General features: G+C 38.2%; 1 protein-coding gene and 3 pseudogenes across 2 annotated transcripts; 1 reads left to right on the top strand and 3 right to left on the bottom strand.

The window, feature by feature from the left end:
* Window positions 1–9,799: 9,799 nt before the first annotated feature.
* Window positions 9,800–10,588, bottom strand: LOC121819193 (small ribosomal subunit protein eS1-like; annotated as a pseudogene). The gene has a single exon (XR_009599983.1). The product of XR_009599983.1 is annotated as a small ribosomal subunit protein eS1-like (transcript).
* A 15,320-nt stretch (window positions 10,589–25,908) lies between these two features.
* On the top strand, window positions 25,909–80,628 carry ETNK1 (ethanolamine kinase 1). The gene is made up of 8 exons (XM_012175197.3): window positions 25,909–26,326; window positions 40,190–40,449; window positions 52,370–52,510; window positions 57,211–57,353; window positions 66,123–66,206; window positions 68,003–68,163; window positions 74,531–74,604; window positions 74,926–80,628. The coding sequence occupies exons 1-8, from the start codon at window positions 26,171–26,173 to the stop codon at window positions 74,996–74,998; spliced, it is 1,092 nt and encodes a 363-aa protein (XP_012030587.1). The 5' UTR covers window positions 25,909–26,170; the 3' UTR covers window positions 74,999–80,628.
* Window positions 80,629–104,441: 23,813 nt separating this feature from the next.
* On the bottom strand, window positions 104,442–104,993 carry LOC121819187 (large ribosomal subunit protein eL42-like; annotated as a pseudogene).
* An 18,927-nt stretch (window positions 104,994–123,920) lies between these two features.
* On the bottom strand, window positions 123,921–142,279 carry LOC101114347 (poly(A) polymerase alpha-like; annotated as a pseudogene).
* Window positions 142,280–144,179: the final 1,900 nt, after the last annotated feature.

Raw genomic sequence — 144,179 nt, 5'->3', positions numbered from 1 at the left:
ATTGGCAGGCAAATTCTTCACCACTGAGCTACCTGGGAAACCCCTTGTAGTTAAGAGGCTCCAGAGTAATATGAGTTTACAGAAAATTGGAAAGGAGAGAAAAAAGAGATGTAGGAAGTGTTACTGGAGTGTTAACAGCTTTAGAGGAGAGCCAAGTTCAGTTAAGCCCAGTCACTCAGTCATGCTTGATTCTTTGGGACCCCATGGACTGCAGCATGCCAGGCTTCCCTGTCCAACACCAACTCTCAGAGCTTGTTCAAACTCATGTCCCTTGAGTCGGTGATGCCATCCAACCATCTCATTCTCTGTTGTCCCTTTCTCCTCCTGCCTTCAATCTCTCCCAGCATCAAAGTCTTTTCTAATAAGTCAGTTCTTCACATCAGGTAGCCAAAATATTGGAGCTTCAGCTTCAGCATCAATCCTTCCAATGAATATTCAGGATTGATTTCCTTTAGGATTGACTGGTTTTGATCTCCTTGACGTCTACAGGACTCTCAAGAGTCTTTTCCAACACCACAGTTCAAAAGAATCAGTTCTTCAGTGCTCAGCTTTCATTATGGTCCATTTCTCACATCCATACATGACTACTGGAAAAACCATAGCTTTGACTAGATGGGCCTTTGTTGGCAAAGTAATGTCTGCTTTTGAATATGCTGTCTAGCTTTTCTTCCAGAGCAAGTGTCTTTTAATTTCATGGCTGCAATCACCATCTGCAATGATTCTGGAGCCCAAGAAAATAAAGTCTGTCACTGGTTCCATTGTTTCCCCATCTATTTGCCATGAAGTGATGGGATCAGATGCCATAATCTTAGTTTTCTGAATGTTGAGTTTGAAACCAACTTTTTCACTGTCCTCTTTCACTTTCATCAAGAGGCTGTTTAATTCTTTGCTTTCTGCCATAACGGTGGTGTCATCTGCATATCTGAGGTTTTTGATATTTCTCCTGGCAATCTTGATTCCAGCTTGTGCTTCTTCCAGCCCAGCGTTTCTCATGATGTATTCTGCATAGAAGTTAAATAAGCAGGGTGACAATATACAGCCTTGACGTACTCCTTCCCCTACTTGGAACTAGTCTGTTGTTCCACGTCCAGTTCTAACTGTTGCTTCTTGACCTGCATACAGATTTCTCAGGAGGAAGTCAGGTGGTCTGGTAGTCCCATCTCTTGAAGAATTTTCCACAGTTTATTGTGATCTACACAGTTAAAGGCTTTAGTGTAGTGGAAAGAAGAAGTAGATGTTTTTCTCAAACTCTTGCTTTTTCGATGATCCAACAGATGTTGGCAATTTGATCTCTGATTTCTCTACCTTTTCTAAATCCAGCTTAAACATCTGAAAGTTTTTGGTTCAAGTACTGTTGAAGCCTTGCTTGGAGAATTTTGAGCATTACTTTACTAGCATGTGAGATGAGTGCAATTGTTCAGTAGTTTGAACATTTTTTGGCATTGCCTTTCTTTGGGGTTGAAATAAAAGCCTACCTTTTCCAGTCCTGTGGCCACTGCTGAGTTTTCCAAATTTGCTGGCATATTGAGTGCAGCACTTTCACAGCATCATCTTTCAGGATTTGAAAGAGCTCAACTGGAATTCCATAACCTCCACTAGCTTTGTTCATAGTGATGCTTTCTAAGGCCCATTTGACTATGCACTCTAGGATGTCTAGCTCTAGGTGAGTGATCACACCATTGTGATTATCTGGGTCATTAAAATCTTTTTTGTATAGTTCTTCCATGTATTCTTGCCACCTCTTCTTAATATCTTCTGCTTCTGTTAAGTCTGTACTGTTTCTGTCCTTTCTTGTGCCCATCTTTGCATGAAATGTTCCCTTGGTATCTCATTTTCTTGAAGAGATTTCTAGTCTTTCCCTTTCTATTGCTTTTCTCTATTTATTTGCATTGATCGCTGAGGAAGACTTTCTTATCTCTCCTTGCTATTCTTTGGAGCTCTGCATTCAGATGGGTATATCTTTCCTTTTCTCCTTTACCTTTAGCTTCTCTTCTTTTCTCAGCTATTTTAAGGTCTCCTCAGACAACCGTTTTGCCTTTTTGCATTTCTTTTTCTTGGGGATGGTCTTAATCACCACCTCCTGTACAATTCACAAAACCCCATCCATGGCTTTTCAGGCACTTTGTCTATCAGATATAATCCCTTGAATCTATTTGTCACTTCCACTGTATAATCATAAGGGATTTGATTCAGGTCATACCTGAATGGTCTAGTAGTTTTCCCTACTTTCTTCAATTTAAGTTTGAATTTTGCCATAAAGAGTTCATGATATGAGCCACAGTCAGCTCCCAGTTGTTTTTACTGACTGTATAAGAGAGTCATGGAAATTATTAGAATTCCTTAATGGGACTTGCTTGGTGGTCCAGTAGCTAAGACTGCACGCTTCCAGTGCAAGGCCCCTGGATTCAATCCCTGGTCAGGGCTTTAGATTCCACATGCCACAAAAAAATCCTGCCTGCTGTAATGAAGATTGATGATCCTGCTTGCCAAAACTAAGACCCAGTGCAGCCAAATAAATTTTTTAAGAAAGAATTCCTTTTTTTTTTTAAGAAAGAATTCTTTTAAAAATATCTGAACAATATTTCTTTGAGAGTGTTTCCATTTATCAAAAGTGTTCTCGTTTGTTGATAAATGGAATGTCTATACTAGTACACATTATTTGAAACAAATTTTTGATGATAGCATAAGGCTCTGTCCAGTGAAAATACTGTGGTTAATGTGTCATTCTTTTATAATTGGATTTATATTATTTCTATTTTTCTACTATTTAAGAACCACTGGGGTGAATATATTTGTACTCATTGCTTCGAGTCCCCCTAAAACAGCTCTCTTGCTAAGTTTATGACTAACCTCGCTGTTCAAAACTTTATTCCCTTTCTTGTCTTGCATCTGTTCCCCTAAGAGCTCATGTCTCATCATGGTTCTCTTTCATAGTGTTTGTGAAGGTTAATGATATTCACAAAGTGTGCAGACCCCTGGCTGGCATAGAGTAATGGTCAATGAATGTTAGTTCAATATTAGTGACCACTGTATTACATTAGCTCCCAGGAAGCACAGATATAATCAACCTAGATTTTCTGTTCATGTTTATCCATACTCATTAAAAAGGTGTTATTTGACTGGCAGAAACCAACACAATTCTGTAAAGCAGTTACCTTTTGATTAAAAATTAAAGAAATTTTAAATAAAAAAACAAATGAGCTAATATACAAGAAAGACTATTATTCTTTTTTCTTTATTTTGATGGCATTATGAATTAGCAACAATCCTATAAAAGTTTCATTTGCACTCAGTTCAGTGGAACTAACACTTTCCTTGTTCAAGACACCCATCATTGTGTGAAAAACAGTCATATACCAAAGAGAAAGAAAATTTTTTAACTGCATCTAAGTTGGGCTTTCCTGGTGGCTCAGATGGTAAACAGTTTGGCTGTAGTTCTGGAGACCCAGGTTCAGTCCTTGGGTTGGGAAGATCCCGAAAAGAAGGAAATGGCAACCCACTCCAGTATTCTTTCCTAGAAGATCCCATGGACAGAGGAGCCTGGAAGGCTACAGTCCATGGGGTTTGCAGAGTTGGACGTGACCTAGCAACTAACACCCAGACTTTAAGTACTCTTAAAATATAAAATAATAATTAGGTTTCTGTAGGGGATTTTTTTTGCCAGGAAAACAAATGATGAACAAGACAGGCATAAATGCCTTAATTGTTGCTTAGCTCAGTTTTCACTTAGTACTGCTTCTGAAAATATTTCTCTTTTATTTTAGGAAATTTTATATTTCCATTAGACATGTTACCAAAGTCAACAGATATGAAGATACCTGTAACCAAACTTGTAAAACTGAGATAATAGCCACATTAATACCAATGTCACTTTTAGTTAGAATCTAAAAGATATACAACCATGTATAAGAATCTGCACAAAACAGTATTAAATTAGCTTTTTAAAAAATAGAATTTTTTTTCAAATCATCACTGTGTCACCATGTATATTTCTTTAAAGAATTATCTCTCTGCACATATTTGAGTATGTGCCAAGTTGGAATTTCCTTGTTATGAGAAATGAGTCACAAAACAAAGTTCAAAGGAAGTGTTCACAACCCTAACTGCACCACGTTTGAAGCTGGGATAGTTACACATACAATAAAAAATTTGAGGGAATGTCTCAGTGAATGAAAGACAACTCACAAGCTGTGTAGCCCTAGAACACTGCAAAAATGTAAAAGATTTCCCATTGCCAGAAATGTTTATCAGTCTGCTGAGTTCTTTCAGCATCATCATGCCCCTTCTATTTGCAATTCAAATAGTTAATGAGTTACTTGAAGAAGTTAAACACTAGTGTAGAATTGCAAACCTTAGGTCATATTCCACCATCCAGCTCACTCTCACGTTACTGGAAAATTAAGATCTCTTAGAGCTGTTCATTGACTTAAAAGTTCATCAGAGCCTGAAGTAAACAAAGTGATCTTTAAAACACCAACAAAACTTAGATGCTTTTCATAATTTTAAGAGCTGTGTTAGTGTCGGCAGTTGGGTGATGATAAAGTCAATTATCAGCTCTGTTAGGTAAATCTCCTGTAATCTTAAGAAAAAGGTCTTAGCACATTCAGCACTTCATGATCATGAATATCTGTGATTTTTCCAAAATGTGCTAGTTATCCAAAACTTACTCCAGTTGTTCAGTTCTGAGAAATACGTGTGAGTTAATTCAGTAATTACCTCAGTCATTTCTTAAATGCCTACTGTTTGAAGCGCAAAGCTAGGTAAGGGATAAAAAGCAAATAAAATGTAGTTCCTGTGTGCTGCAGTCCATGGGGTCACAAGGAGTCAGACATGACTGAGCGACTGAACTGAACTGATCCTTTAGAATAGGCTTACCTGGTAGCTCAGCTGGTAAAGAATCTGCCCGCAATGCAGGAGACCCCTGTTCAGTTCCTAGGTTGGGAAGATCCCCCTGGAGAATGAATAAGCTACCCACTTCAGTATTCTTGGGCTTCCCTAGTAGCTCAGATCTATCACCTCACATAGTTACCATTTTTCCTTGTGTGATGCAGGTTTCACGTTCAGCAATTGTATACAATACAGTATTTTTCACTATACTCACCAAGCTGTACGTTAGATCCTCAGAATTTATTTATCTTATCAATATAACTGGAAGTTTGTACTCTTTATCTTCACTCATTCCTTTCTCTCATCAATCCCCCATGACCAATCTGCTGTTTCTGTGAGGTGGTTTTTTTTTTAGATTCCACATTTAAGTGAGATTATACAATATGTCTTTGTCTTATCTCACATTTCATAATGTCCTCTAGGTCCATCTATGTTGTAGCAAATGGGATGATCTCTTTCTTTTTTATGATATATGAGATATGTATAAAAATTTTTCTTCATCCATGCATCCTATAGTAAGCAATACTACAGTAAACATGAAGTGAAGTGAAGTGAAAGTCACTCAGTTGTGTCTGACTCTCAGGGTCCATGGAATTCTCTGGGCCAGAATACTGAATTGGGTAGCCTTTCCCTTCTCCAGGGCATCTTCCTAATCCAGGGATTGAACCTAGGTCTCCCACATTGCAGGCAGCTTATTTATCAGCTGAGCCACAAGGGAAGACCAAGAATATTGGAGTGGGTAGCCTATCCCTTCTCTAGGGGCATCTTCCCTACCCAGGGATCGAACCGGAGTCTCCTGCATTGCAGATGGATTCTTTACCACCCAAGCTATCAGGGAAGCCACAATAAACATGGGGATGCATATATCTTTTCAACTTAGTGTTTTCATTTTTTTTTTCAGATAAATACACAGATGTGGTATTACTGGATCATATGGTAGTTTTATTTTTAAGTTTTTGAGGACCCTCCGTACTGTTTTCTATAGTAGCTGCACCAATTCACATTTCTGCCACCAATGCACAAATGTGCCCCTTTCTCCACACCTTCATTTGCATTTATTGTCACTTCTCTTTTTGATAATAGCCATTCTAAGAGGTGTGAGGTGATAGCTCAATGTGGCTTTGATTTGCATTTTTCTGATGATTAATGATGTTAAGTATCTCTACTTATACCATTGACCATGTGTATGTCTTCTTTGGAAAAATATATATTTATGTCCTTCGCTTGTTTTAAAATCAGATATTTTCTTGCTTTTTTTGTGTCGTATGAGTTCCTTACATATTTTGGATATTAATCATTTATAAGATATTGGTCTGCAAATATTTTCGCCCATTCTATAAGTTACCTTTTCATTTTGTTGATCTATACTCGTCTTGAAATATAAGTAGAAGCTTTTTCAGGCATGGACTGGAAGGACATACTTCGGGTGTTCTACTATTGCTCCCCCCCCACCCCGCCCCAAATGGGCTATTTATTTGCTGTCAATAAATCTATTGATAATGATAAAGAAATTGATGTGGCCTGAGGTGGGCAAATAGCTCTCAGGGAGGGAAAGCTATACTAATTTTATTATAAATCTTTAATCACAATCCACAAGTGATATTTCTAGCACAATAAAATTAAGTGAAACAAATAATGTTACAGTTTTGGTATACTACTTGTTACTAATGCTAGTATCAGATGATTCATATATATTATCAAATATTTCTTAAGTAGCTTATGGTTTCTTAAATTCTAAAGGTTCAAAGTTTTTCAAGGTCCTTTTATCCAAAAAACATGCATAACTACTTTTCAGCAGTCTCCCTTCAACATAGCATAAACATAAAGCTTAGAGTTTTCTAGATGACTTCAACTCTTCTATCAAATTCCCCTGACTCATCTCTTAAGGACAACCTAGTCAGACCCCAGAGCTTTCCAATCAGCTTTAAATCAGCTTTAAAATCCAGCCTCATTTGACCAATTTCTGCTCACCTAAGTGCCCCTCTTCCCCTACATTGGCTAGTCTGTCAGCTAGGGATTGAAATAGAAGTAAAACTCAGTTCTTTTATTCGTTATCAGACATCTTGCCAGACAAGCATGGGAGGATCTTCAGCACAACACTAATAACATATAGACTGCGGACTTAACTGTTTGTTTACAGGAAGGCAATAAACCCATTAACATTTTTATTGTCTACCATCATATAATATATCAACATTTCAGAGTGTGAAGCATGTGGTTGCCTCTTTACAGCTTTACAACCTTGTTCTTTCAGGAAATATTTATTGATTACCCGCTTTGGGTCAAATACTGTTCTACAGGTCAGACCATAGCCCAGACAGAGGAGCCTGGCAGGCTACAGTCCACGGGGTCACAACAGTCGGACGTGATTGAGTGACTAAACCTATAGGTGCTTTCAATGTTGTGTTAGTTTCTACTGTAGGGATATACTATATGTTTTTAAGATGTCTTCCTAGGTAGTCCAAATAGATATTTTCTTTTTTATTGATGCAAATTCTAAGTTGTTTCTAAGTATTTCAAGGTCCCCATCGTGATTGATAGTTCAGGTTGGTTTACAGTGACCAACACATACCACAATAGCACACATATATTGAGTATATTGAGTAGGTATTATGTGCCACTGTCTTAAGTGATTCACATGTTTTATTTAATCTAGGTACTAATCAGGTATATGACTAGTCAGTCATATTATTCTTATTCTACAATGACAAAACTGAGAGTGAGTGGTTATTAAACTAGCCTGATTTTAGTACTAAGTAAGCCTTGCACTCTGATTGAAAAACCAGCTGAGCTTGTCCAGCCGTCTGACTGGAGCCGTGACATGGATTTAGGCTCTACCCTTTGTAAGTTGTTTCACCTTTCTGTGTCTGTTTTCTCATCTGTAAAATGGAAATAACCACTATATCTTTATCATAAGTTTTATAAGATAAGATAAAGCACAGTATAATCTGCACAAAGTGGTGGTGTTTATCGTTTAGTCACTAAGTTGTGTCTGACTCTTGCCACCCCGTGGACTTTTGCCTGCCAAGCTCCCCTGGCCCTTCTCCAGGGGATCTTTCCCACCCAGGGATTGAAATTTCCTTTCCTGCATTGGCAGGCGGATTATTTACCACCGAGCCACGAGGCATACAATATATAGATTAAAAAAAAAAAATCCTAACTATCACAAGTCTGTAATACTTCACCAGAAATTCATGAGGTTTGATACACTTTATAATTCAGAATCACTCAGATTTTAGAAAAGTAAATGAGACCCTTCACCAAAATTTGTACAACATTTTCAGCAGAGTCTGGATACCTCCCCATAAGCAAAGAAATAAATATATATGATTTAAATTTATTACTTCACATGGAGTGGAACAAATGAGGACTTTAGGTAGTTTGATTTCACTTCAAGTCTGAATTTGTTACCCAATTAGTTTAGGGCAAATGTAAAATAGTATTTTTGGTTTTTAGAAACTTTGGGATTTGAGAATTTTGGTAAAGGGCCTATTATCAACAATTAAGTTATACTGCCTACCCCATAATAATCAGAATCATCTTTACTTCAGGCTCTAGAATTTCAAATGGGATTCAAAATAATATTTTTCATGTAAATCCTCCCTTCCAGTTACTTGGCAGAATTTAACACTCAGTGATATTGTTTGACATAACCAATTTCATTTCATCTGCTGCACAAAAAGTCTCCTGAGTTTCCATTTCAGAATTCCCAAAAGACATTTGAAATCTTTATAAAATTTCTGCTAGCTCTCCAATACAAAGCTTCTGATTCACATTTGGATTTTATCTTATGCCATAAAGTTTCAAAATCATGTAAAAGCTTCCCAAATTTTAATCATTTTGGTGCTGTAATCAGAAAACTTTGTAAATCATAGCAAAATTTAGGATATACTAGGTTTTATTGCAGTTAACATACAGTCCAGGTTTTCCTGGTGACAAATGGTGAATAATCTGCCTGTCAAAGCAGGAGACACAGGTTCTATCCCTAGGTCGGGAAGATCCCCTGGAGCAGGAAATGGCAATGTACTCCAGTATTTCTGCCTGGGAAATCCCAAGGAGTGAGGAGCCTGGCAGGTTATACTCCATGGGGTTGCAAAAGAATTGGACGTGACTTGGTGACTAAACAACAACATACAGTTCCTCAAAACTCCATGGCTTAAACAATACAGGCAGATGAACATGTACTTAACTTCTAGAAATGTAGTTTGAAAAAGACTTTTGGGAAAGCAATATGGCATTATTAATCAAATCTTAAATATAGTTATAGCCTTTGACACAATCATCTTTATTTTTTAATCTATCATAAAAAGTAATCAGAAATTAAAGAAAAAATACATGCAGAAAGATGTTACTCAAAATTTTCATTACAACAAGGCATCTGGAAAAAAAACACTACTGAAATAGAATAAATAAATAAATTATGACACAATGCTGAAACAAGTTAGACAAAAATAAACCAAAATATATCCTGGCTTCATGAATTGGAAGAATGAATAGGGTTAAAATGTCCATACTACCCAAAGCAAGCTACAGATTCAGTGCAGTCCGTACCAAAATGTCAATGGCTATGTCAAATCATCATGTTGTACTCTTATAAATAGCTTATAATTTTATTTTTCATTTTATTTCAATAGAAATCAGTTAAAAAATTGCCACAGGTTTAGTGGTGTGAGAAAATGACACAAAATAGCATATGCTGCAATTATACTTTATTTCTGTCATTTAAGGCGACCTAAAAAGTCCTTCCTTTCAGACTCAACAAATTCAATTTATTTAGTAAAATTGAAAAAAATCTTGAAATTGACATGGAACCATAAAGGACTCTAAATTGCCAGAAACAATCTTGATAAAGAAGAACAAAGCTGGAGACCCCACATTTCATTTCAAAACATATTATAAAGCTATTAATATATTTTTTTTTTTTTACCACAAATAAGATCTTTTATTTGTCACCATTAAGAGTCTGCATTTTAAACCGATTCTTGGACTGGTGGCTCGTATCCATCAGCTCGTTCAACTTTAGCACCTGTCTCATCCCCAGTAGCTTTTCCAGAACTACTACCTTCACCATGTAGCTCCATGAGTTTTCCCAATTCAAATTTGGGCTTCTTCAGCATTTTTACTTTTCTAACGAAGACATCATGGAGTGGATAAATAGATTGGCAAGCCTTTTCTATGTCTTTTCCAATGCTATCTGGAATCAGTTTATTGACCACCTCTTTCAGGTCGTTGGTCTGCACCTCTCGGGTCATGATCTCCATCATCTTCTTGCGGATCTGGCGCACCTGCTGGTGCTGGGCGTAAGAGGTCTTCCGAATCTGATTGTTGCGCTTTTTAGTAAAACCCACACAGAACAGACGAAGCAAGTAACCATCGGTAGTCTTGACGTCTACGTGAGCTTCAATCATGGTCTGCCATTTTTGACCATGGAGCACATTTTGTCACGGGTAAGATCCATACCATGAAAGTTAGTCAGGCAGTTTTGCCTGAACATCCTCAGTAATTAGCTTGAATTTTCTAAATGCTACTTCATCATTCTGCAGATCAGCAAGACTCACTTCAAAAACACGACCTTTGAGGCCATCAGATGCGATTTTGGTTCCTTGAGTTCTCGTGACCAACGTTTTCCCAATATTCCTTATATTGAACATAGCTGGTGCTTTCACATCATACCAATCTTTTTAGAAAATGGGTCAACCATTAAAGCTATTAATATTAATACAATAATCAAAATAGCATGGTATTGGCATAAAGAAAGGCATATAGACCAGCTGAATAGAATAGAGAACCCAGAAATAAACTCATGTATTTACACTGAAATCAACTCTGGCAGAGGTGCCAAGACATATGGTACATAATGGGGAAAAGATAGTCTATTCAAAAAATGATGAGAAAACTGGATACGGACATGTAAAAAATTGAAACTGGACCCCTAACTTACACCCACAAAGATCAATACAAAATGAGTTAAAGACTTAAACATAAGACTTGAAATGAAATAAAATTGCTGGGAGAAAACTTCGGGGGGAAACTTTCTAACACTGGTCTTGACAATAATTTCTTGGATATGTCACTAAAAGCATAGAAAACAAAAGCAAAAACAGACGAATGGGGGCACATCAAAATAGAAAGCTTTTGTGCCGCAAACAATCAGCAGAGTGATAAGTAACCTATGGACTGAGAGAAAATATTTGCAAACCACATATCTGAAAAGGAAATGATATCCAAAATAAAAGAAAAACCCCTACATGTCAATAGCAAAACCCCAAATAATCCAACTTAAAAATGGGTGAAGGAGTTAATAAATAGATATTTCTCCAGGGAATACATAAAAATCATCTATGAGTGGATAAAAGTATGTTCAGCGTCAAGGAAATGCCATCAAAACTACAATGAGATGTCACCTTACACTTGTTAGTATGGCCATTATAAAAAAAAATGTTGGTAAAGATGTGAAGAAATTGGAATATTTGTACACTGTTGGTGGGAATGTAAAATGGTAGAATCACTATGGAAAATGGCATGGATGTCCCTCAGAAATCTTATCTGGGGATTTATTCAAAAGAATTGAAAACAGGATCTCATAGAGATATTTGTGCCACTATGTTCATTGCAGTATTATTCACAAATAGTGAAGAAATAGGAAAAAACCTAAAAGTCCACAGATGAATGAATGGATAAAGAAAATGATGTATAGCCAAACAATGGAATATTATTGGCTTAAAAAAAAGGAAATTCTGGAGACTTCTCTGGTGTTCTGGTTGTTAAGACTTACCTTCCAAAGCAGGGGATGTAGTTTCAATCCCTGGTTGGGTTGCTAAAATCCCACATGCCAAAACATGAAAGCAATATTGTAACAAATTCAATAAAGACTTTAAAAAAAAAAGGAAATTCTGTCATATGCTACAACATGTGAATTTAGAGGACATTATGTTGAGTGAAATAAGCCAATCACTAAAGGACAAATACTTGGATTCACTTAAATAAAGTATCTAAAGCAGTCAGATTCATAGAAGCAAAAAGTAGGGTGACAGGAGTTGATGAGGGTAAGGGGACAATGAGAGGTTTCTATTCAACAGAATTCCAGTCCTGAAAGATGAAAAAACTCTAGAGATATGCTGTACAGCAATGTGCACACAGCTAACAGGACAGCACCATATAGTTACACATTTATCCAGGGGCTCTGTGTGTGTGCTCCGTCTCTCAGTCACGTTAGACTCTTTGTGACCCCATGGACTATGGCCGGCCAGGCTCCTCTGTCCATGGAATTGTTCAGGCAAGAATATTGGAGTGGGTTGCCATTTCCTTCTCCAGTGGATCTTTCAGACCCAGGGATCAAACCTGCACCTCCTGCATTGGCAGGCGGATTCTTGACCACTGCACCACCTGGGAAACCTGTTAAGGCAACGGCATCTATCTTCCTAATTCCTTTTCTGCTCCTGCAAAGACACACACACACACACACCCAATTCTTTACCTTGAAAACACATTCCATAAATTACATTTTGTCTTTCATTTCAAAATGTAAACTTAAAAAATTATTTTAATTAATTTATTTACTTGGCTGTGCTGAATCTTAGTTGTGGCATGTGGAATCTAGATCCTAACAAGGGATTGACCCTGGGTCTCCTGCATTGGAAGTGTGGAGTCTTAGCCACTAGACCACCAAGGAAGTCCCTCAAAATGTAAAATTTTTAAACTACATTTTAATTTATGATTGCATAAATTTATGCTACACAGGCATATTCAAACCTAGTTTTGAATATTTAGGTTACTTTCAAACTTCATTATTTTAAATAGCTCAGAGTAGTATAATTCGCTGTAAATACTTAGGAAGAAAAGCAAAAATAATCTGAAAAAATCCTGAAACAGGCAAAAATTTTAAAAGATGTATGAAAGTATGAAGACATTGTGAAACAGGGCATCATGTGTGTGAAATTTAAAGTTACTGGAAATATGTTTTGACCACTTTGTCATTCTGCTCAGTTGCTGTTTTGTTTTCTTTGGTTTGGTTTTATGACTTGTGGGATCTTAGTTCCCCAACCAGAGATTGAGCCTGGGTCTTTGATAGTGAAAGTGTTTAGTCCTAAGTACTGGATCCCTGGAAAATCCCTCAATTGCCATGTTGATTAAATTACTTTTAACAAAAAATCTGGAGCTATTGGCATTAGAGTTAACGCTATCTGATTATGTTATTGATAATTACTGAAGATGTTTTACTCTTATTGAGAAAAAAATACTGGATTTTCCTTTATACATGTTAATATTTTATAGTTTAAAAAAGTAAGTATGCACTATAGGAAAAGCTTTCTTACACATCTTTATTCCTGGATAATTTATTCTTTTGTCTGACTTGCCAATACAATTTAAACATTTTTTTTCCTCCCAAACTAGTTATTGGATGTACCTAAGAATCCCATTTATATTTACATATTCTATTACACCTAAGATAGCTTTGGCTGAGCTGAAAGAGAGGTTGATTTTATGGGGTGTGTGCCCACCCCTTACCTTCCCCTTCTTGCGGTATTTTTTAAATGAAAACTACAGTGCTTATTCTCTCTTTTTTAATTTTGATGATAAAACACAAAAGCATAAATTAACTTACAAGTCCGAGTTCTGATTTAGCAGAGGTCTATCTTGCAACACTGTTTTCATATCAATTATTTCCCAAATATTGTTACTGTATTTTTAAGTTCCTTTTTGACTTAGTTTTCGTTTGGAAGAATATTCATTTGCCTCTTAATGTTGGGCCCTTCTTTTTAATCTCAGGCTAAAGATTTTGATTTTGTATGATTTGGCATGCATCCTGCTTTAATGTTTATTATTTTGTAAACAACTCAAGATATAATTAATATTGAAAAATAATTTGGGACTTCCCTGGTGGTATAGTGGATAGGAATCTGCCTGCCAGTGCTGGGGACTGGGGTTCAATTCCTGGTCCTGGAAGATACACATGCCTCAGAGCAACTAAGCCTGTGCACTGCAACTACTGAGACCACACTCTGCAACAAGAGAAGCCACTACCGCTAGAGTGTAGCCCCCACTCGCTGCAAATAAAGAAAGCCTGAACACAACAGTGAGGACCCCGTGCAGCCAAACAATAAGTTAATAAATATTTTTAAAAACTTTTTTCCTTTTTTAATTTGTACCTAAATAAATACATATTTCATGTTCTCGTTATGCCCAATTAGAACACTTTACATTATTTGGACTTTTTAAAAATACATTTTGCTCCTTCCTCTTTTCTCCCTAACCCAGATTTTTATTTCTTCTGTATGAATGTCTGTGTATTAGCCACCTCTGATATATTTGTACCTTATTGTACTTGTTGTTTCATTTTCTAATTTGCTACCTCATGGACAGTAGCCCTGACAGGCTCCTTTGCCCATGGGATTTCTCATACTGGAGTGGGTTGCCATTTCCTTCTCTAGGTGATCTTCCAGGGATTGACCCCGAATCTCCTGCATTGGCAGGCACGGTCTTTACCACTGAGCCATCAGGGAAGCCCCATTTGTACCTTGGTTTGGCTATTATCATCTCTGAGCACTAACTCAAGGGTATGGGAGGGTAGAAATTCCTACTGGTTTTCTACAAGACTTGTCATATGTAAGTGCATTAAAAAAAACAAACAGAACTCTAGAAATGATCCTCAAGTAGCCCACCTGGCACATTTCACCATCCGTGGTACTTTTAACCACGTGGATAAGATTTGCAGTCAAAATGTTTTCTCATTTATAATACTGAATTTAAAGGACTGGATCTATATAATCCTAACGTGTTGATAAGAAGAAAGAACCACATCTTCCCAAATTCCAAATAGGTGAAATTCAGTGTTTCCTCATTATGTCCTGACCCCATCATTAAAGTTAATTAATTAGGACAGTAGGCTATGTTCTCTTTGAGCCATCAGAATTTTGCCTTTCCTATTAAGGCTCTTCCAGATGTCTATTTTTGGATGGTTTAATAATCTGTTATTTAGTAGTTACCTAGGAATGCTGGTTTATCTCACCAGTTTACCATTAATAGGGTGACATTCTGCCCACCTTCCTTAAAAAGGCTCGTATTTCACTTAACTCTTCAGCAGTCTTCAGAATTTTCGTTACCCATTAGTTCAGTTCAGTTCAGTCGCTCAGTCGTGTCTGACTCTTTGCAACCCCATGAACCGCAGCACTCCAGGCCTCCCTGTCCATCACCAACTTCCGGAATTTACCCAAACTCATGTCCATTGAATCGGTGATGCCATCTAAGCCTCTCATCCTCTGTCGTTACCTTTCAGTCCTGCAAAATAATGGCCCCATCGCTCCGCTCAGGTCTTAGGAGCGTGGGAGACGTTATCAGTGAGCCGCCAGTTACTGCATCACGCCTCATTCCCGGCTATTGTGCTCCCTTTCCGGGTCCTGTTACTCAGAGCAGCTTTAAAATATACAAAGGGAAGAAAAGGCGAGTAACCTGAGCAGACCTAGTGGATTACAAAGGGCCAGAGAAAGTAGGTCCTTGATACTCTCCTTACCCTTCCCCCAGAATATTCTCCTCTAGCGCATGATACATCTCTCCCAAGGAAAGAAAAGAGATTTCATTAATTTAGGCAGACCTCCAAACCATAACTTAGTTTCAGATTTTGAAATCCCTTTACTGAACTAAGGTTTAAGCATTGTGACAATGTTCCTGGACTAAGTTAAGAAGGTCGTTTACCTTTTATAGTCAAATAATAATAGCACCATTTCATTTAATAATAGCTAATTATTATGTTGTTGTATAGTCTCTGAGTCATGTGTGACTCTTCACAATCCCATGGACAGCAAGCATACCAGGTTTCCCTCCCTCCCAGAGTGTGCTCAACCTGATGTCCATTGAGTCTTCATTCAGTCCAGATAAAAAACTTAAAATAAGGGCTCAACACATATTTGAGCCCTTAATGGGACCAGGCATTATCCTGAAGATTGTATAATCATCTATTTACATCTTTTTGGCATCTCTGTTATTATCACTGTTTTGCAGATGGGAAAAATGAGATTAAAGGAGATTAAATACATTGCTCAAATTCGGCAGTAGGATCATCTAGCTGCAAAGTTCAAATCCTTTCAGCCCCTTCGATATGTCTCCAGTATCTGTATAATATACTTTAAGAGCTAGAAAGCAAAGTTTCATCCTTTGGAACAAGAGTAGAATTTGAACTTGGAGAGACTGGTTCTTACTTGCTGTATTTTTCAAATGCTGTAGCCCCACAAGTAGTAGACATTAGACCTTTGTAGGGTATTCATTGGAAAGACTGATGTTGAAGCTGAAACTCCAATACTTTGGCCACCTGATGCAAAGAGCTGACTCATTTGAAAAGACCCTGATGCTGGGAAAGATTGAGGGCAGGAGAAGGGGACGACAGAGGATGAGGTGGTTGGATGGCATCACCGACTCAATGGACATGGGTTTGGGTGGACTCCGGGAGTTGGTGATGGACAGGGAGGCCTGGTGTGCTGTGGTTCATGGGGTTGCAAAGAGTCAGACATGACTGAACGACTGAACTGAACTGAACTGTGTTTGTGTGCATACATGATTGCTCTGAAATCCTGATTTCCAACTATTAAAACACAGTTTCAAACACTTCTTATAAGGACTGAATAAGCATGAAAATAGAGATATTAAATGTTTAATTTGGGAATTGATATTTAAACTCTTGGGTGCATTTGGGAGAAAGTTGGAATGGTACTGACAACAATATAGAGTGATTCGGTGTACCTTAGGGGTCTGAAAAAATTGTTTTAAATTATAATGCAGAACATATTTAGCCTGTCACCCATTTTATTATTCAGGAAATAATTAAGTGACTGTTAAATGGCAATCATCAGCAAAGTCCTGGAAAAATGGATTTAAAAAAACCACAGGATTTAATTAAGCTAAATATGTTTCTCCTTTTTTTTTGGGTCTCATCACATGGCATGTGGGATCTTGTAGTTCCCTGTCTGGTCCAACAGCAATGAAACTCTGGTGTCCCAGGGAATTCCCTGTTTTTTCATTTTTAAAATGATGTTCTTGGCTGTGATTTATATAGAATTAAAGATGAAAGGGAAGCCTGGTGCACTGCAGTCCATGCGAGTCACAAAGAGTCTGACACTACTTGGTGACTGAACAATAACAACAAAAATGAAATATTGATCAGTACTTATGAACTTTTAATTAATATCACTTAAATAACAATAATAGGGAACTCCCTGAGTGTCCAGTGGTTAGGGCTCCATGCTTTCACTGTCAAGGGCCCAGGTTCAAGGCCTGGTGGGGCAGCTAAAATCCTGCAAGCCACACTGCATGGCCAAAAAAATCCAAAAGGAAATAAATAAATAAAAATAATAGACACAGACTTTTAACAAATTCTGTGAAAAATATGATCTCAACATTATTTTTTAATTACTCTGCCTTCTCCCACTGATTTAAACTATTAAAGTTTATTATATCTAAATATCCATTTACACATGGATTTTTCTTTTTTGGATCTGTTTATTCCAGTGCCAGCCTCACAACTTACAGCTTTATAATATGATTCAATATTTGGTAAGGTGCATTCCCTCTCATTACCCATATATCCTTAACAATATTTTCCCCACTTACACATTTTAGATTCTTATAATTCAGAATCATTTGAAATATTTCTCTGTTCTACTAAATCCTCAATAGTAATGTACAGTATGCAGGACACCCTTGACACCATCGAGGCTATTAAGAGGAAAACGATATAATTCTTGCTATTAAGGAATTAACCTATTATATGGAATAGTTATAATCCGATTCTAGAAACAGGAGAAAGAAGCAAGCTAGAACAAGCACCAATAGACATGTTTTATAGAGTTAAATATTTATTAGCTTTTAAAACTGAGCACACATGTGATTGTTGCAGTGGTTTTATAGATGGCCAGCTCCCTTAGGCTATCTTAAAGTTGTAAAGTGAAGAACAGGGGCAGCTTCATTTTTATGCAGCATCTGAAAATCTAAACACCTAGAGGGTCTTGTTTTTCTTTCTTTCCTTTTTTTTTTTTTTTAAAGAGAGGGAGCAGGTGTGTGGAGCATGCATGTCCTTGAACATGAAGGAGGGGTCACAGATGTTTTGGATTTCTGAATTTTCAGTTCAGTCTATGATAGCATTAATGAATACTGATTCTCTGGTAGGTGTACAAGAGCGATTTCTTCTTAAACACGTGTTGAATCTGATGAATGATTTAGCTATTAGATATGCCCACATAATCTTGTTTCACAGAATATTTTCTTCTGTGAATTCTTTGTGTTATTACTCTGATGAACTGAAGTTGCTCAGTCGTGTCTCACTCTCTGCAATCCCATGGACTGTAGCCTACCAGGCTCCTCCATTCATGGGATTTTCCAGGCATGAGTACTGGAATGGGTTGCCATTTCCTCCTCCGGGAGATCTTTGCAACCCTGGGATTGAACCCATTACTCTGGTAACTAAGGTTAACTCCATTGTAATTAAAATATTTATGACTAGATCCTCTGGATGTATATTCAGTGGTCCTTTTATTCCCTCATACAAAATGTTTATTATGTAGCAAGTTATAAATATTTTAATAGTCTTTTATGTGTTGCATAATCTTTATGGCTTAAGTCTACAATACAGGTGGCACAAGGCAGAATTTTTAAAGTGTTCTAATAGATGCTGGCGTGCTGCGATTCATGGGGTCGCAAAGAGTCAGACACAACTGAGCGACTGAACTGAACTGAACTAAATAGACGCATAAAAGGGATAAAAGTAAAATTAGATTGGGAAAATCTAGCTAAACTCTGTGAAGATGGTTGCTGGAGATTAAGCTCTGAAGAATGAATCCGATTTCAAGAAGCAGAGATAGAAGACAGATCTTCCCAAGTACTGGAGGGCCACAACATAATGCTAAATACTGGGAGGGGACTAAAGTCTGTTGGAATGTTATATTGCTGTTATACCTTCACTTCTCTTTTACAAGCAAGATGCTGAACAATTTTAATGATGCCCTGAAGCTAAGGAATTTTTCCAAAGCCAAAGATAATTTATGGGCTGGCCTATGACCTAGGAAGAGGTCAGAGACAGGAAAGTTCAGTGTGATCAGTTCAGTTCAGTTCAGTTGCTCAGTTGTGTCTGACTCTTTGAGACCCCATGGATTGCAGCACACTAGGCCTCCCTGTCCATCACCAACTCCTGGAGTTTACTCAAATTCATATCCATTGAGTCGGTGATGCCATCCAACCATCTCATCCTCTGTTGTCCCCTTCTCCTCTCTCCTTTAATCTTTCCCAGCATCAGGGTCTTTTCCAAGGTGTCAGTTCTTCGCATCAGGTGGCTAAAGTGTTGGAGTTTCAGCTTCAACATCAGTCCTTCCAATGAATATTCAGGACTGCTTTCCTTTCGGATGGACTGGTTGGAACTCCTTGCAGTCCAAGGGACTCTCAAGAGTCTTCTCCAACACCACAGTTCAAAACCATCAATTCTTCGGCATTCAGCTATCTTTATAGTCCAACTCTCACATCCATACATGACCACTGGAAAAACCATAGATCCATAGCTCAGCATGATCAGAGTACTCTATGAGTTCAGTTCAGTTGCTCAGTCGTGTCTGATTCTTTGGAACCCCATGAACTGCAGCACAGCCAGGCTTCCGTGTCCATTACCAACTCCAACTAATTCAGCCCCTGGCTAATGCTATTCTTATCTGTGACTGGCTGTTTCAGGAGCTAATGAGGTGAACTAAAGCATATGTTCATTAAGTACCTTTTATTTTCTAGGCACTATTCTAGGTAGTGGAAGGGGCAGTAGACAAGACAGACTGTGGCTTTGCTCTTTTAGGGCTAACACTGTGTCTACAAAGGTAGCTACTAAAAAAGTTAATACATTGATTTTGAGATAATTTACATAGTGACAAGTTATATATAAAAAAATCAAACAGGTTATTGTGATAAAGGAACCAATGGAAAGACGTTTTGGGGAACAACTTTTGAGTAAGCTCTCAGTGATAGGGACCATGGAAAGAAACCAGTAGGGAGAAATCACAAGAAAGCCAAAACAGACAATTAGAAGCAGACTAGAGATAAAAACCAGAGAAGGCAATGGCACCCCACTCCACTACTCTTGCCTGGAAAATCCCATGGACGGAGGAGCCTGGTGGGCTGCAGTCCATGGGGTTGCTAAGAGTCGGACATGACTGAGCGACTTCACTTTCACTCTTCACTTTCATGCACTGGAGAAGGAAATGGCAACCTACTCCAGTGTTCTTGCCTTGAGAATCCCAGGGACGGGGGAGCCTGGTGGGCTGCTGTCTATGGGGTTGCACAGAGTTGGACACAACTGAAGCGACTTGCAGCAGCAGCAGCAGAGATAAAAACAGGGGAAGAGAGGAGACAGAGAAGTCAGCTATTTGAAAACTATCCAGAGGCACTGTTGCTGTTGGGTCCTCCAAGCTGCAGCGTGACCTCTGACTTCTATGGACATTGTTGTCTCCTAATGTATGTATGAGTAGATGGATGTGTTCCACCTGCTGTCATTATTCTGCTGTAGGATATTTCTTCTTGTCTATTTATCCATCTATGTATCATTTATCCAATTGTTTGTTGACTGAGGGACAGCTTGGTTGTTATCAGTTATAAGCTATTATGATTAATACTGCAGTGCACATTCTTTGGGCTTCAAAGGTCGCACTAGTGGTAAAGAACTGCCAGTGCAGGAGATGTGGGTTTGATCCCTAGGTCAGAAAACTCCCCTGGAGGAGGGGATGGCAACCCACTCCAGTATTCCTGCCTGGAGAATCTCATGAACAGAGGAACCTGGCAGGCTACAGCCCATAGAGTCACAGAGTCACACAACTAAAGTGACTTGGCATACTTGCATGTATATTCTTTACACACTTTCTCATACACACATGTGAGATTTTTGTATGTATCTGGAATTGAAGTTGGTGGATGGCAAAAAATGTTTATATTCATCTTAATAAATACTGAAAAATTGCTCTCCATAGTTTTTATTTTTCTAATATTTCACCTTCTTATCAGTAATGTACACTTGGCACTGTAAGAATTCAAAATTTTTCCCAGTCTAATGGATGGAAGTAAAATGTCTTGTTGTTTTAACTTGCATTGCTTATTAGTTATAGAAGTATATTTTGATGTTTATTTCCTGTTTGTATTTTCTTTTCTGAAAATTAATATTCTTTATTCATTTCCTCTTGAGTGACTTGACTTTCTTATTGATTAGTGGTATTCAGAATATTAGTCCTTTTTGAGAATATATGTCACAATTATCTTTTATCTTTTTTATGTGTTGTCAATTAATATGTCTTTTTTTATGGCTAGCCAATTAATTTCATAAAGTTTTAAATTTTAATATTTTCAAAATTTTCAATCCTTTTCCTTTGTGGTGTGTACTTTATGAAACTTCTTTAGGAAATCTTTCCTTAACTTGCAAAATTGATCCTATGTTTTCTTCTACAATTTTTCCATTCATTCATTTACATTGTTAAAATAACTACCGCCTTGCCAAAGACATAAGTCTGAACTAAAGTCCCTAGTTTACATTAGGGTTCAGTCTTTGTGTTGTACAGTTCTACGGGTTTTGAAAAGTTCAAGTCTTGTAGCCACATTACAGTATCACACATACAGAATAGTTGCACTGCTCTAAAACTTCCTGTGAGCCATCTATTCATCCTCCCTTTCCTCTGGCTGAACACTTGGTCACCATTGATCTTTACACTGTCTCTATTATTGTTTTGCTTCTTCTAGAATGGCATACAGTTGGAATCATTTTATAGCCTTTTCAAATCGGCAGACTTGACTTAGCAATATGCATTAAAGTTTCTTTCATTTTTTTTGGTGGATTTATCCCTTGTTTCTTATTATTGCTGAATAATATTCCATTGGATACATGTCCTGGTGGTTTCTGTTGTTGTTGCTGTTGTTGTTATTTTTACATCTATTCCGTTCAGTCGCTCAGTTGTGTCCGACTCTTTGCGACCCCATGGGCTGCAGCACGCCAGGCCTCCCTGTACATTGCCAACCACCAGAGTTTACTCAAACTCATGTCCATTGAGTTGGTGATGCCATCCAACCATTTTATCCTCTGTCGTCCTCTTCTCCTTCTGCCTTCAACTTTTCCCAGCATCAGGGTTTTTCAAATGAGCCAGTTTTTCACATCAGGTGGCCAAAGTATTGGAGTTTCAGCTTCAGCATCAGTCCTTCCAATGAGTATTCAGGGCTTATCTCCTTTAGGATGGACTGGTTGGATCTCCTTGCAGTCCAAGAGACTCTCAAGAGTTTTCTCTAACACCACAGGTCAAAAGCATCAATTCTTTGGTGCTCAGCTTTCTTTATAGTCCAAATCTCACATCCATACATGACTACTGGAAAAACCATAGCCTTGACAAGATGGACCTTTGTTGGCAAAGTAATGTCTCTGCTTTTTAATATGTGTTGTCTAGGTTGGTCATAACTTTCCTTCCAAGGAGCAAGTGTCTTTTAATTTCATAGCTGCAGTCACCATCTGCAGTGATTTTGGAGCCCCCAAAAATAAAGTCTGCCACTGTTTCCATTATTTCCCCATCTATTTGCCATGAAGTGATGGGACTGGATGCCATCTATTCATCTATTAAATCTATTCACCTTTTCACTGATATCTTGGTTGTTTCCAAGTTTTGTCAATTATGAATAAAAATGCTATAAATGAATAAAAATTCTATAAATATTCTTATGCAGGTTTTTTTTTGTGTGGATGTAAGTTTTCAACTCATTTGGGTAAAGATCAAGGACCATGATTACTGATTTTATGGTAAGACAACGTTTACCTTTGTAAGAATCTCCCCAACTCTCTTCCAAAGTGATTATCACTCTGTCAGTAGTAAGAGTTCCTGTTTCTCTACATCTTCAACAGCATTTTTTGTATTTTGGATTTCAGCTATTCTAATAAGTGTGTAGTCATATCACATTGTTGTATAAAGTTGCAATTTCCTAATGATATGATGTTGAATGTTTTCATATGCTTGTTTGCTGTCTGTGTATGGAATTGGGGTTAAGTCACTGTTCTGATCCTTTGCCCATTTTTAAATTGGATTGTTTGTTTTCCATTAGTAAGTTTTAAAAGTTATTTGCACATTTTGGATACAAATCTTTTATCAGATATATGTTGTGCAAATATTTTCTCCCAGTCTGTGTCTTGGACTTGCAGTCTCTTAAATACAGAGATGTTTTTCACAGAGCAGAAATTTTTAATTTTAATTAAGCCTGTAAGCAGATAGTATAGAGGGTCTCCAGAGAAAGAAAAGCAGGCATGGCTTTCTTGACATAAGAGAAGCCATTTTTGGCCTAAGCCATTTTGTGATCTGAGCTTGGCTGCAATGCTTACCCTGTACAGATCTCAGTAATTAATGATCTTAAGGGAACAAAGGAGTTTAGAAACAGAAGAAAAGCAGTCAAGAAACAACAGTTAAGCTATAAAGTAGTCCTAGTTCTTTCTCAAGGTATAGCTATATATCTATCTATATAATTTGACACAAATTCTTGAACTGTTCTACACGTGGTAAGTCCCCTCACCCAGGTGGAAGACCCAGACTGGTCACAACCTAAGGAATGAAGATGCTGACCTTTTCTGACCCTCATGACTTCCATCAACTAAAGCCTGGACTCTGCTGACCTTTGCCCCAGTAATATGCTGAATTATCCTCTATTCAAGTTCCTTCATAAATATGCATATTCCTCCCAATTCACTTCATGAATATGCATGCTCCTTTAGCTTAAAACTTCTCCAATTTTGCTGTTCTAGGAGATGTTGCTTAGATGTTCCCTGGTGTCTCTTCACTTGCTGCAAGTAATAAATATTACCTTGTCCAGATCTTTGCCTTGGTTGTATCTTTTGGCTCAACATTCATGAAGTGGCAAACACAGTTTTGGGGTAACAATGGGATCAAAAAGTTTCCCATACAAATAGCAATTACTCCAGTACTATTTATCCATGCTTTCCTAATTTTTAATGCCACTTTCATTATATTCAAAGATCTTATAAATGTGTAGATCTTTTTCTGGAATCTTTATTTGTTCTACTGGTTTGTTTGCCCACTCCTAAACTGTTATATCGGAGAAGGCAATGGCACCCCACTCCAGTACTCTTGCCTGGAAAATCCCATGGATGGAGGAGCCTGGTAGGCTGCAGTCCATGAGTTCGTGAAGAGACAGACACAACTGAGCGACTTCCCTTTCACTTTCCACTTTCATGCATTGGAGAAGGAAATGGCAACCCGCTCCAGTGTTCTTGCCTGGAGAATCCCAGGGATGGGGGAGCCTGGTGGGCTGCCATCTATGGAGTCGCATAGAGTTGGACACAACTGAAGTGACTTGGCAGCAGCAGCAGCAAACTGTTATATAATAAATCTTGGTAGCATGTGTTCTCCCAACTTATTCTCCAATCTCCCTCTTCCACAAAGAAACATAGCAGCTTTTGTTCGACCTTAACTTTTGGTGTGAATTTTAATGTCACTTTAACAAGTTTTGTGAAAAACTCAGTTGAGATTTTAATTGTAATTGCACTATACTTATTGATTAGTTCAGTGAAAACTGAGTTCTTTATAATAATTATGTTTTCTTATCCATGGATGTGGTTCATTTCTCCATTAGTATAATTTCACCCATAAAGTTTTACACATATTTTGTTAGTTTTATTCTTGGGCATCTAATAGTTTTTTTTTTTTGGGGGGGGTCTACTTATTAACAGATGTTTCTTTAAAATTACAAACTTGTGTGATTCCAGAAATAATTTTTAAAATCATTTCATAATTCAGAACAGTTTCAAAATTCTTAAAATTCCAACTGTTTAATAAAAGTACAAATTATACAAAAATAAAATAGATTCTACTTGAAATGTGAAATTATTAGTATATTATTTCCACCCAAACAAGAACATGTAATTTAGCATTTCTTGCAATATATGATTTAAAAAAGACTAAGTTTGGAATATGCTGAATCAACTTTCTTGTTGTCTATAAAACTCTTTTTCTTGTTTTTAGTTTATGAAGTTTGGCACGCGCACACGCCCTCCCCCCCCCCTTACTGAAAGTAAGCTATTTTGTGATTTACAAAGGTTAAGTGGGTTCTGAAATATCAGAATGTAAACTGATGTTAATCAGATAATTAAACATTTTGACTGTTAAGCTGAGTTGTTAGTGATGTAATTCACCACTAACAAGTATATTCACCATTTACCAAGTGTTGCAGAGAATACAGATTAAGAGGTCAAATCTAAACCCAATTTCCTCACATTATAAGGAAAATTAGGAAGTCCCAGTAAATTACTTGTGGATTACCCAGTTTCCAGTATTCTCTTAGCAATGGTATTAGCTGATATAAGACCAGGAGACTAATAGGCCCACCCAGCACTTCCATCGCTGAGCCTCAGAATTACTTCCCTTCCATCTTCATCTTAGACTATAACCTGTTCCTCCTGACTCTAAATAATTCTCAGTACGGTCAAATAACCGACCTTTAAAAATACATCTTGACGTGCAGTCTCCGTTTTACCCAATTATCTTAACTGTCCCAGTATACCATGAGCTCAGTATACTGCTGATGGTAAGTTAGTTGTCAACCCAACTATGTGGACCTCAGTACACAGCAGCTCCGAGATCAAGGCGACCCAGTTAATTCAGCTTGCCCAAACTCAGGCCAAACTCAGAGGCTGACCCTGGGGTTATTTCAGGACGCGTCCCTGGCATTCCAGAAAAAGTCAGCTCTACCTCAAACCCAGATACCAAGACCCACCCCTTCCCCAAAAAAGGTGAGCTAAAGCTTCAGTGCCTTTCGTCCGGGGCTTGGCAGGGCTCAGCCTCATTCCAGAAGGCGAGCCCCGCGTGTTTCCGAGTAACAGCACGCCAGGAAGAGTCTGATAAAGGCCGAGAAACCGAGCCCTGGGAACCAGGCCCATTGTGCCTCAGAGCTAGACACGCGGCCTTGAGCCTGACGCAGCCGAGGCCCCGCCCCGCGCGTGACGCCAGCGTCAGGCCAGTCCCGGCATGCTCCGCGCCCGCCGGCGGCCGAGCGCAGACGAGAGGAATTTTTTTCCCGTGAGCATTCCCCGCTCAGTTCAGCCGCTGTCCAGACCCGGGTCGGCGAGAGTGCCGCCTCCACCGGTTCTCCTACCGCTCGGCTGTCAGTCTGAACGCCCCCAGCCCTCCCGCGAGGGCGCCCCGGGACGGAAGGATCCAGCAGCCTGTCGGCGCCCGCCGTTCTCGTGGTCGCCGTCGCCGTCGTCGTTGTGGTAGTCTCTGCCGTCGCCTGGGCCATGGCCAATTACATCCACGTCCCGCCCGGCTCCCCGGAGGTCCCCAAGCTGGACGTCACGGTGCAAGATCAGGAGGAGCAGCGCTGCCGGGAGGGGGCCCTGAGCCTCCTGCAACACCTCCGGCCGCACTGGGACCCTCAGGAGGTGACTCTGCAGGTAACGCCCACACCTTAGCCCCGGGTCTCTCCCGACCTTGACGCGGCCCAGGGGGGAAGGGAGTGGGGGGTTTCCTCCTCACCATCCTTTACGGTCCCCGGGGCCCCAGGAGGATCTCCGGGAACGTCTTCTCGTTCCGTTCTTTGGGAAGTGACCGTGTGTTTCCTCCGTCACACCTAGGAAGGTCACTCCCCCTTTCATCATTGCCTACTGAGGCTGTCCTGAGGGCAGATTTCCTTTTTCCCGAAGCGGCTACGTTAGTGACGCACCCCTTGCACCTCAGGAAGGTCCTTGTTGTTTCTCGCCCCTCCTCCCCTTCGCCTATCCTAGAAGACTGCGGAATGAACCCTTTCCACTCCCCTTGCAAGGGGTCCTCGCCCGTCGGCCTAAGCCGCTGTCGCCTCTCCTTTCACAAATAATGCAGTAATTAATTTTCTCTGATCTTTTCCTTTCCCTTCCCAACCCTCCCCCCGTCGTTGTAACCCATTGATGCTCACCCTGCGTTTTATCTTCTCAAATCCTGGGATTGGCGACAGCCCTGTTTCCCAAAGTAATGACCATGGTCATCATGCATTATCAGATTGGGTTCTTAGGTGGCCCTGCACACGTTATTTTGTTTGTATCAGTATTTCTGTAAAGGTTTTAATCATGTGAGTGAACCTAACAATATCTGATGTTGGAATGATAGGTGGCTTGTGAATATTTCTTTTTTCGGAGCCACTGTATTCATAGAAATTGGGAGAAAAAGTCCTGGAGAACCTATGCGTTTTTGAATAACTTATTTTTAATAAGTTATGATGCAGCATACAGGAAATGTATTTTGAGCACATTTCTTTTTAACTTTTGCAGTTTTAGGTACTATATACGAAAATGAACCTCCTTTTCCCTTGCAAACACAAAGTAATTTTAAAGGCTGGCATATTTAAGGTTTGTTTCAAATCTGAGCAATAATATAAGAGTATTCAGTTGAAGTAGCCAGATCATCTGCCTTATTTTGTTGACTATTTCAGCAAAGTTAACTTAATAGTATCTCAGGTGCTTTGCTAAAGTAGTCACCTATACAAAAATGAATAAAACATGAATAGTGCCCTAGGGCCCAGAACAGTCCTTGACACTTCAGTTTCATAAATGTTGGCTTCAGTTCTTACTGTCTGGAAGAGTTTTGAGCAGATTAAAGGGACCCATATGTTTTGAAAACAAGTTATCAGACAAAAATTTTGAAAATTTAAGGGGGTGTTTGTTAGCCAGATATGTAGGACATAGTGAATCAAAAGTGATTTTCATGTGTAATAAAAAAAAAATAGTAGAGTTGGACCATAAAGAAGGATGAGCACCGGAGAATTGATGCTTTTGAATTGCGGTGTTGGAGAAGACTCCTGAGAGTCCCTTGGACTGAAAGGAGATCAAACCAGTCAATCCTGAAGGAAATCAGTCCTGAATATTCATTGGAAGGACTTATGCTGAAGTTCCAATACTTAGGCTGCCTGATTTGAAAAACTGACTCATTGGAAAGACCCTGATGCTGAGAAAGATTGATGGCAAAAGGAGGATGGAGTGGGGTGCGGAGGATGAGATGGTTAGATCCCATTACCGATTCAAGGGACATGAATTTAAGCAAACTGGGAGATAGTGAAGAACAGGGAAGCCTGGCGTGCTGCAGTCCATGGGGTTGCAGAGTCCGACACAACTTAGTGACTGAACAATAACAGCATATTTTCTTTAAGGAAAATTAGTTTAATTGAAACTTCCAAGTTGAAACTCTACACTTCTTTAATTATTTATTAACTTATTCTAGTTTTTTACATTTATTAAAATAAGTTATGTTCTGGCCGTCAATTATTAATTAAACATATTAAAGACATTGCCGTTTTCTGGTAAACTCTGGTTCTGACAAGCTGTATTACTTTTTAAGCAGAGACTTAAGAGTTTGAAGCTTTGATGACTGGAATTTCAGAGGTACATGAGGTGTTTTTTTAAAATCATTTAATCCCTCAGACAACCATTTAAGATGGGTACTATCATTTTTTTAGATATAGCTCAGTGGAGAAGGCAATGGCACCCCACTCCCGTATTCTTGCCTGGAAAATCCCATGGACGGAGGAGCCTGGTTGGCTGCAGTCCATGGGGTTGCAAAGAGTCGGACATGACTGAGCGACTTCACTTTGACTTTTCACTTTCATGCATTGGAGAAGGAAATGGCAACCCACTCCAGTATTCTTGCCTAGAGAATCCCAGGGATGGGGGAGCCTGGTGGGCTGCCGTCTATGGGGTTGCACAGAGTCGGACACGACTGAAGCGAATTAGCAGCTTTGAAGTAAAGCCAGGATATAGGTTGAAAAAAAGGATAAAATGTATTAACATGTAGACTGTTTCTGATTGTTGAAAGTACTTGAGATTGAGCCTTACCTGAAACCCGTGTATCAACTTTTCACTTTGAGACCTTTGTACTCATTATCCAAACTTCCAATGTGCTTATTTGTAAATGAAGGTAAATACTACCATTTGTTTTGCTCTTATGATGATTGTTATTTAGAAATCTAATCCCTCCATGTGCAAGCAAAGCTTTTGATCCAGAAGCTGGGACAGCTGCTAAGCTGAGTTGATGGTTATTCATCTCTCAATTTAGTAGATCTGACTCCCAAATTCTAGGTCATTATAGTAAATATGGACAGAAATATTTTCTTTTGAGATTTGCTTTTATTTCCTTTGAAGTATAAAGATAAAAGTCATACCTCACATATAGTTAAAAGAGTAAAACAAGTATCAATAATAATAGCACATATTTTTTAAAAGATTTTTTTCTCAAATTCTTATGTGATATAAAATATTATGTAAACATACCTTAGAAGCTTACTCTAATAATACTTATTTACCTGGCACTTAGTCTTGCCAGCTGAACTTTGAGAGCACGTTACAAAATCCAGAAGCAAACAAAAAAAGATGTTAGTACATTCAAAATGATAGAGGGTCCCATCTTTGCTCACAACTTATGGACATATGGGATAATATATCTCATTTTAGCTAGAGCTTTAAAAAGTTGAGTTATTTTTCCCTGTCTCTGCCAGATTAAAAGAATGCGGTATAAAAGGAGTGGTGAGCTTTGCGGAGTGTAGTATGTTAGAGTAGGCAGAGTGGGTCTAAAACAAAACACCAGAGTGTTTTATTTAATAATATTTTACTGTTTATAAAGAAAGCACTTTGGCATACACTCTCCCAGCAATCCTGTGAGATAGATGTAGACTAATATGTATTTTACATTACATGATACTGAATTTGAAGTTAGTACTGGCAGATCTGGGATGCTGCTGCTGCTGCTAAGTCGCTTCAGTCGTGTCCGACTCTGCGACCCCATAGACGGCAGCCCACCAGGCTCCCCCGTCCCTGGGATTCTCCAGGCAAGAACACTGGAGTGGGTTGCCATTTCCTTCTCCAGTGCATGAAAGTGAAGAGTGAAAGTGAAACTGCTCAGTGGTGTCCGACTCTCAGCGACCCCATGGACTGCAGCCTACCAGGCTCCTCTATCCATGGCATTTTCCAGGCAAGAGTACTGGAGTGGAGTGCCACTGCCTTTTCCAGATCTGGGATGAGAACTCAGAAATTATTGCTCTTTGATGAAAGTTTATGTTTGTTCAGTTCAGTCGCGTCTGACTCCTTGTGACCCCATGGACTGCAGTTTGTATATTATGATTTAGACAGGGAAGCCATTTCTCTGCAATATTAGTAATTTGTTTAAAAATTAAATCTTTGGTTCATAGAAAGATTTTGTCTTAAGTTCCTTACAAATATAATTTCATTACTTTTTTCACATGTGACATTATTCTGGAAAAGGGATTCACTTCTGCTTTCTTTTAAAATCATTACTATCTAATAGGAAAGTATTTGAGTAGGTGATAACGCCTAAGAGTATTTTAACTATGACTAAGAGAGATGGGATGTTTAATAGGCTCCTGTGAAGGATGTGTAATGTTTGATAGGCTCCCATGTATTTTGATAATGTGTGACCACAAAGTCAGGGGTCTAATGTGCTAGTTCACTTTCAGGTATTAATAGCTATATGTCTTGGACTGAGCAACCATTTCACCACTCTTTGAGGCCTCAGTGTAGTGTAGTGGAAAGAGGATGGTTTCAAATCCTGATGTCAGCCATTTGCCACCTTTGGCAAGTTTAAAAATCTCTATAAAAAGAAATTATTATCTACCTTGGAAAATAGTAGCATAGTACAAAACAGAATTTAACTACTATCAGTTCAGTTCAGTCGCTCATTCGTGTTGCAACCCATGGACTGAAGCTCGCCAGGCCTTCCTGTCCATCACCAACTCCCAGAGTTTACTCAAACTCATGTCCGTTGAGTCGGTGATACCTCCAACCATCTCATCCTCTGACATCCCCTTCTCCTCCTGCCTTCAATCTTTCCCAGCATCAGGGTCTTTTCAAATGAGTCAGTCCTTCTCATCAGGTGGCCAAAGTATTGGAATTTCAGCTTCAGCATCAGTCCTTCCAATGAATATTCAGGACTGGTTTCCTTTAGAATGGACTTGTTGGATCTCCTTGCAGTCCAAGAGACTCTCAAGAGTCTTCTCCAACACCACAGTTCAAAAACATCAGTCTTCGGCGCTCAGCTTTCTTTATAGTTCAACTCTCACATCCATAGATGACCGCTGGAAAAACCATAGCTTTGACTAGATGGATGCTTGTTGGCAAAGTAATGTCTTTGCTTTTTAATATGCTGTCTAGGTTGGTCATAACTTTTCTTTCAAGGAGCAAGTGTCTTTTAATTTCATGGTTGCAATCACCATCTGCTGTGATTTTGGAGCCCCCCAAAATAAAGTCTGACACTCTTTCCATTGTTTCCCCATCTATTTGCCATGAAGTGATGGAACCAGATGCCTTGATCTTAGTTTTCTGAATGTTGAGTTTTAAGCCAACTTTTTCACTCTCCTCTTTCACTTTTAACTACTACACTACAACAAATAGTAATTTTAATTACTATTCGTTTACTACTTTTACTACTTTACTACTAAGAGTAGAGTATCAGGAGAATTAAATGAAATAGGTAAAAAATTATAAACAGTATGTTTTATTACTTCACCCTGCCCCCCCATCCCCGGCTCACCACCCCCCCAGCCTTTGTAAGTAGAAAGTTGTTCTTAAAGAATTGTAAGCTCCTAAAATTCAGTAATTTTGACATGTATTTTTTTGTGCTGGCATAATGCTAATTTTTAGCAGCATTTCTTGTAGCAGAAGGTAGGCATGGGAGAATGGAGAAGGAAAGGCTTCACAGAAAGGCTTCAAGGGGTACCTTGAATTGAGCTTGGAAGGAAAGATAGGAGATGGAATGGGGAAGTATTTCTGGGCAAAGAAAAACCACTTTCGTAAACTATGAGTGTTTCGTGGACTATGAGTGTCTTGGGTAGAATGGTGTACAAAGTGATTTCCAAATAAGGCAGAGGTTAAATATGAAGTATTTATGCCTCATTAGGAGGTGGTATTTTATTATCTAGGACGTAATGGGAAGTTAGTGAATGTTTTTAAGCAGTATGTTACATATTAAGTGGCAGATTACTATTTAGGCAGCATCCATTGAAGAAAATGTTTTGAATTGGAAAGTGAGTGATCACTTAGAACGGAGAAGGCAATGGCACCCTACTCCAGTACTCTTGCCTGGAAAATCACGTGGACGGAGGAGCCTGGTAGTCGGACACGACTGAGCGACTTCACTTTCACTTTTCACTTTCACTTTTCACTTTCATGCATTAGAGAAGGAAATGGCAACCTACTCCGGTGTTCTTGCCTGGAGAATCCCAGGGACGGGGGAGCCTGGTGGGCTGCCCTCTATGGGGTCGCACAGAGTTGGACATGGTTGAAGCAACTTAGCAGCAGCAGCAGATCACTTAGAAAGAACGTTATTTTTGAAACTCTTGGTGTTGCTTACTAAGAGGATGCTAAATTAGTATAGTGGATTGAAACCACTACAGTTTAAAAAGATGAGTTAAGATGTGATAGGATAGATCAGAGAGCATTGCAAGTAATATGGTTAAATATTTCTTGTGAAGCTTGTTTTAGTTTTACATAAAATATATGCGTTGAATTAAGCCATAAATACGTTTTTTTCCCGTGTGTTGCGTTAAAAAATGTTGTGAAAGACAACTGAGGAGAGACTGTTATGTTAGTATAGATAAGTGGTGCTGGGATCCAAATTAGGACAGTGGCCTTGAAGCTGGAAGTAAGGAGTAGATTTGACATTTCAGAAAATAAATGTGCAGGGCTTGTTAATTGCTTGCAGGTCCGGGAGGAAGTGGGAAGCTTAAGGGCTTTGTTTTGTTTCGTGTTTCTTTTTGTGGCTGACAAAGATAGGGCAGTAATGAAAGGCCTTTATGTAAGGAATCAGATTGTATTTTTCAGGATTCTGTCACTGTTTTTTATCTTTTGGCCTTGCCATGTGACAGGTGGGATTTTAGTTCCTTGGCCAGGGATTGAACCTGAACCCTCTGCCGTAGAAGCACAGAATCTTACACTGGACCACCAGGGGAAGTCCCCCGAGTTTTTTCTTAGAAGTTCTTTTACTCTGATACATCTTATGGGCTATAGATAAATTTTTGTCACCCTTTTAAAAATTGTGAGATACAACAAGCCTACAGGAAAAAATGAAATGTAAATTATTGTAGAACAAATACCTTTGTAGCCCTAGCTCAGGGAAAGAGAAAATATTAACCAGTAACCCAGAATATCTCCCACTTCCCTTTCTGCTCCGAACTTTTCCCTCCCTCTAGTGGTAATCACAATAACAGTTTAAAAAAAGTTAACAGAACAATATTTTTGAATTGAATTAGTCATTTTTTCTAGTACTCTGAGAAAATATACTGTATGTGTAAATTTTTTAAATAAAGAACTATATAATCATGAAATAATTTAGTTTTACTGAAAAGATGTAACAATATTAAAACTTTGAGTAGCAAAAAACCCCCACTTCCTATTCATATTTTATTAAACAATCAACTGTTCTATTTTGTTTATTACCATCTACTTCTCCCTTAAATATTTTATATAGTTGTTTTATTGAATCTTATGTACACTTTTATATTCCTGTTCTTCATATCAGTTCAGTTCAGTTGCTCTGTCATGTCCAACTCTTTGTGACCCCATGGACTGCGGGCTTCCCTGTCCATCACCAACTCCTGGAGCTTGCTCAGACTCATGTCCGTTGTAAATATTTTCATGTTTTTATGGTATTGACCACAATTTTTGATAGCTAGAAACATAATATTTGATCATGTGACTTAATTACTATTAAAGTGAGGTTTTAAAAAGAATTCTAAAGAGTATAAAGAGGAAAATTAGAAAGGCTCAGCAGATAAAGAATCTGCCTGCTTTGCAGGAGACACAGGATATAGCTTGATCTCTTGGTTGGGAAGATCCCCTGGAGGAGGAATTGACAACCCACTGCAGTATTCTTGCCTGGAGAACTCCATGGACAGACAAGCCTGGCGAACCATAGTCCATAGGGTTGCAAAGAGTTGGACATGACTGAGCGGACTACACACACACACAGGCATTCATCACATTCATAAAAGAATACTATCTAACCCTGTTGATTTTGTTTAATAAATACAAATGGGTCATGCTGTTAATAAAATATTTAAAACATAAATAAGGCTATAAAATGGAAAGTAAAAAACTTAAATCCCTCAACACTAAGTCCTTCTCCTCAAAGATAATTTTGTGAACAGTTTTTTTTGACTTATGTAAAATTGTCAGACTATTTACCAGCATAAATAATTTATGTATGGATTTACCAGCATACATTATCTACCTTCATTTATAAAATATAATTAAATTATTCCATATGGTGCTTTTAAAATAATATATCTTCAATATCTCTATGTCAGTGTATGTAATCTTTTTTTAAATTTTGTTTTTATTTTTTAGATATTAAAATCAGTATTGCAGTGAACTACTTTTATGCATATATTTTGGGTAACTTCTTTAAGTATATCCATAAATTCTTAGTGAAATTTAAAGAAAAAAAACATACACACACATATATGTGTGTGTGTGTGTGTGTGTGTGTGTATATATAAAATCTACTTCAAGGAACTGGCTCACACAGTTGTAGAGGTTGGTAAATCTGAAATTTGTATGGCATTGTCTGGTAAGCTGTAAACTCTTAAGACAGGAATTGATGCTGTAGCCTTAAGGCAGAGTATCTTCAGGAAAACCTAAGTTTTGCTTTAACAGCCCGTCACCTGATCGAATGAGGCTGACTTATGGGGATTAATCTTTTACTTGAAGTTATCTGGTTAATAAGTCTGCGAAATACCTACAGAGCTGCATCTAAATTAATGTTTGATTGAATGACTGGGCATTATAGCCAATCCAAGTTGACATAAAACTGTCATGGTATTTCTCACTTTATGTAATTTTTTATTCCTCAAAAAGTATTGTAAAGTATCTTTTTCTGTATATCTTCTCCAATCTCTGATATTAAATTAAAAAATTTTTTGCCAGTTAGATCCATGAAAATGGTATTTTGTTTTCTTTTTACATTGCTTTTAATTCTGTCATTTTGGAAGATGGTGGAATCACAATAGTTTCTTCTACAAAACAGTGAACTGACACAAATTAATTCCATCTTTCTAAATTTCTGGTCTTGTGTAGTAGTCATTATCTTAAAGAATAATTGAAACTTGTCTTTTTCATTATCTTGGCCTGTGGAAGCTTATTCATTTGAATTTAGTATTAATTGGTCATTTTAAACCATAAATAAATATCAGAACTCTGCTTGATTTCTTAATCGTCTTAGGGACTAAAGAAATTTCGTGGTAGCTAAGATAAAGAGTTTGTCATTGCAAGATAGTGTCACGCACTGAAAGGAGGCATTGGATTATGTTTTGGGGGTCTCAAGAAGGTCTTCAGGTTCATTGATAGTCACTTTAACTTCTAAGGTGTCATTAAACTGTAATTTCTTTTCACCAACAGGTTTTCTGTGTTACTTCAAATGGCAACCTGTACAGGTTTGGGCAGTACAGCAGCATAGAGTCTAGGGGCTAATCTGTAACATAGATGTTGTCATAATTATTAACTTTTATGATCTCATTATGAATCATTTTGCTGTCTTGTGTTGAAATTTAAATATGTGGTTATCTGCATACTTGATAAGAGCTTAGTTTGTGTCAGAAACTGTTGTGTGTGCTTTTGTATATGTTAAGTCATTAATTCTCATGAGTGAAAGTTGTTCAGTCGTGTCCAACTCTTTGCGATCCCATGGACTATACAGTCCATGGAATTTTCCAGGCTAGAATACTGGAGTGGGAAGCCTTTTCCTTCTCCAGGGGATCGTCCCAACCCAGGGATTGAACCCGTATTGCAGGCGGATTCTTTATCAGCTGAGCCACAAGAGAAGCTATTAATTCTCATAAAAACATATTAATTAAAAAACAAAAACTAAAACTATAAAGTAGATTCTAATTGCTTATATTAAACATGAGATGAATAAAGCAGATACAAGTTAAGTGACTTGCTCAAGATTACTCAACTTATAGACTGACACATCTAGAATTTACAGTCAAGTAGAGCAGTCTTGCTCCAATCTCATTCTCTGAACTAGTACTATCTTAAATACTTGACAAACAGTGTAGGATAAACCCTGTGAAAAGGAGCTCCATGAGATTTCTATTGTTTTTGTACCCCCTCCAATGAGGTGGAATTTTACATTTCTAGTATATATCTGATATAGTGCTCATACCTAGCATATACCTAGTATATTTTTGTCTGTTTTGGAAAGCTGAAGTACCTTGAATTAATTGTTGATTTATGCATGAGGTAGGAACCATCCAAGAGTGAAAAAGCATCATCCATACATCTTTAAAGCCAGAAATCTCCATCAAGAGGTCATTTGAATAGCTGAACAAATTAGATTTATTACTCCTTGCACTCGAGGAAGACTTATTCCATGAGTAATGGTGGGGCTCTTGCTATGTGGGTGTTAGAAAGGACTTAGCATAAAAATTTAGGAGAGGGGTCAAGGAAGCTTCCCTGATAGCTCAGTTGGTAAAGAATCCACCTGCAATGCAGGAGACCCTTGTTTGATTCCTGGGTTGGGAAGATCCCCTGGAGAAGGGATAGGCTACCCACTCCAGTATTCTTGGACTTTCCTTGTGGCTTAGCTGGTAAAGAATCCACCTGCAACCTAGGATACCTGGGTTCAATCCCTGGGTTGGGAAGATCCCCTGGAGAAGGGAAAGGCTACTCACTCCAGTATTCTGGCCTGGAGAATTCCATGGACTATATGGTCCATGGGGTCGCAAAGAGTTGGACATGACTGAGTGACTTTCACTTTCAGGGAAGCAAGGCTTTCCTGTGGATTGGGTGCTGTCAGAAAGAAAGTGGGGCAAGTCTGTAACTGTGGGTAACTTACCTTACCTAGAGGACTGGAGGAATGAAGCAGGGTCAGAACTGTGACTAGAAAAGGAACAGCATTTCCTCATATTAGCCAGAGCAGGGGGATGTTTGGTGATTTCTGTGGTTTGGAAAAAATTCATAGTTTTATATGTGTTCACACATGATTACAGAGTGGCTTTGTTTTTGTCTTGATGCATTATGGTCACAGAGTGGTCTCATCTGATACCGATGTTCTGTGAAATTACTTATGTTCAACTGAATCTCAAGGCCTTGCTGTATGTACTGGGTCTGTTCCTAGCTATTGGGCTCCTTTTGTTTTTCTCACTAATTTAACTTTTTCACATTTAAACTGGATTGATTGTGGAAGAAAAAAAAAAAAGAAAACACGCATAATCCAAAAGAAAAAAGTTTAAAACAGGGAAACAAGAGACAGGATTTAAACTACCTAATATTTGTGTTGGATATTTTTGTAGACATTTCTATCCTTATTTATACATAAATATAAATTAAGTGATACTTTACATAAAATACTCTTAAGAAGTGAAGTAAAAGTCGCTTAGTTGTGTCTGTACAGTTCATGGAATTCTCCAGGCCAGAATATTGGAGTGGGTAGCCGTTCCTTTCTCCAGGGAATCTTCCCAACCCAAGGATTGAACCCAGGGCTCCCACATTGCAGGTGGATTCTTTACCAGCTGAGCCATCAGGGAAGCAAAATACTCTTATAAATGAAGTAATATTTTTTTGCCCCAGGAATTTATTGTGACTATCATTTTATTGTAAATTTGTAGCTATTTTGTATAGTAGAGTATGTTAGGGTTAGTGTCATTGGAGTTGTGACTCAATGTCATCCTTCTAAATGTGTGTATATTGTTCAATAATCTTATCCGTAATGTTATCCACTTCTAGCCCTTTTAAGTGCGTACATCTTAAATGTGTATTTCTGTGTGTACACATAAATATACAATATAGCATGCACAATTAAAGAAATTTATTATAGGCAAGAGTGAAAGAATAAATATGGCACCCCACTCCAGTACTCTTGCCTGGAAAATCCCATGGACGGAGGAGCCTGGTAGGCTGCAGTCCATGGGGTCGCTAAGGGTTGGACACCACTGAGTGACTTCACTTTCACTTTTCACTTTCATGCATTGGAGAAGGAAATGGCAACCCACTCCAGTGTTCTTGCCTGGAGAATCCTAGGGACGGGGCAATCTGGTGGGCTGCCATCTATGGGGTCACACAGAGTCGGACACGACTGAAGCAACTTAGCAGTAGCAGATCGATAAGACAAGCTAGTATTTAAAGTGAAAGTGAAGTTGCTCAGTCATGTCCGACTCTTTGCGACCCCGTGGACTGTAGCCTGCCAGGCTCCTCCATCCATGGGATTTTCCAGGAGAGAATACTGGAGTGGGTTGCCGTTTCCTTCTCCAGGGGATCTTCCCGACCCAGGGATCGAACCCAGGTCTCCCGCATTGCAGGCAGAAGCTTGAGCCACCAGGGAAGCCAGTATTTAAGTCCTTACTAAGTATTTGTTGGGAGGATGTGGAAAACATAGAGTTTACTCCTGGCTTTTGAGAAGTGTGGAGTGTCATTCATCATAAGCATTTCAGAACATTAATTATTTCAATAATTGAAATATTTTATTTCTATATGATATTTGGAGGAGTTACAGAGTAATATGTGTGCTGCTGCTAAGTTGCTTCAGTTGTGTCCAACTCTGTGCGACCCCATAGAAGGCAGCCCACCGGGCTCCCCCATCCCTGGGATTCTCCAGGCAAGAACACTGGAGTGGGTTGCCATTTCCTTCTCCAATGCATGAAAGTGAAAAGTGAAAGTGAAGTCGCTCAGTGGTGTCCGACTCTTAGCGACCCCATGGACTGCAGCCCACCAGGCTCCTCCATCCATGGGATTTTCCAGGCAAGAGTACTGGGGTAGGGTGCCAGTTGATAGTTTTAACAAACTTGCAACATAGTTTTTAAGAAAATGATGATTGGAATTTAGTATAAGGGCATATGCTTCTTGTCATTATTTCCCTACCTACCAGCTTTTTGAAATCTAGGTGGAAAGCAGTTTGTATGTCTCTGCATACCCTCAAAACATAGATATTCAAAATAAATCTTTTCACATTAGCTCATTAAATTTACCTACATTAGGTGAATAAGGATAAGTAAATACTTCTTTCAGATTTCACCTGAAGATCTTTAAGCCTTTTCAGGTATCATTTATCATTACAACAGTCTTATCAAAATAAAAATGATTACCTTCTTTCTCAGGCATTAGTTGAATGTGTATACATTTAAAACTTATCCTTTGTTCATTATTCTTGTTCTTTCCCAGTTGTCTTGGGAAAAATGTCCTTAACACTTGCTTTCACTTTTATTCCTTTATTCCACCCGAGAGCCTCCAAAAGCTCTGAGTTATAATTGGGTAAATAGAAAGTTTTAGTGTCAATTTTAGGAGAAGGGGATGACAGAGGGTAAGATGGTTGGATGGCATCACTGACTCGATCGACATGAGTTTGAGCAAGCTGCAGGAGTTGGTGATGGACAGGGAAGCCTGGTGTGCTATAGTCCATGGGGTTGCAGAGAGTCAGACACGACTGAGCAACTGAACTGAACTGAGTGTCAAATTAATGTAGAGGAAGACAAAAGTTGCAGTTTTTGAATAGACTTAGAGAACTAATATTGCTAATCATCTGTTTGCTTTTTAATATAATATTATACTCAAATCTGAAAAAGGACTTTAAAACTCCTGAGGGGACTTCCCTAGTGGTCTGTTGGTTAAGACTTTGCCCTTCCATGGCAGGGCGCATGGGTTCAGTCCCTGGTTGGGGAACTAAGATCCCTCATGCCTCACGGTGCAGCAAAAAAAAAAAATCTTGGAAAGTCCCCGACCTCCCTTTTAGAAAATATCTGTGAAATCTCTAGTTACTTCTCTATCTTCATCTAATTAAGATTGTGCTGCTGCTGCTTGTTTAGCTGTAGCATTCAAGTTTAAATTATTATAACCTGAATACTTAGAAGAATTTATAGTGTATATTATGTTAAGTAATCTTTGAAAATAGCATTTAAAATTAAGTTTTTTATAAATTGGAGATTTACCATAATAAAAATTATGGTACATTATGTTTGTAATTTTAAACTTGTGAACATTATTGAAGACTTTTTTATATCATATATTACGCTAGCAAGAAAGCCACTTTCCCTATCTTCAGAGATTTTCCAATCTGTTAGACATAGGAGAGAGAAAGAATGTGTGTGTTGTACCACACAACATATTAAACAGCAGCATTCCAGTTTGTCTACATCTAGAATTAAAGTTATAGACATGTTAGGCAAAATTATATTCAAAAATTAAGTAGACATTTTCTTTCAATTAGTATTTAATGTTTTTCAAATTATCTCCTAATCCTTCCTTAAAAGTGAATAATTGTTTTTCCTTTTTTTTTTCTTTTTTTGGGGGCAGCTTTTCACTGATGGAATCACAAATAAACTTATTGGCTGTTATGTGGGTAATACAATGGAGGATGTCGTCCTGGTGCGAATTTATGGCAATAAGACTGAGCTGTTAGTCGACCGTGATGAGGAAGTGAAGAGTTTCCGAGTGTTGCAGGCTCATGGCTGTGCACCACAGCTCTACTGTACCTTCAATAATGGACTGTGCTATGAATTTATACAGGGAGAAGCGTTGGATCCAAAGCATGTCTGCAACCCTGCCATTTTCAGGTACATTTCTTTTCCTAAGTAATTTATCCTTTTGAAAACTTAAGTGCACTAAGGAAATGTTTTTTGAAACTGCCTTTTCTTTCTTTAAGCAACTATTTGGTTAATTTAGCAACTTTCTCTTGTTCGGATTTTGTTTTGTTTTTGCTAAAGAAAAAGCATTCCTTTTTATCTGAATTCTGATAGTTAACTCTGCAAAAGAAATAAGAGTGTGAGGTTTTAGATTAGCTTGCTATAGAAGGTCAAAGTTTTGCCTTGATTTTTTTAAAATAGTGCTTGAATCAAATCATAACACATTTCTTATTAAGCTTTGTCACTCAGTTGCTCATAGTTTCAGAGTTATTGCTCACTAAGATCCTTTTAATACTGTTAACACTTCTTTGTTACTCTTTAAACTTCTAGTATTTAATTCAGTGTATTGTATTTTTATAAGGAAATGCTCTAAAAATATAAAATTGATAAAATTTTCTTTTCTGCTCTTGAAAACTGTAATAAATGGGCTTGATTTGAAAACTGCAAGTTCATTTACAGTTTAGATCTAAACTTCTCAAACAGTTTGGTCCCAAGACTGTTTTACAACTTTTAAAGTTTACTGAGGACCTAAAGAGTTTTTGTTATTGTGAATTATATTTATCAATATTTACTATGTTAGACCATTCAGGTATGACCTAAATCAAATCCCTTATGACTATACAGTGGAAGTGAGAAACAGATTTAAGGGACTAGATCTGATAGACATAGTGCCTGATGAACTATGGATGGTGGTTCATGACATTGTACAGGAGACAGGAATCAAGACCATCCCCAAGAAAAACAAATGCAGTAAAGCAAAATGGCTGTCTAAGGAGGCCTTACAAATAGCTGTGAAAAGAAGGCAAGCAAAAAGCAAAGGAGAAGAGGAAAGACGATATAAGCATCTGAATGTAGAGTTCCAAAGAATAGCAAGGAGAGATAAGAAAGCCTTCCTCAGTGATCAATGCAAAGAAATAGAGGAAAACAACAGAATGGGAAAGATTAGAGATCTCTTCAAGAAAATTAGACATACCAAGGGAGCATTTCATGCAAAGATGGGCTCGATAAAGGACAGAAATGGTATGGATCTAACAGAAGCAGAAGATATTAAGAAGTGGCAGGAATACACAGGAGAACTGTACAAAAAAGATCTTCATGACCCAGGTAATCACGATGGTGTGATCACTCACACTCACCTAGAGCCGGACATCCTGGAATGTGAAGTCAAGTGGGCCTTAGGAAGTATCACTATGAACAAAGCTAGCAGAGGTGATGGAATTCCAGTTGAGCTATTTTAAATCCTGAAAGATGATGCTGTGTAAGTGCTGCACTCAATATGTCAACAAATTTGGATAACTCTGCAGTGGCCACAGGACTGGAAAAGGTCAGTTTTCATTGCAATCCCAAGGGTAATGCCAAGGAATGCTCAAACTACTGCATAATTGGACTCATCTCACATGCTAGTAAAGTAATGCTCAAAATTCTCCAAGCCAGGCTTCAGCAATATGTGAACCGTGAACTTCCAGATGTTCAAGTTGGTTTTAGAAAAGGCACAGGAACCAGAGATCAAATTGCCAACATTCGTTGGATCATTGAAAAAGCAAGAGAATTCCAGAAAAACATCTATGTCTATTTTATTTATTACACCAAAGTCTTTGACTCTGTGGATCTGTGGAAAGTTCTTCAGGAGATGGGAATACCAGACCACCTGACCTGCCTCCTGAGAGGCAGGTATGACCTGTATGCAGGTCAGGAAGCAACAGTTAGAACTGGACATGGAACAACAGACTGGTTCCAAATAGAAAAAGGAGTACGTCAAGGCTGTATATTGTCGCCCTGCTTATTTAACTTACATGCAGAGTACATCATGAGAAACGCTGGGCTGGAGGAAGCACAAGCTGGAATCAAGATTGCTGGGAGAAATATCAGTAATCTCAGATATGCAGATAACACCACCCTTATGGCAGAAAGTGAAGAAGAACTAAAGAGCCTCTTGATGAAAGTGAAAGAGGAGAGTGAAAAAGTTGGTTTAAAGCTCAACATTCAGAAAACCAAGATCATGGCATCCGTCCCATCACTTCATGGCAAATAGATGGGGAAACAGTGGTAACAATGGCTGACTTTACTTTTGGGGGCTCCAAAATCACTACAGATGGTGATTGCAGCCATGAAATTAAAAGATGCTTACTCCTTGGAAGGAAAGTTATGACCAACCTAGACAACATATTAAAAAGCAGAGGCATTACTTTGCCAACAAAGGTCCATCTAGTCAAGGCTATGGCTTTTCCAGTGGTCATGTGTGGATGTGATACTTGGACTATAAAGCAAGCTGAGCACAGAAGACTTGATGCTTTTGAACTGTGGTGTTGGAGAAGACTCTTGAGAGTCCCTTGGACTGCAAGGAGATCTAACCAGTCCATTCTAAAGGAGATCAGTCCTGGGTGTTCACTGGAAGGACTGATGCTGAAGCTGAAACTCGAATACTTTGGCTACCTGATGCAAAGAGCTGACTCTTTTGAAAAGACTCTGATGCTGGGAAAGTTTGAGGGCAGGAGAAGGGGACAACAGAGGATGAGATGGTTGGGTGGCAGTTCAATGGACATGGGTTTGGGTGGACTGCAGGATTTGGTGATGGACTGGGAGGCCTGGCGTGCTATGGTTCATGAGGTCGCAAAGAGTCGGACACGACTGAGTGACTGAACTGGACTGAACTATGTTAGAAATTAAAACAAAGTTTTTAGAATGGAAGATTACCAAAGTGCATATTCTTTTAGCTGTCAGTCAACATGATGACAACATCAGACCATTTCATGTAACTTTTCAATATTGTTCTCTACACCCATTTAGAAAAGAACAAAAAAGGTAAATAACACTTGATGAAAATAGTTTTAATCTCAACAAACCTTTTCCTGAAAGGGTCTTGAGCCATAGATCAAAGTCCACAGTATTCCCTTGCTTTGACTTCTCCAGACGTATCTACTTGCCTGTATTATGATTATAATAAAGAGAATCTACTTTGGATATACCGGGCACTGGAATATATTTATATTTAATCTAACCTAGGGGAGGAAAAGTAATTTAGTCAGCTGCTCTACTAGTAATACAGTCTGTGATAGACAATAGCCTTGGGGGGAAAAATAAGCTAAATAGTATACACAGAGGAGTAGAAAAGGTTTTTAAAAAAGTACAACTAATTTACTGTGGCATAGTTGGGAAATAAGCAGTGTTTAACTAAGATGATATTTGAATTGGACCTTAAAGGTGATGCAGAACATGGAGGAGTCTGAGGGGGATGACATCATGCTAATACTCAACTAGTAACTCAGCCTATGCAAGTTTATCATGACCTTTTTTATTTGAATTTCTCTATAGTAGTCAAATATTGCAGAAATCTTTAATTATTATTATTATTTTTTAAATTCTAAAGTGTTTAGGAATTTTCTTACCTGGTATTTCTCTAAAATTTACCTCTTGCTGGGAATACTGGCTGAAGTGTAATTAAAACCACTCAGCATCAGACATACAGGGAGAAGTGCAGTTTAAAATGAGTTATTGCACATTTATCAATAAACATAACTAAAAAATACCAACTTCCAGTGCTGAGCATATTGTAGTGAAAATGGTAAACTATGGGTTGCAAATAGAATTGGTAATATTCTCTTTTGGAAATCCGTAGGGCAATATATAGTAAGTCATAAAAGATAACAACTCATATTTGAATATAACAAAGGTACATTAGCACAAATAAATGTTATGTTAGTATTGAATGTTGTCTAAAACATACAAAATGTCTGATGTAGGACTAAGAAAAAATCAGCTTACTAGTTAAACTGTGGCTACAATCAGTAATTTGTTTATGTAAAAAACTGAAAGGAGTTTTTAAAAAATAAATTCTGTTGGGAAGGTAGGATTGGGGATCTGTTTTTTCAATTTCAAAAAATGCCTGTTATTGTTACAGTTTTTAAAAAGCTTCCAAGAAAGGAGCAACTAGTGAGTATTAGTAGGTATTTGAAGAAATTCTCTGCAGCCTTGAGGTTTTCAAACATTTGGGTTTATTGAGTATGGAATTTAAAGTAGCATTTGCCTTGATGTTAGTGCAATAAAACCTTATCTTATTGAGACTACATAGAAGAAGGACCATCTCTCATAGTGAAAATAAGAAATCTTAATTTTTTATTACCTAATTGTTTTTCTTTTTGTATATAAAATTAGCCAATAGAAAATAATTGAGTTCTAATCAAGTCTTTGTAAGAACTGTATTCTTTTTTATGACCATTTATATTATTTAACATTTTTATTTTAAATTGTAATAAAATACATGTAACATAATTTGCCATCTTAATTTTGAAGTATGCAGTTGCATAGTGTTAAGTACATTCACATTGTTTTGCAAACAGTCTCCACAGTTCTTTTTGTCTGGCAAAACTAAAATTTTATATACAAAGGCAGCAACTTCCCATTCTCCCCTACTGCCCCCTTGGCAGCCATACTACTTTTTGTCTGTATGAATTTGACTGCTCTGGATACCTTATATTAGTGTTACTTCTGTCTTTTTGTGACTGGCTTATTTCACTTAGCTTAATGTCTTCATCCATGTTGTAGCATGTATCAGAGTTTCCTTCCTTGTTTTAAAGGCTGAATAATATTCCATTGTATGTGTAGGCTATGTTTTGTTTACTCACTAATTCATGGATGAGCATTGGGTAATTACTACTTTTTTTGCTGTTATGTATAATGTTCTTACGAATGTGGGTGAGCAAACGCTTTTTTAGACCCTGTTTTCAGTTCTTTAGGATATATTATCAGAATTGCTTGATCATACAGTCATTCTATTTTTAATTTTTTTTGAAACTGCTATACTGTTTTCCATAGCACCTATACCAATTTCCATTCTCACCAGCAGTGCACAGGGTCCAGTTTTTCCAAGTCCTTGCTGACATATTATTATTATTTTGATAGTAGCCATCCCAATTATAAGGAGATGGTATCTCATTGTGATTCTGATCTCTATTTCCCTAAAAATTAGTCACATTTAGCATCTTTTCTTATGCCTGTTGGCCATTTGTGTATCTTCTTGGGGGAAATGTCAATTCAGGTCCTCTTCCAGTTTTCTAATTGGATTATTTTTTGTTGTCGAGATGTAAGAGTACTTAGATAATCTGAATATTAACCCCATATCATATATATGACTTAAAAATACTTTATTTAATTCTATGGGCTGCCTTTTCACTCTGTTGATTTTGCCCTTTAATGCACAGTTTTAAATTTGGATGTACGTGGATTGTTTTGTTGATCACTAACAACCTCTGCAATTGTTGGAAGAGGTCATCAAGGGGATGTGACCACCAGTTGACCCCCTGGGCTGTACTCACACAGTAGGAGGTTCCTCACCCCCTCCCTGGAGAAGGCGATGGCACCCCACTCCAGTACTCTTGCCTGGAAAATCCCATGGACGGAGGAGCGTGGTGGGCTGCAGTCCATGGGGTCGTGAAGAGTCAGACATGACTGAGCGACTTCACTTTCACTCTTCACTTTCATGCATTGGAGAAGGAAATGGCAACCCACTCCAGTGTTCTTGCCTGGAGAATCCCAGGGACGGGGGAGCCTGGTGGGCTGCCGTCTATGGGGTCGCACAGAGTCAGGCACGACTGAAGTGACTTAGCAGCAGCACCCCCTCCCCTGCCCTTGGAATGTGTCCTCTGCTCACTGTTCCCCCAGTGGAAGCTATTTTCGAGGCTAGAGCCTTGAGAGAATGGGGTGTTGTTGAGACTGTCTGGATGGCATACATTACTGAACTCCGTTAAGACTTCTGTATAAACGTCTATGATTCTGGCAGGCAGGTAGATGTATTTCTCCTGCAGCTACCCAAGACAAGCCTTATATGTAAGTTCTCTTGCTTACTTAACCTGCCACCTGCCCGTCTGGGGGAAAAAAAAATTGATGTATGTAGGCCAGTTCGTTTGTTTTTACTTTTGTCATCTGTGCTATTGGTGTCATATCCAGGAAATTGTTAGCAAGTCCAGCGTCATGAAGCTTTTCCCTTGTATTTTCTTCTAAAAGTTCTATAGTTTTAGCTCTTACATTTATTTTTTTGATCCACTTCAGGTTAATTTTTATGTATGATTTAAGGAAAGGATTAAGGAATTTCTGTCTTTTACATGTGGATATTCTGTTTTTCTACCACCATCTGTTGAGAAAACTGTCCTCTGCCATTGAATAGTCTTGGCATCCTTATTGAAAATCATTTGCTCATAAACTGGGGGGTTTCGTTTTGGGCTCTATTCCGTTGCTCTGTGTGTCTGGTGATATGCCAGTACCACTCTGTTTTGATAACTGTAGCTTTGTAATAAGTATTGAAATCAGGAAATGTGAGACCTCTAACTTTATTTTTTTTTCTTTAACTTGTTTTTAATCTGTCTGGGATTCCTTAAAATTACATTTGAATTTTAGGGTTGTTTTTTTTTTTTTTTTCTGTTTAATGTAAAAAATTCTATTAGGATTTTGGTAGGGATAGTATTGAATTTATAAATCACTTTGGCTAGTATTGACATTATAGCAATTTTAAGTCTTCTAGTCCACAAACAGGGGATATCTTTCCATTTAATTCTGTAGTTAATTTTTTTCAGCAATGTTTTGTATAGAACTTTTTTTGCCTTCTTGGATAAATTTATTTTTAAGCATTTTATTCTTTTTGATGCTATTGTAAATGGAGTTGTTTTGCTTAATCTCCTTTTTGAGAAGAATGCTGTTCATTGATAATGTAGATTTGCGGCATATTTTATGTGTTGATGTTGTGTTCTGCAAATGTGTTGAATTCAGTTACAAGTGAAGAACCATAAATTTTCCTAACAAAGCCATCCTTCACAAATTGCACGTTGGTTTTTTTTTCAAGACCCAATTTATTAAAAATTTCGGATGAGTATGGAACTTGTAAATAGGACTTATTTAATTTTTAAAACCTCTTAGCAAAGCCTGGTTTTTAAGTATGTAGTTGCTGTGCTTGCAGTTCAACTATGTTTGTTATTTCTATGAGGATTTTTGTATAATAGATTTTCTTCCTTTCCTTGTTAATTTTGCTACAGAGACGATAGACCAGTAGTTCTAAGACCTGTAGAAATTAGCTTGAATTCTAAATTTTGAGGGAAAAAAAAAAAGACTTATTATACAAGTTACGTCTTGTCAAAGAACAGGCAGTGTTTCAAATGGATGGTCACTTTGTCTTTCTGTAGCTCTGCGTTAATTTCGGCACAACTGTTATTATATGAGATTAAAAAAAAATCCAGGATAGATTTTAATCCACCTGAGGATAACTCCAATAGTGGTAGAATCCTGTGGTAAGTTTCTAAATGTACCCTGAATCTGTTACCAAGATGATGATTCTTATTCATCAAGTATCTATTAAGTACCTCCTTTTAGTGCTGAATGCTAAGAGAGAAGAATAAGGCATGGTGTTTGCCTCTTGTAGGATAACCTAGTGATGGTATTGATCAGTAGTATTAATAAAGCAATCTCAACTATAGTATTATTATTTGGTGCTATTTTAAAAAAATTACATAGGAAAATGCTATAAAACATTTAAATAATATTCTGAATATATTTTTACCTGTTATATAAGCACGATGTTATCATTTAATATTAACATCGTCCCTTATATAATCAAATACTATTTTGACAGTGCACCTTTAGAAAGGACAAAGATATCTATAATTTGCTTTAGAAGATACTAATCATTAGCTCTTAAGTTTTGATATAGCTTTTTTTGAAAATACTAATTTTGCTCTTGTATGTTGGTAATTAATAGTTTGTTTTCCATTTGGGTAGATATGTATCTCATTATCTAACAGTATTTTTAAAATTTCACATAAAATAATTTTTATAATTTCACTTGTAATTTCAGAAATTTACTCAAAGATGAAAATAGTTGCTGATTTTTGATAAAAATCAGTATCATTTGGAAAACTTTGCCTCTTTTAGTCCATAGATCATGTATATTTAATATTTCTATTATGACTAGTAGGAAATTGATATGAGATGGGAAGTTAGTTTACAGGAGCCTTGTATATGAATAAAAATGTGAAATTCCTATTGTCATTATTGAACTTAAATCTCTAAACTGAGTGGATGTTTATATAAATTTTTTCTTTTATTTACAGAAATCCCTTCTTAGATATGAAGGAGAGATTTTAAGATTACATGAGTAATTTGGCTTTCCTTGTTAGAAGCCAGAGACTCAGAAATGCAGTGATTTGCTAATTCTGTGCAGTGTTATTGCAGTATACTGTGGTGGAAAGACCGTGGCCTTTGCATCACATAATCAGTTCAAATCCTGGCCCAGCTCTAGTTAGCCATCTTTCTGCCCAAAAAGTCAAGATTCTCAAATTAGTAGGTGCTTTTTCTCATAGCAGCTATTCAACACATTCTGTTAACATGTAAGAGCCCTTTGGAGTTATGACCATTCTATTTACCGTAGAATTGTCATTTCAGTCACTCGTAGCTGAATAACTTATATTTGGAGAACTTCTGAAACTGCATTTTTTGGTTTTCAAATCAGTCTCATATAAACTCTGGGGTAAAACAATGAAAAATGACATTATTATTTATTTTTAAAACAGCAAATAAAAATTTAAGTATCTATTCTAATACGTGACCCTTCTCCGAAATCATTGGTCTCATTTGTTGGGTAAACAGTTTTAGGTCATAATGTTCTGTTGATATAGATTTCTCCTTGAGTTTTGTGTAACATGGATTACTTTTCTTCAGACCTCTTGTCCCAACTCCCTCGCTTAAAGTTTAAAACCAGTTTATGTGTACATATACCTGTGTGCACGTGTATATAAATATATATGTGTGCTTATTTGCACTTTAATTATCACTTGGTCTTTTTAATGAAGTTTCTTAGTGCTTAAAGTGCTATATGTTTATTTATAGCACTTTTAGGGGGTCTAGCTTTTTAATGCAAATACTGTATGAGAGATTGATAATAAAAATAGATTTTTTTATTCTGTATTCTTATAGAATATGTGGTCTTAAAGTCATTCAAGCAATAATTATTTATAAAAAATGATTATTTGGTAATTTGAGAGGTATGAACCAAAACGCACATACCTAAAAAGATCATGGATTTTAATGTTTTGGTAATGCATTAGGATTCTTTTTTTTTTAAATCAAAATACGATTTATTCTTCACATGGTTGCATATTTAGTTTTATTCTCAAATTAGCAAAGTTTTCCATTTTAGACAAGAATGCAGTGCCTTAAAGGCAAAAGATATTCTCAGATAAGATACCTTTTGCCTCTCCTTTTAAATAACTTGAACATCCATAGGTAGAATCATAACTTAATCATCAAAATAAAGGCCAAAAGCAAATATTACTCAGTTACAGTGAAACCTCATCATACTTATTTTTCAAAATAGAAAACAGTAGAAGGAGAAAAATATTGAATGTCTCATGAGAAGAAAAATATTGAATGTGTCAGACATGACACTTGCAGCATCTTTAGGCTGAAGAACTGGCTGGATATGATCTACATGTAATCTTTAAGCTTAAGAGTAACAATATTAGGAGGTTTCTCTTTAAAAATTTAGGTAGGTTAAAGAACAGCATTACAAATACTTTGTTACTCATTTTTAATTCGATAGTAAAGTCCAGTAGTGCTCTGAAGACAAGCGAAACTGACCAATTTCTGTATCTGGGTACAGGGGAGAATCAATAGGGAAACAGTGAATTCAGTTACAGCATTGTGCATCAAAGACAGATCTGTGAGGGCTATGTCCCATAAGCCTCATTTTGTTGCTTCAAGTACTGTCAGACCAGTAACAATTGGCTACTTCTTACAAGCATTAAGCATTACCCCCACTGTGAAATATTTTTCAGATCGTCGAACATCAAAAATCAGCTGAATTAAATCATCTAAATGGAAGATGAAGAATATTAGTCAATTGGTTGGTTCTTTAATGCTATGTTCTTTCAAACAAAGCATTGAATATTTCTTGTAGTAAAACTAGAACTCACTTGCAGTAATGACTAAACACTTCTGAGCCGCATCAGGACTCTTACTGAGGATAATAATATGAAAATTCAGACTGGCTCAAAGAAGAAGGAATTTGTTGGTGTCTATATCTGAGAATACTAAATTCAAGTATGGGTGGATCCAGGGGCTCTAATAGTGTCTGTCATGAGGAGTGTTGCTGTCTATTTTATTGTATGTTAGCTTTTTTTTTCTGGCAAACTTTTCTGAAGAGTGACAATTATAATTACTAGCAGTTGCAGACTTATCTAATCAATTTGCGCAGTGTGTGTGTGTGTGTGTGTGTGTGTGTGTGTGTGTGTGTGTGTGTGAGGGTGTGTTCCTCTTTTTCTGATGGCTTCACCCAAAGTCAGTAGCTTCAGTAGAAGTTTTCGGATCAAATCCTTTTAGCCTGAGCTTGGGTAAAATACCCTGAACCAATCACTCTGGCTTGCAGGATGGAGTGCTTTGGGCAAGTCTGATATCTCTTCACTCCTGAAGTTAGTGGTGCAGCTGGGATAGGGGGTTAGGATGGAGATCAGCTCTGAAGGAACCACATGAACTAAAAGTAAGAGGGATGGAAGTTTTTCCAAAGGAAAATCAGGAATCTTATTAAAAACTAAGTAGATAAGAATATTCACTATAGTATGAAAACATAATAAAACTTATTTTATCACAGATTGGTGAGCGATAACTACAATACTAGATTCCCTGTGTGCTTAAAGTGATTTTTGCGTATTCACGTCATCTGAGAAGCTTTTAAAACACCTTGATGCCGTGGCTGCACCCCAAACCATTTAATTTCTGGGGTAATACCCAGGCTTTTTTTTCTTTTTTCTTTAAGTTTCCAAAGATCAATTTTAGTACATAGGCCAGCTAATGTTTGTTAACATAAGATATAGAAATTAAGTGACAGAACCTGTTAATCTGCCCACTTACCTTTTTGCCTTAGTCTCTTTTGCCGTTTAACCTCAGTGACTTCGAAAGCAGAATTGGAACATTAAGTCAGTACTTCTCAAATTACACAGTGAATTGGAATCACCTGGAAATCTTGTTTAAAATGCAGAGTGCTAGGGCCTGCCCCTAGAGTTTGTGATTCAGTAGATGCAAGGTAGAACTTCAGAAATTCCTTGGTGGTGCTGTATTTTAAGACCTAGGACTTTACTTTGAGGGATGTTACATTAGATTGTAATGTTGAAGATTTGCCAGTTTTAAGTTCTTTTTTTATAGATTATTGTCACTTTTTTACCTGCAGTTCTATGGACTGAATATTAATTTAGTTCTTATTTCTATGTAGTATGCTTATTCCTCCATTAGCATTTGCTGTACTAGGTTCTACAGATAAAAAGATAGTGTGGACATAAATACAGCTTCACATTATTTTTTCATTATATCAAGATTAATTGACATCATAAAATCCTAACATTTGTTCAGAGAATTTATTAACACCCCCCTTCAGAAATTAACTCATAGAACCTTTTTATCTGCCCATTTACCTTTTAGTCCTCTTTGCCCTTTAACTTCAGTGACTTCAAAGGCTCAAAATTAATATGACTCAGTGTAATTTAAATGTATTGGTAATTAATGTCTAATGTGTGCCTTGAAGTCATTTATAGTTGTGTATTCTTCTGCTGGTTGCCGACATTGTACAATCAAAATAGTCTGCCACTCAATCCCTTTTGAACTATAATTGCTATATTAATTTTAGGTATTTCTTCCTACTTATATTTTAAATGTTTACCTTTTCTAGTGAGAGTTGACTTGCCATATTATTTTGAATCTTATGTAAGGTAAAAAGAAATCATGTTATATGATAAAAGCACCCTAATTATTTTAGTTTGAGTAAATATGAACTGTATGGTGCATAACACTTTCCTTTTTATGCTGTTTTGTTTTTAAACAGGCTAATAGCTCGTCAGCTTGCTAAAATCCATGCTATTCATGCACACAATGGCTGGATTCCCAAATCTAACCTGTGGCTAAAGATGGGAAAATATTTCTCTCTCATTCCCACAGGATTTGCAGATGAAGACATTAATAAAAGGTAGAATTACTTTTTTCATTTGAAATTATGTTTTACATTGTTTTGCTATATATATATAGGGTTTCGAAGATAACTGTAAGGTGTGTAAAATCTGATTTTGTTTATCTCTTTGCATTTAAGTAAAATAAGCAATAATTCATTTAACTCTCAGAAGGCACTACAGAAATCTGCTTTCTTCCCCAGTCAGCTCAAAAAAAAAAAAATCAGTCCCTATAAAACTGGGGAAGTGGGGAGCCGAGAAACAAATATAGAACATTTATTTGGCAGTAAACATAATATAAAGGTTACTGTTATTGGGTATATTAGTGTGAATTGACCATAGAGACCTTTTTAAAGCAATTCTTTCTGTCCAAAGGAAGGCTGCTTTGAATGGGCCTAGAGATCTACATTGGGGCAGTGTAGTCATTGAAGTGTGAAAAGGTTTGGGTTGTCTTAGTTTATTGTGACTTTTAAAATCTCATATAATGAGATTGAAAGTTCTTTTACTGGAGTCTCAGATTTTGTAGGACTTCAGGTTCAAAGTAACTAAGATATTTCATTTCCTATAAAGATAAATGTGTAAATCAGAATTTAGAATCTAAACAAGTTTTTTTTCTTCCAGTTTTATTGAGATATAATTGACACACAGCACTGAGTAAGTTTGAGATACACAGCATAATGGTTTGATTTCTATATGTTATGAAATTATTACTACAATAAGTTTAGTGACCATCTGTCATCTCATAATAAAGACATAGAAAAAATTTTTTTTTCCTTGTGATGAGAACTCTTAGGTTTTACTCTCTTAACTTTTCATGTATAATGTACAGCAGTGTTAAGGGGGCCAGGCTGGCTCTCTGGTGGGCAGAACTGGGTCTGGGGTCAGTGGTTGTGGGGCTATAGATCCTCAGTCTAGTGTGGGCCTCTGGTGGACAGGGCCCAGGTCCTGGAGCTTCCTGGGCCTAGAGCTGGTCTGCTGTTGGGTGGAGTCAGGTCCCAGGGTCTCTGGCTGCACAGCCCTGAGGTTCCTCAAAGTAGGTATCAGACCTCCAGTGGGCAGGGCTGGTTCAAGCACAGCTGGCTTTGGGGTCCAGGGTGTCCTGGAAGCTGGTATCAGCTTGCTGGTGGGTGGGGCAAGATCCCTGGATGGCTGCGGTAGGGGCCCAGGGTGTCCTAAAACTTTATCAGCTAGAGCGGGGCTGGGTCCTGGTGCCATTGAGCTAGAGGGAGGATTCCACAGTGGTGGTTGCCAGGACCAGTGTCCTCCTGGTAGAATGCGCTCTCAGAATGGCTGCTGCCAGTGCCTGTGAGCCCAGGGGGAGCTTCATTTGCCTCTTGCCTTATCAGGAGGTTCTTGAGGATCAGCAGGTGGGTGTGACCCAGGCTCCTTTCAGATTACTGCTTCTGCCCTGGATCCCAGAGTATGTGGGATATTGTATCTGCCCTTTAAGAGTGGAGTCTGTTTCCCACAGCCCTCTGGTTCTCCTGAAAGTGTGCCCTTAAAAAGCCAAATGTTCTAGGAGCCAGCCTTCCCAGTGTAGGATTCCTGGGCTAGGGAGCCAGAGATGCGGCTTGTTGTCTCTCCATGTGGAGAACCTCTGCAATTGTAATTATACTCCCATTTGTAGGTTGCCCACCCAGGGGTGTGGGTCTTCACTGTACTGCATCTCTGCCCCTTCTACTTGTCTTACTGTGACTTCTCCATTCTACCTTTAAAAAGTCTTCTGTGCTAGTCTTCTAGTCTTTCTCCTCATTAGTACCTCTGTCGGTAGTTGTAATTTTGATGTGTCTGCTGGAGCAGGTGAGCTCAGTCTTCCTACTTACCATCTTGACTGCTCCTAACAAAGAGAGCACAGTCCTGCTAGGACCCTCTGAAATAACCTGTGACACATGCCTCAGAAACTACACCGAGCATGTTTTTACATAATGCTATTAATACTAGTAGAGAAATTGCAAATCTTACTTTGTCTTTGTATCTAAAATGTACCTGAAGACTTCCACTTTTGTATTCAGGAAGTCTTTAAGAACGACAGAGGTAAGCAGGACCTATGGATTTTTTTTCCCTTGTTTTGTTTTATTTTTTATAATTCATTAGGAAAAAATTAAAGTTGATTATTTCAAAAGATTAGTTTGGCTCACTCTGTGTGTGCTTTGTTTGCACACAGTTTGTCAGACTCTGAATGGACAGGGATATTGTACCCTGTAAACTGGGAGAGACAGACATCTGAAAGTTTGTCCTTGGTGCTGGATATTCAGAAAATGATCACATTAAAAACAAACAAAAAAAATCCACCTTTGAAATAACAATTTTATTGAAAGATTTCAGGAAAAAAGTCACTTTAAAATAATGAAGCTGGCAGTGGTGCAGTGTTGAGAGGGAGTATGATATTGTATGGATTAAGAGTACAAGACTGGAGCCAGACTGCCTGGGATCAAATCTCAGTTCTGCTGTGTAACCCTGGACACGTTACCTGTTTCCTTTTTTGTAAAATGGAAATAACAAGGGTAGGATGTTTACGTTTTGGAGATTTTGTGAGGATTGAGTCAGTATATACACATATCTTAGAACAGTGCTTGTGCATTTAAGTGCTAAATAAATGTTAGCTGCTATTTTAAAAATTTATTATTCAGAGGTTACTTTAAATTCTTGAGGTTAGTGATAAATCTGGAGATGCCCTATGGTAGATAACGAAAGATCCTTGCCCCAATAGAAAATACACAACTAAAGTATTAAAAATAATTAATATTAAAAATATTTTTCTTATTTCCTTTCATTCCTTTTTGTCTGTACATGATTGTGATTATTAATAATCCTTTGAGTCCTATTATTTCCATTCAACTCGGTACTTTTAAAATAAAATCTTGAAAAATTACACCATTTTACAGATCTCTGTTGGAAGCTATGTGTAGAAGAGAATGCAGCAGTTGGGAGAACAGTGAATAGGCAGATTCATTAAAGTAAACGCTGATACAGATTGTTTATTGTATTGTAAAATGAAAGGGGTAATCTGAGAGACTGTATAGAGAAAGAATGAAGAGAACTTGTCTTGAAGCTTTAGGGAAGAAGAGGAGGAACAGCAATTTTGTAAGCCTGATGGTGCTATTGAGGAATTAATGGCAGCACACTATTTTTGTTCCATTGTATTTTTATTATTACAAATATGGCACAATAAATAGTACAGAAAAGAGTACAGGATAAAAAGCCATAATCACCAATCCTTCTTGTCAAACTCTCATCCTTCACAGTCTAACTACTGAGGCAATTCTCTGTAAAGATGAATATTCTATGATATGGTTATCATATGATAGTATCATAATGTTTATATGGTTGATGATTATCATATAATAATGAGTTGATTTGTCAGCAATAGATAATATCTGCATGCGTGCATGCAAAGTCACTTCAGTCATGTTTCTCTTTGCAGCGCTGTAGACTGTAGCCCGCCAGGCTACTCTCTCCATGGGATTCTCCAGGCAAGAATACTGGAGAGGGCTGCCATTTCTTCCTCCAGGGGATCTTCCCAAGTCTCCTGCAGCTCTTGCACTGCAGGTGGATTCTTTACTGCTGAGCCACCTGGAAGCCCAAATATATCTGTTGACTTTCAAATGTGACTTTAACTAATTTATATGACATTCACCCTTCCAAGCTTGAGATAGATGTTTTAGTTCTTTAATAGGTTATCTTTGTGACTTTAAATACTTAAACTTTTTTTTATTAAACTGTGTGTCTTGGTTTCCCCCATCTGTAGAGTGGAGATAAATATAAAACATTGAGAAGAATAGTGTTGGTAAATGTCAGCTGTTAGACATGTATATTCTTCCCTGCCCTGTTTTGTATTGATGTACTTTTTACTTTTATGCCCTGCATTTTAGGTGTCTTGTTCAGTTTCTTTTTATTCATAGTAAAGTTGTTTATAATGGATTTTCTTTATTCCAATCTTAGAATAATTGGCCTGTTTTAATTCAGAAGTCTACATTTAAACAGAAAGAACTTATTAAAAATAGATTTTTTGTTATGTATTGAAATACCAAATTACTGTGTCGTACACCAGGAAGTAACAGTATTGTAGGTCATTTATATTTCAAAAACAAACAAACTCACTCAGACAAAAAGAGATCAGATCTGTGGTTACCAAAGATGGGGTGTGGGGAAGGGGGAATTGGATGAAAGTAGGCAAAAGGTTCAAACTTCCAGATATAAAATAAATAAGCACTAGGGATGCAATATACAACATGGTAAAGTAACATTGCTATGTTATTTATGAAAGTTGTTATATTGTTGTAACAACTTTTGTTATATTGTTACATTGTTATATATGAAAGTTGTTAAGAACATGAGTTCTCATTACAAGAGAAAAATATTTCTTTTTATTTTGTGTCTGTATGAGATGATGGATACTTAACTAACCTTATTGTAGTAATCATTTCATTATGTAGGTAAGTCAAATTTTATTTTGTACACCTTCAATAGGGCTGTGTGTGTCAATTATATCTTAAAACTGAAAGGAAAAAAGTTGTATGTGACCAAAAAAAAAATAAAAGGTTTTATTCCTTCAGTTCAGTTCAGTTCAGTCGCTCAGTCGTTTCCAACTCTTTGCGACCCTGTGAATCGCCAGGCCTCCCTGTCCATCACCAACTCCCGGAGTTGCTTAGGGAAGCTTAAAAAAACATGTTGTCATTAATATAAACAAGATGTAACTTTTTTTTTTTTTAACTGAAAGGTTCTTAAGTGATATCCCAAGCTCTCAGATTCTTCAGGAAGAAATGACTTGGATGAAGAAGATTCTTTCCAACCTGGGCTCACCTGTTGTGCTTTGCCATAATGACCTGTTGTGTAAGAATATAATCTACAATGAGAAACAAGGTAGGTATCTGACTTTAGCAGTAAGTAAAGTTTTTTTTTTCCTTCTGTTTATAACAGTCCTTTGATCTTGGTATCAATCAATAAATTTAATTCAAATGTAAGGGTTAAAAACATGTATGAAGACTGAAGTGTTTTCTTTTGGTTACAAAGTCATGGTAACTGTGATATATTAGGAATATATATTTTCTGCATAGTTGTATAAAATATGTTTCTTAGAATTGGTTTATTAGAAATAGTTTTTGGTTTCTGTTAGAGTTTTAAGTGAAAAATGATGACATGACTGTTTATAAATTTAATTGTAAATATTTGGTAATTCGTGGTTTGAAAATGCACCTGCTTGTAATGAGGGTTATTGAAAAACCAACTGACATTGCACTGTTTTATAAATATAGAAATATTCTGAGTGTTGGGGGTGGATAGAGTATTAAAAATAAATGTATCCAGGTTTCCTATTACCTGTTTATTTTACTGACTTGTTAGATATTTTGATGCTAAGGAAATAAGCCACAGATGGAGGAAATTTTATTTTGTAGTTGCTGAAATTTTATCTACTGAAGTAATAATCAAGACACTTTAGTAAATTGTCTTAACAGTTTTTGAGGAGGACAGTGATACATTTTGGTGAAATGTTTTTGGGGATTGTTTTTATCTTGCTGTATTCAAATTCTCTTATGTTTTCATATTTAAGAAACACATGATTGTATAATATTGGATAAAGTGGTTTGAGGTTTGGTTGCTAAAATGGTAGATGCCCTTCAATATACTACACTGAAATTTAAAAGACACAATTTTGGTTGAAAGATTAGTGTTAATTCAAAAAGTCTGTCTGAAACTTTGAAGCTATTGCATTTTGTAGGAAACCAGTTTTGAAGATAAATATTACAGTTGGAAGATTATTTTGAATTATAAGTGTGCTTTTTGAAGATACTGAAGCCAAACAATTCTGATTAAGTGGTCATATTATGTCAAATTACTATTTGTGACCATTCTTATCTAATTATAAGTTGAGACTGTTCTAATGCAAAAGCTTGTAATATTTATAACTGACTTCAACTTGAAAAACAAAGAACACTGTCAAGGATGGTAGACTGAAGCCAATATTTTCAAAACAGGCTTAAGTCCCTTTTGTATTTGATATTTTAATCTGGATTAGAGAGTCTAAAAAAATTTTGAGCTAACATCTCTGTTTTGAATGTCTTGAAGTCTATGGAATAATATTTTTTAAAAACTTCCAGTGTACCCTAAAACATTAAGTATTTGACAGTGTCCTTTAATTTACTGTTATCCATTTATTACCTATAATTGTTACAGTATATATGTACTACATTGTATAATAGTAACCAAATCTCAATGCCATTTGTGAAACAAGAATATTAGTTATTCATTAAAGTGATGTATTATCTTTTAAATTCAGTGCAAGACCTAATAACACATTATATTATATAATGGAATTTCAAGTAAGGGCCTTCATCTGACATTTGAAGTGGACACTCAGCTTTATTTTTAACTGCAAGTTAATTAAGAGAATCTCTTATTTCCTTTGGAATATAATTTTAACTTTTCACATTTTTATTTTATAAGTTTCTTTTGCATATTCATTTCACCAAACTTAATTGATATCTAAAATAAAAGGGACCAAAAAAATCAGATTACTATGTTTTAGGTATAAAACATGAATTTTTGCTTTTTTATTTAACTAGTTGGCTATCTAAACTGCTGATTAGTGATATGAAAAGTTATCCTATTTTCAAATAAAATATTTATGCTTCATCCTGGCTTTAAAAGTTCAAACTTCTTATTTTTTGTTTTACCAGGAGTTACCTAAATCATACTTTTGTGTCTAATTTTTCTTCCCTACATTGAAGAATAAAGCTCACAGTTTAACAAGTGTAAATACGTTGATACAGTTTTTAGAGTTTGCGCTTCGTCATAGGAGTCTATTATGTACCATTTGTTTCTTCTTGTCTTTGTGGTTATGTTTGTGTGTTAGTTATGAAAATATTCTGTTATATTTTCTTACAATTTTTTTTTTTTTCTTATCAATGGTTTTATACTGTTCATTAGGAAGGCTACTTTGGACTTTGCGGCATCCATTAAAAAAATCAATTTCTATGTGATTAGTTGATACATAAGCATTAAGAAAACATGTTTGGAATGTTGTTCAGGTAAAATCTGAAACTCATGAAAATGTGGCAAGAAGCTTGTTTTTATTTTTTATTATCTTATCCTGCTATTATCTTACTTGCTTTTAATTAGGAGCTAATGGTTTTGAAGTAATGTGGTTATGACATATTGTCTTTAGTTATAAGGAGAAGTAACTTGCCTCATACTTTTAAAAAAGGTAAATTATATAAATTTAGTGAATTTAATAAGCAAAGAATATATGTATTTGAGCAGTAGCATATCATTAGTACTTAAAATTGTACCATCAGGAGGCTCATTGAAATTAGAAGCATGGACTGCAGAGTTCTTTACCTTACTGCCTTGTAGCATCTGAAATTCCAAGTTTTAAGTCTTTTAGAATTAAAATGGTTTCTACATAGAATAAATGATTAAGTTACATAGTATGTTCACAAATGTGTTTGATTTGTTATCACTTGATAAGTCATTCATGTGATTTGAGCTCAGGGCTTCACCATTTTGTACCCACCTATGATATATATAAAGTAATAAGATATAGTGTATTTCAGACTCTTAATTTCTTGAAAGTACAAATTTTAAACTTTATGAATATATATTGGATCATGTTGGTCTCTGCATGTACTTTTCAGCTATAATAACTTAGATTTTTATATCGTATAACTAGATTAAAAATCTCTTAAGTAACTCTTATCAGCAGATACATTACTCTTAAAAGAGTAATCAGACTCTTAAGTAACTTTAAAGAGAAGTCAAAAGGAATATAGATTTTGGAACCAAACACTCTTGTGTGCAGATCCCTGCTCAATCACATATGGAAGTAGGTGGTGTTAAAGAAGTTGTCTTTATCTTCATTAAGTGTTTATATTTAATCCTTTACTGTCTGCACCAGAATCTCCTAGGATACTTGGGGAAAATGTAGGTATCTGGGCTCCATCCAAGACCATCTGAACAAAAATTTTCCTGGATGGGCTTAAGACTCTAGGAAGTGCTGCTTATACTGTTGATAGTCTAGAACTTTTATTTGCTCTGTTTGAGACTAGAGATAATAGCTACTCCAGATGCTTCCTGACAAGATTTTAGATGAGGCATATAACACATATTGCACCAGACTAGGTGCTTAACAGCTCTCAGTTGCAACTATTATACTGTGATAAGAGTTGGCAAACTGTAAGGAGCTTTCTGTAAGGAGCTATGTAGTACATACTTCAGACTTTTCATCCCCTATTATAGTCTCTGTTTCCACTATTAAGCTCTGTGTTGTGGCACAAACACAGCCATATATTGTTAGGCACTGGGTTGAATTTGGCTTGAGGACACATTGTTTGCCAACCCCTGTATTATGTTCATAGGAGATGTATTATACAAAGTAAGTGTATCTGATTCTGAAAAAGTAAAAATGGTAACTGTAAGCCAGAAGGATTTATGGCTTAGTAGTATAAGATGACAATTCAGATTGTCTTTAAATGCAATTTACAGATTTTATCTTAACTATAATTCCAGTGATTAATTTAAAGTTAAAAATGTGTATATATATGTGTGCTGTACTTACTCATATCCACACAAACACAGACTATGAGTACTCTGCAGTTTGTAGGCATTTTCACCTGTGAATGTTACAGGAACTGGTAGGCATCACAGAAGAAATCCTGCTTCTACTTGTTTTCATCATGTCAGTTGACAGGACTCAGGAATATGGGAGAAGAGTAAGCTTCCTTTCTGAAGTTGATGGTAGTTGTCAAGATTTTTGAAATGTTAGTCAGTGCCAGGAATTAGGTGGTTGGTAAAACAGCGTCCCATTCCTTGGCTTCAGTGAAATGACATCTTAAAAAGGTAAGAAAAGTATACTTAATGATATGATGATAGAATTTGTTATATAATGATAAAACCAAAAGCAGTGACTCTTGCTCCAGAACTGTATGATAAGACTTATCAGTCTTCTTTTAAGTTAATCAGCAATTAATTAAAAATAATTTATACTAAGTGGAACAAATTTCAATATTGCTTATTAACAGACTTCAAATCTCGTATTTTAATTTCAACTAATCCTTTAGCTGCTGACAGAAGTAATCGCTAAAGCTTTTGAGTTTGTCGTCTCATGTCTTAATCCTCTGTCAGAATGTTTACTGGTGGCTGTTTTGTTTCTTCTTTTCCCTGATTCATAAAGTGAAATTTGCTCAGTCATGTCTGATTCTTTGGGACCCCATGGACTATAAGAGTCCATGGAATTCTTCAGGCAAGAATACTGGAGTGGGTAGCCTTTCTTTTATCCAGGGGATCTTCCCAACCCAGAGATCATACCCAGGTCTTCTGCATTGCAGGTGGATTCTTTACTAGCTGAGCCACCAGGGAAGCCCCCCGTTCATAAAAACTTCATAAAAAGCTTAAGACCTAATATGTAACTTTAAATGGCTGCCATTGATTATTTTTTTCTGTCAGCAAATGCAGGAAGCTAATGTATAACTATTTAGGAAACAAAGCTTTCTTGGGCAATTACAGAGTAAGCTAGATTCTTCTTCAGAGTTTTAAACAATATAATTAGAAAATGGGTGAGTCACCATTCACCCACCCATTGATCGACTCTAGAGTTGATTGACTCTAACTCTTACTCACTTTATTATTATTCATGAAAAAGCATTGTTGTGGTTATTTTATTGATTTTTAACAAAAGTGTTTTTTTGTTTTATTTTTAAATTAAAATTTGTTACCGTATTTGTTAGCGTATATTTTCCAGGGTAGAATTATTATGAAGGATAGTCTTAACTTTGTTTTAAACCTTGTAGTCTAAATCACTATTTAGCATAAAGTAAAATATCCCTAATTCACATAATAAAAAACTTAAATGGACTGTAAAAACTTGAACTATTAAGGAAGAGCTACTTAAAATAGTTACTAGTTTAGATTTTTTTCTTTACTCATACATTCACTTCCGCTATATGTTCAACCATATACTTGAATAAGAATGTCAGAAATGCCATACTTTGTTCCTTAGTGTTTCATACTTATCTCCCCTGCTCCCATTTAAACATGTGTTATCACTGTGTCTGAGCATTCTCTGCAAAACTTCCATTTATTAATATTTCACTAGCATTTGACTACTTCCTGTGTGCTAGGGTTTGCTCTGTGGATTGCATGAAGAAAGGTGGAAGGGACCTGCTGCCCCTCCAACTGCCCCTCCAGGAAACGATGGAGGAGTCAGATAAGAAAACGGATGTTTGCATTCAGAACGATGAGTGCTGTGGTGAAGGTGTGCATGTCCAGGGTAAAGTTACTGGACTTCAGAGAAAGAGATGAAAGGAAACTTTCCCAGAATAGAATACTTCCTTTTTCTGCCTAAGAGAGAAAACATTTTGCCAACTCGAGTGTAATTGTGGTTACTTTTTCTCTCTTCTTTTCCTGTCTTACATAACTCTGTAGAGCAAGTAGGGTGAATTGGAACCATTTTCAGGTTCTCATATTGGTTATTTTGCTTTTAATCCTTTTTTCCTTAACAACAACAAGTAAAGGAGTCCAAATGAATGGATTGTGTGAATTATATAGCCTTAGTTAATTAACGTTTTTTTGGTTTTAAAGTACTTTAAATATTGTTTAAACTGTACTGAGATTTGAACAATTTATTTAACTCAGTAAGAATGGACTTCATTACTGTGAAGATAAAGAAACATAGTAATAAAAGAAAAAGCTTTTGAGAAAACAAGATAGTCATGCCATATGAGCTGTTAGTTTTTAATAGTGATGTGGATGTTTCTCTAAATAAATTGGAAATTTTAGAATTCAGAAGTTAAATTTGTAGAGGAAAAAAGTTCAGGGTATGTTTTTTCTCTTGTAGGAAAGCATTTTCCAGTAATTTGATTTTTCTGGCACCCAAAATAAGGAAAGCAGGCCTCTTTAATTCTACTTTGTTGCAGAAGATTAAATTTAAGGTTGAGTTCCACTTTGTTTGCAGTAGTTTGAAAAGAATAGTTAATGCAGATTAAAAAAAATTTTTTTTTCCTTTTAAGCTTTGTGTCTTGTAAAATGTGAGTTTGCCAAATTTTCTTCATCTGCTACAGATTAGGTATGCCATTGTTGCTGCCATGTGGCGGCGCACCCGTGCTTCTTAAACGCACTGACTGGAGGTTTATCGCATCACTTGTTCACATGCACGGAGCCTGGTAACAGCCTCATCTGTATCTTGTTAGCTTCATTTTCTTATTTTTAAAATTTCATTATTTATAAACTCAACATAGCATTTAAAAATAAAGGCTAGTTTTAATGAATTAATGCTACTACAAAAAGTCATTGCTAAAATTTTCATACTGAAACAGATTTTAACTTTTGTTAAAATGATCTATGCTTTATTTAAATTGTATATACTCTATAAGCAGGCATGGTTTACCTGCTGTTTTATTTATATTTGCCAAATTCTAAATATGATTTTGAAAATTGAAATTGAAGCTTTTGTTTATGTGGCTAAAGTAAGCTTCGGGGACTGGGCTGTGTATTTTTATTGGCATGTAACAGTTTGTATGAGCTCTACAAGAATTTGTATTTAAAGAGCTAAAACAATCAACAGCTGTAATTTGAAAAATTGTTTATTAAAATTGTTTGGTTGACTCAGTGAGACAACTTGGTAAATCCTCTGGAATCCTCATATTTTGAAGTCTGGGTGGGTAGATAGGTATTTCCCAAATCATTATATTTAGTCTCTTTCATCCTAATCTTTTTAAACTATCATTTTTTTTCTCCTTAAAGTAATGTTTATTGTAAACAATAAAGGAAAAAAGGTCACTTGTCTACCATCTGAAATGAAACCAATAAAAATGTTTTGGTTTATTTCCACCGTCTTTTCCCCCCTATGTATTATGTTTCTTTTTTTTCCTTCTCTCTTCAGGCATATTTTAATAATTTGGATCACTGTATTTACTATTTTGTATCTTTTTTCATATAACATTTGTAATTCTCCTGGCCATTAAATAACTTTTGAAAATGAAATTTTTATCATGGCTGCAAAGTATTTTGTCATCATGGTGGTCTTTACCCTGTCATTCCCAAGGGTACCTAGAAGAAAATTTTTAAATATATTCTGACTTTTCATTTTGCAACTTATTGGTGAAGTGGTTTGGTTAAAGCTTGTTCTGTCCTCCCATTCTGCTGGTTAGTGAAGTGCTTTGGTTAACTTTAAGACTTTCTGTGGGATAGTTTTTGTTTCTCCAAGAATATGAATTGGTTGTGTTGCAGTGGTTTATGTAGTCACCAGCTCTTAGAAACCTTATTTTGTCAATAGGCATATAGATTTTGGTAAGTGGACTTTAATACTTTGATGATCTCACTTATTTTACTCTAGACTTGACTATTATGAAAGTTTTGAATTATATATTAAATGCAATTATATATATATTTTTTGCTTTTGTGTAAAATACTCCACTTGCTATTACATTTTTTTGGTCATATAATACTCTTTTTTGAGTTGGAATATGATCAACATACAGTCCAAGATTAAACATATAAATTTATAGCAACACATGATAGTTAAAAGGCTCTTTCATCTGGGAAAAGCCAGTGTGTTTAAACCAGAAGTTTATTACCTCAGCTTGATGTTTTAAAAGATAGTGTAACTAGACATAGCTCTGTATTTTCTCAATATCAGCAGCTTAGAAACTATTCTTAACAGCCTTACATCTGTGTTCATGTGTCCATTTTAACTGTTGAGCCTTTTGAGTTTGTGATCCCCTGGTGTAGACAGTGACCCATTTTGATGTTTTTTTCGTAATGTTTCTCTCTCTCTCCCTCCCTCCCTGTCTTTTCCTCACTTGAATAGGACCTATATCTGTGTTGAGCCAAATCTTCTAACTAAATATTCAAAGATGAAGCTTCCAAAGCAAGAGTTTGTCCCTTGGGCGAATGGAACAGGATAGTCTGAAGAATTATAATAAAATTTGCATATATATATAAAGCACTAATTTAGAATAGGAATTTTTTTAGTTTATATATATAAAAATTTCTCAAAAAGAAAAAATAGCTTACCTTTGTTCCTTTAAATGATAAAATGACCACCTTAATGCTGCTCAAGTAAGCTATTGGAAACCTTAATTATGTAGCATTTCAAGAATATTTAAGAGTTTGATAGCAACTATCTTACCTTAAAGAGGTTCTGTTAATCAGCAAGTGTTATAGCTTAAGTGCAGGACTCACAGAATTCAAACCTTTGAAAGTCTATGTATTTTTTCCATCGGTAAACTCACTGTTGGAATATATATTAATCTTTTGAGAAAGTTGCATAAATTATTGTTTCCGAAGGTAGTTTTCATTTCTAACTAAACTTGAATTTTTAAGTAACTGATGCCCCCATGTGGTTAAATACATATTTGCTTTTGTTTGAATGTGGAGAATTACTGTATTTTTTGACTTTTATTTAGTATAGTGGACATTGATGTCCACAAAGAAGCTGTTGACCTATGTACATAATTGGAATTTTGTAAAGCTCATTGCCATAAAATTCACAGCCTTACCCTGTATTGTCTCAGAAGTGCATGTAACCAAGCACGTACAATGAGACAAAATATTGGAAGCTATTTAATTATAAATAGCATAGGGATTTTCGTATCCTATATGTGATTTCTTATGTCTTTGTTTTTGTGTCTCACATAGGTGATGTACAGTTCATTGATTATGAATATTCTGGATACAACTACCTGGCATATGATATTGGAAACCATTTCAATGAATTTGCAGGTAAAATCCAGCAGAGAACATGTTCCTCTAGTGAGGTAGCATATAAAACTTTGAAAGGATGCTTTTTAGAATTTTTTGTTCTTTACAGAAGATCAACTTGGGGGTAGGAGCAACAATTTTAATTTTCTTCATGACCATTATGGTTTTTCTTTATTATTGGAGGAAAGAGATGATGACCTCTTCCTTAATTTCTGAAGGAAAATAAGAGAAAAATAATAATTGTGGCTTTTACTTTTTTTTTTTAAGAATTGACATAGTTGCTTTATAAATCTCATCTAATTTTTTCTACACACAATCCATGTTCTCAATTTACAGATGAGTAAAGTAATTCACCAAGGTCATGGTAAAATGCAGAGAACTAAGATTTGAAACCAACTCTTTTTTTTTTTTTAATCATTTAAAGGCCTTTGCTGTTTCCGTTGTGTGTGAGTGAAAGTCGCTCAGTCGTGTCCAACTCTTTGCAACTCCGTGGCCTATACAGTCCATGGAATTCTCCAGGCCAGAATACTGGAGTGGGTAGCCATTCCCTTCTCCAGGGGATCTTCCCAACCCAGGGATCAAACATAGGTCTCCCACATTGCAGGCGGATCCTTTACTAGCTGAGCCAACCGCCAGGGAAGCCCAAGTGGAGAATTCCATGGTCAGAGGCGCCTGGCAGGCTACAGTCCATGGGGTCCTAAACAGTTGGATATAGCTGAGTGACTTTGACTTTCCATTGTATACCTGGGCTTTTTGAATGTCATCTAACTAAAAAGCTCAAGAATTTATTTCTTTATCTATAGGAAGGGAGAGTAGTTGTGCATAAAAAGAGTTATCACCATGAATATGCTTCACTGGTGAGGATACAAAAGAGGAAGCTTCAGTGATCTTATTATGATTTTGTGTAGAAAAAAATTGAAAAAGATAGAATTTTGATATGCAAATAGAAAGGAGGGCACTGCAGGAAGAAGGAAGAAATCTTCAAGGTGAATATACCTATTCCTGTAGGATATAAAATCCATGAAGGAGAATAGAGTGTCATAAGACCAGAGAAGTAAGTTTGGATCAACTTAGGATCAACTTGAATGGTAGGCAAAATACTAGGAACTTGATGAGTATTTTTCAAACTGCACATCATGAGATCAGATGTGTAGGGGAATTAAAGCAAAGAATGCAAAAGAAATAGAAAATATCAGAATTGGAAGGTGTAGTTAGGGTAAATATTGTTTCATGAAATACAGTATCAGGTGCATGTGTAAGGCTTCAATATAAACATGTATTTATGGTTTTCACTAGTGGTCCAGTAGGTAGGACTCCATGCTTCCAATGTAGGGGGTGCAGGTTCAGTGTTTGGTTGGGGAACTAAGAGCCCACATGCTGCGTGGCCAAAAAACAAAAAATATAAAGGTCTATCCACTTAAATATTTGTTACTTTGGAAGTAATGGTTAAAGACGCTTTAAAGCCACAGTTCTAGAAAATGCTCTAGATGCTAGTGTGCATAAGAATCATAAGAATCTCCTGAGGTACTGAGGTAAATGAAGATTTGTGACACCTAATGGTAGTTGGTTCAGGCTTCACATTTTGAGGAAAAATTGAGGCAGTGAAAATTGATTATGGTGTATTAGAATTTAATTAGAAATATGTTATGATTGGTTTACTTAATAAATGGTATTTACTTAATGATATCTAGTGTTTCAGCAAAAAATGGAGACATTTAATAATTTTTTTCTGAAAAAAATAGGTAGATGGTGCACATTATTAAAGTAAAAGATATGTCATGTGTTTTAAAAAACCTCACTGTATTTTTCTATTTTAGGTGTGAGTGATGTAGACTATAGTCTTTATCCAGGTAGAGAACTACAGGGCCAGTGGCTGCGTTCTTATCTTGAAGCCTACAAAGAATATAAGGGTTTTGGGACTGAAGTTACTGAAAAGGAAGTAGAAATACTCTTCATTCAAGTCAATCAGTTTGCTTTGGTAAGTTTAAATTTAAGAAATTAATGAAAGGTTCTTAATACAATGTTAATAGCTTAAGAAAAGTTTTCCATCATTTTTTAAGCAGTTCCTATTTTGAGTTTTTTGAACTTTTTAATTGTTTAAAATAATGACAAAACAAGAGTGTTTAAAATTCCCCCACTGTAATGCTTTTGAGGACAAAGATTTTATTTCATTCACTACTGTATCCCCAGCCCCTAGAACAGCAATGCCAAACTACAGGTTAAGTGCTCAATAAAATTGTTTGTTCAGTTAATGGATTTGAGATAGAGTTAGGATTAAAGTGTGAAGCACTTTTTAAAAATACCGAATTCTCTTTCTTTATGTTATTAAAACACATGATCAAGGATAGATTTATGAGAAATGAGGTTATTTCCAGAATACATGTAATCATCACATGAACTTCTCATGTTAGCATGATTAAAAGTAGATTGGAAGAACCAGTAGAACTGCGTTCATAACTGCACAGTATTGTGTCTTCATGACCTTTTGATAAGCAGTTATTTCCCACATCTTTGGTATTTTAATGCTCTGTTATTTTCAAGACCCACCTCTCTACTCTAAATGCATCTACTTTTTCAAAATTTAATTCATTTAAATTATCTTTTGAGAATGACATGATGCCATTAGAATGAGCTTTCAGCTAAGGTGTTGAGACAGATTGAATATTGGGTTGCAGTTCTTTTAGCTACTGTGTCTTTTTAGTTTTAATACAATTCTCTACAATTGACACGGGAATTATTTGCCATGTAGTCTTTACAAATAGACTCTAATCGTGGCTCATGGGTGTACTGTTTCCATAGTATTAAAAGTAGTGTTTCTTCAGAGCCATTCAGAATACATTTTAAGAGGATGTGCTGAAATGTGACTTCTTTACCTACTGTTCTGATGGCTTTAGAACATTAATGACATGCTCTCCATTTGGTCCTAGGATGCCTGCTGTTTCTATTTGTTCTCTTTTAAGCATGGTCTTCAAGTAGAGAATATAGGGTTTTCTTAACAATTATGGCATAATTGCTAAATCCAGTTAAAACTCTTAAGTCTTTATCTTACTTTATCTGTCCATAGCATTTGACAGTTTTTTATTTGTTAATTTTTGTGGTACCATTTTCCCTTGGTTTTTCTCTTTTGTGCTCTCCTGCTTGTTTGCTTCTCTGGCTCTTCTTTCTTCTTACACTTCCTCTAATTCTCTTGCATTCTAGTGTTTCCTAGTGTTCAGATTTTGGGCTCTGCCCCATTTTCTTTTTCTTTTTTTGGCAGTGCCACACAGCTTGTGGGGATCTTAGTTCCCTGACCAGGGATTGAACCTGGGCCCTTAGCAGTGAGAGTGCCTAGTCCTAGTCACTGGACTACCAGGGAATTCCCTACTTTATATATGTTTCCCTGGCTTTTACTGCCCTTTCTTTTAATGATCCCAAGTTGAGTTTCCTCCCACTGTCAAGCTCCAGATCTGGACTGTATCTCTCCAGGGTTTCATTAGTATTTGACCACAATGTGTCCAAACTTGAATTTTATTTTCAGCATCTTGTCCTGTTTCCCATTATTTATTCTTCACTGTACTGTTTTGACTTAATTAAAATGATGTGTATTCTGTTGTATTCTGAAACCAGGAAAGAAGGAATTATCTTTCAAGTGTTCCTCTTCTCACACTTTTCTATTTTCAGGTTCTTTTTTTTTTGGTTCCTGAAATTCTGTGAAGTCCACCCCTTATCGCCTTAATTGCATGACCTATGATTAAGGACTTAATCTCTCACCTACGTTAGTCTTTACTTGTCTCTTCACCTTTAGGTTTTTTCTGTCTGTAATTCATACAGTACATTTTAAAAGTGATCTTTCTAATAGCTAGAATCTAATTTATGAATCTGATTGTGTCACTTCTCTACTCTATGGCTCCCTATGATTTACAGAGTGACATACAAATGATAGCATCTACAGATTTTCGTATTTCCCACTGTATTTCTCACATCCACTTCCTCCTCTAGCAGAGTCATCATGTTTTCTAAACACTCCGAGGTGTTTTAACCCTGTATGCTTCTTTCTACGTAGGATACCCTTTTCCCTGTATTTTCTGGCAAGTTCCTCTTATTCTTTATGAATATGTCTTAAAAACTCTTTCCTTATCCTTCCTTGATCACTTGTCATGAAGAAGACAGCACTGACATGCATTGTAAGGCTGTTTTGATAAGGGAGGAAGAGGTTTGAGTAATAAGATCGAGGTGTAGAGGTTTTAAATAAATGAATGGTTATGTGAAAGTCACTCAGTCATGTTTGATTCTTTGCAACCCCATTGACTATATAGTCCATGGAATTCTTCAGGCCAGAATATTGGAGTGGGTAGCCTTTCCCTTCTCCAGGGGATCTTCCCAACCCAGGGATCAAACAGGTCTCCCGCATTGCAGGCGGATCCTTTACCAGCTAAGTCACCAGGGAAGCCCCAAAATAAATGGTTGGTAAATGTTTATTCCTCAGGGCATGGTCAGACTTTTAAATATTAAAAGACTTCACTTGTTATTGATTGTTTACTGTAATTAATTAATGTTGAGATGATGACAAACAAAAGTAGGTATTTGCATTATAAAACCAAATAGCTAATCTGGGTTTTTTAAGCTCTGATGAGTTTTTAGACACATTGTTGGCAGACTTCAGATTCTTTGTAAGTAAAGTTATGTTGTATAATTATATATTTACAAACTTATACATATGTATTATTTATATATAATATATTAAAATTATATGAGGTTTTCAGAAGAGTTTGAGAATTTATTTTATTTGTTCACTATATAAAGCTTCTAATTTTTCTTGGCAACAGATGTGGGTAGCCTAGGAATTAAAATGCCCTCTGATAGATGTACATATCTGTAACTTCCAAATCTGAGACAAATAGTATTAGTAAATCATAGAATCGTAGATTATTATATTAGTTGTACTTCAGTATTCTCACTTCTCCATTTTTGAGAATGCAAATAATAAATGGACTGTTCCCTTACTTTCCTTTTTATTCATATAAGAGACTAATATAAATATATTTTTTTCATTTTCAGCCTGTAAAAGGTGTTAACCTACCAAAATAAGTGAGGCTCTGTGTATAATGCTTCTCTAATATAGAATCATTTAGTTATTTTACATTACTGTATGAATAAAAATTGAGAAATACGGTTGATAACAGTGCTTGAAACATTGGGGAGAGCTGTTTTGATGTTATTTTTAGGTGACCAATATTTACCATCTTGGATATTAAAACAAATTTAAAATATTTACTAAATATATATATTTTTAAAAAGCTCAGACTAACATAAACAGCATTTTAAAAATTAAAAATAACTATTTTCCAAAGCAAAAAACACTTCAGTGAGAAGAATGACCTAATTTTATACTTTCACAAATTTCTCTGGTGTCTAGCTTAACAAAAGTTAGACTCTCATATTTGCTTCTGCATTTCATCTCATATAATGTGTTGTTTTCTCTGAAGTGTGTGGAGATAGTCCTGTTTCACACACATATGTTTTTGGGAAAGAGAAGTATTTTGCCTTTTCAGAGAACTGTGGATATTCTTTTTTTGATGCTTCACCAAAATTCAATAAGTAATAGTTGCTTTAAGTTTAGTAGTAATGTTTAATCTGAGCATATCAGTTAACTTTTCTACTCTATTACATTAAACTTGGTTAGTTTATCTTACACTTTGAATGCCTCTTATACCAGTGTGTGATTTTGTAATTTTAATGTCATTCATTAGTTAATTGGAAAATATGGATTTATTAAGTTGTATAATCTTCTCAAAGTTGATACATCTCATTATATATTGAAAAATAACATTTATGTCACTGCTAGTATCAGAAAAATAATAAGCACTTTATTGAGAAGCTGATAATCTCACAGAATTGAACACAGATTTTCCAGTGTTCTAATTTAGGTTGAATAGTCTTAAGTCTATCATTGGCAACAAATACTGTCAGTTATTTTCACTGAAATGACAAGTTCTCTTTTTTTGTATTTGAGAAATGTCTGCCAAATACTCAATTCTAATAAGTAGTTCATATGTCAGTTGTTCTTTCAAGTAAAAATGGTATTCCATTAAAATTGTGCAAGTTTAGGTCACAACTCAATCATATGTGTGTTACCTTGAGACAGCCTTCATACTTTGGGTAGGCATCAGCCGTGCTTTGTGTGTACTTCCTGTGTCATCTCACAGAATGTCAGAATATCATGTATTCAAGGGTGGAGATGTAATAAGATTAATAGTTTTAATGGCTTCATAAAGTACATTCTTTAGTGAGACTGTATTTGTACTGCGAGTGTGTGGTGGTAGAGTAAGACCATTATACTAGTACAGTTTGGTGTACTGCTGCCTTGGCTTATGTTAAGGAACTAGGAGTGTGACCCATTACTGCTTTTCCATTACTGCAAAGGTAAACAGGGTCATAAAGACAAGTAACATGTTAGTATTATAGTGAAAATAGCTTGGGGCCTCAGAATCTTCCATGGACTCATGGACCGCTTTGAGAACCGCTGACTTAGACTTTTAAAAGAAGGAGGGCATTTCATAATTCACCTTTCAATACCTGAGACATATCCTTAGATAGACTGTTTTTTAAAATCTTCCTCATTTTTGTCATTCTGGTTTTGTGTAATTATAATAATTAACATTTTATTGGATGTTTGTTGTATGCCAGGTGTAAATACTATTGTTAGTTGCTCTGAGGTAGTTCTCCCATTCACACACACAGACACACACGACACAGACACACACACAGACACACACACAGACACACAGACACACACACACACCCACCCACCCTCCCACCCACCCCAGTTCTCCAGTTCTCAGCAGGCAGTGATTGGGTGTCTTACATATTCTACTCAAGTCTGATGCTGTCCACCTGGAGGTAGTGTCAGATTCTGTGAGTTCAGGGTTCAGTCCCACAAGACTGTGCCCTCACCCCTTTGGATGCTACTTGCAAGTCTAGGGTGTTATTGGTACTTCTTACCAACTGGCTATAAATGGGAGGTTTTCACAACTCCCTCCTTGGGGCCTATTAATTTGCCAGAGTGGCTCATGGACCTTAGAGAAATGTTTGCATATGTTCACCAGTTTATCATTAAGGATATTATAAGGATACAGAAGAAAGCTCGATGAAGAAGTGTGGTAGAGTGAGATCTGGAAGTGTCCTGGGTTCAGGAACTTCTGTTCCGTGGAGTTTAGGGTAGACCACCCCCTCCCTTCCCAAGCATGTGCATAGGTTGTGGTTTGTGAAATTAGGAAACTTGCCAGACCCCTTCCTTTTAGGTTTTAATAGATGCTTCATTACAGAGGCAAGACTGATTAAATCATTGGGCATTGATTTATCTCAGCCTTCAAGCTCCTCTTCCCTCCCCTGAGGTGTGGAGGTGATGGGGTTGAAAGTTCCAACCATCTAATCACCTGGTTGGTTCCCCCTGGCAACCAGCCCTCAAGTTTAGCATCTTTTCAAACGATACCTCAGTAACATGTGGTTGAAAGGGACTTGTTAAGAATAACCAGACATTCTTTTCACTTTTATGGCTCTGGAACTATTTTAGGAACCAACGACAAAAGACCAGATATTATATAAAAAATGCTCCCCAGTTGCTTTATGCTTAGGAAAGTCAGAAACAGTGGATGTAGATCAGATGTTTATTTTTTATTATAAATGATCACACCTGCATTTTACCGATGAGGAAACAGAGGAGTTAATTAAGTTGTTTACAGCCACACAGCTAGTAATTTTTTTCCAGTTATAGTATTTCTGGTTACAATAAAATATTTCTTGGGAAGTGAAGTCTTAGATTCACTAAGTGAATAGTGAAATAGATTTTAGTAAAGCATAAATACAAAATTATTGTGCAGCTCCTAATTATACCGGAGAAGGCAATCCAGTACTCTTGCCTGGAAAATCCCATGGATGGAGGAGCCTGGTAGGCTTCAGTCCATGGGGTCGCTAAGAGTCAGACACAACTGAGTGACTTCACTTTCACTTTTCACTTTCATGCCTTGGAGAAGGAAATGGCAGCCCACTCCAGTATTCTTGCCTGGGGAATCCCAGGGGCGGGGGAGCCTGGTGGGCTGCCATCTATGGGGTCACACAGAGTCGGACACTACTGAAGCGACGCAGCAGCAGCAGCAGCAGCAGCAGCAGCAGCAGCAGCAGCAGCAGCAGCAGTAGTAGCAGAGAATTGTGCACTGCAGTATTACCTGTGTTGTAGATACTGTGTGTTAAAAAGGCATCAAGAAAATATGCATGGAGTTGATGAAAGAGGAAAAACTTAGAATTTCATATTTTCTTTAAAAAGAAATCAATTATCATAATTCTTGATTTTTCTTTCCTTCTTTTAGGCTTCTCATTTCTTTTGGGGATTGTGGGCTTTGATTCAAGCCAAATACTCCACTATTGATTTTGATTTCCTTGGGTAAGTTTAATTTTATTGTATGCATTACATTTGTCTCTACTCTAGTTGGATTCATTTTAGAATCCATAAGGGACATGTAGTTATTATTTTTAGTCAGATGTTACAAGAGTTGCATGCATTTAATAGTTGGTTTGCAAGGAAATCTGGTTTAATCTGTTAAATGTTCTCAGTATTAGAAAAGTGTCCAGTAGGTGGTGCAATAAACTAAAAATACGTCCTTTTAGATTTTAAAACTTAAAACAACTTAGAAGGGTGAGTGAAAATAAAGGAAGGATTAAGGTTTTTAGCTCTAATTCTGTTGTTACTCTCTTTTCTTGATAGGTATGCAGTTGTTCGTTTTAACCAGTACTTTAAAATGAAGCCTGAGGTTACTGCATTAAAAGTGCCTGAGTAAAGAAGACTTTAATTATTCTTAAGTAGCTGAACAGTGCTTGTGGATCTTTAAGAAATTCCAAAAAGTCAATATTTGTTAAAATTCTTTTAATTTGGTTTTCTTGCTTTACAAATTATGCCTCTTAACAACCAATTTATTTTTTAAATAGTCTGAATGATGTCAAGAAATATACCTACTGCTTTCAGTATGTGGTGGGTTAGAAGTTTGTTAAATCAGCAAAAAGATACAAAGATGTCAGTTTAATCCTTTTATAATTTAATCTGTGTTATATGTGAATTATTTATTATAAATTTAACATGAATTTTGTGACTGCTTTCATCTGTTTCATCTGTTTGTTTAGTGTAAGCAATGAAAAATTCCCAGAGAAAATATTTTTTTTGTTATGTTTTACTTTAATAAGATTAATTTCAGTAAACATTTTTGATGTTTAGAGTAACCTTTCTGACACACTGTAAGTAAAATGAATCATTTACTCTTGAAATGCCAGACACTGGTTTAGATAACTTAGAATGTTCATAGAAAAATATCTGTTTAGGAGAATGAAATACATACACTGTCTATGATAGTGGTACATCTTTCTGAAGAATTGGAAAGCATTTTGGAGGGGGGAACATCTTAGAATTTAAATTTCCCTCTTCTTACATAGTCTGGCAGAATAAATATTAACATTTACCATATAATCCTGGAATAGATATATGGTGGTTTTGTTACCAAAATCTGCATTAAATAATGTTTCCATGTACTGTGTATGGTCATTGTAGGTACAGTTTGTTTTTAAAATTTTACTGTATCAATTTGTTTCTAACCAAAAATTTTGTTTCACTTATTGGGATATACTGTATTTTGTTTGTTATTAAATAGTAGCTAGTACAGCAGTTACTAATTTTTGAAACAAAGGTAGAATGCTTATAATATTTGGGAACAAGAAAATGTCATTTAGATTAATTCTTTTTTACTTCTCCAGATTCATTCCTTACACTGTGGCTTTATGTTTTAGTTTTGCTTCTGTGTCTTTAGAATGATAGCAAATGATTACTTGATAACATGTAGTTTCAGAGAAATAAGTTGAGGTGGTTAAAAGAATTAAATAAGGAACATTTAGAACATCAATCCTGTACACTTAAAATCTGATATAACAGTGTGAATTAAGCAAAAATACTCATGGTAGGAGGGCTTCTGTTTGTTTTGATTTCTTTTGATTTTGTTTGGTTTTGTCTGTGAGAGGATGACAGTTATTATTTGGAAGGAGCTTATGTCTTTGGGATAGATAAGCAAACTTCAAGTTTTGAAGACTGCTGTGTGGAGTTGAGCAGTCATGGTTAACTTTGCTTAGAAAATTAGTCTGAGAAGCTTTGCACACTTTGGTCACATAAGTGCCCATGTACAAAGTTGTCTTAATGAATCTGCATATTCAGAATATGCAACTGCAAATTTATCCTCTGAGAAATCTGGGGAGTCTGATGTATTATTCCAAATGACTTATACTCTCAGATAAGTGCTTTAAAATACTTGGATTAGCTCAAGATGTTTAAAACTGATAAAGTAAGTAGAAACACAGGCATTGAAAATGGTAAATTCTAGTTACATGATTAGAATCTTAAAATCTGTCTGAATCTGTAACAGTGTTAGCCGCGATTTGTTTCCTACCTCCCCAACGTTGCAAATGTTCATTTCTGTTTTTATAAACCGTATTATCATTGGATCAGTACAATTTTACCTAATTAACTAAAGGAAAAGAACCAGTTAAACAGTTAATAGCTTTTTATAGAATGTTAAGAGTGAACTTGAGAAATTGTTTTTGGTGGAATTTTCATCTGTGGCTGGAACATTTTCTTAGAACAATGAAGAATATGTAGGACTCGAGGTTTTTTTTGCTTTCTGACTTCCTAAAAGTGCAACAGTATATATCTTGGAGAACAGTAGTCGGAGAGGAGATCATTTTTCTATCTTCCTTCCATATTCTTCAGACTATTTTGAATAGATTCACTGAGCCATTGCTGGTAGACTGTGCATGGCTGCTTGCTGTGACACCGTTGTAAGTGGTTCAGAGAGATTCAGGAAGTGAATGTAAAGGGGAATAAAGACTCTCACTTTAGCCCTAGGCAGTGGATCTTGGGAACAAAATAAGATATTTAAGATATTTCTCCCACTCTTTGGGGTATCATGATGTTCTCACTTCCTTTGCAGGTTTTGGGGATCATACTTCAGCCTAATAATAGAATTCAAAATTGCTTCCCTTTGAATTGACCATTTAAGGGATTCTCAAGGGAAAACATCCCTTTAAAATTTGTCCTGTGGCTTGCTGAGATGTCTTTTGCCTTTTTATGTTAAGGAATTTGAATGCCTTACCTAATAACTGATAGTAAGCTCATTTTGTAAATATGAAAATGGTTGTTAGAGAAGTGGCATTCATGTATACTCATTGTTAGTCAGTAGACCATAGTGGCCTGGATGCTTAAACAAGCAGAATTCCACAATTCTTTTCCTCTTTGTTCCTTACCTACTTATGTGATCTTACCTGACCAGTAATACTTGACTTTTTTCCCTCCAGACCCCATGCTACCACCACTTTCTGGGAATTAAAGAGATGTGGTAGTAAATCATACTGTTCACGTGATCATTTGAGATCAATATGAGCACAAAACTCATCAACTAGGTCTGCCTGGAATGTATATAAAACAGTGTAAATAAAAGTTTGTAAATTAGTGTGAATTGTATCTTGCATATGAGATTGTGTATTGTTTTTGCATTCTCTTTCCTTTTGTAGACATTTTTCTGTAAGGGAATGATCCAGCTCTTTGGTTTAGACTGGAAATAACCAACAGATGGGGCGGTACAGTGGGATAACAAGAGGAACTGGAAATAGGGTTATCCATTTTTGTTAACGTCAGTACTTACTTGTTTAGCCTCTCAGTGCCTAATATGACTTTTTTTCATTCTTTATTTGGCTATTAGTTTTTGGAGGTTAGATTCTTGCAAGCATTAAATTAATACCCTGTAAGAATTCCATTCTTTGAGTCATGATTCTAAACTAAAGCAAATTAAAAATGCAGTTTAATGATTGCAAACTGAAGTATTACCCTTTTCTATTTTCAAGGCTGTTAACTTTTCTCTACCAAAAAAAACACTTTCAATTATTATATATCTCAATATGATTCTTAAGTCCCATAGGTACAAGGGAGATGATAAATAATAGCTTCTAGTTCAACTTAAGCATATCTCAGTTGGCTTCTCTAAGTATGAAATTGTTCATTAGGGGATTGTAAAATACAGAAAAAGATAGAACTGTTCTTTTAATGACTGCTAATTCCATTTTTGTGGAACTAGGAGTATTTAACTTCATAAACATATTATGAAAGCTTCCAGATTTAAAGGAAAAATTCCCCCTAAACACTCTGAATTAAAAGTTAAAAACCTCCACTTTTAAAGTTATATAGGTATTTCTTTCTTACATTTTCTGTACCATTTTCAAAATCCTTCATAATGTAAATGAGTAAACTATCGTTTTGCTTTTCTGCTTTACATTGCTTTTAATAAGCATTTTATACTGCGTTCCAAAGTGATATAGGCAAGCTTTTAATATTAGTCAGTCGTTCAATTAATAGAGTTAACAATGCTTTATGCTAGGAGGAAAGTTTTGTTATTGACAGCAACTTGCATCACTCAACACAAAAGGCAAACGCTAGTAACTATTATGTACCAAGGAAAGTGAATTATAAGGATGTCCTAAAGCAACTTTAATCCTTATTTCAAAATTGATTTGCTCTGAATTTTCTAATATAGTTCGTTAGACTTTAGAATATGTTTGACTGGAAACTTAGTTACATATTAAGGCAATTTGTTTTTGTTTCTTTTTTAAACAAAAGATATTAGTTATAGGGAACCGCCTTTTTTTCTGTTACATACCGCTTGTGTGATTACAGTGTTTTGTCTTGGGTTTGGTGTCTTCAGACAGAAAAATGTAGTGATTATTTTAAATGAATTTCCCCCCATCTTGGAAGTTTAGTGTGTAAATGCATTGCTCTAAAAGAAAATGCTTGGGTTTGCATTACTTGAGTACTTGAAAAACTGAAATTAATAAGATATATTACATGATGAATTGGATTTTTTGAACAGGTTTTACACTAAAATTTTCCTTTCTGGATTATAATTTGAAATGGACAGATTTCAACCATTTGAATAGAAAAAATAATGGTAGTGCTTGTAGAAAATACCTTTTTGAGTTTGAGGCATTCAGAAGTCAAGTTTTTAGTAGGGTTCTATCCTACAATCTGCTTTCTCTTCTTTCCTATACTTAATGCACTTACTATGCTACTGATGTTATCAAACAGCCAGTTAAAATCTGTGTTCATTATGCATCCTATGACTTTTCTAGTTATGAAAAAAGTTGCTCTGTAAAATTCTTAATTCCTAAATGTAGACATATTTTTGTTTACATCCTGCCCATTAATGGTATTAATTACCATTACTCATTTTGACAAAATACAAGGTGTTTATAAAAACTGAAAACATTATGTGTTATATTTGAACTAGTTAATGAAGAGTAAGAAAAAGCTGGCTGATTTGAATTGTACCATTAGTTAAATTTCATAACTCTTAACGAAGGGACTTTGGGAGAGAGACCAAGATCTGATGATATCCATGAATGCTAGATCCTATGAACTGGAAAAGGACCACCCCCCAAAAAAAGCAGTGGCAGAAATAAGAGCACTTGCATGGATGTGGTGTGCTGCTACCTAATTTATGTAGTGACACACTGACGTTTTTATTGTTCAGTAATCTGAGGAAGTTTCTTGTTACTTCCATGTTCTAAAGTAATTGTAAATTGGTGGAATTTGCAAAGAGGAGAGTTTTAAACTCTATTCTATTTAGGAGCCTTTGTATAGCTGGGTGAAGTTTCCATGATTTGAAGTATTTGGATTTTAAAACATACTGTTATTTTAAGAAAGAAGACCTGGCATTATTCCATGTTCTTAAATGATAATGTCCTTATCGGTTTCAAAAGAAAAAAACTAAATTAATAACTGTCATTGCATTAGCTGTATGTTGAATTGGGAAATTGTGGCATAAAGGTTAAATTTGTGTTTATTAAATGTGAAACATAGTAGTATAATGCTGCTCTGTAAATACTGTAAGTGCTACAAATAGTCTCAGCACTGAAAATGTATTGATACCTCTCAAATGAATGCAACGTTTGAGGTAGGTGTATTTGATATGCCTCAGAAAGTATCTGAGTGTCTGAGAACTTGTAATCTGTTTGGTAATGAAGATACTTCCTGTTTTTTGTTGCTCATTTTCATGTTTCAATTTTAATTTTTACATTTTTACTGCTGTTAATTTAAGTAAAATTTGTTCTGTGGTTAAAATGGGGTTGCCAGTGAATAAAATTAAAAACAGCCTCATTCATGTAACTTCTTAAATAAAAATGCGTTTTTGCTATATGTTCACAAACTTTTAATGAATCTGTATTTCTGTTTAAATATAAGTGATGTTTAGGCTTTATTTCTATTTAATAAGGCCTTTTACCATTGATTAAATGAAGGAATGTATCTTTTTGAAGAGATTTATAATCTGTAAATAAAAATTGGTTGTAACAATAAAGTTGGGTTCTAACTGCTTGTATCCATAAATCTTGTGACTTCAGCTTATTTTTGTAGTTTTCCTTTTGTAGCAAAAGCTTTTGTGTTCGCATATAACTGTTTGTATATTTGAAGTTGTTCAGTTGTTCAGTTCAGTTCAGTTAAGTCAGTCAGTCATGTCCGACTCTTTGCGACCCCATGAATGGCAGCACGCCAGGCCTCCCTGTCCATCACCATCTCCCGGAATTCACTCAGACTCACGTCCATTGAGTCCGTGATGCCATCCAGCCATCTCATCCTCGGTCGTCCCCTTCTCCTCCTGCCCCCAATCCCTCCCAGCATCAGAGTCTTTTCCAATGAGTCAGCTCTTCGCATGAGGTGGCCAAAGTACTGGAGCTTCAGCTTTAGCATCATTCCTTCCAAAGAAATCCCAGGGTTGATCTCCTTCAGAATGGACTGGGTGGATCTTCTTGCAGTCCAAGGGACCCTCAAGAGTTTTTTACCAACACCACAGTTCAAACGCATCAATTCTTTGGCACTCTGCCTTCAGAGTTCAACTCTCACATCCATACATGACCACAGGAAAAACCATAGCCTTGACTAGACGGACCTTAGTCGGCGAAGTAATGTCTCTGCTTTTGAATATACTATCTAGGTTGGTCATAACTTTTCTTCCAAGGAGTAAGCGTCTTTTAATTTCATGGCTGCAGTCACCATCTGCAGTGATTTTGGAGCCCCCCAAAATAAAGTCTGACACTGTTTCTACTGTTCCCCATCTAGTTCCCATGAAGTGATGGGACCAGATGCCATGATTTTCTGAATGTTGAGCTTTAAGCCAACTTTTTCACTCTCCTCTTTCACTTTCATCAAGAGGCTTTTTAGCTCCTCTTCACTTTCTGCCATAATGGTGGTGTCATCTGCATATATGAGGTTATTGATATTTCTCCCAGCAATCTTGATTCCAGCTTGTGTTTCTTCCAGCCCAGCGTTTCTCATGATGTACTCTGCATATAAATTAAATAAGCAGGGTGACAATATACAGCCTTGACGTACTCCTTTTCCTATTTGGAACCAGTCTGTTGTTCCATGTTCTAACTCTTCTAACATGTTCTGCTGTTCTAACAGCAGTTCTAACTGTTGCTTCCTGACCTGCATACAGGTTTCTCAAGAGGCAGGTTAGGTGGTCTGGCATTCCCATCTCTTTCAGAATTTTCCACAGTTTATTGTGATCCACACAGTCAGTTGCTCAGTTGTGTCTAACTCTTTGTAACCCCAAGGACCACAGCACTCCAGTCCCCACTGTCCTTCACTGTTTCCTGAAAGAGTTTGCTCAAACCCAGGTCCATTGAATCAATGATGTTCTCCAGCCATCTCATCCTCTGTTGCCCCCTTTTCTTGCCCTCTGTCTTCCCCAGCATCAGAGTCATTTCCAATGAGTCGGCTCTTCACATCAGATGGCCAAAATATTGGAGCTTCAACTTCGCATCAGTCCTTCCAGTGAATATTCAGGGTTAATTTCCTTTAGGATTGAATCCATACTGATAGCTCCAATATCTGATTCAACTTTCTAGAGTTCTTCCTTGCCTCTCCAAACAAATGTTTCATATTTGTTTTTCTTATTTCCTTACTCTGAAAATATAGATATGTATTTTTGTTAAGAGTACCATAGTAACATATCCTTTTCATTGTGTCATATGAGATTGTTGTTGTTATAGTCGCTAAGTCATATCCGACTCTTGCCACCCCATGGACTGTAGCCTGCCAGGCTCCTCTGTCCATGGGATTTCCCAGGCAAGAATACTGGAGAGGGTTACCATGTCCTTCTCCAGGGAATCTTCCCAATCCTGGGTTTGAACCTGGGTTTCTTGCTTTGGCAGATGGATTCTTTACCACTGAGCTTCCTGGGAAGTTATGTGAGGTATAATATATTGATATGTATGTTACTAGTGGTTTTAATCTTAGTTACTTGATTAAAATGTCTCCCAGGTTTTTGAAGCTGTGCAGGATTTTTTGGGGTTTTTTTTGCTATTAATTTTAGCATCCATGGGCAGTTTTTGCCCTGAGACAGTATTGTGACATTTGCATGATGTCGCTTTTCTGTTGCCCTCTTTCCTTCTACATTCATAAGTTAGAATTTTACTCTTAAGGGAAAGAAGTACCTTTGTTTATTTACTTTTATTTATCCAACCAGTAAGGACACAAGGATGTTCTGTGAGCTGTAATTTTTCTTGTTGTTGTTCTAGTGCTCAATTAGTTTCAGCTTGGTGATTGGGAGCTCCTTCACTGTATTGGCTGTATTCTTTCAATACTGTCCATATCATTTCTAGAGCACTTCCTTTTCTGGCAATATAAGGTGTTCCAAGCTAGATTTGTACTTTACCTGCCCCAACCCTCAGTTCAAATACTTAAGGAGCCTTAACATTTTTTTAATTTTTAGAGGATATTTAGAAATTAAGGCCTTAACCATTTTGGGGCATTATTGTTTCTAAATTCCATCAGTGGACAGAATTAGGAAATACTAGCAAACTCATCAGACTTTATTTTTTTGGGCTCCAAAATCACTGCAGATGGTGACTGCAGCCATGAAATTAAAAGACGCTTATTCCTTGGAAGAAAAGTTATGACCAACCTAGATAGTATATTCAAAAGCAGAGGCATTACTTTGCCGACTAAGGTCCGTCTAAGTCAAGGCTATGGTTTTTCCTGTGGTCATGTATGGATGTGAGAGTTGGACTGTGAAGAAGGCTGAGCGCCAAAGAATTGATGCGTTTGAACTGTGGTGTTGGAGAAGACTCTTGAGAGTCCCTTGGAGTGCAAGGAGATCCACCCAGTCCATTCTGAAGATCAACCCTGGGATTTCTTTTGGAAGGAATGATGCTAAAGCTAAAGCTCCAGTACTTTGGCCACCTCATGCAAAGAGTTGACTCATTGGAAAAGACTCTGATGCTGGGAGGGATTGGGGGCAGGAGGAGAAGGGGACAACCGAGGATGAGATAGGTGGATGGCATCACGGACTCGATGGACGTGAGTCTGAGTGAGCTCTGGGAGATGGTGATGGACAGGGAGGCCTGGCGTGCTGCCATTCATGGGGTCGCAAAGAGTTGGACATGACTGAGCGACTGAACTGAACTGAACTGAACTGAGCAAAGTCATAGTGCTTTCCCTGGTGGCTCAAACGGTAAAGAAACTCCCTGTAGTGCAGGAGACCTGGGTTCAATATCTGGGTTGGGAAGATCCCCTGGAAAAGGGAATGACAGCCCACTCCAGTATTCTTGCCTGAAGATTTCCATGGACAGAGGAGCCTGGCAGGCTACAGTTCGTGGCATCACAAAGAGTTGGACACGACTGAGCAACACTTAGCTTTTTTCAGAAAAGTCATGACGATTGTTTAGTGTGCTCTGATACATCCTTTCCAGAGTTCCCCTATTAATATTGTACTTCCTTTGCTGTACCTGTTTCTGTGGTATTTCTTTTTGTGAATTAGTTGAGTAATTTGCACACATAAATCTTTGCGTGTGTGTGTGTTCAGTCGCTCATTCATGTTCGACTCTGAGACTTCAAGAACTGTAGCCCGCCAGGCTCCATTCTCTATGGGCTTCTCCAGGCAAGAATGCTGGAGTGAATTGCCTTGCCTTCCTCCAGAGTATCTTCCCAACCCAGGGATTGAACCCATGTCTCACATCTACATTGGCAGGCGGTTGATTTACTACTAGTGCCACCTGGGAAGTCCCACAAATCTTTACCCCTCAATGTTTCAATACTTGTATTTCCTAAGAAAACTAATTTTACCTCTGATGAGTTAGTCATCATTGAAATGAATGAAGAAAAAGTATGTTTCTTTTTTGTTTTTTGGCTGCTTTCAAGACCTCTTTTTAATTGGTTTTTAGCAGTTTGGTTGTAATGCACTTTGATGTGATTTTCTTTCTATTTATCATCCTGCTTGGGTTTTGACCATTTTGAATCTGTAAATTTATGTCTTTTACCAAATTTGGGGAAGTTTCAGCCATTATTTCTTTGAGTATTAGTTCAGACCTGTTCTATCTTCTCTTTATGGGTCCCTGATTACACATGATTAGACTGTTTTGAAGTTGTTCAGTAGAATACTGGAGTGGGTTGCCATTCCCTTCTCTAGGGGATCGTCCCGATCCAGGGGTTGAACCCAGGTCTCCTGCATTGCAGGTAGATTCTTTATCGTCTGAGCCACCAGGGTGGGAAACGTTCTTGAAGAAGGTATTAATATATTCTCTTGTCAGTGTGTGGTGTTATACAGAGCTATATGTATTTATGTGCACATATATGTGTGTGTGTGCATACAATTTATCCTCATTATTCCTGGATTCCATATTGGCAAATTTGCTTACTTGTTAAAATTTGTTTATATGCCCAGTGATTCTCGGGCTGCTCTTATTGTCTTCTGTGGACATGTGCGGAGTAATGAAAAGTTTGAGTTCCCCTGACACGTGAATTCCCAGCTGAGGCAGAATAAGCTGATACTCTGCCTTTTGTTTCAGCCCTCATACTGTTAATGTTCTTTTCGTCATGTGGTTAGTGCCACATTTTTCACATTTTTGTGCATTTCGTTGACAATTTCACTGTTTAAAATGGCTCTCCAAACAGTGCTGAAGACTTCCTTGGTTTGGTCTCAGCTCTTCAGCTTCAGATTCGTCCCACCTCTTGCCTTATACTTTTAGGGCAGCACCCATCTATCTGCTCATAGTTCTGGGAATAACAGTCTTATTGAAAAACCCCTGAATTTGTCCCCGTGCTGCTTGTCCACTTACCAGGTTAATGCTTGGCTTTATTAAAGCTTTTAAAAACTCTTTGCAGACTACTTTGGAAGTATCGCTTCCAGAAAGCCACCCCATGCTTGTGCAATCATCCCTTCTAGCCCTTTTGCCCACCTCACTGCTTTGTCCAGAATACCTCTTATTAGTGAATGTATCCATAATTGTCTGGTTACGTGTTTGCCTTCCTGAGTATATTTAACAAGCCTTCACAACCTGAGCCTTATTTATCTTTATGGTATAACCTTACATTGTGCTAGGTAGTTAATGGGACTTATTCTTGTTGTTCAGTCAGTAAGTTGTATCCAACTTGCGACAGCATAGACTGCACCACACCCAACTTCCCTGTCCTTCACTGTCTCCCAGAATTTGCTCAGACTCATGTCCACTGAGTCAATGATGCTGTCTAACCATCTCATCCTGTCATTCCCTTTTCTTGCCCTCAGTCTTTCCCAGCATCAGAGTCTTTTCCAATGAGTCGGCTCTTTGCGTCAGTTGGCCAAATTATCGAAGCTTTAGCTATAGCATCAGTCCTTGCAGTGAATATTCAGGGTTGATTTCCTGTAGAATTGACTGGTTTGATCTTGCTGTCCAAGGGACTCCAGGAGTCTTCCACAGCACTACAATTCAAAAGCATCAATTCTTTGGCACTCAGCCTTTATGGTCTGACTTTCACGTCTGTACATGGCTACTGGAAAAACCATAGCTTTGACTATATGGACCTTTCAATTTATATTTTTTGAATGAATGAATCAAAGTATTGAATAATTAGGAAATATTTCTAAGCAAAAAATACTAAGTGAAATAAAAACTCAGTATTTGATTTTGGAGAGAGGTTAGCCATGGAAATGGCTCTCCAGAATAGCTTTTTCTCAGTTGATGTGATACCGGAAAAGCAATTCATTAGGGAAGCTGTGCTTCACTCCTTTGGAAGTTAGAAATCCATTTTTTAAAAAAAATATATACTTCTGTAGGGCTTGGTTTTAATTTTTTATTTAGTTGAGTCCCAGTTTGGAGAAATATTTTGTTACTGATTGTGATTCTCCTACAGATGACCAGAATTCAATGTTCTTAGAATCTAGCATCCCACCAGCTGTTTAAGCCCCCTCACCCAGTGTGTATTTTTAAAAATGCATGTCCAATAACATTAAAACAAGCAGTGAAAGATTTTTTTCCACTCTCTGAGTTTCAGTCAGAATCTGTATTATTTTTCTCATAAAATCACAGAAATGTCAGTAAAACATTGACTTACACCAGAACCTTATTTTTTTAAAGCATCCATCATTCATAATTTGTTATGTGGGGAGCCATCTACTTTTTTCTAAAGATTGGGCAGTTGCATTGGATTGTCTCCTCTGCCTTCTTAGCACAACCAGAATATCACAAAAGAGGAATGAACCTAAAACTACACTGATGTATCAGGTATCTTTCCTGTATTACTTTAACACATGTTCATGAATCATACATCCAAATTTCTACTACAGTTTCTCTCATTGGTCTTTCTCAGCTCTTTATATTGTGAATCTTTATAATAATTGAAGATTACTTAGTCTTTTATATAAACTATGTATATTTAGTATCTAGTTAATAAGAATTGCCTTTTTAATCTCACAGCATTTCAAGAATCTAACTCAAAACTGTTGTCTTTTTCCCTCTTTGTAACACTTTGAAAAGAACTTAAAATTTGATTGTGCTTCTTGCAGTTTTTTTTTTTTCTCACATAGAAGCAGAAGGCTGTGTAGGTGCCTTGTAAACGGCTGTCTTGTGACATCCCTAACAACTTAAAGCAATCCTGCTAAAAAAGATCTCTGAGTTCCAACTTTGAAATAGTCTCAAAAGAAAAAGTCAACAAGAAAGAAAACAACCACTTGGCTACATTAGCCAGTGAGTTTCCTTCTTGATTAGAGGAGCTGAGTATTTTTTTTTTTTCTTTGTCTTCATGTTACCTGAGATTGTGTTGACTACAACAGCTCATTTATCTTTTGCCATTAAAAAACTTAATGGGTGTTGCTAAGTGGGTATTGTTTACTGGGTGTTGCTAATAGTGCCAGTCTTGGGATAGGTTGAGTGGAGTTTAGTTATTGTTCTTTTTTCTTGTCAACTCAGAGTATCTTTTTTTTTTTTTTTTTTGAGACAACCAGAAACTTAGAGGGCAAGTATTTCATGGTGGAAAGATGCTGTTTGCATGGCAGAAATTCCCAGTAATGACCAGGAGTTTTATGGGCTTCATTTTCTCATTTTTCTCAGATTAAATAAGATTACCTCTAGAGTCTGTTTTAGTTCTAAAATACTGGAATGCAATAACCAAAATACTTTGGTAAAGATTTTGTTATTCAGTTGCTCAGTCGTGTCCAGTGCTTTGTGACCTCCTGGACTGCAGCATTCCAGATTCCCCTGTCCTTCACTAGCTCCTGGAGTTTTCTCAGAAACTCATGTCCACTGAGTTGATGATACCATTCTTCTCATCCTCTGTTACCCACTTCTCCTGCCCTCAATCTTTCCCAGCAATAGGGTCTTTTCTAATGAGTCAGCTCTTTGCATCAGGTGGCAGAAGTATTGGAGCTTCAGCCTCAGCATCAGTCCTTCCAATGAATATTTAGGGTTGATTTGCTTTAGGATTGATGGTTTGAAAAGCTTACATAGAGGAATTGGGGCTTTCCGGTATCATTCTGCACTGTGGCACATCCCTGCTCTTCCTGTGCCGTGCTCCCTACTTGAACTGCGGCTGGTACAGGGGCTTATTCTCCCTGTAGCTTCATCTTAGCTAAACACTGGCTACTGCAAGGAGGTACCTTGTCTTTGGAAGTCTCAGGCTTTGAGTGCCACTTCGAGTCTTTCCTTTCTGAAATATTACATAGGTTCTTGCCAAATAAGTCATTTTTGCCTAGTGTTTGAATGGTTTTAAGGACTGAATGCCTTTCCCCAAATTCACATGTTGAAATCCTAACCCCCCTCATGGAAATAGAGCCTCAAAAGAAGTAGTTAAGGTTAAATGAATTCACGGGGCTGGGGCCCTGATCCGAGAGGATTAGCTTCTGTATAGGAAGAGACACTAGAGAACTTGCTTACTCTCTTCATGCGTTGAGGAAAGGGTTTGTGAGCACACAGCATTTACTGTCCAGGAAGAGACCTCTCATTAGAAACCTAATCAACTGGCACCTTGATCATGGTCTAGAGTTGTGAAAAAATGAACATCGTTTAAGCCACTTGAATATATCCATGTTCAGTATTTTGTCATGGTAGCCTGAGCTGATTAGTACAGATGGCAGGAATTTAGGATATCTTAGGCTTTAATGTTGTAAGTAGGTAAGGCAAGTAGGTATTAATGGGTGTGGGTATGTTGGGGTGGGGTTTAGAAAAAGTATATAAAAATGTTCACTGTGGCACAAGGTATCTGTGGTACCACTTAAAGTCCCCACAGCAAAGGTTGCCCATTCTTTCATGAATCTATGTGGCTAGAGCCCTGAACCTCCCACTACTGTTTCTTTCCAGCAAACACTTGCCTTATGTGAAGTTCATAAACTATGCCATACTCACTGTCTCCTTCTGTCATTTTCTATTCTTCTGGCCATACCCGCGTGTTCACATAGGGGCTTCAGGGTCTCAGTCACAGTCTTTTCTCTCATCTCCACTGCTGTCATCACCAGAGACAACTTAACTGCACCTGAGAATGTCACCTGAGCAACCCAGGCTGAAAGTTCTTTAGCCTTTTCAAATTTTAACATTTCCATTTCATATCAGCATCCTATCTGGATGGTCATGGGCTGTGCCTAATTTATCATTTGAAAATGCACTCTTTCTTATTTATCTAGCTTTTTTCATTTCTTTTTTTTCTACCTTACTTTTTCTCTTCCTTCATTAAAACCTCCAGAACTTGGACCTCTTTTGTGTCCAAATGTCCTTCTTCTGGCCTGTTACTTTTATCTAGCTTAGACTCTGGCATGCCACCTCAGGCCCTCCAACCAGCATCCTCACCTACTGGCCACCTCTGTTTTTCTCCCACCATCATCCAGCCAATCCTTAGGCTTCAATATATCCAATTCCATCTCATCCACTCCTGCCTCTGGGGCTGACCCTGTTGGGGGATACAATTTTGCTAGTTAATGCTCCTACAGTCTCATAGTCTCCAATGTAGCTTGGCCTTTAAGAGCAGTTTAACAACTAGCTAACTCACAAGAAAGCCCTGAAATGTTTGCTGCCTCCCATGGTATAGATAAGCTCTCCACAGTCAATTTTAGGTTACTAATATGATGTCACTAAGTGTAGAGCTGGGAAGAGAGGCTAACAGTTGACTCTCTGGTATCAGTCAGACGTAGCACACCAATGGATCATTCAAGAACACTGCCTGAATAGATCTGACATTCTGGTTTGGAAATGACTCTTATTTGAGTATGACCAGAATGAATTTAGGGTTCTGGGTTACCAGTGGTCTACTACTGACTCCTGGGATTGAGCATGTGGAATTATGCTTTGATTTGCTATATGTTTTGACCATGGTACTGGCTCTGGTCTACAGTACCCCAGGGCAGTGAGCATGTTTTTAAACATTCTTTACTCTGCATACCCTTCTTCCACTGATACCAGAGTGGTTACTCCATTTCTTAGGCTCAGGCAGTTCTCCTAGTTCTCCTGACTGCACTGTGCCTCTTTTCTTTGAAGGTTTTCAAGACCATTGCTCTGTGATGCAAATAAGTACATCTAATTGAAGTCCCCTTTTGTCTTTGATTGACATGAGTCACATGACATCATGTCAGATGAAGGACAGATGTCTCTTATGCAGATAAGAAAAAAAAAAGGCAATTTTCCTTACTCTACCCACTTTTGTTGTTGTTTAGTCGATAAGTCAGTAAGTCCTCTTTGTGACCCCAAGGACTGTAGCCCACCAGGCTCCTCTGTCCATGGGATTTGCCAGGCAAGAATACCGGAGTGAGTTGACATTTCCTTCTTCACCCGTGGGTCTCTCATCTATTCTCACAGCTGGTGGTAGGGTGTGAAAGGCAGTAGTGTGGTCAACATTAAAAGAAACCATATTCTTGGAATCCAGCCTAGAGAATTCAAGAGAAGACATGGTTGAAGGTATGTTATTTTATATTTTGGCTATAAAACTCCAAATGATAACTTTAACTTTAGCAAATGATATTTTCCTGTATACAATGAGATGAGCAAGACTTGCATTTGTGGTTATCACCAAAAAGCACAAGAGGGACTTCCCTGGTGGTCCAGTGGCTAAGATTACATGCTCCCATTGCAGGGATCTGGAGATCAATCCCTGGTCGGGGAACTAGATTGCACATGCTGCAACTATGACTCTACATGCCACAGCTAAGACCCAGCACAGCCAGATAAATAAATAAATGAATAATTTTTTAAAAAGGCACAGAGCAACTTTGAGAGAGTCACTGGAAGCCACTCTTCATGGAAACTACAAAGAATGATGCAAGATCATCATCAGTATGTATGTACCATAAATAGTATTTAATGTAACATCATTAAAAAATGGTCTAGAGGAACTGCAGGCAGAGGCAAGAATATCTTTTTGGTTCCCAAGCACTCTGAAGAGCTACATTTTTCTTGTCATGGGAGATATGAAATTAGCCAGTAGTGGTGCATTTGACAATAAAGAACATTAAAAGGTGGTTCCTGGACCTAAAGGCAAGGAGGATATTTATGGACACCGCAAAGAATCATTACATGTGCTGATTGGATAGAAAAATAATATGTAATTACCTCTTCTCTACCCATTATTCTAAATTTTCATTAATATCACTGTACTTCACATGGACCTGTGAATTTTGTAATACCGTTGGAACCTAGCTTCCCCAGTGGCTCACTGGTAAAGAATCTGCCAGTGCAGGAGACACAGGACATGTGGGTTTGATCCCTGGATTGGGAAGAGTCCCTGGAGTAGGAAATGGCAACCCATTCCAGTATTATTGCCTGGGAAATCCCATGAACAGAGAAGCCTGGTGGGCTACTGTCCATGGGGTGGCAAAAGAGTCAGACACGACTTAGTGATGAAAAAACAACAACAATTTATGTAGACAGAGGTCCTTAAGAAACATTTGCTCAAAGGCCTGAACATATAAGGGATTGGCTCTGGTGGAAATGGTTAATAGAAAACAGCATCCCTCAGGGCAAAAGAGATTAGCAAGCTATATGTAAATAAAAGCAAAGTCAGATGGACAGAAGGGTGATGGCAGTCAGGATAAAACTCCTGCTCAATTTTCAGTCAGCCACTTTTCAAATCTGGATTCTGTTTACAAAAGAGTTGGTCAAGGCCTCAGGGAGAAGGTCACTACATCACCATAGTAAGTAGATGATTAATACCAATGATTCTCCAATCATTATTCAAAGGGAATGACAGCCCTTGAGACTGTATTCAGGAGGAATAGGAATACCTGGAATGTCTGTTGGACATAGGGTCCACCTTGGCACTGATAGCTGGAGACAAGCATTATTTTGAGCCCTCTACTAGAGTGGGATCTAGAGGTTTGGGAGTAAAATCTTGCCCTGTGCAGCAGAGAATTAACTGCCTTTTGATAATAGCTGTTAGTGAGCTACTGGTCCTCAGTAGAGATGGAATAGTTGAACATGGGACCCCAAGGAACCATGCATCTCAAAACAGCCATCATGATCTGGATCCGTTGGTCATACTAGGTTATAAAGTCAGGTGGACCCAGTGGTACTCCTTTGTAGGTTGAAAACAATATGTCTGAACCAAACATGAGCAGTACCAAAAAGATTTAAGCAGAATGAATGAGCTGATAACCTACCCTCTACATTACCCATCATGTTTGCACCATTGCCCTTCCTCCAGGGCACACCCATGGCCTTGTGGGAGGACCTGTAAAACAGCTGGAGGAAAGGGGAAAAGCCTCAGCTTGGTTGGTAGACTGGTTGGCATGGTTTGTAGAGGTGAGCTGGATGTGGGCAGCAGCTGAGTTACTGCTCCACTCAAGGTGGCCTTGAAAAACTATGGTGAGGGAAACCCAGTGGGTGGTACATTAGGCCATCCACTTTGTGTGGAAGGAAGTTACACTATCAGGACTAATGGCAGTGATGAGCTGGGCAGAGATGGAAAGGAAAAAGGTTGGGAGACTGGTGACAAGATCTAAGAGTCATATGGGTGGATAAATGGGAGTGGACATGACATATAAAGATCTTCCTTACATTAGCCATGCCCCAGGTAGAATTCACCATGTGAGAAACACCAAACCACGAAGCAGTTAAAATGGCTTGACCATTTGATGTTAGCGTTTTGAGTCAGTGGCCTTCCTAAGGGTAGCACAATTGGCACAAAGATGATGCGGCCACATCAGCAGTGATGAAGGCTGTGATGTGTGGGCTTGCTAGCATGAATTACTACCTACCAAGTTGCATCTGCTTCCTCTGAATGTGCAATAGTACAGAAAACTCTGAGCCACTGGTATGAAACCCTTGCTCTTTAACTGGTGTCTTTCCGATGATCCTTTGTACTCCCAGCTCTGTCCCAGTGTCTGCTTCCCAGAGAACACCACGTTTGATGTTATATCTTTTCCTAGAAGACATTAGCCAAAAATATACCAGGCTTCAACCCGCTATTCCACTCCTGTACACTCCTTTCCCTCTAGCAGTTGATCCTTGCCTCTAATTTTACAGAATCAAATAAAAAGTCCCACCACATTCTATCTTCAAAACTACAAATATTACCCATTCTCATAAGTTACTTTTCTGCAGCCTCACAAGTGGACATGTTCTGATGCTCTCCGTCTCATTGGATACCAGTGCCTCCCTCTGTGTCCTCTCCTTTTGTTCAATATTTCCTCTCTAATAGTAACAATGTCTATTCCCCTTTACTTCCATCCTTCTCTTTCAACTTCACAGCCAAAGTTCATTAAAATTAGTGTATCCTTGCTATCTCTACATGTTTTAATGATCATTAGCTGGAGAAGGCAATGGCACCCCACTCCAGTACTCTTGCCTGGAAAATCCCATGGATGGAGGAGCCTGGTAGGCTGCAGTCCATGGGGTCACACAGAGTCAGACATGACTGAATGATTTCAATTTCACTTTTCACTTTCATGTATCGGAGAAGGAAATGGCAACCCACTCTGGTGTTCTTGCCTGGAGAATCCCAGGGACGGGGGAGCCTGGTGGGCTGCCATCTGTGGGGTCACACAGAGTCGGACACGACTGAAGTGACTTAGCAGCAGCCAGTGTTAGCAAGGATTCTAACTTCAGCTAGGAAGTAAAGATTTGTTCAAATATTACAGAAGCTGTTTAGTGGCTAAGTCATGTCCAACTCTATGTGACCCCCATGGGCTATAGACCACCAGGCTCCTTTGTCCATTGGATTTCCCAGGCAAGAATACTGGAGTGGGTTGCCATTTCCTTCTCCAGAGGATCTTCCTGACCCAGGGATTGAACCTATCTCTCTTGAGTTTCCTGCGTTGGTAGGTAGATTCTTAACCACTTTAGCCACCTGGGAAACTCATTATAGAAGTAAGTACAAAAAAATCTGTTTAACATAGACATATCATTAAATCCAGAATCCCACATGTAGGAACTGAAATTGATAATATGCACAAAAATCTCAACAGAAGAATATTTGTGACAGCAGTATTGATATAGCCTAAAAGTATCTGGAAACCCAAAATGGCCAGAATAGGAAGTTAGCAAAGCAAATTGTGGTATAACCATGTGATGGAATTCTAGGCAGTTGTTAAAAAATATTTAACATGAAATTTAAAGTTATTCTCTTGAAAAGCAAAATACTTGTTATGAAATGACTGTGGTCAGAGTTCTCCAGAGAAACAGAACCAATATCTGAGAAGTCCTATGGTCTGCTATCTATGAGCTGGAGGCCCAGGAAAGCTGATAGTGTAGTTCAAAGGCGTGAGAGGGAGAGTCAGTGATGAAGTTTCCATCTAGGGTCTGGAGGTCCGAGAACCAGGACAGCTGACTGCAGAAAGAGATTGGTGGTTTAGCTGAAATGGTCAAGCTGAGAACACAACTTCCCTTCCTTTGCCTTCCTCAACAAATCGGGTGGGGCCCATCCACATAGGGAAGGGCCATCTGCTGTACTCAGCCCACCCGTGCAAATGCTAATTAATCTCTTCTGGAAACACTCTCATAGACACACATGGAAATAATGTTTAACCAGCTATCTGGGAATCCCTTGGCATAATCAGGTTAACACAGAGTTAACCATGACAAACTTCAACTTCCTGTTTCATCTAGTATGATTTTAATTTTTTTTTTTAAAGAAACTAAAGAGTTTTCAAAATGAATGTGTGTGCCTGCTGAGTTGCTTCAGTTGTGTCCAACTCTGCAACCTTATGGACGATAGCCCACCAGACTCCTCTCTCTGTGGGCATTCTTCAGGTAAGAATGCTGGAGTGGATTGCTGTGCCTTTCTCCAGGGGGCCTTCCCAAGCCAGGGATAGAACCCAGGTCTCTCTTGTCTCCTCCATTGTCAGGTGTCACCTGGGAAGCCGTTCAAAACGAATACTTGGTATCCAGTCTAACAAGACAGGAGATTTTCTCTATTGGTTTTCTATGTAAATCAAACAGTGTGGCCTTTTTGATGAAACCTAAGTTTAAATAAATTTCCAAGCACTGAACTGTGTCCACTGAGCTCTGGGTTAGCAGTGAGAGGCCCAAGTCTAGTGAAGCAACTCTGGGTAGACTGGGCAAGCATATGGTCTAGATATTCTTGATTCGCTGCTTCCACAGATATCCTGCCTGTTCTTCATGAGTAAAGGAAGTTTCTAGTATTTTCCAAGTCTCTGTGTTAAGGACAGAGGAGGAGTGGAGAGGTGGGCCGGGACAACCAAGGAAAGAAGGGTTATGTGAATAATCTGACCCAGAAAATTGACAGATATCACCTCCTCTTTCCAGTTCCCTTCTCTTCCAATATTTTCATTCATTGACACTGACCTCAAGTACATATTGATCTAAGTACTTGACACTAAGGCACATATGACCAACTGGCTTAACCTTCTGTAAAATTTCACTGGTCTCTGTGTTATTAAGATTCACATGCTCTTTTACATTCAGGTCAGCTTCCTCAGTTTTCCTCCTGATGGCTTCAGGGACTCAGTTGCCTTTCCTTTCTTCTTCCTCTTCTCTTAAAAAGAAAACCAACTTTATATTTTCCCTGTATTATTATAATGGCAATACCTGTTCAGTGGAGAAAAATCAGAAAGTACAGAGAAGTACTTATAAACCTATTTTCATTTTGGTTATATATATTTTCCAAACTTTCACTCTGCATGGCTATCTTATGTTTGTGTATAAATGTATGTAGGTACCGTGTCTATTGCATTGGGTAACTCAGCGGTAAAGAATCTGCCTGCCAGTGCAGGAGACAAAGGAGATGTGGGTTTGATCCCTGGGTTGGGAAGATCCCCTGGAGGAAGGCATGGCAACCCATTCCAGTGTTCTTGCCTGGAGAGTCCCGTGAAAAGACAAAACTGGTGGGCTACAGTCCATGGTATTGCAAAGAGTCGGACACGACTGAGTGATGACTGATGATGAATAATGATAGAAACAAACATACGTATACACACATAAATGTACACACACACACACGCATGCATTATAAAATTGACCACAGTCTTATAACTAGCATTTTTTTTTTTTTGCTTTTCAAGAGTAAATTTCATATTACATAATTTTCAAGCACTGCCTAGAACTCCATCATATGGTTATACCACAGTTTGCTTTGTTAAGCTTCTATTTTTGACATTTTGGATTCTCAGATTTTTTTAGGCTATATCAATACTGTTGTGACAAACATTCTTGTATGGAGTTTTGTGTGCATATTGTCAATTTCAGTTCCTACATGTGGCAATGATATGCACAAGTTTGATATAGTTTGTTGTATTTACTTCTACAAGGCTTGAACAAATTTTTTTACTTCCTAGCTGAACTTTAAGAGAATCTTTACTAACACTGGCTGCTGCTGCTGCTGCTAAGTCGCTTCAGTCGTGTCTGACTCTGTGCGACCCCATAGATGGCAGCCCACCAGGCTCCGCCGTCCCTGGGATTCTCCAGGCAAGAACACTGGAGTGGGTTGCCATTTCCTTCTCCAACACTGGCTAATTATCATGAAAAAATACCCAATCTGATAAGTCCCCAGTGGTATCTCTTTTCTTCATTAAAGCTCTGGCCACCCACTCTATATTCAGAGATCAGATTCCCACAGAGAGCTGCAGAGGAGAAGGCAGCCAAACTTTATTGCATACCCACACCTTGCAGGGCACTGTGCTAAGTTCTAAGAAAGCTTATATTCATGCAGCACAGTTCCAGTTATCTTCCTCTTGAGTCTAATGAGAAGGGCTGTAGAGAGACCAATAAACACATCATCATCACCACATAGTGAGTTAAGTATAATAGTGTGAAGATGCTACAGGAGCACTCAGTTGGGAAGTGAGGTCAGCCGTGTTAGGTCTGAGTCTCAATTCAGTGTCTCTGTGTGTGTGTGCGCGTGTGCTTGGTCGCATCTGACTCTTTGCGACCCCATGGATTGTAGCCCACCAGGCTCTTTATCCACGAGATTCTCCAGGCAAGAATACAGGAGTGGGTTGCCATTTCCTCCTCCAGGGGATCTTCCTGACCCAGGGATCGAACCCATATCTCCTGCACTGGCAGGCAGATTCTTTATCACTGAGCCACCTGGGAAGCCCAATTCAGTGTCTGAGTGAAGACAAATCAAGATTAGGAATTAACCAGGCATAAACATGGGTTATCAGACAAGGATAACAGTCAGTGCCAAGACAGGAAGTGTCACATATACAGTGGCCTTGTCGGGAACAGCCAGCAATCTGGCATGAATGCGGCAGTGTGTGTGCCTTGAGGGCACTGCAGTGGATGAGGTTAGAAACAGCATGGCTGTCTGAGCTTAGGATTCTTTTCTTGTGGACATTAGGAAACAGTGGGATGTATTAAGCAGAGAGTCCAGGATTAACCTGTATTTTGGAGAAGTCACTGGAGGCAGTGTGGAAGGTCAGGAGGGGCTAGTGGAAGTAAGGAGGCTGGCTTGGAAGCTGGCAGAGTCCATGCCAGGGAGAGCAGCAGGAGCTCACACAGGAGGAATGTGGATGGAGAGGAGGGAAAATTTTAAAACATAATACCATGTGATAGTAATAGCATTGGGGCTATTTGGCTATTGTGTATGAGATGGACCGTTCTTCCTTGGGTCAAATAGCTGTATTATGGGGCCATTTTAGCTGTAGAATCCCTTTGCTTCCACATTTTCCAATGCTTTCCTTTGTCTGTGGGCTGCTCCCACACAATGACTACATTGTGCTGTTCTGTCACATACTGCAAGAAAAACAACTTCTGTGGAGTTGGAAAAGGGGAGAGAAAGGTGAGTATGATGCTCAAGGAGATGGAGGCATTAGAAAGTATGATTAAGGGACTTCTCTGGTGGTTCAGTGGTTAAGAATTCATCTTCCAATGCAGGGGACACGGGTTTGATCCCTGGTTGGGGAAATAGGATCACTCATGCTGTGGAGCAATTAGCCTATGCTCCACCGCTAAGGAGCCCGTCTCCCTCTGGAGCCCTCGGAGCAGCCAAATAAATAAATACTAAAAAACAAAACCAGAAAAGATTGTGTTACTATATATTGAAAAAAAAAAGTAAGATTAGGCTGGAGTTAGAGTAGCAAATAGATGCTGTAATAAACAGAGGTGATGATTATGTTTATCACCTTGATTGTTATGATGGTTTATGCATCTCTGCAAACTCATCAAATTATATATGTTAATTATGTCCAATTTTTTGGATATCAATTATAATCTTGATAAAGCTGTTTTTAACAAAAACGAACTGCAGAGGATTTGGATAAGGTGAACAAAGATTTGTTTACAAAGTCGGAAATACCAAATCAGGTGCTAACTCTGAATGAATAAAGTGGGAAACTTAGGACAATAAAACGTAACAAATGTGGGAACCTTGTGATAAAAAGTCAGATATGGCCTGAAAATATCAGGAGAGTCAACAAAATTTGGTCACAAATAAGAAACCTCGAGACCGAAGCTTAGGCATGGCTGTTACCACCTGGTACAAGTGTAGGTGTGACATCCCCACAAAGTGTGAAAAAGCATCATGGCTGGAGTAGTTAGGAGCAATATCCTAAAAGACCACAAGGTGGTAATGTCATTTCACAAGTCTGTCTTTTGGCTTGGTTGCTTCCTTTTTTTCTGTTTGTATTTATGCCTTCATGTCTCTGAGTTCCAGTCCTTTTCATCTTTTGGTCATTTTCTGACTTGTGTATCCTCCCCTTAAAATTGTTTCCTCCCTTTCATTATCTCCCTAACTGACCATCATCAGAAGCAATGCAATTTTCCCATTATTCATTGAATAGAATCTTGTTTTGTCCTTAAACAAAATTTGTCATAAAAAACCTGAAACTTATATGAAAATGCACAGAATAGTATAATGAATCCCTATGTACCTATCATATAGCTGCAAAGTTATCAGTTCATAGCCAATCTTATTTTACCCATATCCCCACCCACACTCCCACTTCCCAAGTTACTTTGAAGCAAGCTCTAGTCTCATACCAGATTCTTGGCGTTAAGTATGTCTGTATCTGTCTCTCAAACCTGAGGACACTTAACCAAAACCACAGTGCCAATATCACTCCCCAAATGTTAGTAATTCCTTAATATTACAAAATCCAGTTAATGCTCGCATTTCCAATGCTCCCATGCCAATTATAAAATATAACTTTATAATTTGTCTGTTGGAATCAGTATCCAAATAAATCACACATTGTCATGGCTGCTTTTCTCTTTATACTTTCTCACTGTATGGATTCCTGCTTTATTTCTCTCTTTCTTTTTCAACTCATGATTTGTTTCTTGGGGGAACTAAACTTATTTTTCCTATACCCTCTTATAGTCTAGACTTTTGTGATCACTTTCAATTTTTAAAATGAGTAGTAGAGCATTATGTAATTTTCTACTAAAATTTAAGATGAAGCTAACCACTTGCTTTCTTTGTTCCTGTTACTGAGCATCTATCTGAACGCTGTTGAAAAAAATTACACACAAAAATTACGAATGTGTAATTGGTGGAGCTAGTATACAACCTCAGGTGAATTATCAGTACAGATCAGATCATCTCTTTTTTTGCCTCTAACAAGTTTTCTTTGCATTTCAAGGCTTTACCATCATCCTTAAAATCTAAGGTGGATTCTTTCCATCTTCTGCCTTGTTCTTCACTATTTTTCTGTTATCAAAAATTGATTCTCTTTGTCTTTGCTTTCCAATCTCACTATCCTGAAATAGTTTCTTGCCTAATTCCTAGCAAGGACCACCTCATGGTACTGAGTATGTTTTGTCCTACGCAAAGATCCCCCACTCAAGGGGAAAGGTTGTTAGGCCTGCCAGTGCATGTGCTCTGGTGCAAATTTTAAATGTTTTTTTATCTATTTACTTTTGGCTGGGCTGGGTCTCTGTTGCTGAGCTTGTGGTGATTGGGGGCCACTCTTTGCTTTACGGTGGCTTCTCCTGTCGTGGAGCACAGGCTGTAGGAATGCAGGCTCCAGTAGTCGTGGTATACCGCGTAGTTAACTTTGTAGCATATGGGATCCTCCCCGACCAGGGATGGAACCCATGGATATCCTACTTCATGTTTACGGCTTGAATGCCACTCCTCTGGGGAATCTTCTAGCCTAAGTTGGCTTTTCCATTCTCCATGCTGGATCACCATTCTGTTCTTAACTTTGTAATAGATTTTGACATGTTTTTCTTGGACTTTAAGCCCCAGGTGGAGGTGGGGCAGAAATACTGTCTTCACCATCCATGTGACTCGTGCATTCAATATGATGACTCTAGGACCTACTTCAGAGCTTCACTCAGGGCGAAAGGGAGAACAGTAAGTACAGCCTGGGCTCTGGGACCAAGTCTGACTCATGATCTAACCACTCTCTATTTGAGTGACTTTGGACACATTACAGGCACTCCCGGTGCCTCAGTCTCCAACAAAATCATTGTCAAGATTGGTAGAAATAATGCATATAAATTGCTTCACACGGTGCATGGTTACCATACATGCTCAGTACTGCTAGGTATACCATATGTTTATAAAATGAATGACTTTAGCATAACCTGTATGATCCCCATTTAAATGATTACAGTGTGAGTTTGCAGCCCCCCAGGGAAAAGGAAAAGATCACTTGCCACTGGTTTAGGGGATTCAAAGGGAACAACTCCATAAAGTGTAATTAAGGGAATCTGGGACTACTTTGATAGGACACATACTGTTTTATACCTCCATCTGGGTCTAACCTGTACCCTTTAGTGGGAAATGAAGTCTCCGTGGTACTTTATTTAGGGTGTTCTCAGACCCGTTATGAACTGAGCCATAGTTTGTTTTGAGGAATAAGGGAGGTAGAGGATCTGAGGGAACCATTAATAAGCCCAGCTGCCATTTCACACGCGAGGAGGAGCAGGTTCACAGCACACGCCTCTCAGGGAGAGGAGGGAAAATGTCACGGATTGTACTGGGAAGGTGTCGGAACATTTTGTGCAAATGTGGATATTTGGATGAAATGCCTTTAAGGCCCCAAGATAGCACCACGGGCTGTAAACACACGAGGAAGAAAGAAGACGAAGAGGAGTGTGCCTCTCCATGGCGAATATACAGGCTGTATGCAACTTGGATGGTGCAGGGGTCAGTGAGATAAAAGTGGTAACTAATGAGCTTAAAAACGAACAACAGCATCACAGAGAAGCTACGACTTCTGGAAGCTAATTCACTCTGGATTGGACTTTCATTCTGCTGCGGCTACTGTTGCTTCTGGAGTGATTGAAAGAGACTGAGTTAATGAATTCTGTTTTACAGCCTTGAGGAGGTCTGATACACTTGTAAAAACCTCTGGTACTAATGCAAAGCAGATCTCCTATGGATATTCTAAATATTAATTGGATGTGTTCCATTAGTATGGAGAGTTTCAGGGTGTGTGTTTTCATAGGTTGATTAGGAGATGACTTATGCTGTCATGTGAGGGAAACGGCTGTCAGCATCTCCCCCGGATCTTAGAAAGCTCCTATTAATCACTTGCGTTGATGTTACCCACTGGTGTTCAGTCTGGAAGGATCTGCAAAAGGTTAATCTTTTATAGTTTCTTGGGATTTGGAGGGCAACATTCCGAAAACCTAGTTTTAATTTTGATAAATGAATTTAGCAAGTCGTTAATCCCCGAAAAGGACTGAGATTTACAAGTCAGTCAAGAGCTGATGCTGGCAATTTATCATACACGTGGGATGCTCCAATCACAAAATAAGCCCTTTGACACATTGACTGAGAAGTGATCGAATGCCACGGATGGAGATAAATTTATGACCAGGATGTGCCCCTTCTCTCTGAAGAGCCATATTCTTTCCTCCCTTCATCAAGAGATGTTTGTCGGCAAGCTCACCTGTGCACTGGCCACGCCTCTGTTTTGACCTCTCCCAACGCTTGGTGTATTACTTAAAATAACAAAGGATGGGGGGAGGGGAAGTTTCACTCAATCTTGCCATCAGTCATATTCCTTCTCCTGAACAATTTATCCTGTGAACACAATGACTTTTGTAACTGGCCAAGTTTTCTGTATCCCTTTGACTTCAAGGATATGTAAGGATGAAATTTTACCCTTCCTGGAAACAGCAGATGAAGATACAGTATAGATTGCAGTGTGCTTCTCCCCTAAAGGTTGTTCTTTTTGCATTTTGGCTTTCCTGTCTCTCAGCTATTTTTTCAAAAATCGTATTGTGTATATTTGTGGTAGGTTAGAGGAGGAAGGGCATGTGACTTTTTTTCTGGTTATAATAAATTGTTTTTTCCAAATTAAAGCATTTCTGAGAGCATGCATTTCATTTTAGTTTCTAGAGTTATTTTTGCCACAAAACAAATACTTGCTCAAATGAATTGTTCTCTTTATCATTCTTACTGGGCTTCCCTGGAAGCTCAGCAGGTAAAGAATCCACCTGCAACGCAGGACACCCCAGTTTGATTCCTGGGTCAGAAAGATCCCCTGGAGAAGGGATAGGCTACCCACTCCAGTATTCTTGGGTTTTTCTGGTGGCTCAGATGGTAAAGAATCCACCTGCAGTGTGGGAGACCTGGGTTCGATCCCTGGGTTGGAAAGATCCCCTGAAGGAGGGCTTGACAACCCACTCCAGTATTCTTGCCTGGAGAATCCCCATGGATAAAGGAGTCTGGCAGGCTACAGTCCATAGGGTCCCAAAGAGTCGGACATGACACTAAGCACATCATTATTACTGCCCCCTAAAATCATTCTTCTAAACTGCAGATCTCATCAGTCTAACATTTTTGCTCCTAAAAACCCTCACTTTTCATGGTTTCTAACTGTTGCTAAGATAAGGACCACATTCCATAATTGGTTTAAAATGTCTTAAGTGATTTAACTTTTTTCTTTCATTTTATCCCACTCAATGCCACCTGTCATTCTATGCTTCAGACATCTTAAACAACTTGCGGTTTCCAGCTGTAATTAACGTCCCCAGTCAGTTGAATTTGTATTAAACAAAAGAGAGATTATCCCAGGAGGGCCTGGCTCAATTGGGTATGCTCTTAAAAGAAGTTAGATTTGAAGCATGAGAGAGATATCTCCTGCTGGCTTTGAAAAGTAAGCTGCAAGTTATAGAAATGCCGTGTAGCTAGGACCAGAGGGCAGCGTCTAGAAGCTGAGAATGACCGTGAGCCAGCACTTAGCAAGAATACTGAGAGCTCAGTGGTATAACCACAGCAGCTGAGTTCTGCCAACAATCTGAATGTGCAGGGAAGAGGACTCAGTCACAGCTGAAAGCACAGCTCTTGTCACACTTTGCTTTTTTGCCCTGGCAAGACTCTGAGCAGAGGAGTTGGCCTGTGACTAAGTTCTTGACCCAAAACTGTGAAATAATAAACTTGTTTTAAGCTTCTGTGGGGTTTTTCTTTTTGTAATTTATTATATAGTATTAGGAAACCAAAACTAATACAGAAGTAGAGAGAAAGGATGGAAGGAGGGAGGGAGGGATGGATATCTGGTCATAATTTCCACTAAAGACATACTTAGCTACAATTCGTAAACTTTGAGAAGGCTAATAAAAAAGAACTTCATGAAGTCATGTGTGGTTTTGAAATCTCTAGATTATATTTCATGGATGCTTTACCAAATTTACTAAAGTATAAGCCAGCGTCACCTTTATTTTGGCTTATTTCCTTTAAAGTTGAGAGACATGAAAATCTTAGGATTTTAAGAGTTTACTGATCTCTTTCTATTTTGACTAGCTTTTTTAGATTTTTACTTTCCTATTAGACCTTTTGGGCTTCCCTGGTAGCTCAGATGGTAAAAGAATCCACCTGCAATGCAGGAGACCTGGGTTCAATCCCTGGGTTGGGAAGATGTCCTGGAGGAGGGAGGGCATGGCAACCCACCCAATATTCTTGCCTGGAGAATCCCCACGGACACTGGAGCCAGGTGGGCTGCAGTCCATAGGGTTGCAAAGAGTCGGACAGGACTGAGCGACTAAGCACAGCACACATTAGGCTTTTTAGCATTCTGCATTTGACCTAAAATCTTTAATTTGCATGTTGTATCATATATAAAACAGTATGTGTCCAGTTTTATAAATATAAAGAAATATTCATATATCAGTTCAGTTGCTCAGTTGTGTTTGACTCTTTGTGACCCCATGGACTGCAGCATGTCAGGCTTCCTGTCCATCACCAACTCCTAGAGCTTGCTCAAACTCATGTCCACTGAGTTGGTGATGCCATCCAACCATCTCATCCTCTGTTGTCCCTTTCTCCTCCTTCCTTCAAGTTTTCCCAGAATCAGGGTCTTTTCCAATGAGTCAGTTCTTTGTATCAGGAGGCCGAAGTATTGGAATACATATATTCGTATATATCACCCAATAAAAAAAAATAGATCATTACCATGACATCTGTGGCTTTTGATATGCTCATTCCAAAATTCATCTTCATCTCTCCACTCCATATACTTTTTTAAAACATAAATTTCCTCACAAGGAGAACTTTGTTTATGACACTATTTTCCTCCCCAAAGATCAAAGCTACCAAATGAAGTGAGCATAACCTCAATAGTTTTTGTCTCTATAATAAAAGATAGAGCTTAGATCTGGATCACTTGGGCCATTCCTCTTATCTCCTCCCACTTCAAAAATCTTGGATTTGTGAATATCCAGCATTCTTTTATTTTTTTAAGTTTTCGTTTTGATGGGGGCCATTTTTAAAGTCTTTATTGAATTTGTTACAATATTGTTTATGTTTTAGTTTTTTGGCTCCGAGGCATGTGGGATCTTAGCTCCCAGACCAGGGGTGGAACCTGTCCCCGCTGTATTTGAAGGTGAAGTCTTAACCACTGGACAGCCAGAAAGTCCCCTAGCATTCTTTTAGATCTGCATTAGGCTCAACACATTTAAGCCTTAGCACAATCTTCTTTGTAGTTTTAGCCTTTTTCCGGAAAAACAGCTTAGTTTGCTTACCATAGCCACTCTGATTCCTGTTATAAGGCTGCTCTCCCCAGGCATACAGAGGATCTTTGCCCTTCTTGTACTGTGTCATTTTGTGAGATTGGTGTTCCCACACTTCTTACAGAAAGTCCGGTGGATTTCAAAAATGTTCACCATGTTCACAAGAGAGCTATTGGCATAGAAAGAAAAACATTTCATAAATTTTATATGTTTAATATTGGAAGGACTGAAGCTAAAGCTGAAACTCCAATACTTTGGCCACCTGATGTAAAGAGCTGACTCATTGGAAAAGATCCTTGTTCTGGGAAAGATTGAAGGCAGGAGGAGAAGGAGGCAACGGAAGATGAGATGGCTGGATGATATCACCAACTCAATGGACATGAGTTTGGGCAAAACTCCGGGAGATGGTGAAGGACAGGGAAGTCTGGTGGGCTGCAGCCCATGTGGTTGCAAAGAGTCGGACATGACTTGGCAACTGAACAATAACAGTAATGTTTTGCTTATCCTTTTAGTATCCTTTATATTATATATAATATATAAAATATATATACATTTAACATCTGTTTTAAATCTTTTCTGCAAATGGTTTTATTATGCATCTTTTTTGCCTTCACTAATTTAAAGATATTTAAAGATATTCTCTTTACTTTTTCCTAAAAGTTTTAAAGTTTTGTTGTTAACATTTAAATTATTTTCTATATGCTTACCAATTTTCCTTGTACCATTTAATGAATGACCCACCCTTTCCCCAGTGATCTATAAGGTCAGATCTGAAATAAATTAGGTTTTCATAAATACCTGATTTCTATTCTATTCTATTGATTTGTTTTTCTATTTCCACACCGGTGCCATACTCTCTTAATTATTATAATTTCTTTTCAAACTTTTCCTATGTGTTAAAGCACCTGGTTCTTCCTTTTCAGGAGTCTCTGGGCTATTCTTACCTGTTGACATTTACATATGATTTTCTCCCAACATTTTATTATGAAAAGTTCCAAAAATGAAAAGAAGTTGAAAGAGCTTTGTAGCAAACAAACACTCATAAACACACTGCTTCAGTTCAGTTCAGTTCAGTTCAGTCACTCAGTCGTGTCCAACTCTTTGTGACTCCAGCGACTACAGCACACTAGGCCTCCATGTCTGTCACCAACTCCTAGAGCCTACTCAAACTCATGTCCATTGAGTTGGTGATGCCATCCAACCATCTCATCCTCTGTCATCCCCTTCTCCTCTCACCTTCAACCTTTCCCAGCATCAAGGTCTTTCCAACGAGTTGGTTCTTTGCATCAGGTAGCCAAAGTATTGTATTTTCAGCTTCAGCATCAGTCCTTCCAATGAATACTCAGGACTGATTTCCTTTAGGATGACTGGTTGGATCTCCTTGCAGCTTAAGGGACTATACACTGCTTAGATTCTATAATAAATTTTTGCTATATTGCTTTGTTAAATAACTTTATCTCTCTATCTACCCATCAATCTACATATGAGTAAAAATTAGCTTTTAATGTTCCATAAAACCTATTGAACTATGATTAGAATGAAATTGAATATACAGAATAAGTTAAGGATAACTGATATGGCTACAGTATATTTATGTTCATGTATCCCATGAACATGGTATAGCTCTCATAAGTCATCTTTCATGTAAAGTATTATATTTTTCTTGGAGATTGTGCAAAGATTTTGTTAAATTTATTTATACAACTTTTTTTAATTGTTGATTTTTAAGTGATATCTTTTAAAGTTATATATTGTAAATGTTTATTCCTGGTGTGTAAAAGTACAATTGACTTTTTAATATAGATTTTAAAACTAATAATCCTATATCCAGCTACCTTGTTAAAAATCTCTTAATATTTCTAGCAGTTTAGCTATATATATATATATATATATTTTTTTTTTTTTTTTTTTGGTTTTCTATGTATATAAGTGTTGGGCTTCCCAAGTGGCTCAGGGTAAAAGATCTCCTCACTGCACCTGGGTTCGGAAGATCCCCTGGAGAAGGAAATGGCAACCTACTCAGTATTCTTGCCTGGAGAAGTCCATGGACAGAGGAGCCTGGCAGGTTATAGTCCATGGGGTTGCAAAAGAGTCAGACACAACTTAGGAACAAAACAACAACAGCAACAACAAATGTATATAAGCATATACTGGCTGTTGATTTTCCCTGTTCAGTTCTCATGTTTTTTACATCTTTTCTCTTTATTGTTTTACTGGTTCAAATATCCTGTGTGATGTGAATAGAATTGGTGCTATCAGGGATTTTGCCTTTTTTCTAATTTTAAAGTTAATGCTTTACAGTTTTCATTATTGTGTTGCTGTTTGCTGTGGGTTTTATTTGGGGGTGGGATAACTGTTTTTGTTTGTTAGCAAATTTGAAATTTATTTATTAAAAAATACTTTATGGATGATGTGAATCTTTTAAACTAATTTATTTTTGCTTGTTCTGGTCTTTGTTGTTGCATGGGAGCTTTTCTTTAGTTGGACGAGCAGGGGCTACTTTCCGCTGTGGTGTGAGTTTCTTGTCGTGGTGGCTTCTCTTTAGTTGTGGACCAGTTTGAAGACACGGGCTCAGTAATTGTGGCATATGGCCCTAGTTGCCCTGTGGCACGAGGAATTTTCCCAGATCAGGGATTGAACCCATGTCCCTTACGTTGTCAGGTAGATTCTTAACCACTAGACCATGAGGGAAGTCTTGAAATTTATTTCTGAAACAAATTATGGCTTTACATGCAGTTCTGAATGTCTTGGGATTTGAAGCAATGATTTGAACCTGTAAGAATTACTTTTTAATGAGGATAAAAAGTTTAAAGGGAAGATCTCTCTCATACTTTTATTTTTAACCACTCCATAAGCACCCACTCCCCACTGCCATCTTTGCCCTAAGCTTAATATTGCATGAACAGTCAATAAACATCCATTGAATAATGCCAAGGGTTTATATGCTTCTAGTCCTGGGATTTGATGGTTCATTTTGCATGAAAAGCTTTTGCCAATTTGCATTATCTTTGTTCATTTTAAGCTGATATGCTTGTTGCTTGAGTGAAAACTGTAGTTGTCCTTTTGTTTGTCTTTATCTCACACAGACCAAAAATAAAAATAGAAAAGGGAGGCGGGAAATTTTTAGTTCTCTTAGCAATTCAGAATTGCTGTTTTTTTTTTTTAATAATTTATGTTTAATATTTATTTTTATTTATTTATCTCGGCTGTGCCAAGTCTTAGTTGCAGCACATGGGATCTAGCTCTCCGATTCAGTATCAAACCCAGGCCCCCTGCATTGGAAGGTGAAGTCTTAACCAGGGAAGTCCCTACTATTTATGTAAAACAAGACAATCAAACTGTCGATCTTCAGAATAGTTGATACATCTAAATTTTTGCTTTCCCTTTACTACTTAAGTTTTCTCCTTTTCCTCTTATTTTGTCCCTCTGTTCTTTTCCTATTATAATAGAAATAATCAGTTTATATTTTTAGATTTTGTCTTTGGTCGATAAATCCCTTTGGTATTCTTAGGATTATAGTCTTGTATTGTTTAATACTCTCAGAATCTCTATGTGCTATGAAGTTTAGTTTTGTGTCTGGTTGAGGAAACACTGGCTGTTTGTTTACTCTTCTGTTTGCACTGGTTGAATGTTATCTTGCACAGATAACTGCTTTTGATTCAAAGAGGCAACATGATTTCAGACCTAATTACTACAGAAGTAATTGCTCCTTGGCAAATGGGACCTGCCAGTCTGCCCAGACTTCAAATGTCAAAGAGCCAACTGAATGCAGGGCATGTTCAGATCTTCTATTGGAAATCCATTGCCCTTCTCAGTTTTGCAGTCTAAAAGACTAAGATTTAAGCTGCCCAAATGTAAAAGGGGACTCTGTAAATGGCTGTTTCATCTGAGGACTCAAGACAATTAGAAGTACTGCCTGCCAAGGAGGGGGGTGCAGGGTCACTTAAACACATTTTGGACTGTTGAGAGTCCCTTGGACAGCAAGGAGATCAAACCAATCAATCCTAAAGGAAGTCAACCCTGATTATTCATTGGAAGGACTGATGCTGAAGCTGAGGCTTCAATATTTTGGCCGCCTGAGGCGAAGGGCTGAGTCATTGGCAAAGACCCTGATGCTGAGAAAGATTGCAGGCAGGAGGGGAAGGGGGCAACAGAGGATGAGATGGTTGGATGGCATCACTGACTCAATAGACATGAGTTTGAGCAAACTCCGGGAGGTGTTAAGAACAAGGAAGCTTGAGTTCTGCAATCCATGGGGTCGCAAAGAGTCGGACATGACTTGGCAACTGAATAACAACAATAGACTGATTTTGCAGATCATCTACCTTGGGTTATGGAAGAAGCTGGAGAGACTGAGAGGAGCTGGTTATAGAGATAAGAGGATTTTTAGAGGGGGTTTTCGTATGCTGCCCATCCTCTTTCCTCATGCAGATGAAGTAGAGGGAAGGCTTCTTTGCTTTATGTCAAGCAAAATGCACTTCAAAGGAATACATTATTTTCCTGTGCTGGAGAAACATGGTTGACTGATGTCTGATACGTGCTTGAAGCACCTAAAAGCAAGATTCTTTCGTTCGATGTGCCTGCTTTGATGGTGGGACAGCGAATGACACAGGAGTCTTCAGGGGATCAGATGTAGGCCATGTGTGAGAAAGAAAGCTGGCCTTGAACTGCCTTGAATCCTGCCCAAGCTCTGAGGGGCAGGGAGAGCAAGAGAGCTCATCAGGAAAGGCTGTAATCATTTACAGTATCCAAGGCATGGAAAAACTTAAGTGTCCATTGGTGGACGCATGGATAAAGAATCTGTGGCTTAAATATACAATGGGATATTATTTAGTCATGGAAAGGAAAATCTGCATTTGTGACAGTTTGGATGGACCTTGAGGGTATTCAGTTCAGTTCAGTTCAGTTGCTCAGTCGTGTCCGACTCTTTGCAACCCCATGAATTGCAGCACACCAGGCCTCCCTGTCCATCACCATCTCCCAGAGTTCCCTCAGACTCATGTCCATCGAGTCCATGATGCCATCCAGCCATCTCATCCTCGGTTGTCCCCTTCTCCTCCTGCCTCCAATCCCTCCCAGCGTCAGAGTCTTTTCCAATGAGTCAACCCTTCTCATGAGGTGGCCAAAGCACTGGAGTTTCAGCTTTAGCATCATTCCTTCCAAAGAAATCCCAGGGTTGATCTCCTTCAGAATGGACTGGTTGGATCTCCTTGCAGTCCAAGGGACTCTCAAGAGTCTTCTCCAACACCGCAGTTCAAACACATCAATTCTTTGGCGCTCAGCCATCTTCACAGTCCAACTCTCATATCCATACATGACCACGGGAAAAACCATAGCCTTAACTAGACGGCCCTTAGTTGGCGAAGTAATGTCTCTGCTTTTGAATATACTATCTAGGTTGGTCATAACTTTTCTTCTAAGGAGTATGCGTCTTTTAATTTCATGGCTGCAGTCACCATCTGCAGTGATTTTGGAGCCCAAAAAAATAAAGTCTGACACTGTTTCTACTGTTTCGCCATCTATTTCCCATGAAGTGATGGGACCGGATGCCATGATCTTCATTTTCTGAATGTTGAGCTTGAAGCCAACTTTTTCACTCTCCTCTTTCACTTTCATCAAGAGGCTTTTTACCTTGGACATAAGCCAGACAGGAAAGATAAATATTGTATGCTCTGGCTTGTATGGGGGATCTAAACAAACAAACAAGAAAAAAAATTTTTTCTTAGAAAAAGAGAACAGTTTTGCAGTTAGCAGAGGCAGGGCTGGGTAAAGGAATTGGATGAAGGTCAAAAGACACAAACTTCCAGTTAAAAGGTAAACCAGTTCTGTGGCTATAATGTATTGTACAACACGACAACTATACTTAACACTGCTTTATGAATGTGTGGGTTGCTCAGTCATGTCTGACTCTTTGCAACCCCATGGACTAGAACTCACCAGGCTCCTCTGTCCATGGGATTCTCCAAGCAAGAATACTGAGGTGAGTAGCCATTTCCTCCTCCAGGGTATCTTCCCGACCCAGGGATTGAACCCAGGTCTCACACATTACAGGCAGATTCTTTGCCACCTGAGTCACCAGGCAAGCCCCAACACCGCTTTATGGTATATTTGAAAGTTGTTAAGAGAATAGATCTTAAGACTTCTCATCATGAGGAAAAAACATATTCATTTTTGGGCATATATATGAGATAATAGGAGAAGACAATGGCAACCCACTCTAGTATTCTTGCCTGGAAAATCCCATGGACAGAGGAGCCTGGTAGGCTGCAGTCCATGAGGTAGTGAAGAGTCGGACATGACTGAGCGACTTCACTTTCACTTTTCACTTTCATGCATTGGAGAAGGAAATGGCAACCCACTCCAGTGTTCTTGCCTGGAGAATCGCAGGGATGGGGGGGGCCTGTTGGGCTGCCGTCTATGTGGTCGCACAGAGTCAGACATGACTGAAGTGACTTAGCAGCAGCAGCATAAGATGATAAATGTTAAATCAACTTATTATGGTAATCGATCAAAACAAAAACAAAAGATAGTCAGCTAAAAAAAAGAAAGGCTTTAATTGTGCAGAAGAAGTCGGGAACTGATGGAGGACCTGTGAGCCATGAACCAGAACAAATCTGTTCTAGTTCTGCAGGTGAGAGTTCTCAATGATGGCAGGAGCTCCACAAAGACCCTTCATGCTTTCCACAGCAGCCAGTAGAGGGAGCCAGTGGCAGGTGATATGGTTTTAGTCAGGCAAGACTTTCTAGAGTCCTTACTTCTCCCTTCTCTCTTCTGACCCCAAGTCCACCTGTAGTCTTGCCTGGGGCAGAGGAAGCTGAATGAATGAGGTGGAGGAAGGGGAGAAACAAGAGAAGATATTGAGAAAAGTTTAAATGTGCAGACCTCATTTGGGAGTACCAGTACAAGTTGGGGAGGAGTAACATTCTAGCTTTGAATTATGCACTTTTGACTTAACTTTTTCATTTTTTGATGTGGACATCTTTAAAGTCTTTACTGAACTTGTTACAATATTGCTTCTGTATTCTATTTTGGGGTTTTGGTCCGGAGGCATGTGGAATCTCAGCTTCCCAACCAGGAATCAAACCCGAACCCAGTGCATTGGAAGACTAAGTCTTAACCACTGTATCACCTAGGAAGTCCCCTTGACTTAACTTATAATTAAAAGATGAGACTCTTTCAGACAAAATGGTTTCCTTATCTGAGGATGCCTGGAAGAATGAATTTCATCTTCCCAGAATTTCTTTCAGGAGCAGATGAAGCATTAACCTGATGGAATGAACCAAACTCGAAGGTGGTGGTGAAGAAAACAGTGGTTTTATTAACTGAGTCCTACTAGTTTTACATGTTCACATTTTAAGAGAGGAAGCTTTATTTATTTTTCCTCCGGGCAGTTCCATGACTCTTTCATCTAAAAATCATTGGTTCTCAGGGAACACACTCACCATGGGTACTTTGCTCTCCATCCACTAGGAGGCACCAATAAACCTGGAGGTAGGATCAGAGGATGTCTGAACTGAAAATCACCCAACTGATTACTTCCCTGGCCAGCAGCCTGAGTTAAAAGTTTCTCCCACAGGTAGACCTTAGACTTCTCAAAATGGTTCCCTATCATCTGGAAAGATTTTTTGAAATTACAGATTCTTATGTTCCATCATAGATCCACTGACTCAGAATCTCTGGAGGCATTTTGAAGAGTATTACAAATCTTTTAAGTGACTGTGGTCTGTTGGGTTATAAGGTTTGGCATTTGGGAGGATGGGTGAGAATGCTGCAATCTGCAGTGAATTTATTGCTCTAAAAAAAAAAACAACGTACAAGTATTCTGGTGAAAGGAGTGAAGCTTCAAGGGTTTCTGTTATGTATTCTTTTTAAAAACCTTTAAACACAAAGATTGCTAATTGCAACTAGATAAATGTCAGGGTATTTATTGGGCTGGTCTTTCCCCACTATATTGGAACATTACTTCTATTATAGTGGCTTCTTAGCCATCTGGTAATTCTGTTGATGGGAGCAAAAATGGAAAACAGAGGGCACTATTAGCCCACAACTGCAAAACATAACAGTTGTCTGATTTTCCACCCATCTTGCCAGAACTAGGCCAATGACAATATTGTTTCTAACCCACATGTCTCCCTCAGGCCAATTTGGAAATGCATCTCTTGTGGCAGAACAAACCTGTCACTGATGGAAAAGAATCAGTAGGTTAAAAAATAAAGATCAGGTCCAGGAGTTTTGCCAGCATCAAGAATGTGCTTCATCAGTAGAACAGGGTATGGGATAATGATCATTTTAATTTTCTTTGTCTTTTGCTTTGGAACTCTTTGCCATTGTTGAATAAGGACCAAATGCAATGCACTGTTATTAGTGTTCTCTTAGCCAGCGTATTAATTATTTTTCCTGACAAATGTCTGAGAGGAGGGGTGTTGTAGCCTGATTTACGGCTACTTCACTTTGCAAGTCATATGTTCAGGATAGCACAAATAGAAGAATGTTTTAAGTGCCAAAAATATAAAATGTTAAACTTTATTTCTGAGGGATTTTATTTTTGTTCTCGATTTAGAAGCATTAGTATATTTTCTTGACAACTGAACAGCGAGGGAGATGTTTTGGCTGGTGTAAATACCTATAGGCTGAAGAAGAATGCATTAATTTGTTCACTGAGTTTTGAGCACATTGTTGAGTTGAGAAATTTCAGAAAAGGCACCTTCTTTATCTAATCAAGCATTGGAGGATGGTGAGACTGGGGAATGGCATTTTACCGTTCTTGGGTCAAAGAGAAGGAGCACTTTATCTGAGAGATGAGGGAAAGAAGGTGATAATTATTCTCAAATGGATGAAGAGTTCTGTGATGCTCCAGGGGGCAGAATTAGAGCCCACTCCTTCAATCCCCATATCTGGTTGGTTGGAAAGTACTGATGATGATTTTATTTTATCTCTGAATTCTGTTGGTTCATCTCTCTCCTCACTGGTAGACCTTGGTTTAGACATATTTACTATTTCAGGAGAAAGGAACAGAGAGAGGGTCGGAGAGAGAAAGAGGAGGAAACAAACCATGTACAGGTCTCCTCTCTGCTTACGTTTTCTCCTTTCTCAGATTGCTCTTCTGCCCATGGAATTCTCCAGGCAAGAATACTGGAGTGGGTAGCTATTCCCTTCTCCAGGGGATTTTCCTGGACCCAGGGATCGAACCCGGGTCTCCTGCATTGCCAGCAGATTCGTTACCATTTCAGCCATCAAGGAAGCCCAGTACTTTTTCTCTATTCTTATGTTTTCTCCTTTCTCAGATTCATCCTGTGCTTCAGAGCAATTGTTCACATCAGAAAACAAACGTATGGCTATCAAAAGGAAAAGGTATGGGAGAGGGATAAATTAGGAGACTGGGATCAACATATACACCCTACTATATTTAAAAAAGATAACCACAAAGGAACCTACTGTATAGCACAGGGGACGCTACTTACTATTCTGTAATAACCTAAATGGGAAAAGAATTTGAATAAGGATAGATATATGTATACCTGAACCACTTTGCTGTATACCTGAAACTAACATAACATTGTAAACCAACTATACTCCAATATAAAATAAAAACTAAAAAAAAAATCTAGGATATTATATACCATATCTGCTTAAAATAAAGCTTATTAATAAAACTTCAAAAAGAAAAATGAAAGCCAATCATGTTACTTCCTTATTTAACATTCTTTTTTTATTATTCAATTTATTTATTTTAATTGGAGGATAATTACTTTATAATATTGTGGTGGTTTTTGCCATATATCATCATGAATTGGCCATAGGTATACACGTGTCCCCTCCCTCCTGGACGTCCCTCCCACTTCCCTCCCCACCTCACCCCTCCAGGTTGTCACAGACCTCATTTAACATTCTTTACTGATTCCCTCAAAGCCTGGAATTCAAACTTCTTATCATGAAGAACAAGTGTTTTCCTGACTTGCTTCTTACCAGCTTTTGTCCGTCCTATCTTCTTTTCCACAAACTTTTACTCTGGACTTACTGAGCCACTCTAAGTTTCTCAGATAAGTCATGCTTTTTTGGGCTTCCATGCTTGTATTCACACTCTTCCTCGAACTAGAATGTTTCTTCTCTTTTGAGTCCCGTTCACCCTTTTGTAATACCATGCTTTCTCTGGAGTCCTCTGACCACGCTCTTAGCAGAAGTGATGGCTTTTGCATCTGGCTTCTCAGAGCACTTTGTACATCTGCATTTAGTCACTCAGTCATGTCTGGTTTTTTGGTGACTCTATGGACTGCAGCCCACCAGGCTCCTTCGTCCATGGGATGTCCCAGGCAAGAATACTGGACTGGATTGCCATTTCCTTCTCCAGGGGATCTTCCTGACCCAGGGATTGGACCCAGATCTCCTGCACTGGCAGGCAGATTCTTTACAGCTGAGACACCTGGGAACCCCCACATAGCTCAGTGTTTATTATTCCACTGTCTGACCCCCAGCCCCTGCCCACATGACATTTTGAGCTCCCTGGAGGCAGTTGTGTCTTTCTCTCCAACACCCAGCAGAGTGTGTTTCTTCTCTGGAGCTGTGTTGAAGCTCTTTACAGGAGGATTTCATCTCAGTATGGGTTAGAGCTTTAAAACAATTAGAACTGTTCAAAAATTGAAGAGGCTGCATGGTACAGAGTAGGTGCTTCACAAATAAGTAGAATATTGAATGAGCTGTGAACACTTGAATCTCCTGTCACCAGGAAGTATTCAAGTTGTTTGACAGGCTGTTTCAAGCATCATAAGAAGTGCTTCATGATGAATCATTGAAAAATTTCCATTAAGTTATTGACTGTATTTCACTATATTTTGGGAAGTTATCTATCTGTCTATCTTTATATCTATCTTCCTGTCACCTACCTACCTAAATGATTAAAATAATACTAAAATTTTTTCCACATCATAATTCTTTTTTTCCTGCTTGAAGATTTGATTAACAGTCAAGTATGACTATTATTTAAAGAGTTTTTCTTTTCCTTTTAGCAACTAGGGCTATTCATACCTTCTCAGTTCTTTCCAACAAGTCTTCAGGATAATTCTTGCTGTTAGTGATGACTAAAGTACCTACATGATAGTAATGGATTGAAAAAAAGTTAATACTTTGAAGGGAAAGCAAAAAACCTCATAGTTCCTCATCAAAATTGGAGAAAAAGAGAAGAAATTATGCAAAAAGGAAAATGCATGTTTCATATTTAAAATTTTAAGATTGACTTGAATGTGATAATTTATATCTTTGAATATAACATTTTATGTAGCTTTATTATTTATCCAACTTTTCCAAGTGTCAAGATGTGTACAGGAAAGGCACTGCCTATTATTATGATGTACTCTTTGGTGTACAATCCTTGCAAATACAATCCTTGACATGAAGTGATGCTCTTGATAGCATTTAGATAAACACTGTATCCTAAAAGAGAAACTTCCCAGACACAAGGACAGGAGAATATCACAGGGAGGCAAGAAGGGGCCTTACTTAGGGATGGATTAAATTGGTATAACAAAGAGACAAAAATTGCAAGTGCCTACATCAGTGAGACTCCAATAAAAAGGTATTTCAGAAACACAAAAAGCAAGCAAAAATTTACAGATGTCTCAAGCAAAAGAAGTTTATTTCTCCATCACATATGAGGATGGAGATAGGCTGGTGGTCCAGGGAGAGTGGGCAACTCTGCTCAGTGAGGATATCAGCCAGTCAGGCCCTGTTTGATGCTTTGCATTCCCAGGGGGCAGTAGCTGTCAAATGTTAACCTGCATCAGACCCACCTGGGTTTTTTTTTGTTTGTTTGTTTGTTTTTTTAAACAGGGAGTGCTTAACCCTAACACCAGGGTTTCTGATTCAGTATGTCTGGGGTGAGGACAGAAAACCTGAATTTCTAAAAAGCTCCCAGGTAATGCTGATGCTGCTGGTCGGAAGACTAGATTTGCAGAGGCACTGCCCTCAAATTCTATCCTCATTCTCATTGACCCAAAGGAAGGAAAAAATGGAAATAGAAAAAGATATGACTCAGAAGTTACACATAGTTTTTCTGCTCAGATTCTTTTAGGCAGAACATAGTCAAAGATAAGCAAAAATGCAGTTGCTTCCATTATTAAAGGGAAGAAGAAATCATTCCAATGTTGAGTCTTCTGACTTAATGAACAAGGTACATTGTTCTGATTATTCAGGTCTGTGATTCTCTTAGCAATGTCTTGTGCTTTTCAGTGAACTGGTCTTTCACATCTTTTATCCCATTTAAAGTGTTTAATATTTTGATGCTATTGTGATATTAACTTTCATTTTAAAATTTTGAATGTTTGTTGCAAGTATATAGAAATATAGTTGTCAGTTCTTTCCAAACTAATCCATAGTGTCAATGCAAACCCAATCAAACACTCACAGGCTCTGTGTGAGTGTTTGGAGTGTGTGTGTGTGTGTGTGTGTGTGTGTGTGTGTGTGTGTGTGTGTGTGTGTGTGTGTGTGTGAGTTTTGGAGTTAGCTTGTCAATATCACACAAAATTCCAAAATTTGCAAGGAAATACAAGAACCTAGAATAACCAAAATGACTTTGAAGAAGAACAACAAAATCAGAAGGCTAGTATCATCTAATTTCAAGACATAAAGTTACATTAACCAATAAACTATGGTAATAGCATAAGGATAGGAAAAAAGGTCAATGAAACAAAAGGAACTAAAAATAGACCCCCACACATGTGGACAATTGATTTTTTAAAAAGATGCAGAGATAATTCAATGGATAAGGATAGTCTTTTCAACAATGATGCTAGAATAACTGGAAACATATATGCAAAATAATAAATAATAATAGTAATAATTGGATATCTATATGTAAAACAAACCAAAACAAACTTCAATCTTAACCTTACAGTGTATATGTAAGTTAACTCAAAATCTCAAAATGGATTATAGACTTAAATGTAAATCCTAAAACTATAAAACATCCAGAAGAAAACATAAGTAGAAACTTTTGTAAGACTATGTTAGACAAAGATTTCTTAGATATGATGTCAAAAGTATGATTTGTAAAATAAACTATTAATACATTCAGCCTCATCAAAATGAAAAACTCCTTCTCTCTGAAGGATACTGTTAAAAGTATCCACTTGGCTTGAAAAGACAAGCCACAGACTGGAGGAAAATAATTACAAAGCATATAGCTGCTAAAGCGCTGTATCCACAATACATAAAAAACTCTCATAACTCAATCATATGAAAATAACTCAATTAGAAATGGGCAATAGATTTAACAACATGAATTCATCTCAAAATTGCTATGCTGAGTGAAAGGGGCCAGATATTGTGTACATATAATATGAGTCAATTTGATAAAACTTTGAGCATAAAAAACTATCTATATTGACAGAGCAGAGCAGATCTTGCCTGCAGGGGTAGGTGGGATGGGAAAGGGATAGGAATTACAAAAGGCATGAGGATATTTGGGGGGTAATATAAAACTCATCATCTTGAATGTAAAAATGGTTTTGTGGGTTTATACATAGATAAAACTTAGCCACATTGTACACTTATTGTGTTTATTGCATCCTTTTATATCTCAATATTTGCTTTAAAAAAGGAAGAATGAGAAAAAAGATACAATGATCAAATATTAATAACATGAATTATTGTAGCTTATACTGATTTTTAAAAAATGTCCTAGAATTCAATTGAACTAAATGGATGTTTGACTCTTCAACTATTTTAAGAGGTTCATTTACATAAAAGCCTAAGCATGGGTGAGGTTCAAGGGCAACCTACCTTGAATCTACCTTAGTTACACTACCTTCATGTTACCAAATGGGAAACACATACTGGAGTTAAAGTGATTGACAGGAAGATTTTAGAAGACCAGGATTTTAGCTCTGATTTCTCCAAATGTCCTGGAACTAGCTTATTTTATCTGGCCAACCTAATTTTAAGTATTAAGTGTTAGTCGCTCAGTCACGTCTAACTCTTCATGACCCCATGGACTGTAGCCCTCAAGGCTCCCCTGTCCATGGAGTTCTCCAGGCAAGAATACTGGAGTGGGTTGCCATTTCCTTCTCCAGAGGTTCTTCCCAGCCCAGGGACTGAACTTGTGTCTCTTGCTTGGAAGACAGGTTCTTTACCACTGAACCACCTGGGAAGTCCAATTTAATTTTGCCACCTGTAAAATAGCCAAAATAATAGCTAGTTCAGAAGATATGGTGCAGAAAGGAGACAGAATAGCTAGTAAAAATGCTATCAGACTGTTTGAAGTGGGAATAATAATAATACCTATTCCTTTTCCTGCCTTCTCTTTAGTTTCCCCACTCCCTGGACTTCTCTTTTGTCATTCAACTGCAGTTGGCATCTTTCCTAAATATTTAAAGCAAAATGTGTTGAGTCAGCAGATCTGATGGACTTCTGCAGCCTCTAGTGACTTGAGGCTGACAAAACTCTTTACTCTTTTTGACCCAGAAACTGAAGCTCAGGGATTTGTAAGTTTCAAGTCACTTCAGAGGCAACTGTGGCTTTTCCCCAAGCTTGGTCTTGCAGGGACAGATGATAAAGTGAAGAAGGAATGAATCTACTTTTATACTCATGCTGAAACTTTGAGTAAAACTGAGCCACTGTTGAGAGGGTTATGGCAAGCCTGGAATGCACTCCTTGCTGGATAGCAGTGCTGGCATTTCCGAAAAGTGTCTATTTGGGGTGAGTCATTTTAGCCCAGGATAGAGGCAGTTTGTCCATGATACCTTTGCATGGATGCTTCAGAGAAACAGCACAGAGGTGTCCACAAGTAACATGTAAGTGCGATCACACACAAGCACGATCATCAAGCACTGAAGTTGTAATGAGCAGCCTGTGGCCAAGATGGGATGTAGAGGATGATGGACTTCTGAAAAATGCCTCCTTAGGGGCAGTCTCCCTGTCCTGCAGGATGGAGAACTTCAACCAATGGAGTTCCAGTAAATGCTTAACCGTTGGCTCTGGGCAGTGCGGAGAGGCCTGATTCACAGTGTCTTCCAGTTTCCATCATTTGGGTACTAGTTAGTTGCTCAGTTATGCCCAGCTCTTGCGACCCCATGGGCTGTAGCTCACCAGGCTCCTCTGTTTATGGGATTTCCCAGGCCAGAATACTAGAGTGGGTAGCCATTCCCTTCTCCCAGGGATCTTCCTGACCCAGAGATTGAATTGATGTCTCTTGTGTCTCATTGCAGGCAGATTCTTTACCACAGCCATCAGGGAACCCCTGAATACTGTCACCATGGCTAATTTTGAGTTTCTAGTATATTGTTAACCAGCTCACAAATTCAGCAAAATTTGGGTTGGCTTTCGAAAGTCAGCCTGAGCTAGCTCCAGCATGCCTCTAGACTCAACAATCTAGCGGACCAAGGCAGCCATAAAGTAAAGCTAGACTCATTCTCCACATATGCCCTGAACTCTACTGCTAGACTGACAGGTCCTGTTATAGTTCATGAAGTGCCTAAGGCCCCGCCAACACTCAGACAGAGATGAGACTTCTTCTAAACACTAAAGAATAACTTAGAGATACTGATTTTTTTTCTTCTCCTGATTTCTGATTAACCATTAGTGCAGTTTGATTCAAACCTAAGAAGATTTCTCAATTAACAAGATCATTAGTTCCCTTTAAGTAAAGTGTGTGTTAGTCGCTCAGTCGTGTCCGACTCTTTGTGATCCCAAGGACTACAGCCTGCCAGGCTTCTGTGTCCATGGGATACTCCAGGCAAGAATACTCAACTGGATAGACATTCCCTTCTCCAGGGGATCCTCGAGACCCAGGGATTGAACCTGGGTCTCCCACATTGCAGGCAGATTCTTTACCGTCTGAGTCACCAGGGAAGGCCCTCTTTAAAGAAGGAGATTTTTAATTACTGGGCTGAAATGATACCCACAGATGCTAAGAAAGAGGATGCTGTGGTGTTTTCTCTGGAACATTCCCCAAGCACACTAGCCTTAAATGGGGTCAGAGTGATTGATTTCCTGTGGAATGTTTAGGAAATATCTTGGGAGTATTTTTAATTGCCTCAATGCTTCGGTTGCTACAATCACTTCAGTGTCACCATAGTATATGAGGAGGCAGAGACACTCAAGATTTTGTAACACTCAGGACAGTTTCACACTGAGAATGGTCTTGTATTCTGTACAACTTCAGATGTTCTCAACAGGCATCCATGTGAGTGAAAACGCTGTTTACAATTTTCTAAGCCTGGAGTGTAATACCATTTTACCTATGAACATACAGTAAACTTGAACCATGTAAAGATACATAGAATTTTGGGGCTTCCCTGGTGGCTCAGATGGTAAAAAATCTGCCTGCAATGTGGGAGACCCAGGGTCAATCCCTGGGTTGGGAAGATCCCCTGGAGAAAGGAATAGCAACCCACTTGAGTATTCTTGCCTGGAGAATTCCAAGGACAGAGGAGCCTGGTGGGCAACAGTCCATGGGGTCACAAAGAGTCAGGCATGAGTGAGCAATTAACACACACTGTACAGTAAATTTGTACCATGTAAAGATATACAGAATTTTCTAAGACTGCCACTACCACGTAAATGGAAGGGGAATTGTGTCATGTTTTGTTGAGAGCATTATCAAGCATGACACATTATTGCTGAATTATGTCCCAATTTGGGAAAGCATATCATTGCCCAGAAGATGGCCTAGCGTTTGGAGCTACCGCACACTCAAAAGTGATTTTAAGTATATAGGAATAGAATTGTTTAGCCTTTATTTCCAAATGTCAAATATAAACAAAAGTGTCTCAGAAAGCTAAACATTTGGTGTAAATAAGTGCAAACATAGGACTGCTTCATTATGTCTTCTGGTGTATTCGTGTTTGAGCATTTTCACATGGAAACACATGTCATTATGTTTAATCTGCCCACTATCCACTCAGGCACCCTAGTCAGGAAACTAGAAAACCTAGCTCCTCTCTCCTTCCCACTTCTTACACTCAGTCCCTATGTTCTGCTGATTCCATCTCCTACTTGTCCCTTTCTTGAACTTACACCCATGCTGCCTTAGTCCAGGGGCACACAATTTCTTGTCTAGACTATTCTAAAGTCTACTAATTAATTTCTTAGAATAATTTTTAAAAAAGAATATTTTAAATATTTATTTATTTTTGGCTGCGCTGGGTCTTCGTTGCTGTGCAGGGCTTTGTCTAGTTGCTGGGAGCAAGAGCTACTGTCTAGTGAGGTGCATGGGCTTATTGCAGTGGCTTCTCTTGTTGCAGAGCATGGGCTCCAGGCTATGCAGGCTTCAGTAGTTGTAGCACATGGGCCCTAGGGCAAAACCTTAGTAGTTGTGGCACATGGGCTTAGTTGCTCCATGGCATGTGGAATCTTCCCACCTTAATGCAACCCATTCTATATACAAACTTTCAATGATCTTTCCAAAACACAGAATCTGGAAAAGTTTCTTTCCCACTGAACACTTTGTTGGGTCCTAGCAGAAGAGAGGCTAAAACCCTGACTTCTCAGTGTGGTGCCATGAAACAGTCACTGTTGATCCCCATCCGATCTCAGATTTCAAATCTGGCTTCCACACAGTGAACCATCCATGTCCTTTCATTTCCCTGAGATTTGGACACACATTGTCTTTGTTAAGGTATATTTCCCCCCAATCTTGCCAGCTAGTAAATTTTATTCATTCTTTAAGACCCAGCCCAGGACCCTGTTCAGAACCTCCCTGACACGACGGCTTCAAGTGATCATAATACTCTCCTTTCTTGCGTTGTTCAGTGTACTCTATCAGAACAGTCCAGGTGCCACCAGGCATGACAATAGCCCATTACCCCACTTCCTGTTCATATGAGAGGATGATGGGGAAGGGACAAAGATGTCATGACTGTTTTTGTTTGACTCTACCATGAGGCATGCGAAATCTGAGTTCCCCGACCAGGGAATCCAACCCATGCCCTCTGCAGTGAAAGCACGAAGTCGTAACCACTGAATTGCCAGGGAAGTCCCAGGACTTCCCAGGACGACTGTTGACCTGCCAGTTGGATGCAGGCGATCAGAGGCTCCACACCCTCTCCCCTGTCTTTGAAATACACATTTCGCCCACCATTCGCACACTAGGAGCTATTTCAAAGACAGAGCCTCGAGGGGATGAGATGTTGTTGAGACCATCTGGATGGTATATACATGACTAAACATAGTTATGGCATCTATATACATTTAAAAAATTCTGACCAGCAGGGGCAGAGACCTAACTATCTTGTGGTCCCGTACAAGCCTCTTAAGTAAGTTTCCTTGCTGATTACACCTGCCATCTACCAATATGGAGGGTCTGCCTCTTTCTTTGGTCTCTCTTTGTCTTCCGTGTAGGGGAGGGGCAACTCTGAATTTCACCCAGGTGACAAACCAAACTCTGGAGGTTGCAAACTAACAGTGATATTTAGCCTTGAGCGGGAGGGCTGTTCTTTCCAGACTTTGTTTCATTAGGATGCCAAAACCAAAGCAAGATGGCTCCAAGATGACCACTTGAAGGATGGGGAGAACTTCATCTTGATTCCTGGCTGGAATCTTTTTTTTTAAGTATTCTTTTGTTAGGGTTTTTTTTTTTTTTTTTTGCTTCACTGAATCTTCATTGAGGTGCTTGGACTTTCTCTAGTTGTGGTGCATAGGCTGAGTAGTTGTGGCATGTGGGCTGAGTAGTTGTGGGGCACGGAGTTAGTTGCCCCAAGGCATGTGCAATCTTTGGTCCCTGACCAGGGATTGAATCCATGTCCCCTGATTGGAAGCAGATTCTTAACCACTGGACCACAGGGAAGTCTCCATTACTATTTTTTAAAGCACAAATGCCCATACAACTTTGGCTTATAAGATAGTTCTATATAGAATATATTAAAATACTAGTGACCTTGATATTATAAAGTGTGTGTATACACACATTCACTCAGTTGTATCCAGCTCTTTGCTGCCCAATGGACTGTAGCCTGTTAGGCACCTCTGTTCATGCGGTTTCCCAGGCAAGAATATCAGAATGGGTTGCCGTTTCCTCCTCTAGGGGATCTTCCCCACCCAGGGATCAAACCCTAGTCTCTTGCATCTCCTGCACTGGCAGGCAATTCTTTTCCGTTAGTGCCACTTGAGAAGCCCTGGGTCCCATACCGGCAAATTAAGATCGTTTTCTTCTGGCTGTTTCAATAGGACTGGATTTGGTCATCTCCAGTTGGAAAACACACACCCCCCCCCCCCCACTCAAAAAAAAAAAATTATGTGTAAGAGTCGATGCTACTGCATTTGGATAAAACTGGCAAGTTCTTCCTACTATCATAGCCCAGGAAACAGCACCAAGGAAACCTAATATATTGGAATAGATGTTGCAGCATTTGGCCCACAGTTTGATAGCTCTTAGGGTTAAGCTGAAGTTGTCAAGCTTTAGTGTGTGTGTGTGTGTGTGTGTGTGTGAACACTCAGTCGTGTCTGACGCTTTCTGACCCCATGGACTGTAGCTGCCAGGTTCTTCTGTCCATGGGATTCTCCCAGCAAGAATACTAGAGTGGGTTGCCATTTTCTAATCCAGGGGATCTTCCTGACCCAAGGATCGAAACCAAGTCTCCCATATAGCAGGCAGATTCTTTACCACCGCACTGCCTCTGAAGCAATGTTTAGTACTAGTCGTAAAATTTCATCAGGTATGCTGCAACCAATAACACTTCTTATGCATCTTATATCTAAAAATTTAAGCAGACTGTCATCTTTTAAATCCAAGTCTTCTGCAGTGTCCATCTTGCAAACAAAATATCAATCTCTATTCCACAAAAGCGCAACTTGATAACTGGTTACCAAGGCCTCTTTAACAGCTCTTCCATCTTTTCAGTTCAGTTCAGTTCAGTCGCTCACTCGTGTCCAACTCTTTGCGACCCCATGAATCGCAGCACGCCAGGCCTCCCTGTCCATCACCAACTCCCGGAGTTCACTCTTTTAGGTGCGTTCTAAATCGCTTCAGTCGTGCCCGACTCTTTGCGACCCCGTGGACTGCAGCCCACCAGGCTCCTCTGTCCGTGGGATCCTCCAGGCAAAGATACTGAAGTGGGTTGCCATTTCCTCCTCCAGGGGATCTTTCCGGACCCAGGGACCTGCATCTCTTATGTCTCCTGCATTGGTAGGCGGGTTTTTTACCACTAGGACCACCTGGGAAGCCCCTTACATCATTGACTTCTTCCTGTAATTTCAATTTGTCATAGTATGAGGTGAAGACGACAATTCCATTAACATGTCTTAGGGCAACACAACACATCAATTATTATCAGCAGCTTCTGTATGTACTCTTCATCTATGAGATTCAAAAGTAAAACATTTTCCTGAAAATTTCATTTTCCCAAAATGAAATTCCTGCACTGTAGTTCCTCTTCCCAAACCCCAAAGGGATTCAAAGTCTCAACTAGTTTCTGTGTAAGTAGGCACTCGGTTTCCTCGGGGCCTGCTGAACTGATGGGAGAGGTGATGCCGTAGTGTTTTCGGAGATGGCTGTGTCTGTCTGGATCCCCCGAGTAGTAAGGGCTCAGCGGCTGCTCTGGGCGTGGCCACTGAGGGGAAAGGGAGAAGGGGCGTCTCAGCCCCGGGGGCCGCGCCCACTCCCGCCCCACCTCCTCCACTGTTTCAACGCTGGTTGCTTTCAGCGCCGCTCAGCTTTCTTCTTTGTCCTCATGTGGTGCCCAAACACGGGCACAGCAACTTTTTAGAACGCTGGTTGGACTCTTGTTGAACTCCAGAAGCAGTTAGTTTTCTACCTTACTATCAGAGCAAAGTGTGGTAAGAGAGTTCTTGCCAAAACAAGCGATAAATACCGTTTCTCCGTATTATGTACCAGAGCCTTAATATACACTGTGCTTCGCTCAACATGCCAGCAAATTTGGAAAACACAGTAGTGGCCACAGGACTGGAAAAGGTCAGTTTTCATTCTAATCCCAAAGAAAGGCAATGCCAAAGAATGTTCAAACTACCGCACAACTGCACTCATCTCACACATTTGCAAAGTAATGCTCAAAATTCTCCAAGCCAGGCTTCAACAGTACTGTGAGCCATGAAATTCCAGATGTTCAAGCTGGATTTAGAAAAGGCAGAGGAACCAGAGATCAAATTGCCAACATCCATTGGATTATAGATAAAGCAAGAGAATTCCAGAAAAACATCTACTTCTGCTTTATTTATTACTCCAAAGCCTTTGTGTAGATCACAACAAACTATGGAATATCAGATGGGAATATCAGACCACTTTACCTGCCTCCTGAGAAATTTGCATGCAGGTCAAGAAGCAACAGTTAGAACCAGACATGGAACAACAATCTGGTTCCAAATCGGGAAAGGAGTACTTCAAGGCTTTATACTGTCACCCTGCTTATTTAACTTATATGCAGAGCCCATCATGCAAAACGCTGGGCTGGATGAAACACAAGCTGGAATCAAGATTGCTGGGAGAACTATCAATAACCTCAGATACACTGACACCACCCTTATGGCAGAAAGTGAGGAGGAACTAAAGAGCTTCTTGATGAAAGTGAAAAGGAGAGTGAAAAAGTTGGCTTAAAACTCAACATTCAAAAAACGTAGATCATTTCATCTGGTCCCATGACTTCATGGCAAATAGATGGGAAACAATGGAAACAGTGACAGACTTTATTTTCTTGGGCTCCAAAATTACTGCAGATGGTGACTGCAGCCATGAAATTAAAAGACACTTGCTTCTTGGAAGAAAAGCTATGACCAAACTAAAAGCATATTAAAAAGCAGAGACATTACTTTGCCAACAAAGGTCCATCTAGTCAAAGCTATGATTTTTCTAGTAGTCATGTATGGATGTGAGAGTTGGACTATAAAGAAAGCTGAGCGTTGAAGAACTGATGCTTTTAAACTGTGGTGTTGGAGAAGACTTGTGAGAGTTCCTTGGCCTGCAAGGAGATCAAACCAGTCAATCCTAAAGGAAATCTGTCCTGAATAGTCACTGGAAGGACTGATGCCAAAGCTGAAACTCCAATACTTTGGCCACCGGATGTGAAGAACTGACTCACTGGAAAGACCCTGATGCTGGGAAAGATTGAAGACAGGAAGAGAAGAGGGTGACAGAGGATGAGATAGTTGGATGGCATCACTGACTCAATGGACATGAGTTTGAGCAAGCTCTGGGAGTTGGTGATGGACAGGGAAGCCTGGTGTGCTGCAGTCCATGGGGTTGCAAAGAGTTGGACATGACTGAGCGAATGAACTGACTGACTGACTAAGATACACTATTTATGACCCTCCTAAGAACTTTCTGTGTTCAGTCTTATGTTCTCAGTTGCAGAGACCAGGGAACTGATGATTTGAGAAACTAAGTTTCTCTTGGTGGCTAACTCATAAGTGGTGAAATAAGAGATTCTGACCTAGGGTGTGCAGCCCATTCACTTTCCTTTAAAAAAAAAAAAAACTTTTCTAGTATGAAAGTCACAGACTTTTCACGTGGCTCAGTGGTAAAGAATCCACATCCAGTGTAGGAGATGGAATATAGGCAGGTTCAATCCTTGACTTGAAAAGTTCCCCTGGACTAGGAAATGGCAACCCACTCCAGTATTCTTGCCTGAAAAATTCCATAAATGAAGGAGCCTGGTGGGCTGCAGTCCATGGGGTCAGAAACAGTCTGACTTAACTGAAGTGACTTAGAAGTCACACACACAGTTGATTTACAGTGTGTGTTAGTTTCAGAAGTACAGCAAAGTGATTCAGTTATATTTGTATATATATGTTTATGTATTTTTCAGGTTCTTTTATGATTATTACAGAGTATTGAGTATAGTTCCTTGTGTTATACAGTAGGTCCTTGTTATCTATTTTGTATATAGTATTTTATATATAGTCTATGCTAATCCCAAATTCCTAATTTATCCCTCCTTGTTTCCGCTTCGGTAGCCATACATTTGTTTTCTATGTCTGTGAGAATTTTTTGTGTCTAAAGGTATGACAGTCATAGTGAAAATGATAAGAATAAAAATGAAACTAAATGGGCACTCCAGAATTACTACTCCTTGCAATTTGTAATACCATTCTATAGCAGAAGTGAAGTGAAGTCGCTCAGTCATGTCCGACTCTTTACGACCCCGTGGACTGTAGCCTACCAGGCTCCTTCCTCCATGGGATTCTCCAGGCAAGAATACTGGAGTGGGTTGCCATTTCCTTCTCCAGGGGATCTTCCCGACCCAGGGATCGAACTGGGGTCTCCCGCATTGCGGGCAGATGCTTTAACCTCTGAGCCACCAGGGAAGCCCTTCTATAGCAGGGACAGCAGTATTTCTGTTTCTGTTTTTAGAAAGGACACTGGTTTTAAATAATGTACCGCTAATGTTGATATTTTAGCTTGTTTTAAACCTTTGATTTCTTTCTGGTGTGTTACAAGAATTTTAAATTTCTCCACTTTTAGAAAACAGAGAATATTTGTTTTTGAACTAAAAGTCATGTTACTTTTCATTTTTAAAGTAGATTTCAGGGCATATTCACAGATATTTACTAATTTGATCCCCACAATGATACTGTGATGAAAAGAAGTGGCTATCAGTATTTTATTTTGCAAACGGTGACATAATGGTGCAATCAGAGATACACAGTGACTCCCTCAAGGTCACACAGACTGATCCAAAATAAGGTGGAGATTCAGTTTTTCTTTTTAGTATTTGCTTATGTATTTGTTTATTTTTGCTGTGTCAGGTCTTAGTTGTGGCACTGGGAATCTTATGTTGTGCTTCCTGGGCTTAGTTGCCCCATGGCTTGTGGGGTCTGAGTTACCTGACCAAGGATCAAACCCATGACCCCAGCATTGGAATTCTTAACCAATGGACTGACAGGGAAGCCCAGAGACCCAATCATAACATCTTCCTCCTGGAAACGCTCCCTGTAATGTCTTGCCATCCATGTATCTTTTTCCTTAAATTTCTTAATTTTCCTTAAATTTCTTAATTTTCCTTAAATTTAATAAAAAACAATATGGAAACATAAAGACTATTTTTCTTCACTGGATTTAAATTCTTAAATTTCTTAAATGCTGAAGGAAAGTGCTTCATATAGCTATTTATCTGGACTTAAAGAGTGGAAGCTGAGGGTATATACAAGTTATTTCTGAAATTCTCCTTATAAAAAATGATTCTTAATATAGATAACCGTTACATCACATGGTTGCCATAGCTAAAAGTTATGAGGTTTTCTTATGTTTAAATGTTTGAATAATTAAATGAACAGCAGTGTGTACAATGTAAATTTCTTAAATTTAATTAAAGGATACCCCTATAGAAAGCACTATTGTGAAATGTACATGGAGTGATTAAAAGGTTTAGTACATATAATTTTCCCTAGTGTTTAAAAGGTCACTAGAAAGAAAAAAGTGACAAATATGCTGTTTTAAGCTTTTTTTTTTTGCCACTTTAAAAATGTCACAGTGAGTGAAAGGAAAAAGCTGCCCGATAGCAGATGAATGGGTATTGACAGCTGCACCAGTGTTAAATGCTGCATGGCAGAAAAATCTAGGGAAGAAAAACAAACTGTAGTCACGTTTCCATATTGCTTTTTATTAAATTTCAGTAAAGAGATTTTAACTTTGATTGATATCTGAATTTGATAATGAAATCAATTTGTGAGACAAATCCATGCCCACACAGAAAAGATAGGTGTATAATATAAGACATTTTAATCATGCACTAAATGTAAAATTATCCTGACAACACATGTGATATTTTATGGTGTCCATATGGTATTGCATATGCAGCTTATAATATACAACTGGTATCTGGATAACATATGATATAGATGTAAAGCACACCCTACAAGCTTAGAATTCTGTGGTTACACACACACACACACACACACACACACGCACACACACAGAGACATAATATTCATGCTTTCTCTGTGCTGAATATACATTATACATTTAACCCCTGTGCCTGTGTATTCATATTGTGAAGGGCTCAGGTTACTTTCTGGGGGCGTGTTAGATTTCTTTTGGCTTGAACAACCCTTTTCCCAGAAGCCTGGAAAATTCATCATGTTGGATAGCCAGGTGTTCTCCATTTGCAAATATTATTACCTTGTAGGATTAGAAGAAGGTTTAATTATGAAAGAGGATAAATAAACAGTGCTGCAGGCAGAAAGGCCCACCAGGCCCCTTTGTTGGGGGGTGTCCTCTAGGAGAGCAGTCCCCAACCTTTTTGGCACTAGGGACTGGTTTCATGGAAGACAGTTTTTCCACGTACAGCTGGTGGGGGGTGGGGGATTGGTTTAAGGATGATTCAAGAGCATTACATTTATTGTGTATTTCTATTGCTATTACTGGAGAAGGAAATGGCAACCCACTCCAGTATTCTTGCCTAGAGAATCCCAGGAATGGGGGAGCCTGATGGGCTGCCGTCTATGGGGTCGCACAGAGTCGGACACGACTGAAGCGACTTAGCAGTAGCAGCATTGTTATTACATCAGTTCCACCTCAGATCACTGGGCATTAGATCCCGGAGGTTGGGGACACCTGCTGTAGGTAGGACTCAAGGTCTGTGAACAGTCTTGATGCAATGGGGAAGGGATTTCTAAGCTGGGGACTACAGGGTTTCTGCCAGCAGACTCTGATGCTCAGTTGGAGGAGGACCCCGGGAGCCAGTGTCTTTTGCTCTTGATTGTTCTTTACCAGGGATCTTGCTTCAGAGCAGACTTGACTGATGTTTACCTGAATCACCACTGTTTCCAGGAGAAGCTTGTAACCATGTTGAATCTTAACCACTACAGGCAAATCCCTTGTGCATCTGTCTTCTCTCTTCCCTCCCCAGACTGGAGCAGAGACCCATCCTTTTCATTCTTGAATTCCTGCTGCTTGGTACCTTAGTAGGCATAGGTGCATCAGTGGCCAGTCGTGTCCAACTCTTTGTAACTCCATGGACTGTAGCCCGCCAGGCTTCTCTGTCCATGAGATTTTCCAGGCAAGAATACTGGAACAGGTGGCCATTTCCTTCTTCATGGGATCTTCCCGACCTAGGGATCAAACCCATGTCTCTTGTATCTCTTGCATTGGCAGGTGGGTTCTTTACTAGCTGAGCCACCAGGGAAGCTCCACCTGGTGCCAGTCATCTAATAGGCTCTCAATAAATGTTGAATGAATGAATGATTGCACCTATATCTTAATGCAAAGTGGAATGCCTTTCTGGAGTTCTTTAGTACTGGGGTCATATGTTGTACTTCTGCTCTCTGCATTTACAAATAGATTAAGGGTGTCTGAAATTTCCCTGAATTTTCTCATGTTCAGGACGTTCCTGCTGAAGTAATCCTTTCAGACTCTACTGTCAGAATTTGCTTGTGAGCCCACAATTATATCAAAGATACTCTTTTTGTCTATCCTTGGGGTTTCTTATTGTGCAGATTAAGAAAAGGAAATTGAGAAAGAATTAGCAGACATCACCTTGGGTTATGTAGTTACAATCCACAAAGACATTGTGAATAGTATTAATGAAAACATACATGGACTTTGGAGTTTAATTGTTTTTTTAACTTTAGGAACATCTTTAGGGAGTATAACTGAGTATCAAAAAATTACATTAACTAAATTACTTTGTTGTATAATTAGAGCATTCTACCAGCATACATACATTTTAGAAATGAATGCTGTCAGTTTTCATTTTTAAAAATATGTCATGTGATGGATGAATAATAATCACACCTGGAAACAGTTTTATAAATAAGAAAATTAAGTTGCATGAAATTATATTCAAAGGTGGTAATGAGTGTCAGTATTGCTCAAAAAGAGAAAAGATGATTTTTCAGACCCTCAAAATGTGCTTAAGTGTTAACTAGATGTATTTATGTTTCACAGCCAACTAAGCTGTAGTTTATATTCCTAGGAATGGCATTAGTGCTTTCTGAACTATAGTCATCCATATTATTTTCTACAACAACAATGCCTCTAATCCTTATTACCAAAGAAATCCCGCTCTAGTGTTTATAGGTAACTTGAGCTATATAAACATACAAAACAAGCATATGAAAACTAGAACTCGGTTAACTTGTTGAGTTCGAGATTAAAACCTGAGTGATATCACACCCTGTTAGTTCATTTTTTTCTTATTGAATCAACTGAGTTTTCAAATAAAATCAAGCAAATAAGTACCATATTATTTCGTTTTCTATTGACAAAATTATAAGACTGACAATCAAATATCCACTAGTCTGTGGATTCTCATCCTAAGTTATCCTGCAGACTGGTGGGACACTACAGTTGCCTCATCTTCTGGAGCACTTTGCTCCATGTTAGTTTACCCGCCTTTAGAGACGATCTTCCGTAGATGTTCTCAGGGGGAAAGTACTGATCAGATTTCTCATTTTGCTAAGGTAATGTCGTTGCTTCGTGTTTTCCGACCTCCATTTCTGAACCAGTATAGCTAAAGTTGATCTCCAAGGGGAGTAGACAGTGAGGCTGATGATTTTCTGTTTTCCCAGCAGGAGTCAAAGTTCATGGGTTTGCTCTTCACACTTCATCTTCTCTCTCTTTGCTGGGAAGGTATGTAGAGAAATCGGTGGTTGTAACTAAATGTCTGTCCATGCCACATTCAGTTGATACTGCCAATGGAATGATCAAAAACACACTAAAGAAGAATTAGAATAGGTTCATTTTTTGTTGTTGAGTGTGTGGTGGGAGAAGAGGTTTCTGTGGGCTCATCAAGGCTTCTGTGTTATTGAGTTGGACAAGGCAGAAACTGGAAAATTCCCAAAGAAATAGGACTATCAGACCACCTGACCTGCCTCCTGAGAAATCTGTATGTAGGTCATGAAGCTACAGTTAGAACCAGATATGGAACAACAGACTGGTTACAAATTGGGAAAGGAGTATGTCAAGGCTGTATATTGTCACCCTGCTTATTTAACTCATATGCAGTGTTCATCATGAGAAATGCTGGACTGGATGAAGCACAAGCTGGAAACAAGATTGCTGGGAGAAATAGAAATAACCTCAGATATGCAGATGACACCACCTTTATGGCAGAAAGTGAAGAAGAACTAAAGAGCTTCTTGATGAAACTGAAAAGGACAGTGAAAAAGTTGGCTTAAAACTCAACATTCAGAAAACTAAGATCATGGCATCTGGTCCCATCACTTCATGGCAAATAAATGGGGAAACAGTGCAAACAGTGAGACTTTACTTTTTGGGGCTCCAAAATCACTGCAGATGGTGACTGCAGCCGTGAAATTAAGAGACACTTGTTCCTTGGAAGAAAAGCTATGACAAACCTAGACAGCATATTAAAAAGCAGAGACATTACTTTCCCAACAAAGGTCTATCTAGACAAAGCTTTGGTTTTTCCAGTAGTCATGTATGGATGTGAGAGTTGGACTATAAAGAAAGCTGAGTACCAAAGAACTGATACTTTTGAACTGTGGTGTTGGAGAGACTCTTGAGAGTCCTTTGGATGGAAAGGAGATCCAACCAGTCCATCCTAAAGGAAATCAGTCTTGAATATTCTTTGAAAGGACTGATGCTGAAGCTGAAACTCGAATACTTTGGCCACGTGATGTGAAGAACTGACTCATTTGAAAAGACCCTGATGCCGGGGAAGATTGAAGGCGGGAGGAAAAGGGGATGACAGAGGATTAGATGGTTGGATGGCATCACTGATTCAATGGATATGAGTTTGAACAAGCTCCAGGAGTTGGTGATGGACAAGGAAGCCTGGTGTGCTGCGGTTCATGAGGTCGCAAAAATTGGACATGACTGAGTGACTTAACTGAACTGAAACATCCGTGGGTTGGATGAAGCACATTAGAAGTTAGAGGTGCTTATTCTCACAGAATATATCACTTAATCTGAGGGAATTTGGGAAGGTCATCTGTAATTCTGTAAGTTAAAATTTGGCTGGGATACTGGGATCGATACCTCTCTCTTTGATAAAATTACCAAGGGACTGGTAATGATCCCAGGAAATCTGACCATGAGCCAGGCTTATAGAGCATTTATAACTTACTGAAGTTCTGACTGCATAAAAGCCATAAGTGAACCATTCCTTATTTAATTGGCCTTGCTTGCCAATCATAATGGCCATTTGGATTGGCAGTACAGTCAGTAGATTCTCTCTTTAATAGGCTTGAATATATCAGATTGACCGTTTTCATATCATTGTCTTTAAGCATATGGACGCAGTAGCATCAGAGTGAATTTTACTTGTTTAGGTGGGTTTTCTAGGTGGCCTAAATTACTTATGTGAATAAGTTGAGCACATTTGAAAGTCACAGGAACACTTAAGTAATCAGAAAACTATATGGTTATGGAGACCATAACTTAATCTCAGGAAAGAGCTACTGTTGTGAGAATAATTTAGGTGCTAAGAAAAATCAGTACATCAGATAGTAACTTACTAAGGAGTACCCTAGAGGTTTGAAGAGTTGATGTCATTTCCAAAGCTGGGTAAATTATTCCCAGAAAGTAGCTTAGCATGCCTGGAAGAGAGTTCAATGAGCCACCATAATCTTTTATAGTACCTGAATTCACCTTTGAAATCAATCTGGACTCGTTTCATTTCTGATTTCAAATTTATAAAACATGAGCTTCTTGGTAGAATTTTTGGTCACATCACCATCTTTGAAATCCCTTTTCATTCTCTGTATATGCTCAGAATTTATAAAATAGCTTTCAGAATTCACTATAACAAAGTCCTTGCTCTAAATTTTATCTCTATTCTTACTATTTTCCAAGAATGTCCACTATATTTTAGCCATGTCAACTAACTCTGAAATTTATGGTCTGAAATGTCTCAGTTTAAAAGCAATTTTATGAATATAGTTGAAAGTACACGAGATATCTGAGTTACATATATACTTACATGATATACAAGTTTGGTGTTTTTTCAATCTGTATTTTTTTTTTTTTTTTTTTGCCAAACCATGTGACATGTAGGATCTTAGTCCTCTGCATTGTCAGAACTTGGAGTCTTAACCAGCGGACCACCAGGGAAGTCCCTCCAACCTGTATTTTAATACGACACTTACTTTGTATATATACTTGTATACACGGTACTGTTTTATACTGCATACATATATAGTAGATGTAGTACACGTCAAAACTCATAGTAATGAGTTTTTGGGAGAAAGGGAGGAGAATTGAACTGGGAAGAGGAATAGAGAACATAAACTGTGTTTATAAGGATCTGTTTCTCTCAAAAGTGACTTGAAGCAAGTATGACAAAATATGAGCATTTGTTTAAAGTATGTATTAGATACACACGTGTTTATTATATTCTTCTTTGCAGTGCCCTATGTTTTAAAGACATTTTTAATAGAAGAAAACCCCTCTGAAACCATTTTCCTTGAGGTTGCGTTCACGCTGAACTCCTTCTCATCAATTGCTCTTTACTTAGCTTCTTAAATTCTTGTCCTTTTTTCTTCTTCAAAACCAGAAAATTACTTTGGCATTGTTTAAAGAATGATGAAAATCCCATTTAGATCTGGATTGCAAAATCCTTGCTAATTCACGAAAGCATTTATTTTTTTTAAACATTAGTTTAAGTCTGTTCCTCAGACTGTCACATCTCTCTTCAGGGGTTTCTCATAGTCTTTAGACGACTCCATCTGCTCTTCTAAAAGGAGAACATCAAGCCAGTTTGTTAGATGTGACACAATTAGATCTCAGATGCTCAGCTGCCTGACCATTTGTAAACGCATTTTCTGGAAATTAGGAACAGACCAAAGAACTCTGACTTTCTCTGAGGCTTTTATTTAGCCTTCATTTTATGTGACTTTGGTTTATGTTTCTATTCCACTTCTTCTCCTGGGAACATGAATAATTCTGGTTCAAAGTCATTCTCCCCAAATAGTACGACCACTGGCTATTAATCAGTGTTTCTTTCTCCTCCTCTTCTACTTTTTTTCATCTTTTTTGTTATTGTATGGTTAACAGATATTTGGTCCATGCTAAAATTTTTTTTGTTGTTATTATTTTGTTCTATCCAAAACCATTTGTCATGGACCAAGTGTGGTCATGGACATTTTGAATAGGACCAAATTTCAAGGAGCTTTAGGTGTGGACCATATGTCTTTAACTTTTTTTTAAAATTTAAATTTATTTATTTTAATTGGAGGCTAATTACTTTACAATATTGTATTGGTTCTGCCACACATCAAAATGAATCTGCCACGGGTGTACACGTGTTCCCCATCCTGAACCCCCCTCCCACCTCCCTCCCCATACCATCCCTCTGGGTCATCCCAGTGCACCGGCCCCAAGGATCCTGTATTGAACCTGGATTGGCGATTCGTTTCTTATATGATATTATACATGTTTCCATGCCATTCCCCCAAATCATCCCACCCTCTCCCTCTCCCACAGAGTCCCAAAGACTGTTCTTTACCTCTGTGTCTCTTTTGCTGTCTCACATACAGGGTTATCATTACCATCTTTCTAAATTTCATATATGTGCATTAGTGTACTGTACTGGTGTTTTTCTTTCTGGCTTACTTATTTTGTATTTACTTAGGCTGTGCTGGGTCTTCGTTGCTGTGCACGGGCTTTCTCTAGTTGTGGCGAGTGTGGGCTACTCTAGTTGTACACAGGCTTCTCAATTGCAGTGGCTTCTCTTGTTTTGGAGCCTGGGCTCAAGGGTGCAAGGGCTTCAGTAGTTGTGGAGCATGAGCTTAGTTGTTCCGTGGCATGTGGAATCTTCCCGGACTAGGAATGGGACCTGTGTTCCCTGAATTTGCAGGTGGATTCTTAACTACTGGACCACCAGGGAAGTCCTTGGACCATACGCTTTATGGGCCAGATGTCTTATTGATTATTGCACAGGGCCAAATGTCTTGCAAGGGAATTGTATACCCTAGAAATCATGTCAACCAATCCATAGTCAAAGAGATATGTTTCTCCTAGTTTTAAAAATTGTGTGTGACTGAAGAAACAACACACACAAAACAGAGCAAAACAAAAACAAATGAGGGCACGTTTATTTAGCTCAGCACAAAATAAGTATTAATACATCCCCCTGAAAAGCCAGGAGGTCAACTGCTTTACCAACGGGTTCTCAAAATGGCAGAACTTTGGTGTGGTCTTTGATGTAAAAGATCAAAGAATTCAGCTTTGATAATTTAGTCAAGCAGGCAGACTTGATGTGTCCCAACTGACAGACACTGATGGATAAATAAGAATGCCAATTTATTAATTTATTCTGAGAAAGCCATGAAGTGATGCCAGTGGTTCTCCCATTCTCTCATTGTAGGGGGAAAAAGAAATCCAGGAAATAAAAGTATAATCTTAAGGTTTGGAAATTATAGTATCAGAGCAAGAGGGATTTTTGGATGATCTTGATCTGAAAGGAAAGTGAAAGTGAAAGTCGCTCAGTCATGTCTGACTCTGTGACCCCAGTAACTATACAGTCCATGGAATTCTCCAGACCAGAATACTGGAGTGGGTAGCCTTTCCATTCTCCAGGGGATCTTCCCAACCCAGGAATTGAACCGAGGTCTGCTGCATTGCAAGCAGATTCTTTACCAACTGAGCTATCAGGAAAGCCAAGCAGAGACCAACCTAGACAGTATATTAAAAAGCACAGACATTACTTTGCCAACAAAGGTCCGTCTAGTCAAAGTTATGGTTTTTCCAGTAGTCATGTATGGATGTGAGAGTTGGACTATAATGAAAGCTGGGCACTGAAGAATTGATAATTTTGAACTGTGTTGTTGGAGAAGACTCATGAGAGTTCCTTGGACTGCAAGGAGATCAAACCAGTTCATCCTAAAGGAAATCAGTCCTGAATATTCATTGGAAGGATTGATGCTGAAGCTGAAACTCCAATACTTTGGCCTCCTGATGTGAAGAACTGATTCATTTGAAAAGACCCTGATGCTGGGAAAGATTGAAGGCAGGAGGAGAAGGGGACAACAGAGGAGGAGATGGTTGGATGGCATCACTGACTTGATGGACATGAGTTTGAGCAAGCTCCAGGTGTTGGTGATGGACAGGAAAACCTAATGTGCTGCAGTCCATGGGGTTGCAAAGAGTCAGAAACGAGTGAGCAACTGAACTGAACTGAACTGATCTGAAATATCCCTCCTATGACTAAGTTATTTGAACTGCTCACGCTATTTGGCCAGAGTGCTGCTTCCCCTGAACTATCTTGGATAAACTTTAAGAAATTCTTCCTCTTTTGGACTCACTTGAAGCTTCTTGATGTTCTTTTTTTTTCAGACTAGCTGAAGTAAAACTGAATACGCCATGGATTTATGTTAATGCTTTAGAAGATAATAAAACACTCAGCCCAATGTCAAATACAGAGGAACAAATGTGGGTTACTGGTTCTATGGATCATGTATATCTTAGTGGCAAAATCATGGGCACTTCAGTCAGCCTGGACTTGAATTCCAGTTCTGCTCCTTACTGATTATATGGCCTTTAATATGATACTGATCCCCTTTGTGCTTTAATTTGCTTAGGGGTAAAATGGAGACAATAATTGTACCAATTTTATAGGATTGTTGCTAGGATTAAATGGGATTAGACACACTGGCTTCTAACATTGTGCTTAAAATTGCAAGCCTTCAACACTGCTTATTTTTTGTTAAGATGACATGTGTCAGTTATGACTGGTCTTTCATTTCTCTCAGAGCACAACTACTCATTTAGTTTCTCTCTTTGGGTAGATTATGTTATTGGTGGCCCATTTATCTTGTCACACATTTCTAGTTAATAATTTTATTAATACTGATTTTTCCCTTTTTACTTGTTGAATTTAGGATTGGAAACATACCAACTGCCATAAAATCTGTTGTTGTTAAGTCACAATCAGAAGTAGATGGACATTGTTGTTGTTGTTTTTCAATGGCTAATTCATGTCTGACTCTTTGTGACCCCATGGACTGCAACATATCAGGTTTCCCTGTCTTTCACTATCTTCCAGAGTTTGAAATTCATGTCCTTTGAGTCAGTGATGCTATTTAACCTTCTCTTCTTCTGCTGCCCTCTTATTCTTTTGCCTTCAATCTTTCCCAGCATCAAAGTCTTTCCCAATGAGTCAGCTCTCTGCATTAGGTGGCTGAAGTATTGGAGCTTTAGCATCAGTCCTTCCAATGAATATTTAGAGTTTATTTCCTTTAGGATTGACTGGTTTGAGCCCCTTGGTCCAAGGGACTCTCAAGAGTCTTCTCCAGCACCACAGTTTGAAAACACCAATTGGCTCTCAAGCTTCTATAAGATCCAGCTCTCACATCTGTACATGACTACTGGAAAAACCATAGCTTTGACTATATGGACCTTTGTTGGCAAAGTTATGTTATTGTTGAAATAAAATAAGACTCCCAATAATATACACTGGTGAATTTAGTATTATGCATAATTCTTATTGTAAAGCATGAGCAGAGAGATGGTATGGGGAGGGCGCTGGGAGGGGGATGCAGGATTGGGAACTCATGTACACCTGAGGTGGATTCATGTTGATGTATGGCAAAACCAATACAGTATTGTAAAGTAAAATAAAGTAAAATTTAAAAAAAAGAAATAAGTGCTCAGTAGTTTACACATGAGACAGTAATTTGTGTTGTTATTACAGAGCCAGGGAGATGACCTGGTCATTTAACGAATGGCACAGATACTTTCCTGAGGCCATATATACATTTTAATCCTTGTTGTTGTACATATTCCCATATAAAGTTAAAGAGAAATGTTCTGGAGAAAACTTCCTCGGAGCTGAAATTCACCTCTCTTCCTTCACCCTCATGTGTTCCCCTTCTCCCATCTTCTTTGGGTCATTTTCTCTCGAGTCCCTTCCAGGGCTGCAGAATCACACAGCTCCAGGAGCTGACTTTCACATGGTATCTAAATTAATTATGCCCCAAGGCTGTGTCAAGTGGTTGCTCTGAGAGCGGCCGCCCAGCGGCAACCAGCTTCCTACTTCCGTTGTTCTTCTGTGTCTTGACTGACACTGTGGGGCACCAGCCCAGGACCACCACTGTCATAAGAGGGCAGGCAGGAAAATACTGCAGGTTGCATCTCGGGTGAAGAGTGAGCCCTGGAAAATAACCATGTTTTTTCTCCATACCTTGAGTTCTGTTCTTGTTTTTTGTGTTTGTACAAAACTAGAGTTCAAAAGATAATGTCAGGGGCTAAAGGTTCATGTGACCTGCGGGCCAGGCATGTAGGTGAGTAGATTCAGTCACTTTGACCTTTAGCTAAAGGTGCATTGTCGAGTGCATCGTGACCTCCATGAATATGATGGCCATGATGGAGGCTGATGGCTGACTAGGTGTAGGGGAGAGGGCAGGCTCGGTGTGATTCATCTTGGTATTTTTGGGTCTTGGAGCAGAGAAGGAGGACTTAGAGTCATGGACTGAGTAGAAAAAGAGAGAGAAAGAGGCAGTTAATTGGTGAAAACTGCTTGAGAGGCCAGTGATGCAAGAATAATCTCTTCCAAGCTTCAAAGATCTTGGGGAATAGGCATCCTGTGGTTGTAGCCAAGGTCTCTCCTCTGGGAAATGAGGACTTGAGAACGTGCCATAAGGGGCAGAGACTGGTCTTTCACAACCTCTCTCACCTGGCCTCATAAAGCCTCATAGATGGTCTGAATATGATTTCGAGGGTAAGGAGACAGTCTCTGTTTCCTTCTCCCATTTGCTTGCTGATTCTTGAAACTTTGCTTTTCAAGCAGGAAATAAAACCTTTCATCTCATAGAGCCCGAAAGGAAAGGGCCGTGTGCATACTTCTCGGCTGGTCATTCCCCTCCTCCCCTACGGCCATGCCTGCTTGGCCCATGCCTTCCTTTTTCCTTGCTGGCCATGTGCCCAACATTTCTCTGTGATGTCCAACTCTGTAGCCTTCTATTGACACAGACCATCGGCTTGTCCAGGATCTTGGTTCTCAACATGTGGCCCATGTCATGTGGACACAGTGGGGGAAGGAGAGCGTGGGATTAATTGAGAGTAGCATGTAAATATATACATTACCATATGCAAAATAGACAGCCAGTGGGAATTTGCTGTATGACAGAAGGAACTCAAACCTGGTACTCTGTGACAACCTAGAGGGGTGGGATGGAGTGGGAGGTGGGAGGGAGGTTCAAAAGGGAGGGGACAAATATGTACTTATGGCTGATTCATGTTGATTTATGGCTGATTCATGTTGATGTATGGCAGAAACTAATACAATATTGTAAAGTAATTATCCTCCAATTAAAAATATATTAAACAAATATAGCCCATGAATGCACAACATTAGCATTACCTAAGAACTTGTTAGAAATGCAGACTTGTTAGAAATGCCACACCCGAAACTACTGAGTCAGAATCTGCCACTTTACAAGAATATCCAGGTGATTTGTATGAACACTGAAGCTTGAGAAGAACTGGCCGGAAACACTTCTTTATACCTACCCTTAACTGAAATCTTTTTTTTTTTTTATAAATAAAGGTTATCATCATAGCAGTTTTTAATAGCTCACTAATTATTTGGTTTTATCATGTCCTTAACAAATGTCTATGGAATGCCTATCAAATTCTCGGTGCTACCTATGCTAAGGTTTGGGGATCCCAGAATAGAATCTGTAGCACCGAGCTCAGAGCATAGCTCACATACAGAAACAAAACACAATACTCTGACAAAAATCTGTAATTTTGGCCCCAAGTTTGTTCAAAGATATGCCCTCTAATTAATGCTTTATTTTTCTCCTCATGTCTTTTACTTTTCTCCCACAATCCACGGACTTTGTGAGAAAAAAAACACAAACTTGAAATGTTACCCTCTTTCCATTTCTTTTCCACTTCATAACTGTCATCGCGTTGCCAGTATAAGCTTCTTGAAGTAGTAATCTCAAGCCCAAATAGAAAAAAAAGCAAACACATAAAAATGTTCAAAAATGTCAGGATTTAAGGGTATTTGCTGTTCCATTCTCTCAGATTATTTTTTAGGTCTGCATCTCATCTTCAATTAGCAGTCTTCCCTTACTATTACACAGTGTGTTCTGGAAATTTACTTCTTTCAGGTTTTTTTTTTTTTTTTTTTTTGGAGAGAGGAGTGGGGAAAGAAATGATTATACTTATTTATTGAGTCCAACTAAAACTGTTTAATTTTTGGAGATAGCAGAAAATACTTTTAAAAAGTATCATCTAACAGCACAAGTGAGGGGCCCAAAGATATAATTACAGCAAGAACGGAGTGTGTTTATGTGAACTTAGAGGAACTGATTCTGGTGACTTTAGGAAAATACTTAGGAGCATCATGTATCGGAGCCTCATATTTTGTGGAAAACAGCTGCTGCGTCTGTTTCCAGGGATGCTGCTGTCCTTTGAAGTCAGAACATCTGACTAATTTGAATTTAGGTCTCTTGATCAAAAATATCAGATGACACAAAAAGCCTGATTATCTTATCTTACGGGAATGTAAGGCTTTTCTCTTATTTTTGAGATAGTTTTCTAGAGCAAATTTCAAAGAAGTTTTTGGATACGTTTTTACGTCACACTCTGCCATTATGCTCTTCCTAGAAACTTAATATAGTTACTAACAACAGAGTAAATGAAATGCCCATCTTTTTGGCTTCTGTTCAGCAGGTCTTGCTGTCTTTGACTTCACGGTACTCGTAGCTGTCACCGTGCTGATCCAGCAGGTTACTTCAGTCAGGGGAAGGGTGAGGAGTATTTGCATTGCTTACTCAGCATGCTATTTCTCTTTGGAGAAAATTGCAGTTGGCTTCTGGTCAATTTTTGAATTGATTTTAGGATGGCTTTTAATGATTTTTAAAGCAGCATTTAATCTTATACACTTGGTTTTGCCTCACGAAATCATGTGAAAGTGACTAAGGCTATGTCGGTTGTCTTCTAAAAAACACACACGAGAAACAACTCTTTGGAGAAGATTCTGTGTCCATCTCTGCCCACAACCAAAATTTCACATGCCATCATTTGACTTTTCCAAAACTGAGTTTCAGTGATTTCATCCTGTCAAAGTAAATGTTTCAAAAAAGTAAAACGATTATTTGTACAAATAGAAAGTGAACACATGTCAAAGAAATCATTTATATCTATGCTGGGTGAAAGTCTATAAATTAGATTGTGACTTTAGAGTCTGGGTTATAACCAATGGTAAATAGTTGCTGTTTATGCTAAGTTGTGTCTGACTCTTTGTGACCACATGGACTGTAGCCTGCCAGGCTCCTCTGTTCATGGGATTCTCCAGGCAAGAATATTGGAGTGGCTTGCCATTTCCTTCTCCAAGGGAGCTTCCTGGGTCCCTTGGATCGAACCCGTGTCTCCGGGTCTGTTGCATTGACAGGCAGATTCTTTACCTCTCAGCCACCAGGGAAGTCCCAAATAGTAAGTCAAGCAAAAGGACATTCTCGTAGAAAATGAAATAAATTTTGGGCAGACCTGTTAGAGAATGCCACAGTATAACACTGGAAAGACACTGTCATCCTTTTGCTTTGCTTTCAAGTTTTAGATATTTTTTCTTAACAAATTACAACCCCCTCCCCAAGATAAGAATTAAGTCCAAAGATTATTTTAATCACAAAGAAGTCTTGTTGTATTGTGCTTTCTTCTGTCATTTACATTGATGCAGCCAGGAATGTGCACATATGAACTTCTCTGGAGTATGGTTGACAAATCAAGAGCCCTGCAGTGGTGAACAGCTATTAATCCAGAAAATCAACTTCTGCAGGTCACCTTCTGCATCTCCAATTACACATATATTAGACTTTTCAATAGTGTTCCTCAAGTTCTTTATGCTCTGTTCACTTTCGCATTTCAATCTTTTATTCTCTATCTTCTTCAGATTGTATAACTTCTGTTGTCCGTCTTAAGTTTCCTGATTCTGTTGTTTGCTTTAGAAAATATTGAAGGGTGTAAAAATGCAGCACAAAGCACAGAACATTGTTCTGCTGAGATATAGAATTTCTGTTACCTGGGCTGGTAACAGAGAATATGAGGAATCTCTTTTCACTACCTCTCGTTAAGAGCAGACTAATTACTCTGAGAACAGTTTTTCATTTCAAGAGAGAAAAACCTAATTCTAGTCTTTCATGAAAGCCTTCTATTTTGAAATTAATGCATCAAACTAAGCATACTCTGCTGATTTTCCTTTTACATATTTCATTTCTTCTTTTCAGACTCATTGTTTGCACATATTTAAAACCAAAGCAAATGGGGTTTATGTTCTAACTTTCCATGAGTTTCTAAATTCATTCAAGTTTTCTTTCATAATTCCTTTTCATGTTCTGAAACAAGACACTTTAAGACAAGCCACTCTGTTTCTTTGGGCGGGGGCGCGGGGGGCGGGGGAACTCACACATACCGCATTTTCCTAACCTTCACATTTGTACCTAATTGTTATAGTACACCTTCAACAATACAGTGTTTAACCTAAGTAACTCACT

This window comes from Ovis aries, chromosome 3 (genome assembly GCF_016772045.2).
Source record: "Ovis aries strain OAR_USU_Benz2616 breed Rambouillet chromosome 3, ARS-UI_Ramb_v3.0, whole genome shotgun sequence".
In the NCBI taxonomy this organism is placed as follows: Eukaryota; Metazoa; Chordata; class Mammalia; order Artiodactyla; family Bovidae; genus Ovis; species Ovis aries.
This window is presented reverse-complemented; position numbering and strand designations above follow the sequence as displayed.

Excerpts from the sequence above, each read along its gene's own strand:
- ETNK1 (XM_012175197.3), top strand. The coding sequence starts at position 26,171 with ATGGCCAATTACATCCACGTCCCGCCCGGCTCCCCGGAGGTCCCCAAG. Across the intron at positions 66,207-68,002 it reads CCATTTCAATGAATTTGCAG|GTGTGAGTGATGTAGACTAT; the intron begins GTAAAATCCAGC and ends TTTCTATTTTAG. Across the intron at positions 68,164-74,530 it reads AAGTCAATCAGTTTGCTTTG|GCTTCTCATTTCTTTTGGGG; the intron begins GTAAGTTTAAAT and ends TCCTTCTTTTAG.